Raw genomic sequence first — 144,179 nt, forward strand, 5'->3', positions numbered from 1 at the left:
CAGACTTGTAACCAGAGACTCTAAAAGTCAGATGATCCTGGGTAGATGTCATTCAGAACTGAAGAGAACAAAAATTCCAGCTCAGGCTACTATACCCAGCAAAACTCTCAACTACCTAAATGGAGAACCAAAACATTCCATGACAAAGCAAAATTATACAATATCTTTCAACAAGTCCAGCTCTACAAAGGATAATAGATGGAAAACTTCAAGACAAGAAGAGAAACTACACCTTACAAAAACCAAGAAAGTAGTCTTTCAATATATCCAAAACAACATAACAACACAAACACAATTCCACATCTAACAACAAACCGGAAGCAACAATCGCTTTTCCTTAATATCTCTTAGAGTTAATGGACTCAATTCCTCAATGAAAAGACGTAGACTAACACACTGGATATATAAATAGGAACCAGAATTTTGCTGCATACAGGAAACACACCTCAGTGGTATAGACAGACACAACCTCAGCATCCTAAGTGAGGTAGCACAGTCACAAACGAATACACATGGTTTGCACTCACTTAGAAGTGGATATTAGCCCAAAAGATCAGACACCCAAGATACAATTCCCAGACCACATGAAGCTCAAGAAGACGGAAAACCAAAGTGCGTACTCTTCAATCCTTTTCAGAAGCAGGTAACAAAATTCTCCTGGGAGGAACCAAGGAGACAAAGAGCAGAGACTGAAGGAAAGGCCATCCAGTGACTGCGCCAATTGGTGATCCATCCCATATACAGACACCAAACCCAGACACGATTGCAGATGCCAAGAAGTGCTTGCTGACAGGAGCCTGGTACAACTGTCCCTCAGAAGCTCTTCCAGAGTCTGGCAAATACAGAGGTGGATGCTCATAGCCATTCATTGGACTGAGAATGGAGTCCTCAATGGAGGGATTAGAGAAAGAAGTGAAAGAGTTGAAGGGTTTTGTAATCCCATAGGATGAACACCAATTCAAACAACCAGGCCCAACCCCCCACCCCCTGCCAGAGCTCCCAGCAACTAAACCACCAACCAAAGTGTACACATGGAGTAACCCATGGCTCCAGTACCAGATGTAGCAAAGGATGGCTTTGTGGGACATTAATAGAGGAAAGGCCTTTGGTCCTGTGAAAGCTTGATCAAGCCCCAGTGTAGGGGAGTGTCAGGTCGGGTAGGAAGCAGCAGCAGGTAGGTGGGTGGGGATCACCAAGCAGGGTGAGTGGATTTGGGACAGTGATTTTCTGGAGGGGAAACCAGGAAAGGGATAACGTTTGAAACAGAAATAAATAAAATAACTAATTTTAAAAAATACCGAATTAATGAATTTAAAATTAGGAGGAAAAAAGCCAAACATGGCAACCTGAGGCACACACACACACACACACACACACACACCAAGTGCATGCATCTTTTTACCAACCAAAATCCACAATTAATAAATAAACAAAGATTTTAGAAATAAGTTTCAAAATATGAAAGAAATGCCCTTGTCATGAAAGGAAAAATTAAATAGACATATTTTCCTATTTGAATATATAAATGAAAAGTCTCACAGAACATGACATGAAGCAAAGCAATGAGAGCACAACATTTGGCTGCCCTTTGAAGTTCCTATATAAGGGCAAGTTCTAGCAAGTGGGAGATATTATGATCATCTTCAAAAGTCTCCTTTAATTAACTGCATAAATACTCTGAATAAAAAAAATGTGACTATTGTATATCACTTCCTAAAGAGCATAATTACTACTGCAATCATGAGATCATTCCTCTGGTAAATGGAGGGGATGACATAGATATCTGGTACTACTCACTAACAGACATTTAAATATGCTGAGCTTAAGGGTCTATATCATCACAAAAACTCACAAAATTTGAATTGCTCATTTATTTTTTATTGTTCTAAACCATGCTTTAGATTATGATTAAAATTTGAAAATAATAAAACAAAACTTAAGATGTTTCTTAGTCAAAATTTTTTAGACCTAATATTTTTAGGGGAAGCACTATTTAAACATGGTAATGTCCTAATTACCTGAATAACCAAAATATTCTTTTTAGATGAATATATATATATGAATATATGAATATATATATTCAATCTATCTATCAATAAGAATGGTACTCATGATCAATGGCATCCTAGTAATTGAAATTCTGTTTCTACTTTTATCCAGAATTTAACCCATAGTTTCCATGGGTATGTGTGAAAAAAGAACCACAATTTGATAAATCCTCTATTACATGTCTTATCATTGAAATTTATCATCAACCTACTAGTTGTAGTGAACATGTCAGTCACTCAGGACACACTAGGTTCATAATTGAGAAATGGTTGCACAGTATAACAAAGAACAATTATTTTGTCACCTTTTGGTTAACATTAAGTACATTATAAAACCTAGATCTTATTTGTAATCCCTTTTAGTTTAAGAGAAAATACAGCCATGTCACTTGATGAAAATCTATGCCAAATGTTCTGTGAAATGTGGTATTATTACCAATTTGTAGGCACAGAAATGCTGTCATTATCTAACAGTATGATGCTTTGCAGATACTAAAGTGCCAGAAAGAAGATGTTTTATTACAAGGAACAGATAGGCCAACTTTAAAGAAAAATCATCTCTATATTATGAAACCATTCATCCTAACATTCAACTGGGAAAGAAGACCTAAAAACATTTCAGTTCAAGGTCATCAGAGTCAAGAAGCAAGAACTGCAAAAATCGAATCAAAGCTAAGGGCTTGAAAGAAGCAAGGTGAATATTGTCTTGAGGACTAACTCAAACAGAAAAATGCTATTTGCAGTTTACTTTCATGTGGTGAGCAGATGGTAAAGTATTTGGGGCATTGTTGCTGGCAAAAGGTACAAAGAACATTGGCTTCTCTTAGGCTACTGTTTTGTACGGAGAGTTCCCCAATCTACCCTGGTGACTTTGAAAGGGGGATACATATTCTGTAGCTATTTTTCCTCTTTTCATTTTCCATTTAGCCCAATTAGTCCTGTCTTGATGAACTGTCATGTCTCTGCCCTATTAGCTCCAGTTTGTAATATCACAGTGATGAAAGGGGTTTTATGATGATAAAGTATATCAGGACAGTGGCAATAATCCTCAGAAATCTACATATTTGGTCATGTATTTTATGCAGTTTGGGCAGACAATGTGACTAAGTTAGATTTGATTTCTAAAGAAAACAACAATGGCTTGGAGACTTTTCAGTTTTAATAGATAGATGATAAGTAGGCAGAGGTAAACCATAGTGAATGGATATAGCTACAGGCTGTAGGTTTTTTAGAGACAGTTCCATTATGATGATTTTTTGTTCTAATCAGAGCATGAATAATTTCTTCAGAAAGTATATCACATCACACAAAAAGAGAGGCCAGTCGTAATTAAGAACAATTTGCTGAAAGAAAATCTGTATTCTTCTGTCAAGTCACATTTGAAATTCAAACACTGATGTGAACACTAATGCTCTTTTGAAATGTCTATGAAGAACGGAGGAGACAGGGAGTGAGGAATAGAACTACCTCTGATACTCTAAATAAGCCTTTGCTTACTAGTAGTACTCAAAAGGTGAGAGTAATACGCTTCAGATGATGTGTGCTCATGTGCATATACCCTATGCAGGTATAAAGCTCACTTTCTTTGTTCTTTATATTCTCCTACTTTTCAGTCCAGCTTTATATTCACAGAAATATTGAGCAAATAAATATAAAGCTCCTTAAAAACATCCTTCTACCTCCACCTCCCAGAAAGTGCCTTCACTGCTACAAACTTGCCTTAGTGTGGTACCTTTTTATAAATGAAGAAATAGTGTTGATATTAGTAAAATCAAAAGTATAACTCTTTGCAATGCACATGTTGGTAGATTATTACAAATATGTCATAGCACATATCCACCAAGAAGTTACTGCCTTGTTTTGTTGTTCCCTTCACTTTCCCAGATTACACAAATGACACAAACAAAATTCTGGTGTTTGTAAGACTGGCTTCTTTTGCATTACATGATAATCTGTAATTAAATTAAATTTCTTTCAAAAAGCAATGTTTCGTTCTTCCTTATGGCTGAATAATATAAACACGTCCATATATACCACATTTACACTGAATAATCATTGACGGATACCAAGTACACTCTTGGAGATAATTTCAGGATTACCATATTTTTGTGTACAAAACACAAATAAATGGTGACTCAGACTCTTAAACTGTATGTCCAAAAATCTTTGTAGCTAGATCATGAGTTATTCTCATGTGTAGTCCTTTGATAAAACTCCACATTATTTCTGTTAGTGGATGCATTAATTAATATTTCTATGAGCCATTTCTCTGTTTTCCTTTTTTTATTGGATAGTGTATGTATTTACATTTCAAATGCTATCCCTCTCTGGGTTCCCCCCACTTCATCCCCCATCCCCCTTCTTCTATGAGGATGCTTCCCCCCTGTCACCCACACACTTCCACATCACCACTCTGGCATTCCTCTACACTGGGGAAATGAGCCTTCATAGGACCAAGAACCTTTCCTCCTTTTGATGCCAGACAATGCCATCCTCTGCTACATATGTAGTTGGAGCTATGGGTCCCTCCATGTGTAATGTTTGGTAGATTGTTTACTCTGTGGGAGCTCAGGAATGAGGGGTATGGTTGGTTGATACTGTTTTTCTTCCTATGGGGTTTCACATGAGATACTTATTGACAGCATTGTTAAGTCAATTAAAAATTCCAATATTTTTTATTAATTGCCATATCAAGAGTGAACATATGTATCTAAAAACATCTCATGTGACCAATTCTCCAGGACATTTTGTTTTGAAAGCCAAAGTCTCCAAGAGCTTAATTAGATGAGGATCAGTGTAACCTTGAAACTTTCATCCCTGACAATGCATAGAAATTATTTTAAGTTTACCATGTTGGCTGTTTTTATTTACATATTTTATTATTTTAGTTCAATTTAATTACTTCAGTTAATTCTTCTGGGCTGTGGTGAAGGTCATTGGAATCTAAAAATGTGTTGCCAAGGCAGATGTAACCATTAAAGTCACGGGGTAGAAGTTGAGAACAGTGTCAGCAGAGACAATGTTGAGTCAGAGCAGGATGATGTTATATTAGTTATTTTACTTCTTGTTTATGTTTTCTTACTTTTTATATCTTTGTGCTCCTGTGATGATAATCTCTGGATTTTGATTCATAATTCTATAATGACAAAATACTTTGAAATTTTTCAATATTTTATTGGTCAGTTGTATTTACTCAGTTGAACACTCCTATTTTCCACATAGTGATCTGGGTCATCATTGCTTTTGGTTTGTATAACTTTTCAAGTATTTTATATATGTATTTGTCAATCCCTCTTTATTAAATGATTAGAAAGTCAACTTTTCACACAATTGGTAGGTTATTTTCTCACTTCATTTGTTATGTATTTTTATGTGATACTTTGTTTTCTTTTCTAGCATTTTAATTTAATTTTTTTCATATGATATAATTGACCATATTTGATCACTCCATAACACTGCTGAGATCCCCTACTACTCTACCCACTCAACTTCTTTTTCTCTGTGCATCTATTTTCTCTGTCTCTGTCTGTCTCCCTGTCTCTTTTTGTCTATCTCTTGTTTCTGTCTCTGTCTCAGTCTCTGTGTCTCTCTATCTCACTCTCTTTTATCCACAAAAAAAAAAAAAAAACTTCAATAGGATGAAGAGTACCAAAACAAAAATCTATATTGCCATATACACACATACAACAGACAATATATTTTGCTTTGCTCAATTATTCCTGGGAATGGATGGAGCCTCCTTCAGATAGTTTTCGCTATCCTGGGTATTTTGTTATACCAAACGAATTTGCAAATTGCTTTTTCTTAGGTTGGAATTATGATGGGAATTTCATTGAATCTGTAGATTGCTTTGAGCAAGATGGACATTTTTACAATATTAATCCTACCAATCCATGAGCATGGGAGTTCTTTCCATTATCTGAGATCTTCAATTTCTTTCTTCAGAGACTTGAAGCTGTTGTCAAACCAATCTTTCACTTGCTTGGTTAGATTCACACCAAGGTATTTTATATTATTTGTGTCTATTGTACAGGGTATCATTTCCCTAATTTCCTGCTCAACATGTTTATCCTTTGAGTAAAGGAAGGCTAATGATTTGTTTAACTTTATATATAGCCACTATGCTGAAGTTGTTTATCAGGCTTTAGGAGTTTTCTGGTGAAACTTTTCAGGTTACTTAAGTATACTATTGTATAATCTACAAATAGTGAAATTTTGACTTCATCCTTTCTAATTTGTATTCCTTTGACCTCTTTTTGTTGTCTGATTGCTCTGGCTAGGAGTTCAAGTACTATATTAAACAAGTAGAGAGAGAGTGGACAGTCTTATCTAGTCCCTGATTTTAGTGGGACTGCTTTAAGTTTCTCTCCATTTAGTTTGATGTTGGCTACTGGTTTACTTTTTATTGCTCTTCCTATGTTTAGGTATAGACCTTGAATTCCTGAACTTTCCAATACTTTTAAAATGAAGGGGTGTTGAATTTGTCAAATGCTTTCTCAGCATCTAATGGGATGTTCATGTGTTTCTTTTCTTTGAGATTGTTTATATAGTGGATTAAGTTGATGGATTTCTATATATTGAGCCATCCCTGCATCCATGAGATGAAGCCTACTTGATCATGATAGATGATCCTTTTGATGTATTATTGACCAGGTTTGTGAGAATTTTATTGAGTATATTTGCATTGATATTCTTCAGGGAAGTTGGTCTTAAGTACTCTTTCTTTGTTGGATCTTTGTGTGTGTGGTTTAGGTATAGGCATAATTTTGGCTTCATAGAAGGAATTGGGTAGTTTTCTTTCTGTTTCTGTTTTATGGAATAGTATACAGTTTTGGTATTAGGTCTTCTACCAAGGTTTGATAGAATTCTCCACTAAACCCATCCGTTCCTGGGCTGTTATTGGATAGGAAACATTGAATAACTGTTTTTATTACTTTAGGAGTTATGGGATTGTTTAGATGATTTATCTAATTCTGATTTAACTTTGGAACTTGGTATCTGTCTAGAAAATTGTCCATTTCCTCCAGACTTTCCAGTTTTGTTGGGTATAGGCTTTTGTAGTAGGATCTAATAATTTTTTCAAATATGTCTCCCTTTTCATTTCTCACTGTTTTTTAATTGGGATACACTATCTGTGCCCTCTGGTTAGTCTGGCTAAAGGTGTATCTATCTTGTTGATATTTTCAAAGAACCAGATCCTGATTTTGTTGATTATTTGTATAGTTCTATTTTTTCTACTTGATTGATTTCAGTCCTGAGTTTGATTATCTCTTCCATCTACTTGTCTTGGGTTTATTTGGTTCTTTTTGTTCTAGAGCTTTTAGGTGGGCTCTCAGGCTGCTAGTGTATGCTCTTTCCAGTTTCTTTTTGGAGGCACTCAGAGCTATGAGTTTTCCTCTTAACACTGCTTTCATTGTGCCCCATAAGTTTGTGTGTGTTGTGGCTTCATTGTTCATTAAATTCAAAAAGTCTTTAATTTATTTCTTCCTTGATAATTTATCATTGAGTAGAAGGTTATTCACCTTCTATGTGTATGTGGGTTTACTGTTGTTTTTGTTGTTGTTGAAGACCAGCCTTAGTCCATGTTGATCTGATAGGATGCATGGGATTATTTCAATATTCTTATACCTGTTGAGCCTGTTTTGTGGCTGATTATATGGTCAATTTTGGAGAAGGTAACATGAGGTGCTGAGAAAAACGTTATATTCTTTTGTTTTAGGATGAAATGTTCTACAGATAGCTGTTAATTCCATTTGGCTAAAAACTTGTGTTAGTTTCTCTACGTCTCTGTTTATTTTCTGTTTCCATTATCTGTCCATTGATGTGAATGGGATGTTGAAGTCTCCCATTACTATTGTGTGAGGTATAATGTGTGCTTTGAGCTTTAGAGAGGTAACTTTTATGAATGTAGGTGCCCTTTCATTTGGAGCATAGATATACAGAATTGAAAGTTTATCTTGGTGGACTTTTCCTATGATGAATATTATGTGTCCTTCCTTATCTTTTCTGATAACATTAAGATGAAAGTAAATTTTATTAATTATTAGAATGGATATTCCACCTTGTTTCTTGGATCATTTGCTTGGAAAATTATTTTCCAGCCTTTTACTCTAGGGTAGGATCTGTCTTTTTCCCTCAGGTGTGTATCCTGTATGCAGTGTAATTCTCAGTCCTCTTTCTCTATTAGTCTATGTCTTTTTGGGGGGGGGGGGGATTGAGCCCTTTGATGTTAAGAGATATTAAGAAAAAGTGATTGATGCTTCCTGTTATTTTTGTTGTTAGAAGTGGAATTATGTTTGTGTGACTCCCTTCTTTTGGATTTGTTGGAAGAAGATTACTTTCTTGTTTTTCCTAGGTTGTAATTTCCCTCCTTCTGTTGGAGTTTTCTACCTGTAATCCTTTTAGGGCTGAATTTCTGGAAAGATATTGTGTAAATTTGGTTTTGTTATGGAATATCTTGGTTTCTCCATCTATGTTAATTGAGGTTTTTGCTTGATATAGTAGCCTAGACTGGGATTTGTGTTCTCTTAGGGTCTGTATGACATCTACTATGATCTTCTTGCTTTTATAGTCTCTAGTGAGAAGTCTGGTGTAATTCTGATAGATCTTCCTTTACATGATACTTGCTTGATCTTTTCTGCTTTTAATATTCTTTCTTTTGTGCAATTGGTATTTTGACTATTACGTGATGGGAGGAATTTCTTTTCTGGTCCAATGTAATTGGAATTCTGTATGTATGTTTGTTTATTTTAGGGAAATTTTTTATAATTTTATTGAATATATTTACTGACCCTTTAAGTTGGGAATCTTTGCTCTCTTCTATACCTATTGTCCTAAGGTTTGATCTTCTCATTGTGTCCTGGATTTCCTGGATGTTGTGGGTTAGGAGCTCTTTGCATTTCACATTTTCTTTGACTAGTATGTTAATGTTTTCATTGGTATCTTCTGCCCCTGAGATTCTCTCTTCTATATCTTGTATTCTGTTGGTGATGCTTTTGTCTATGTTTCCTGACCTCTTCCCTAGGTTTTCTATTTCCAGGGTTGTCTCTCTTTGTGATTTCTTTATTGTTTCTATTTCCATTTTTAGATCCTGGATGCCTTTGTTCAATTCCTTCACCTATTTGGTTGTGTTTTCCTGTAATTCTTTAAGGGATTTTTGTGTTTCTACTTGTTCACCTGTGTTGCCCTGTATTTATTTAAGGGAGTTATTTATGTCCTTCTTAAAGTCCTCTATCATCATTATGAAATGTGATTTGCCTTTTGGTGTTTTGGGATAACCGGTATTTGCTTTGGTGAGAGAAATGGGCTCTGATGATGTTAAGTGTTCTTGGTATCTGTTGTTTAGGTCCTGCACTTGCCTCTCACTATCTGTTTATCTCTGGTGTTAGCTGGTCTTGCTGTCTCTGACAGTGGCTTGACCTTCCTGCATGTCTGTTTATCAACACTCCTGCAGACAGGCTTTGTCCTAGTAGGATCTGAGTACAAAGACCTGTGGAACTGGGTCAGCTCCAGGCACAGGCAGAAACTGGAAGAGTTCTGTCCCAGACTGCTCCTGGGTCCATGTATCTTCATGGCTCCAAGCAGGTCTCTTGGAGCAGAAGTGGTGGTCTTACCTATCCTCTCAAGTGTGTCCTGGTTTATTTTTTTAAACGCCTATATTTTTGCTTTACCTCGCCAAATTTCCACTTTAATTTGATTTCAAATCTTCTTTCAAATTAATCCTATTTTTGATTCCTACTTTTCTATCCATAACAGTATTCTCTTTCTCTTTCCTTATACATCAGCACCTTTTCTATATAAATCACAAACAATTTGGAAGAAAAATAAATAATACCTTATAAAGTAGAATAAATAAATACATGCCTACATTCATATACACATAAATACATACATGTATACATCATACATACATAAATATCTTGGGTTAACTCTAAACAGACAAGTTGAAGAAAAAAAATTGAAGAAGACATCAGAAGTTGGAAAGAACTTTCATGTTCATAAGTAGGATTAGTATTTTAAAAATGGTATTCTGAATCTCTAGAGAATGAGAGAAGGATACATTAAATCATTGGCACAGGAAAAGAGTTTCTGAATAGAATATCAATAGCACAGTCATTAATAGGAAAATTAATTAATAGGATCTCATGAAGATAAAAACCTTCAGTACAGGAAATGACATGGTAATTTGGGCTAAGCAGGAGCTTATATAATGAGAAGGAATTCTTAATAATTAACATATAGTAGATCTTTAATATCTATAGACAAAGAACAAAAAAATCAGAACATCAAGAAAACAAATTGAAAGACCCCAGCTTAGCAGCAGTAACGCCATTTTGCAAGGCTGTACTTAAGATGACTGGTTCAGAGAAAGGTTAGAACACTGAGTACACAGCGGCTGCCAAGCAAGATGTGTTTGGTTGAAGGCCTGGCAACAGGACGACTGCGGTTGAGCACCTGACAATGAGAAAAGCCCCGGGAGAGGTCCCACACCCTGGTGGGGGGGGGGGGGCGAGTCAGCCGTTATGTTCCAAGAAGGTAGTTAGGAAACTTGCCCCCGGGCTAAACCCTTGCCACATTAGAATCCACCAATTATATCCCTGTAACCATGCATCTGCTTCTGTATGCTTGCTTCTGCTCCCCAAAATCCTATAAAAAGCCCATCCTTGGTTCCGTGGGGCGCGCCAGTCCCCCGAGTGACTGAAGCGCCCGCAGGTGCCTGTGCCTGTGTACCCAACAATAAACCAAATCCTCTTGCTGATTGCATCCTGTGGTGTCTCGGTCTGGTCTTTGGAGTTGGAGGGTCTCCATCCCGAGGGAAAGTTCTCCCTGAGAGCTTTTCATTTGGTGCATTGGCCGGGAAAGGAGATCCTCCACCCAGGGACCACCGACCACCCACTGGGAGGTAAGCCGGCCGGCTTCTGTCTGATTCTGTCTCGTTCTGCCTTATTCTGTCTGTTCTGTGAGCGCTCAGCCAGGTCTGTTCTGTGAGCACTCAGCCAGGTTGTTTGGAATTTGGGCGGGACGAAGAAGGAGCTGACGAGCTCGGACTTCTCGCCCCACAGCCCTGGAAGACGTTCCAAGGGTGTTAAGGGCCCGACTTTTCGGGGCCCAATCTGGGACTCTGGTTAGAGGAGAAGGATCCGGACTAACGGCACCTCTGTCTGTATTTTTGGCTTTCAGAGGGCCCCGGACCTTTGCCACCTCCATCTGACTTTTTGCTTTCAGTTTGGTACCAAAGCCGTGCAGCACGCCTGTTTGTTGTTTGTTTGACTGTTGGTGTTGTTTGTTTTCTCTGTGTTCTAATCTTCCTTAGAACTAACATGGGACAGTCCCTAACAACGCCCCTAAGTCTCACTCTTGATCATTGGAAAAACGTCCACGACCGGGCACACAACCAGTCCGTCGAGGTTAAAAAAGGAAAATGGCAGACTCTCTGCACATCCGAGTGGCCCACTTTCGGAGCGGGATGGCCAGTGAATGGCACATTTAATAAGATCATTATTTTACAGGTTAAAGATCGGGTCGTCCACGGACATCCTGACCAGGTTCCTTATTTTATCACTTGAGAGAGTCTCGCCTTAAACCCCCCCCCCGGGCGGAACCCTTTGTGGACCCGAATTGGCCTCCCCTCAACCCCCAGCCTGTCCCCTTGGCCCCACCTGGTCCGCCGGCCACGTCTTCCTCTCTCTACCTTTGTGAAATCAGAGCCTTCTGAGAAACCTGTCCTCCCGGCAGACCCAAACTCCCCTCTCATAGATCTTCTCTATGACAGGCCCGGCTAAAACGGAGGAGGCAGAGCCGCCAGCCAGATCAGTTGCCGGGCCACAGTCTGATAAGGGTTTCTCCCCTGTCGCAGGGAGATTGCGCAATAAGCACGAGGTGATGCCAGATTCAACCTCCCAGGCTTTCCCACTTAGACAGAGAACCGGTGGCCAGACCCAATACTGGCCGTTTTCAGCAGCTGACATTTACAATTGGAAACAACACAACCCTTCTTTCTCCAAAGATCCGGTGGCACTCACCGACCTAATAGAATCTGTTTTACTTACCCACCAGCCTACTTGGGATGACTGCCAACAGCTCTTACAGGCCCTCTTAACCTCAGAAAAAAAAAAAAAAAAAAAAAAAAAAAAAAAAAAAAAAAAAAAAAAACAAAGAGTGTTCCTAGAGGCCAGAAAACATGTTCTGGGAGATGATGGGCGTCCCACCCAGCTGCCTGAGAAAATTGATGCTACACTCCCACTTAAGAGACCAAACTGGGATTTTAATACAGCTGAAGGTAAGGGACACCTACGCCTTTATCGCCAGTTGCTTCTATCGGGTCTTCGAGGGGCTATACGACGCCCTACTAATTTGGCTCAGGTAAAACAGGTATTACAGGAAGCAGGGGAAACTCCCTCCGCCTTTCTAGAGAGACTTAAGGAGGCCTACCGTATGTACACTCCCTATGACCCAGATGACCCAGGACAAATGACGAGTGTCTCTATGTCCTTCATCTGGCAGGCTGCTCCAGATATCAGGACTCAGTTACAGAGGTTAGAAAATTTGCAGGGCTATACATTACAGGATTTACTTAAAGAAGCTGAAAAAAAAAAGAAGATAGAGTTCGCAGAGAGAGGGAAGAGAGAGAATTGAGTTGAATCTTGGCCGCCGTAGTTCAGGGCCAAGAAAGGAAGGGAGATAGGGGGGAGCTCGAAAGGGGCTGAAGCTGGATAAAGATCAATGTGCCTATTACAAAGAGAAAGGGCACTGGGCCAGAGAGTGCCCCAAGAAGCCTGGCGGACCCCGAAAGCCTCGACCACGAACCTCCCTCTTGGCTCTAGATAAGGATTAGGGAGGTCAGGGCCAGGAGCCCCCCCCCCTGAGCCCAGGGTAACGCTTGAAGTTGGGGGGGCAGCCGGTTACTTTCCTGGTAGACACAGGAGCCCAACATTCAGTCCTCACCCGAGCTTCAGGACAACTCAGCGACCGGACGGCCTGGGTACAAAGAGCTACTGGTGAGAAACAATACCGATGGACTACGGACCGCCGGGTTCAGCTGGCTACTGGTAAGGTGACCCATTCCTTCTTACATGTTCCGGACTGCCCATACCCTCTGCTGGGCCGTGACCTGCTCACCAAACTAAAAGCACAAATTCATTTTAAAGAAGGAGGGGCCCGAATAACTGGCCCTCACGGAACTCCCCTTCAAGTTCTAACCCTACAATTAAAAGATAAATATAGACTATATGAACCGGGACAGGACAAGCCACAATCCCTAGAAATAGACACTTGGGTCACGAATTTGCCACTGGCTTGGGCAGAGACTGGTGGGATGGGGTTGGCGCTCCAACAGCCCCCCCTTAATTATACAGTTAAAGGCCACTACAACTCCAGTCTCCATAAAACAATACCCCCTGTCACATGAAGCTTATCAAGATATAAGGCCTCACATTACGAGGCTTCTGGATCAAGGCATCCTAGTCCCCTGCCGGTCGCCTTGGAATACGCCTCTTCTGCCTGTTAAGAAACCCGACACTGGAGATTATAGGCCAGTACAAGACTTGAGAGAGGTCAACAAGAGGGTAGAAGATATTCATCCGACTGTTCCAAACCCTTACAATTTGCTCCTGACTTTAGGGTTCAACATCCCACCCTCATACTCCTGCAAACCTTTTGAACTGTTCATCGATGAGAAACAGGGGTATGCTAAAGGGGTCCTAACACAAAGGTTGGGACCCTGGAAACTCCCTGTGGCCTACCTGTCTAAGAAATTGGACCCTGTGGCCTCCGGCTGGCCACCGTGCCTAAGGATGGTGGCTGCTATTGCTGTCCTGATCAAGGACACTGGAAAATTGACTTTGGGACAGCCACTCACCATCCTAACACCCCACGCAGTGGAGGCCTTGGTAAAGCAGCCCCCAGACCGCTGGCTCTCTAATTCCCACATGACCCACTACCAAGCCTTGTTACTGGATGCAGAACGGGTTCAGTTTGGGCCCGTAGTCGCCCTCAATCCTGCCACCTTGCTTCCTCTACCAGAGGAGGCAGAACAGCAGGACTGCCTACAAATCCTCACAGAAGTACATGGAACCAGGCCGGACCTATCGGACCAGCCTCTTCAGAATGCTGACCACACATGGTACACGGATGGCAACAGCTTCTTGGCAGAGGGAGAGCGAAAGGCTGGAGCTGCGGTCACTACGGAGGACAAAGTGATTTGGGCGAAAGCCCTTCCTGCTGGTACCTCCGCACAACGGGCTGAACTCATCGCCTTGACTCAGGCGCTCAAGATGACAAAAGGTAAGAGGCTAAATATATATACAGACAGCCGTTATGCCTTTGCCACGGCACACATCCACGGGGAGATCTACCGGAGGCGGGGGCTGCTCACATCTGAAGATAAAGATATTAAAAATAAGGCTAAAATTCTGGCCCTCTTAGAAGCCCTATTCTTGCCCAAAAGACTGAGTATTATGTATTGTCCAGGACACCAGAAAGGGCACAACCCAGAGGCACGAAGAAACCGGCTGGCCGATGCCACGGCTCGAGAAGCGGCCATGAACAAACAAATCTTGCCCTTAAATAGCCCAGACCAACCCACGCCCCCACCAGTGGGACAAACCAGTTGGGTTTATGCCCATGAGGACATAGAGCTCCTAGAAAAAAATGGGGGCCATCTACCACCCTCAACTAAAACAGTGGGTCTACAAAGGAAAGACAGTTATGCCAATAAAAATGACTTTTGAATTGATCTCCTTTTTACATAAATTAACCCATTTGGGGTTTAAGAAGATGAAAACCTTACTAGATCGAGAAGAGATAAATCTGTGTTTTTTAAATCGGGACAAAGCGATACAAAAGGTGACTGAGAGTTACAAAGCGTGCGCTCAGGTTAACCCGAGAAGGACCATGATTGGACAAGGAGTTCGTCCTAGGGGACACCGTCCCGACATCCATTGAGAAATTGATTTTACTGAAATTAAACCAGGTATATATGGATACAAGTATCTCCTAGTGTTTGTAGACACCTTCTCAGGATGGGTCGAAGCCTTCCCCACAAAGCACGAGACTACAAAAATGGTCACCAAGAAGCTCCTCGAGGAAATCTTTCCCAGGTATGGCATGCCTCAAGCGTTGGGGTCGGACAACGGGCCCGCTTTCGTCTCCCAAGTAAGTCAGTTGGTGGCCAAATTGCTGGGGATTGATTAGAAATTACATTGTGCCTATAGACCCCAGAGTTCAGGTCAGGTAGAACACATGAATAAAACAATTAAGGAGACTTTATCCAAACTTACGCTTGCAACTGGCTCAAAGGATTGGGTGGCCCTCCTTCCCCTAGTTCTATATCGGGCCCGGAATACCCCGGGCCCCCATGGTCTAACTCCTTTTAAAATAATGTATAGAACACCACCCCCATTTGTCCATTTCTTTGATTCAAACATTGCTGATTTTGCTGACAGCCCTTCTCTGAGGGCCCATTTACAGGCCCTACAGATTGTGCAGAGAGACGTCTAGAGACCTTTGGCCGCTTCTTACCAGGACAAGCTTGAGCATCCGGTGATGCCACACCCGTTCCAGATTAGAGACACCATGTGGGTGCACAGACACCAGACCAAGAATCTCGAGCCAAGGTAGAAAGGACCCTACACCGTCCTCCTGACTACCCCGACCGCCCTAAAGGTAGACGGAGTCTCGGCTTAGATCCACGCACCACACGTCAAGGCAGTCCGGTCTGAGAAATTGACTAATCACAACACTACACCCCAGACATGGAGAGTTCAGCACACTCCAAACCCCTTAATTCTACGTGGCTCCTCCTAGCCCTTTTGTGGCCTAGAGTCAGTGGGGGAATAAGCCCCCACTAGACAGAAATTTCTTGACCAAGTCGAGTGAAAGATTTCACTCAAAGTTAGCAAAAAAAAAAAAAATGGGGGAATGAAAGACCCCAGCTTAGCAGCAGTAACGCCATTTTACAAGGCTGTACTTAAGATGACTGGTTCAGAGAAAGGTTAGAACACTGAGTACACAGCGGCTGCCAAGCAAGATGTGTTTGGTTGAAGGCCTGGCAACAGGACGACTGCGGTTGAGCACCTGACAAAGAGAAAAGCCCCAGGAGAGGTCCCACACCCTGGTGGGGGGGGGGGGCTAGTCAGCCGTTATGTTCCAGAAAGGTAGCTAAGAAACTTGCCCCCCCCGGGCTGAACCCTTGGGGGGCCGAGTCAGTCGTTATGTTTCAGGAAGGTAGCTAGGAAACTTGCCCCCGGGCTAAACCCTTGCCACATTAGAATCCACCAATTATATCCCTGTAACCATGCATCTGCTTCTGTATGCTTGCTTCTGCTCCCCAAAATCCTATAAAAAGCCCATCCTTGGTTCCGTGGGGCGCGCCAGTCCCCCGAGTGACGGAAGCGCCCGCAGGTGCCTGTGCCTGTGTATCCCAACAATAAACCAAATCCTCTTGCTGATTGCATCCTGTGGTGTCTCGGTCTGGTCTTTGGAGTTGGAGGGTCTCCATCCTGAGGGAAAGTTCTCCCTGAGAGCTTTTCAAAATCACACAATTTAAAATGGTTACAGAACTAAACAGAGTCCTCAAAAAGTGAAACACAAATAGTTATGAAACACTATAAATTATCTCAAAATCCTTAGTGATCAGAGGAGTGAAAAATAGAACTATATTGTAAGTTTATCTTGGGCCAGTCGAAATGACTAAGATCAATAAATGATAGCCCATGTTGGCAAGTTTATGGGGAAAGGAGAACATTTATTCATTGCTGGCAGGAATGTAAATGTGTACAGTCAGTATGGAAATAAGTTAGTGTTTCCTTAAAAAAAAAAAAACCTAAAAATCTATCTACCTCACAATACAACAATTCCCACACTTGGGCTTATACCAAAAGGACTCTGCATTTTTTATTTTTCTTGGATATTTTATATATTTATGTTTCAAATGTTATCCTCTCCCCCACCTCTCCAATAACCCCTACCCCCTCCCTGTGCTTCTATGAGGATGCTCCCACTCCCACTCATCCACTCCTACCTCTACACCCTGACAGTCCCCTACACTGGGGAACTGAAACTTCACAGGACCAAGGGCTTCACTTGCTCATCGATGCCCATTGCTGCTTTACTCATAAGAGCCAGAATGTGGAAACAACCTAGATATCTATCCACTATATATGTGTCGTAAAAATATAGTACATGTATAAAATGGAGTGACCAGTGGGCTCTTTGTACCCTAAGCAGTTAGATTCAGAAACAGCAGTGCTCAGACTTGGATTCTGACATTGAAGATTATTAATCACCTGCTCTCCTGGGCCAAGGATAAAGGTTGAGAGAACACAACTACTATTGGCCTGGTGGTGTTGATTGGTGTGTGAGAGGTCACAGGGTGAGATCCTCAGGATGGGATGCTTCATTTTATTCAACAAAAGACTATTAAATGCCTAAAACAGAAAGAAAGAAAGAAAGAAAGAAAGAAAGAAAGAAAGAAAGAAAGAAAGAAAGAAAAGAAAGAAAGAAAGTGATTATGATCTTTGTAGGTAAATGTATCTAGGTAGACACAATCATCCTGAATGAAAATATGCAGAGCCAAAAGACCAATACTATCTGTTTTCTCTTTGTGTTAATTTTGGCTTTTGATCTTTTAATATGTGTACTTCAATATTATTTTTGCATAAAAATAAAGATATTCTTTATCTGCACTTCAAATATTATCCCGCTTCCCAGTTTTCCTTCCTGAAACCCCCAACCCATACTCCCAACCTCTCTATGAGGTTGCTTCCTCACCCATCCATTCCCTCTTGCCTCCCTGTTCTGGCATTCTGCTCCCTACACTGGGGCATGCATCCTTCACAGGACCAAGAGCCTCTCCTTCCATTGTTGCCCGACAAGGCCATCTTCTGCTACATATGTGACTGGAACCATGGGTCTGGGTGGCTCCATGTTTACTCTTTGGTGGTTTAGTTCCTGGGAACTCTGGGATTGATATTGCTTTTCTTCCTATGGGATTTCAAACCCTCTCAGCTACCTCAGTCCTTGGTTTATTAGTTATTCAATTTATGTGCATTTCAAATGTTATCTCCTTCCCAGTTTCCTCTCCATAAGCCCCCTATTCCCTCCTCCCTACCCCCTGCCTCTACTAGAGTGCTCCCCCACCTGTCCACCCACTCCTGCCTCAGTAGCCTAGTATTCCCCTAACCTGGGACATCAAGCCTCTACACGACCAAGGGGCTCTCCTCCCAGTGATGCTGGATTGCTATATGGATATTGTTACCCTTGTTTTACAAGGTATAAAAATGAATTTCCTTCAAGCAGTCAGTATTTTTGAATCTTAGTACTGATTTTTCTGTATCCAATCAACAAATTATGACCTGTGATGGTTTGTATATGCTTAGCCCAGGAAGTAGCACTATTAAGGGGTGTGGCCTTGTTGTAGTATGTGTGTCACAGTGGCCTTGGTCTAAAGATCCTCCCCCTAGGTGCCTGAAAGTCAGTATTGTGCTAGCAGCTTTCAGATGAAGATGGAGAACTTTCAGCTCCTTCTGTACCATGTCTGTCTGGATGCTGCCATGTTCCTGCCTTGATGATACTGAACTGAACCTCTGAACCTGTAAGCCAGTCCCAATTAAATGTTGTCCTTTATAAGACTTAGCTTAGTCATGGCTAATTTAGCTTGTTTCTGTTCACAGCAGTAAAACCATAAGAGAGAACTTGGTACCAGGGACAGGGATATTGCTGTGATAGGCCTGAGCATGCTTTTGTTTGAGAGAATATAGATTTGGGGACCTTGGATTTCGAAAGCAATACAATGTTTTAAATGGAGCTTAATGAGCTATCCTAAGAGGAGTATGGAAAACCTAGTTGCTGTGAGTGATTTGAACTGTGCATACCTGGCCCAAGAGGTTTCAGAGGAGAAATTTTTCAATATGTGTCATTGAGACTGTTTTTGTGTTATTTTGGTCAAGAATATGACTGCTTTCTACTTGAGGCTAAGGTAAAGAGATCTGTGATAATTTCATTGATAAAGGAAGTCTCAAAAAAGCCCACCAGAGACTTTGTTCTGTGGTTAAGTCACATGAAGAACATTTTAAACAAACACAGCAAGCTGAGAAAGGGAGAATATGAAATATATGGTTCAAGCATTAAAGGGACACCAGGAAGTAAATGGAGCTAAAGCCTATGTTCTAGGGAATAACACATTAAGGGATTTTGAGGCAAGATCCCACCCAGCTAAATTTAGATTCAGGCATGGCAGTACATACCTTTAATCCCAGAAGAGGAAGCCAAACAGATCTCTTGAGTGCAAGGACAGCCTGGAACAAAGCAGGTTCTAGGTGAAAAATAGCTAAAATCCAGGCATGGTGGTACATGTCTTTAACCCCAGCATTACAGGAGAGAGAGCCATGTAGATCTCTGAGTTCAAGGTGAATCTATAGAACCATGTTCCAGGAAAGCTGAGGTTAGGCAGTGACAGAGTTGGAAGACAGAAAGCTAGTAATAGAATAAGAGGGGCCATGTTGCAGCCCCAGCAAGCAGCAAAACATAACAGCTTTGACCATGTGGCTCTGATGTGAAATCTGGGAAGTGATTTCTGGGAGCACTAAAAAGCTGTGTTCTAGAAATAGCCAATGTTTTACTTTGTGCTGCAGCTGTACTTGGCAATGTACATAATAACCCAGGTGCTGCTGGTTTTGAGGGAATGAAGGGATCATGAAGAACAGGTGAGGTTTGGCATTGTGAGAGGCCATGAAAGGCCATACTGGTGAAGGTGCAGCCTCACTTTGAGTTGATGGCCCAGGACTAAAGGGGCCATGCAAAGGAATGGAGGGTTGGCACCATGAAGAGAGCCTATGAGAGGTTATTGGTGAAGCCTTCTTGTAGTCGAAGACCCTAGTTTATTGGAGATGCCAGTATCATGAAATGATCACCAAGAACATCAGTAGCAGCAATGGAGTGAAATCAACCAGAACATAGAATGCTACAGAGGACAGGGCTGGAAATGTGATTCAATTCCTTTGGAGGAGACCAGAAGATTATGTGTGGATCCCAGACACTAAACAAGTAACTATAACATCGAAGTTGCCTTGGAGACCCCAAGATTTAACAGATGCCAGAGCTTTGGGTTATCTGCTGAGGAAAGATACTAACAAGGAATGGAACCATCCCAGGAAAAAGAAGTTTGTTGCAATCAAAAATGATGAAAAAGAAGTTGGAGATTTGAAGGCTGCTTTGACATCAGTCATGGAGATGCAGTTTGGAGTTTACCCTACTGTTTTCCTGTCTTGCTTTGGGGATTATGATTAAGAGATTAGATGACTCTCAGAAGAGAGCTTGAACTTTGGACTTGTAGCACTGTTGATGCTGCTATAGACTTTGGAAGGTATGGTCCCCATAGACTCATATATTTGAACAAGCCTATAGAGGCCAAGGACTAGAATGTCATGGTTTGTATATGCTTGGCCCAAGGAGTGGCATGATTAGGAGGTGCGGCCTTGTCGGAGTTGATGTGTCACTGTGGACATGGTCTTAAGACTGGTCTCACTGCCTGTAAGTCAGTATTCTGCTAGCAGCCTTCAGATGACGCTTTAGATCTTTCAACTCCTCTTGTACCATGCCTACCTAGATGCTGCCATGTTCCCACATTGATGATACAGAACTTAACTTCTAAACCTGTAAGCCAGCCCCAATTAAATGTTGTATTTATAAGACTTGCCTTGGTCATGGTGTCTTTTTACAGCAGCAAAACTATAACTGAAATATGCCCAAACTTTCAAACAACTCACTAATGTGTGGGCCTCTGTGACAGAGGTTTTCCACAGAGATCACTGGCCCTGCTAGGTGTGTGGGTTCAGGCAAAGGGGGGAAGAACTCAGGGAGGGAGGAGGGATTGCTTCTGCCACCTCTGCTCCTGGTTCTGCTCCTTTCTGCCACTGCCACTTTGGTTGCTTCGCTGGGCTGAGCCAGCAGGGGACTGACTAGCTGGCAAGGGGTGTAGTTGAACTTCTGCCAGCGATTTTGGGAGAGCAGATCTCTTACCCAAGCAGTGGTGTTACAGCTCTTATGACAGAAGCTCTCAGACAATGGAATAATTCCTGTACACCTTTAATCCTGAACACAATTTTTAAATACAGTTTTTGGTTAGGTCAGTGTATGACAGCAGGTACTTTCCATTGGTCTGGCCTGAGCACTTGGGAATACCTCATCTACATATTTGCGGGCATGGTCCTGCTTCTATTGACCTGTCTTGAGCCTACATGAGCAGCGGTCATGTCCTCACCTGTGGAGGAAGGTCTTGGGGCATTGCCTTATGTGACTGATCTGTCTCAAACCTCCCTACACGGGTCTGTTGGGACTGCAGGTATGGAAGAAGACCCTGATCTCCTGGAAGACTGAGGATGTGCCTATTGTCCCTTTTAGGGTTTCCAGGCATTCAACCTATCTTGACCAGGAATCAGGGTACCTTTCACATCCTGCCACCCCACACTAATATTGAGATTCAAGAAATGACCTGTCAAATATAACCAAATTAATTTTAAAAACACAAAATACAAAATACTTTATTAGTTCCATCACAAGAATAGAGTTTGGTATTTCTTAACAGTCAGCTGGCAGTGCTGTTATCCATGAATAAGTAATGGCAAGGAAAATCTGCATTTTCATCATATCCTTTATTGACTTGTTTGCAAACACAGACAATTATCACACATGCTCTACGACTTCATCTATGGTAAAGAACATCCCATCTTACCTGGAAAAAATGAAATCAGGATCATTTTTCTGAGTTTTAATGCTATCATAAGGAAAAATGAGATTCACATAAGATATTAACTCATGAACTAGAGTTTATCCCAATAATGAACTATATATATTTTTTAATTCTTACATGCCCCATATGATCTCTGTTCTGATGGCAGGATGTTAGTACATGTGACTTGTCTGTACCACTAATGTTTGGCCTTACTATTGCATTTCTATTTTCTTTAACTCACTTGAGAGTTCTTCTAGTATAGGTTTCACTACATAAAATTACTCAGATTTATGTTTTTCTGAAATTATTCTATTTATTCTCATGTATTAAATTGCTTGTTTGCATGATTTAGAATTCTAGAAAGCATTTTTCTTTTTACCATTTTGGTGTCTTATGCCTTCCTTCAGTTGTTTCCTAAATGTTTCCATGCCTGTTGGAAAGTCACCTATGCGCATCATACTCACAAATATTACATACGTTTTCCTCTGGCTATTGCTATGTTCTTATACTTTTATTTCAATGTGCTGTGATGGAACTTCTGAAATTCTATCTGCTCTTTTTCTTGGTTATGTTACATGTACTCTGAAATTTTTGAATCTTTTCTAATTCTGACATTACAGTTTCTCATATAATCTATACCAGTTTGAATTATCTTTTTCATGGTTCTGTATATGATTCTGATATTATACATTGACTAGTCAAGCTAATCTTTTGGCCTTTTCTAGTATGCTTTTAATTGAACCATTAATGTTAGGCTTTAAGGTTTTCTCAGTCTCAGAATACTTATTTTGATATTTTGGGGATTATTTTCCATACTTTTATACATGTTTTCAGAATATAGTATTTCTTATAAACATGTAGATAATAAGTAAATTTAAATTTATATATCATTGATTTTTAGCTTACATTTATAATAAGATGGCATGTGATATTCCACAGGCTTCTTCCCCTCCCACTGAGTCCAGACAAACAGCCCAGTAACAGACTTTTCCAGTTGTTCAGGACCCTCATGAAGGTCAAGCTGCACATTTGCTACTTCTGTGCAAGAGTGTTACATATGTGCAAAGAGGTCTAGGTACAGTCCATGTTATATTCATTTATTGATGGTTCAGACTCTGAGAGCCCCAAGGGTCCAGGTTATTTGTTCTGTTGTTTTTCCTACGGAGTTCTTATCCCCTTTGGGACCTGCAATCCATTCTCCTATTCTTCTCCTAGAATCCTCAAGCTCCATTAACTGTTTGACTGTGGGTGTCTGTATCTGTCTAACTCTAGTTGGCAATTTTTTAACAAGAATCCTTAAATGGTTTCATGTGTGACTATAGGTAGGGAGAAAATACAGGATGGTTGTATTCTCTGCAACTAAAATAATGGAACTGCCCTAGAAAATAGTTGTCTATTTTATTTTAATCAAACTTTTGAACAATAAAATGGTCCCAGGTCTCAGAAGGACAGAAATCTTGGTAGACGTGTTCTATGAATGGCTTTGCATCTACACACCTGTGTATGCACAATCCAAAAGTGGTTTAACTTACATTTGAATAAGTTGTGGAGTTAATCCTTTTGGTGTTTTTACTTGAGGCACAGCTGACTTGAAGGTCTACCATATCATCTAGTTTAGTTTACATTTTGGATATTATATGGTTTTTAGAATTATTTCACAGTGTGGGACAGATAAGTTCAAGTAGGAAATGTAGTATTGATTTATAAAGAGTATTCCATAAAATTCTTGCTTTATTAAGTAAATTTCAATGATGGATTGCTCATTACATTGTCCCCTGTACTCGTTTCTTTACATTATTATGACTAATAATAAGTGCTGGTACATACAATCTGAAAAGGTCAAGAAAAGAATTAGGATCAATAAATTTATAGAAGTTACAGCACAGAAGCATTCTTTTTTTGATGTTACCTTGATTCACTTGATAAATTGCTAACAATAAACTTAATAAGAGAATTTTTCGATAATCTACATCTCAATTTATCTAATATAATTCAAAATGTAGCTTCAAAAACACTTGTGCTCTCACAAGGATTCCTTCTTCTGAATTACTCTAGCATTATCTGTGAATATCTACACCTTGAATCTTTACATATTAAAAATTAGGAGACAACTGGAGGAAAAGTGGTGTATACAAAGAAGAAATTCACCAGTCACTCTCTACTTCATTCTATACTTATGCAAATAAAATAATTATTTTAAGTGGTCTGACCCAAAGGCACTGTCACAAATAGCTTGGTTTCATTTTGTTAATACTAAGTTCATGCATGCATGTGTGTGTGCCTGTTCTATCACAGGATGTGATATATACAACTTTCTCTTCCTTCCTGTGGGTCCAAAAGATAGAATGCAGATCCTAAGGTTAGGCAGCAAACACCTTTACTATTTAAGCTAGTTGCCCTGACCAGTGACAGTTTTGTTTAGACAGAATAAGTCTTCTAGATACTAAACTGAATGTAAAATTAATGTTCCCTTTGTCTTCTTTACAAATTTCAGTAATAAAATTGCTGGGCCATGGTCATGGTACAGTAAACCAGGACTTCTAGTGGCTTCAATCAGTTCTCTCTCATAGTCTAATTTCTACAAAAATGTAAACAAATATGGTTAAATTCTAAATCTGACTTTTATGAATCATAGAAATCTCTTCATCCCATAGACTCCTCAAGAGTAAGAGGAATGGTTTTCCTCCTGTTCAGACTACCTCAACTCCAGTTATACAGCTTTGTTCATCTCCAAGGTATGTGTGGCACTGTTGTACCAAAGATTTTCCAACATTTTTACTTAATTGTTTTATTTATTTCCATCCCAAATGTCTTCCCTCTTTGTTCCCCCCTCCCAGAGTTCTAAACCCCATTCATGCCATCCCTTTGCCTCTGAGAGGGTGTTCACTCACAAAACCACCCACCACACCCACCCACAAACCCCTGCCACACTAACTACCACCTTACCTCAACCCCAGAGGGCATCCCCCTTCCCTAGTGCATCAAATCTCTACACGTTTAGCACATCCTCTCCTACTGAAGCCAGATAAGGCAATCCTTTGCTACATATGTAGCTGGGTGGCCAGGGACCAACCAATATATGCTTTTTGTTGATGTCTTAGTCTCTGAGAGTTCTCAGAAGTCCAGGTTAATTGATACTGTTGTTTTTCCTATGGGGTTTCTGTCTCCTTCAGTTTTTTTCATTTATATATACAATATAGGACATCTTCTTGGTTAAATAGTTTAACATTGTCTCTCTTTATCTCTCCTGATTACTTTTAGTTTCTTGTCTATTTTCTTCAAATATTAGGATAGGCTTGCTTCCTGCCACTATTTGTGTAGAATAGTATGCTAGAGGGGTGTGTCACTTCTTAGTATGTGGGAGTTTTATTCTATGAATTTTTACAAAATCAGGTCTATGCCTTTGATTTGAGATTACATTATATCATTTGTGCCTGTAATTCAATTGTTCATTTATTTCATTGCCCAACATTACCTGATAAGTCATTTACTCTATTTTGAAACATTTCATATTCCTTCCTTACTTGGTCTAGATTATTTATCTTCAAGACCTTATATTTTGTCTTCTATTTGTTCCATTCTTCCTGTAAGGTTTTACTGGGTTTTTTCTCATTGAATTGAATTATTATATTTTTCAATTCCATATTCATATATTCACCCTGAATCTTCTTAAAACTTTGTATTGCCTTATTGAATTCCATTCTTAATTTTTAAATTGTCCTCATCATTTCTAACAGCCGTATGTTTTGTTTTGACATTACTCAGCCATTTACTTCCTTAAGTTCTTTTTCTTTAATTTCATTGAGCAGCTTGTGTCTTATTTAAAATCCTTGACATTTTTGATAGACTTTATGAATGTTTTTTAAATTCCAGGTCCTGAGTTAATCTTCATAATTTCAAAGGCAAACCTTTCTCTAGTTCTGGAACACTTTAGAGAGAAGATAGTGGCTTGTTCTCCCATATTGTAGCTATTTTTTTTTCTGTGAGAGCTAGCCATATGGATTTCTTTTGGGGTCTTAGCCTTATATGGATTCAATATTTTGAAGCAGAAAAGGGAATGTATGGATAGGCTAAGTCTAGATCTTGGATATTTGGGGAGTGGAATGAACTTAGATCGTCAGAGAGAACTGTGCTAAAATACAGGATGTAGGCTTTTTCAGTTCAATTCTGGAGATTAGGGATAAATCTAAATGGCTGGAATTACAGGATATCCTGTATCAAAGGACCGTGGGTTTGGAGATAGATAGGGATGTTTTAGAAGAGCACCAGTGGAAGGGGAAGCCCTTGGTCCTGCCAAGACTGAACCCCCAGTGAACGTGATTGTTGGGGGGAGGATGGTAATAGGGGGAAGATGGGAAGGGGAACACTCATATAGAAGGGAAGGGGGAGGGGTTTGGGGGATGTTGGCCTGGAAACCGGGAAAGGGAATAACAATTGAAATGTAAATAAGAAATACCCAAGTTAATAAAGATGGAGGAAAAAAAATACAAACCAGGACACCTATGAAGGGAAAAGTCCTATATAGGTCTAGGTGCAGCTTACAAGTCCAATAGTCAATGATGTTAACTGAATTATTCTGTTCTTACGAAATTTCTTAAGAAAAATTGAAACCGTGAAATGCTTGTAATGATTGTCCACTGTATTAGAATAAAAATATATTCTTGTGAAAAAAAAAGAAAGAAAAAGCCTTGTTATCTTTGAAGGTGCAAACATATGAGGCCAAACTAGGCTTTATCATTTGATTAAAATCTGGTGGGTTGGAAAGTAGGCATGTGCCTTAGGTAGTGTTTTACAGCTCTGAATATAAAACATGACCAAAGCAACTCTTATAAGGTTGACATTTAATTGGGGCTGGCTTATAGATTCAGAGGTTCAGTCCACTACTATCAAGGCAGAAGCATGGCAATGCCAAGGCAGACATGGGGCTAGAGGAGCTGAGACTTCAACCTCAGATGACTGGTTTCTAAGTAGCTAGGAGGAAGATATTAAAGTCCATGCTCACAGTGACACATCTAATCTAACAAATACATATCTAATTCAGCAAGGCCACAACCCCTAATAGTACCACTCCCTGGACTAAACATATACCAACCATCACATTCCACTCCTGGGTCAAACACATACAAACTATCACATTCTACTCTCTGCCCACAACCTCCATAGACTTGTTTAAATATATGAGTCTATACCTAAATATAGCATAATGCAAAAATACATTTAGTCCAACTTCAAAAGTCCTCATAGTCTAGAGCATTTTCAACAATGTTAAAAACAAGTCCAAAATTCAAAATCTCTTCTGAGATTCAAGCATTCTCTTAACTGTAATCCTGTATAAAGTAAAAAATGCTGCACCAAAGCAAGACAGAAAACCAGTTGGGAAAATCCAGACTCTATGTCTCCATGAGCTGAGCATATACAAACCATCACACCATGCCAATGGAGGTCACGGAGACTCACCCAGATGGACCCTGGAGAAGAAACTTAAGAGGTCTGACTGTATGGAGAGTTTGCACGAGGTACAGAAGCAATCTCCCACTAGTGACAAGTAGGGTGGGTCTTTCTAGATTTCTAAAACTTAGTTGCAATGCAGGCTAGTTTGGTAGAGTCATCTGTGGCCTAGAATGTAAAGACAGTGTTATATCTGGTGTGTTGTGGAGGAAATATGACTAGGAAAGACAGGGAGACTAACAGTGTAGATTCTGCAGAAGGGAGTAAAATTTGAGATGGAAAATATCATAGGTTTTTGCACATAAAATTTTGTCATCTTGCAAAGGACTGTCACAATCTCAAAGCAGTAACTGTAATATCCTTTCTTGCCTCCCCACAGTAATTAGTAATAAGGACATGCAGGTGACCCTCTAGTTACATTCCTGCAACAAATTTCAGGCAGACATTTTATAAGAGCTTCATAAGTGTAACAAATTTAAGGGAGAATCAGAGAGATAAATAGGAAGAATGGAGTAAAATCATTAATATGAGTTGTACATTTTTGTATTTTTCTATTCTTCAGTTCTTATTATAAAGCATTATTCAATAATGCAATAAATGAGACTTGTACAGATTTAAAATTTTTCACAATATATCAACATCCTTCATATTAGGTTAAAAAGGTATAAACTTAATTGTCCATTAGGTGAACATCTGTTACCCAATTTGGTGAGGTTTAATTACTTAGTTGATTCTGGATTGATTGCAAAGTAGTTACCATGAAGGTGCTTTGCTGCAAGGAACTAATTTTAAATAAGTAATTTTCAATTTTTGGCAACTAATGGGGCAGACAAGAGTTACTTTTCTTGTCTTGGAATCTAGAAACTTAAAACACCAAATAAAAGAAAGAAAAGATAAAGGAAGGAAGAAAGGATGAAGGAGTAAGAATAAAGGAAGAAAGAAAGGAATAGAGAAGCAGGAAAGAAAAGTGAAAGAAAGTAGGAAAAAAAATAAAGTCACTGTATACTCAGTTCTGATGATTTCTTCAAACAGTCGGTTACTTAAGCAGAAATAATACTATTACTGCTGTGAAACTTCAGTTGTGGGCATTTTAAAATTTTGTTTTTCAGTTAAAGAACTTATAAGTCTTTGAGGGAATCAAATTTTTGAATGAATCATAATTTTAATAATAAAGTGAATGGCTAGGGGGAAGCATCATCTTAGAGGTGAAAGGGAGGAAGAATGGCTTAGGGGGCTCATGGAAAGTCATCCAAGAAGGAAACATTTGAAATTAAATAAATTAAATAATAAAATTAAAATTAATTTATTTTCTTATAACCTATATATAGCACCACCCCATTTGAAAGACTAATTATTTAAAAACCAAAAAGTTGCCATGCAGGTTTATCATTTTCATAATCATTTTTGTAACATTTTTAAAGCTGGGGTTCTTTTACTTTTCTTCATTATTTGTTTGTTTATTTAGTACATAAGTTATATGCATGTGTATATTTTTATATATGTTAATATATATGTTCATACACAAATATGTGTGTTTTGTTTTGCATTGTTTTATGAGTAGCCGTATAGTGGATATCACATGTCTTTATCAATCCTTTTTCACCTTGTATGTTTTGAGATTAGATTACTCACTGAATCTGACCTTCACATATTCAGCTAGACTTGAGGGTAGGGCAATCCTCTCCATTCCTGTCTCCATCCTACATAAATAAGTTATAAGGCTGTGGTGACCAGATTTTCTGTTAGAGCTTGAGAGCTGATTTCAACTCTTCAAACATCCATAGAAAGAAGTTTAACACCAAATGATCTCCCTAAACAATTTTTATTTATTGAATAATAAAATTTTTTCATATATAACTAACTTACCTCAAATCTATAATGAATGTGGAAACAAAAGTAGAAAAGAAAATGCTGGGTGGCTAGAGATGAGAGAGGAAAGGATGAAGAGGGGAGGGAATGTAGGGAGAGAATGGACATGGGAAGGTGAGAGTGGGAAGGATGGAGATAGGGGTGAGAGTGGAGAGGATGAAGGTGGGAGGGTAAGAGGGGGAGGATGGAGATGGGAGGGTGAAAGTGAGAAGGATAGAGGTGGGAGGGTAAGAATGGGGAGGATAGAGATGGGAGGGTGAGAATGGGGAGGATGAAGAGGGGAGGGTGATAGTGGGGAGGATGGATGGGAGGATGAGAGTGTGGAGGATAGAGATGGGAGGGTGAGAGTGTGGAGGATAGAGATGGGAGGGTGAAAATGGGGAGGTGGAGAGGGTGAAAGTGGGGAGGATGGATGGGAGGGTGAGAGTGGGGAGGAGAGAGATGGGAGGTGACAGTGCACAGTATTCACATGGGAGGAGCTAGAGATGAGTATGACCACACTACATTCTCAAACATTAATAAAATATTATTATAAGTAAATATAAGGGAAAGTGTGACATTTTAGAGCACAAGTTCACCGATGGGATATTATGCTAAATCAATTAACTTATCACATGACAGACATCACAGTCACTCTCCTCTCCACTGATTCAAATATGGTTGAAGATGTAGAAATAATTGTAAGGATTGTCATAGGGCACAGGAGAGCTGAAAGGGGAAGGGAAATGGGTTGAAATTTTCAAATAGACAGAAGTTATTATTTTTTTGAGATATAGTGTAGAACAGAGTGATTGTGCCCAATAATAGTGTCTTACATACTCAATAAAATTTGTGATACACCTCAAAAAATAAAATTCTACACCCGCGGATCCCAGCCCGCAGCAGCTCTCTGCTCCCAGACCCGGTGAGAGAGAGACCCAACCGCCTGGTCAGGTGGGCACTCCTGAGGCTGCAGAGCGGAAGAGACCACCAACACTGCTCACCCCTGCCCACATTCCTGGCCCAAGAGGAAACTGTATAAGGCCTCTGGGCTCCCGTGGGGGAGGGCCCAGGAGCGGCAGGACCCCTGCCAGAGACACCGCCGGACCCTGAAGGAAACAGACCTGATAAACAGTTCTCTGCACCCAAATCCCGTGGGAGGGAGAGCTAAACCTTCAGAGAGGCAGACAAGCCTGGGAAACCAGAAGAGACTGCTCCCTGCACACACATTTCGGACGCCAGAGGAAAAAGCCAATGACCATCTGGAACCCTGGTGCACTGAAGCTCCCGGAAGGGGCGGCACAGGTCTTCCTGGTTGCTGCCGCTGCAGAGAGCCCCTGGGCAGCACCCCACGAGCGAACCTGAGCCTCGGGACCACAGGTAAGACCAAATTTTCTGCTGCAAGAAAGCTGCCTGGTGAACTAAAGACACAGGCCCACAGGAACAGCTGAAGACCTGTAGAGAGGAAAAACTACACGCCCGAAAGCAGAACACTCTGTCCCCATAACTGACTGAAAGAGAGGAAAACAGGTCTACAGCACTCCTGACACACAGGCATATAGGACAGTCTAGCCACTGTCAGAAATAGCAGAACAAAGTAACACTAGAGATAATCTGATGGCGAGAGGCAAGCGCAGGAACCCAAGCAACAGAAACCAAGACTACATGCCATCATCGGAGCCCAATTCTCCCATCAAAACAAACATGGAATATCCAAACACACCAGAAAAGCAAGATCTAGTTTCAAAATCATATTTGATCATGATGCTGGAGGACTTCAAGAAAGACCTGAACACACTTAGGGAAGCACAGGAAAACATTAATAAACAAGTAAAAGCCTACAGAGAGGAATCGCAAAAATCCCTGAAAGAATTCCAGGAAAACACAATCAAACAGTTGAAGGAATTAAAAATGGAAATAGAAGCAATCAAGAAAGAACACATGGAAACAACCCTGGATATAGAAAACCAAAAGAAGAGACAAGGAGCTGTAGATACAAACTTCACCAACAGAATACAAGAGATGGAAGAGAGAATCTCAGGAGCAGAAGATTCCATAGAAATCATTGACTCAACTGTCAAAGATAATGTAAAGCGGAAAAAGCTACTGGTCCAAAACATACAGGAAATCCAGGACTCAATGAGAAGATCAAACCTAAGGATAATAGGTATAGAAGAGAGTGAAGACTCCCAGCTCAAAGGACCAGTAAATATCTTCAACAAAATCATAGAAGAAAACTTCCCTAACCTAAAAAAAGAGATACCCATAGACATACAAGAAGCCTACAGAACTCCAAATAGATTGGACCAGAAAAGAAACACCTCCCGTCACATAATTGTCAAAACACCAAACGCACAAAATAAAGAAAGAATATTAAAAGCAGTAAGGGAAACAGGTCAAGTAACATATAAAGGGAGACCTATCAGAATCACACCAGACTTCTCGCCAGAAACTATGAAGGCCAGAAGATCCTGGACTGATGTTATACAGACCCTAAGAGAACACAAATGCCAGCCCAGGTTACTGTATCCAGCAAAACTCTCAATTAACATTGATGGAGAAACCAAGATATTCCATGACAAAACCAAATTTACACAATATCTTTCTACAAATCCAGCACTACAAAGGATAATAAATGGTAAAGCCCAACATAAGGAGGCAAGCTATACCCTAGAAGAAGCAAGAAACTAATCGTCTTGGCAACAAAACAAAGAGAATGAAAGCACACAAACATAACCTCACATCCAAATATGAATATAACGGGAAGCAATAATCACTATTCCTTAATATCTCTCAATATCAATGGCCTCAACTCCCCAATAAAAAGACATAGATTAACAAACTGGATACGCAACGAGGACCCTGCATTCTGCTGCCTACAGGAAACACACCTCAGAGACAAAGACAGACACTACCTCAGAGTGAAAGGCTGGAAAACAACTTTCCAAGCAAATGGTCAGAAGAAGCAAGCTGAGGTAGCCATTCTAATATCAAATAAAATCAATTTCCAACTAAAAGTCATCAAAAAAGATAAGGAAGGACACTTCATATTCATCAAAGGAAAAATCCACCAAGATGAACTCTCAATCCTAAATATCTATGCCCCAAATACAAGAGCACCTACATACGTAAAAGAAACCTTACTAAAGCTCAAAACACACATTGCACCTCACACAATAATAGTGGGAGATTTCAACACCCCACTCTCATCAATGGACAGATCATGGAAACAGAAATTAAACAGTGATGTAGACAGACTAAGAGAAGTCATGAGCCAAATGGACTTAACGGATATTTATAGAACATTCTATCCTAAAGCAAAAGGATATACCTTCTTCTCAGCTCCTCATGGTACTTTCTCCAAAATTGACCATATAATTGGTCAAAAAATGGGCCTCAACAGGTACAGAAAGATAGAAATAATCCCATGCGTGCTATCGGACCACCACGGCCTAAAACTGGTCTTCAATAACAATAAGGGAAGAATGCCCACATATACGTGGAAATTGAACAATGCTCTACTCAATGATAACCTGGTCAAGGAAGAAATAAAGAAAGAAATTAAAAACTTTTTAGAATTTAATGAAAATGAAGATACAACATACTCAAACTTATGGGACACAATGAAAGCTGTGCTAAGAGGAAAACTCATAGCGCTGAGTGCCTGCAGAAAGAAACAGGAAAGAGCATATGTCTGCAGCTTGACAGTACACCTAAAAGCTCTAGAACAAAAAGAAGCAAATACACCCAGGAGGAGTAGAAGGCAGGAAATAATCAAACTCAGAGCTGAAATCAACCAAGTAGAAACAAAAAGGACCATAGAAAGAATCAACGGAACCAAAAGTTGGTTCTTTGAGAAAATCAACAAGATAGATAAACCCTTAGCCAGACTAACGAGAGGACACAGAGAGTGTGTCCAAATTAACAAAATCAGAAATGAAAAGGGAGACATAACTACAGATTCGGAGGAAATTCAAAAAATCATCAGATCTTACTATAAAAACCTATATTCAACAAAATTTGAAAATCTTCAGGAAATGGACAATTTCCTAGACAGATACCAGGTATCGAAGTTAAATCAGGAACAGATAAACCAGTTAAACAACCCCATAACTCCTAAGGAAATAGAAGCAGTCATTAAAGGTCTCCCAACCAAAAAGAGCCCAGGTCCAGACGGGTTTAGTGCAGAATTCTATCAAACCTTCATAGAAGACCTCATACCAATATTATCCAAACTATTCCACAAAATTGAAACAGATGGAGCCCTACCGAATTCCTTCTACGAAGCCACAATTACTCTTATACCTAAACCACACAAAGACACAACAAAGAAAGAGAACTTCAGACCAATTTCCCTTATGAATATCGACGCAAAAATACTCAATAAAATTCTGGCAAACCGAATTCAAGAGCACATCAAAACAATCATCCACCATGATCAAGTAGGCTTCATCCCAGGCATGCAGGGATGGTTTAATATACGGAAAACCATCAACGTGATCCATTATATAAACAAACTGAAAGAACAGAACCACATGATCATTTCATTAGATGCTGAGAAAGCATTTGACAAAATTCAACACCCCTTCATGATAAAAGTCCTGGAAAGAATAGGAATTCAAGGCCCATACCTAAACATAGTAAAAGCCATATACAGCAAACCAGTTGCTAACATTAAACTAAATGGAGAGAAACTTGAAGCAATCCCACTAAAATCAGGGACTAGACAAGGCTGCCCACTCTCTCCCTACTTATTCAATATAGTTCTTGAAGTTCTAGCCAGAGCAATCAGACAACAAAAGGAGATCAAAGGGATACAGATCGGAAAAGAAGAGGTCAAAATATCACTATTTGCAGATGACATGATAGTATATTTAAGTGATCCCAAAAGTTCCACCAGAGAACTACTAAAGCTGATAAACAACTTCAGCAAAGTGGCTGGGTATAAAATTAACTCAAATAAATCAGTTGCCTTCCTCTATACAAAAGAGAAACAAGCCGAGAAAGAAATTAGGGAAACGACACCCTTCATAATAGACCCAAATAATATAAAGTACCTCGGTGTGACTTTAACCAAGCAAGTAAAAGATCTGTACAATAAGAACTTCAAGACAGTGAGGAAAGAAATTGAAGAAGACCTCAGAAGATGGAAAGATCTCCCATGCTCATGGATTGGCAGGATTAATATAGTAAAAATGGCCATTTTACCAAAAGCAATCTACAGATTCAATGCAATCCCCATCAAAATACCAATCCAATTCTTCAAAGAGTTAGACAGAACAATTTGCAAATTCATCTGGAATAACAAAAAACCCAGGATAGCTAAAGCTATCCTCAACAATAAAAGGACTTCAGGGGGAATCACTATCCCTGAACTCAAGCAGTATTACAGAGCAATAGTGATAAAAACTGCATGGTATTGGTACAGAGACAGACAGATAGACCAATGGAATAGAATTGAAGACCCAGAAATGAACCCACACACCTATGGTCACTTGATTTTTGACAAAGGAGCCAAAACCATCAAATGGAAAAACGATAGCATTTTCAGCAAATGGTGCTGGTTCAACTGGAGGGCAACATGTAGAAGAATGCAGATCGATCCATGCTTATCACCTTGTACAAAGCTTAAGTCCAAGTGGATCAAGGACCTCCACATCAAATCAGACACACTCAAACTAATAGAAGAAAAACTAGGGAAGCATCTGGAACACATGGGCACTGGAAAAAATTTCCTGAACAAAACACCAATGGCTTATGCTCTAAGATCAAGAATCGACAAATGGGATCTTATAAAACTGCAAAGCTTCTGTAAGGCAAAGGACACTGTGGTTAGGACAAAACGGCAACCAACAGATTGGGAAAAGATCTTTACCAATCCTACAACAGATAGAGGCCTTATATCCAAAATATACAAAGAACTCAAGAAGTTAGACCGCAGGGAAACAAATAACCCTATTAAAAAATGGGGTTCAGAGCTAAACAAAGAATTCACTGCTGAGGAATGCCGAATGGCTGAGAAACACCTAAAGAAATGTTCAACATCTTTAGTCATAAGGGAAATGCAAATCAAAACAACCCTGAGATTTCACCTCACACCAGTGCGATTGGCTAAGATCAAAAATTCAGGTGACAGCAGATGCTGGCGAGGATGTGGAGAAAGAGGAACACTCCTCCATTGTTGGTGGGATTGCAGACTGGTAAAACCATTCTGGAAATCAGTCTGGAGGTTCCTCAGAAAATTGGACATTGAACTGCCTGAGGATCCAGCTATACCTCTCTTGGGCATATACCCAAAAGATGCCTCAACATATAAAAGAGACACGTGCTCCACTATGTTCATCGCAGCCTTATTTATAATAGCCAGAAAATGGAAAGAACCCAGATGCCCTTGAACAGAGGAATGGATACAGAAAATGTGGTACATCTACACAATGGAATATTACTCAGCTATCAAAAACAACGAGTTTATGAAATTCGTAGGCAAATGGTTGGAACTGGAAAATATCATCCTGAGTGAGCTAATCCAATCACAGAACGACATACATGGTATGCACTCATTGATAAGTGGCTATTAGCCCAAATGCTTGAATTACCCTAGTTCCCTAGACCAAACGAAACTCAAGACAGATGATCAAAATGTGAATGCTTCACTCCTTCTTTAAATGAGGAAAAAGAATACCCTTGGCAGGGAAGGGAGAGGCAAAGATTAAAACAGAGACTGAAGGAACACCCATTCAGAGCCTGCCCCACATGTGGCCCATACATATACAGCCACCCAATTAGACAAGATGGATGAAGCAAAGAAGTGCAGACTGACAGGAGCCGGATGTAGATCGCTCCTGAGAGACACAGCCAGAATACAGCAAATATAGAGGCGAATGCCAGCAGCAAACCACTGAACTGAGAATAGGTCCCCTATTGAAGGAATCAGAGAAAGAACTGGAAGAGCTTGAAGGGGCTCGAGACCCCAAAAGTACAACAATGCCAAGCAACCAGAGCTTCCAGGGACTAAGCCACTACCTAAAGACTATACATGGACTGACCCTGGACTCTGACCCCATAGGTAGCAATGAATATCCTAGTAAGAGCACCAGTGGAAGGGGAAGCCCTGGGTCCTGCTAAGACTGAACCCCCAGTGAACTAGTCTATGGGGGGAGGGCGGCAATTGGGGGAGGGTTGGGAGGGGAACACCCATAAGGAAGGGGAGGGGGGAGGGGGATGTTTGCCCGGAAACCGGGAAAGGGAATAACACTCGTAATGTATATAAGAAATACTCAAGATAATAAAAAAAAAATAAAAAAAAAATTCTAGAACAGGGTGTTTGTTCTGACTGTTTTAGCAAAGTCATCCCCACCCTTTCAAATGAGTATTTTGAAATGCCATTCTTAACACTTCCCTTTGTAAGTCTTAAAATTATAACTGGGCCCACACAAATAAGTAGGAAGTGTTAATGGGTGCTTTTTCACTTTGTTCTATTGCAGAATATCTATTGGAAAAGAACCAGTGTGCAGATTCTCAAAAGCCTAGTGGTTTCTGTTTCTAGAGTTCTACATAAAGGTTCAAAACTAAAGCTCACACAATATTCTGCAGAATAAATGACTTTTATAATTTTAAAAAATAGTTTTCATTACACATAGATAAAGTTCACTTTTGTCTAGGTCTACCCTGAGAGGGTTTCTGGCATGTCTAAGTCTTTGAGGACATTAGATCCATCACACATTCATGACATTCAAAACCAATCCGTGTACCTATTAACTTTCACTAAGGATAACATAAAGAGACGACATGAACAATAATAGCTTTAAATAGTTTTGTGATGAACTATACCATATGTTTCTCTTTGGACTTCTCAGAATTCCAATCCCCCAAAAGCTTGAACAGCTGCTGCCATTTTGCAGATAATTGCTATAAGATGCATTTTGTCCTTCCCTGTGTTGATTTCTCCTTCTGTCTCTCTAACCCTAATAAGATGCTTATCACATTCCTCCTGCTAAATGTGTCTGCTCTACTCCCAAGTCCACTCTTCAAGCTAACTACATTTGCCAAAGGGGGAAAATACCTTTCAGGTGTGCATCTTTCCAAGACAACATGAAAACTGATTGTAAAGAGTTAGCATTCTGCTTACTCTGTATTCTCAACAAACATTTAGATTAAATCTAACCTTTCCAAGTGTAGCATGCTTCTTTTCTCTGAATGATGGATTGTGATTTCTTTCCAGAACTGCTTACATGAGATAAACTGATGAGAAAAAATAAGTCAGAGCAAACTTTCACTCTTCTTTCTTGTTCTCTGACAAAAGAATTGAAAGAAAATCTTTAATTCTGATGTTTTTTTCTGGTTGGATATTAACTTAAATATACATATATGGTTTTATAATTGTGGTGATGAACTTGTGATCTAGCTGTTATCACAAACTAGGCTTAGTGGCCTCTCCCAGTAAAAAGATTTATTCAATATGGCCACATTATAGAAAATAGCAGGCTATTGACATAATGTTTCAGTTTACACAGAGGAAGAATTAAGGCAGATAGGGCAGAAATATGTATAAATATATCAGCTTGGCAAAGGTATGGTCTGATTAATCATTTTCTTAGTTCTGGTCTTGAAGGTTCACGAAGTCTTACTGCTGTATCACTTAAAGAATCAGTCTAACCTTTAGGATGTTCTTGCATATGTTTTTCCAAGTACAGATTCACAATTATGAATAAATAATCATCATCCATAATGAAAAGTGAGCTATCCTGTAAGATGGGGTGTATTTTGGAATCTATCCTAATCTAACTAAAGCTTATGACAAGGGCTTACCTCTGTGCCCTCAGTACTATAAAAGGATGAGATGTAGCAGGGAGGAAATAACCCCAAATCATAAGTTACAGAAACAGAATTGTAGAGGAATTTTATTCGGAACATGGTTGCTATGGAGAGATCATATCCACCATCGAGGTCTCTGGGATCCAGCTGGAATATTGACATGTCTTTAATTCTGGGAGACAGAGGCAAGCAGATCTCTGAATTCAAGGCTTATATAAAGCTAGTTTCTGGTAAAGAAAAACTTAGGTCTAGGTGTGGTTGTAGATGTCTTTAATCATCCCTGCACTCAGGAGACAGAGGCATGCAGATCTCTGAGTTCTAGTTAGTTCTCTTCAGTCAGTTAGTGAAATTAAGATGCTGTTTTACCAGGTGTATTGTATGGAGAAAGGTTGCAGAGAAAGAACAAGCTACACATACATGTGAAGTCAGAACAAGCTGTGCCAAAGAATGAGAAGGAGCCAGAAGATTAGAATATGTTGCCAAAGTTAGAATGAGGCCAAGAAGAGCAATTCTGTGAGATGCTGAGGGAAGGCAAATTGCCTAAGTCAATTCGTAGAGGAGTTTGAACCAGGATAGCTGAGTTAATCCAACAGACAAGAGTTTAAAAAGAGTTCAAAACTGATGTGAATATTCAGCAGTAAATTTCAGAGACTGAAAAGGATTCTATGACTAGATTAGGTTGTATGGACTTTAGAAGCTTCCAGGACTAGAGCTATATTAACATACAGACACAGTATGCCTCAGAGACAACAATTATATCGTGTGAATAACAGTTACATTTACACAGAATAACAGGGACTTTCCTCATTTTGGTTTCCCTGTACAAGCACATAAATATTTTATAGCAAAAGTAACTTCAATGTATATCTTTCAGTTTGACTTTGATAAAAAAAAGTACACTAAGTAATCAAATAAGCTACTGTCTTTAAATATTACTCATAAATAAGAGTGCTTTAGTGTAAATCTTTTATACATTTATATATTTCAGATAAATGCATAAAATGCTATGAAATATCTGCTTCATTGTCATTCTTGTTTGAAAAAAACCTTGTGTAGCAGAGGTTGGCTTCTAACCTTTGAATTAGCTGAGAACCTTGACTTCCTTAATCTTCTTGCTCCACTTCTGACCTGCTGGATTTACAATTTTGAGTGGTCACAAGAAGCGCAGCTTTAATCCTTACATTTAGAAAAATTTTATTTCTAAACTACAAACTTTTATACAGACTCTCTGGAATATAAAATACTGTGAATCATAACATTCTTTTAGGGATACTATTAAATTATTAAATAAATTGATTACTAAATACCTATGTAAAGAATGTTCATTTTCCTCTATGATGAAGCCAGTCCAATGGCAAGTCTACTTGATGTGACTACATAATTCCCAACAATATATTGGGCTATCAAATTAAAACTATATAATTGGAAGCAAAAGCATCTGTCCTCAATCCCCCCTTACAAACAGACACAGAAGATGGAGCTTGGAGAGCATCTTCAATCATTACACATTCCTACAACGCTGTGTTGAAAATCATCTACGATAGTAATTCTGAAAACTAACCTGTGATTACTTTTGTTGTAAAGTGGAAGATCACAAGAGAATTAAGCTAAGTAGTATGAATGATAACCCAGGAAAAACACAAAGAATGATCCATGTTTAAAACTATCTACCATCACTCCTTAAATCAGATAGTCTCCTTAACAAGTTCTCATTAGTCTCACTTTTTGTTTATTTTCATTCATCAAATAGTTGACACTTTGGCATCACAGCCTGTACCCAAAGTGTGATTCTCGCCACTCACCCCCTCCCAGTAAGTGAACTAGATGAATTAAATCAGTACTCGAAAAGAGATAAAGTAGTGTCTTCAATGTGGAAACACTGGAAAGAGGGATAAATGGATCCACTGAACCTTACTAGTCTGTCTTCAGGATCCTGAAGTAAGAGATTATATTATTATGGAATATTGATTTACAGTTACACTTATGGAAACTTATTTTAATAAGAACTGGAAATCTTAGAAATTTCCTTACCATATCTTTGTTTGGTAAGCTTAGTTGATATCTTTAGATCAAAAGTGACCAGGGAGACAAATCCCTGTGTATGTATGTAAGATATTACCTTGATTAGCTTGAGTTGTGATGTTTCACCCATTATAGGTGACTGGGATGAGCTGCCAAACTGAATAAAAACGATATGTTGACCTGAGCACTAACCTTTCCTTTCACAGACAATAAATGTAATGTGACCACTATTTAAAGGTCCTGCTATACCATGACTTCCCTCTCATGACGGACTGTACACTTAAACTATGGACCTAAATAATCTCTTACTTCTACAATTCCCTTTGGTTGGAATATTTATCAAGTATACTAAGATATAAAACCAGTATTGAGAAGGCAACTGTTACTGAGATAAACTGATCAAGATGCTGCTTAGACCACCTGCCCTTGCAGAGCTTCTTTCTTTACATTCAGCTCATTGTGCAACTGTGCCTGGATACCCTGAGGGGAAGAGCAGAGCCAGGGAAGGAGCCCAATTCATATAAAAAAGGAACTTTAGATCCAGAGGCTTAGGCAAGGTTGTGCACATAGATGTCAGAGCTGTGTGGTTGGAGCTATCTGGCCCAGCTAATGTCATTACAAGTGGCAAATGCTAGTCCTAGTGTTTGGCATGATAGATTTTGGTCTTGATTTGCTATTTCTAATTGTGCTCTCAGTATTCAGTTTTGGAATGTGAGGGAGTGTTCACCCTGTGACATTGCTTATTGGAAGTATGTAGCTTTCTTGTTGTTGTTGCTGTTGTTGTTGTTGTTGTTGTTGTTGTTGTTGTGTTGTTTTGTTTTGTTTATAAGAGCTCGAGGTTGCCTTGACTGATAGATGAGATCTTGATTTTAAGATTTTGGAATTGCTTAGACTTATAGGAACTTCCAAATTTGACTTTATTTGTGTGTCACTAATGAAAGAGCTTTACATTTTTTTGAGACTACTATGTTATTGATTATGTTATGTTTCCTCATCTTACAAGACCTGACCTTCCTGTTAGCTCGACTAAAGTATATACAGATTTCTTCCTGACTTTAGGCTTTAACCTACCCTCTTTATTTAGGAATATTTTCTTTTATATATTCCTAGACCATTTGAGAAGTAAGTAATCTCTTAAAATCTTGGAAGTTTTAGAATCTAGGAATGTGTTTCTCATCCCCTTAAAACTCTGTATCTGAAACAGAATCAGCTAGAAAATTAGAGCCATCTACTAGACTCTGTGGAAAATGATCAACTTTAGATTAGCACCAATTAAGAAGTATGGATGTTTTTAGGATTTGGTCAGACACAGCCTTATTAATTCCACGATTTTTTCTGCAACCTCCTCTCACACCTGGAATCTTTCCTAAATTTAGTCACAATTGGAAATCCACAGCAGCATGACCATGATCAGCAAAATATCAAAGTGGAAAGAGAAATAACCAAGATGATTAAAAAGCTGGTAATTATTAAAATATATCAAATGCTTTGTTTTCAAATTTTAGCTGCTTTTTCCATTGTAGCACTGGAATTTTAGTTAAAAAACACCATATTGAGTACAGCTCATGTTATTACTCATGATGAAAGGAGGAAACTAGTAGTAACACATCAACTAGACACAGTATGCTGAGGAAGTATTTTTTCTTAAGTTAGAAGCTGGATCGGCCAGTGCCTTAGTTCATTTTGAGAGAAGAAAGGGAGAGGGAGAGGGAGAGGGAGAGGGAGAGAGAGAGAGAGAGAGAGAGAGAGAGAGAGAGAGAGAGAGAGAGAGAATATAACTCCAAATATAGTTCCATATGAAAGTTTTGGTTTTTGGTTTATTCCTGTATATTGTAATACTAAAAACTGGCCCTGGGTGCCCCCAGACCTAAGTGTATGTAATCTTGCCCACCAAGTTATCCCGGGTTGGTGAAAAAATGACATCTACAGCTTGTAGCTGGGCAGAAGAGAGATATGTGACGTTTTTGGTTACCAGGCTTGGGGTCTGAGACAGGAGACAAGAAAGAGAGGGAAGAGGGTGGAGAGAGGAGAAGACACAATGGCACAGGTAAATCATAAGAACTGGCCACAGGTGCTGGCAGTCAGAGTAAGACCCATGCAAAGCATGACAAATCACATCTTGGTGTTATTGGCAGGGAGGTATACATAATGGCACAGAGAAATCATATCTGCCCACTCCTAGTGCTTTAAAAGCTTATTGTAAATGTAAAAGTTATGTGTCTTTTAACTGGGAACTAAATGATCAAAGCAGGCTGGGAACCCTGCTTGAGATTAAATATTACAGCAACATTTAGGTGCAGAGAGAAAAATTTATATACAGAGAATGGTGAGCGAAGAGTAGAAGATAAAAGTAAAATCACAGAAGATCAATGTCTATATAAAAAAAGATATATCTGCTTGAGGGCAGTGACAAAGGTTCTTTACAAAGTCTTGACTCTCTTCAAATGTTTGTGATTAAGAAAGTGTGTATGTAGCCATGTGGTGGAGGCACATTCTTTCCGTTCTGTTACTCAGGAGGCAGAGGCAGGGGAAAATCTTTGAAATCAAGGCCTGCCTGGTCTGCAGAATGAGTTCCAAGAAAGACAGGGCCAACCAGACAAACACTGCTTAAAAAATAGAAAAATCAATAAAAAAATAAAGTGTGTGTGTGTGTGTGTGTGTGTGTGTGTATGTATGTATGTATGTATGTATGTAAAGTGCGTTATTTACAGTTTTGTTAAAATCTGGCAAGGGAGACATTCTCAAACTGTCTTTATCTTGATTTTATAAGCATTAAAGTTTATAACAGTAATTGGAAAAAAAGCAAGAAAACATGCATATATAGATTTTGCTATGAACCATCATGATCAACATTATAAAAGTTAGTTCTTCTTGCACAAGGAATCAGGGTTTAGAAACAGGGCATTAGAATTCGTAGTATTCTCTACTTGGATCTAATTCTCAGGCCCATAACAAATTACAGCTTTTGTTCTCCTATTATATATTCTATAACATATCTTCAGAAATTTTACACCTTCAGTTGTATTTGTCTCTTAGGAGTCCTGACTTGTTGTAATCAAATATATTTTAATGATTTGATTTGTATAGAATATATGAATTTGAAGTATTTTAAAGGATATTTCTGTGTTGGAAACTGAACTTCATTTTCTATTTCAATATCTATCTCTATTTCTTATAATATTATTTTGTTATTAGTAAATTAGAAAGTTGTATACAAGTAATACAGGAGGCAGCTCATCTTCACACACACACAGAAAGAAAACATTTAAAATTATCATCTTCTACATATGTACCATATTTGACTCAATATTTTTCTTAAATATAATAGTCAATGTTATCATACTGAAATTTAATACTACTATCTTTGTCCAAAACAGCCAGACTAGTTTGTACTGAGCTGTTTCTGCACTCAACATTTTACATGTCTGATTTCTTTGGTAACACATTTATGTTTCTTTTTACCAGCATTCTCTGCTTTGAAAATGTTCTTTGTATACCTTGTTTTTCCTCTTAGTCACGAATTAAGAACTACTCAGTATTATCCTGAGTGGTCACTAAACTTAATTTTATTTGGGTCTTTTTTTTTTTTTTCCTCCGGAGCTGGGGACTGAACCCAGCGCCTTGCGCTTCCTAGGTAAGCGCTCTACCACTGAGCTAAATCCCCAGCCCCTAAACTTAATTTTATAACAGAGATACTTGATCAACACAGTTGAACACTGAATTGTATTCATTAATCTATAGCATCTTTATTTTGTACCTGGAATATTAAAAACTAGTTACAATGTAAACATTGTTATTCAAAATGCACAAAATAATTTAAATTATGCATGTTTAGTCAGTATAGAAATATATATCAAAATATGAATGGAATATGTGGATATATTTCAAATTAATATGAATCATCCAGGAAACATGACTAAGACCTACTTTAGTGCAAAAAAAAAATTCTTAAAACAACTTCATAAAAAATAAAAAATTATAAGACCCGGTGAGAGAGAGACCCAACCGCCTGGTCAGGTGGGCACTCCTGAGGCTGCAGAGCGGAAGAGACCACCAACACTGCTCACCCCTGCCCACATCCCTGGCCCAAGAGGAAATTGTATAAGGCCTCTGGGCTCCCGTGGGGGAGGGCCCAGGAGCTGCAGGACCCCTGCCAGAGACACCACCGGACCCTGAAGGAAACAGACCGGATAAACAGTTCTCTGCACCCAAATCCCGTGGGAGGGAGAGCTAAACCTTCAGAGAGGCAGACAGGCCTGGGAAACCAGAAGAGACTGCTCCCTGCACACACATCTCGGACGCCAGAGGAAAAAGCCAAAGACCATCTGGAACCCTGGTGCACTGAAGCTCCCGGAAGGGGCGGCACAGGTCTTCCTGGTTGCTGCCGCTGCAGAGAGCCCCTGGACAGCACCCCACGAGCAAACCTGAGCCTCAGGACCACAGGTAAGACCAAATTTTCTGCTGCAAGAAAGCTGCCTGGTGAGCTTGGGACACACGGAAGCAGAATTTCTCTAGAACCGGGCACGTTCTGTGTTTACCGGAAGTCCCACACCCGCGGATCCCGGGCCCGCAGCAGCTCTCTGCTCCCAGACCCGGTGAGAGAGAGACCCAACCGCCTGGTCAGGTGGGCACTCCTGAGGCTGCAGAGCGGAAGAGACCACCAACACTGCTCACCCCTGCCCACATCCCTGGCCCAAGAGGAAATTGTATAAGGCCTCTGGGCTCCCGTGGGGGAGGGCCCAGGAGCTGCAGGACCCCTGCCAGAGACACCACCGGACCCTGAAGGAAACAGACCGGATAAACAGTTCTCTGCACCCAAATCTCGTGGGAGGGAGAGCTAAACCTTCAGAGAGGCAGACAGGCCTGGGAAACCAGAAGAGACTGCACCCTGCACACACATCTCGGACGCCAGAGGAAAAAGCCAAAGACCATCTGGAACCCTGGTGCACTGAAGCTCCCCGGAGGGGCGGCACAGGTCTTCCTGGTTGCTGCCGCCTCAGAGAGCCCATGGGCAGCACCTCGAGAGCAAACTTGAGCCTCGGGACCACAGGTAAGACCAACTTTTCTGCTGCAAGAAAGCTGCCTGGTGAACCCAAGACACAGGCCCACAGGAACAGCTGAAGACCTGTAGAGAGGAAAAACTACACGCCCGAAAGCAGAACACTCTGTCCCCATAACTGACTGAAAGAGAGGAAAACAGGTCTACAGCACTCCTGACACACAGGCTTATAGGACAGTCTAGCCACTGTCAGAAATAGCAGAACAAAGTAACACTAGAGATAATCTGATGGCGAGAGGCAAGCGCAGGAACCCAAGCAACAGAAACCAAGACTACATGCCATCATCGGAGCCCAATTCTCCCACCAAAACAAACATGGAATATCCAAACACACCAGAAAAGCAAGATCTAGTTTCAAAATCATATTTGATCATGATGCTGGAGGACTTCAAGAAAGACCTGAACACACTTAGGGAAGCACAGGAAAACATTAATAAACAAGTAAAAGCCTACAGAGAGGAATCGCAAAAATCCCTGAAAGAATTCCAGGAAAACACAATCAAACAGTTGAAGGAATTAAAAATGGAAATAGAAGCAATCAAGAAAGAACACATGGAAACAACCCTGGATATAGAAAACCAAAAGAAGAGACAAGGAGCTGTAGATACAAGCTTCACCAACAGAATACAAGAGATGGAAGAGAGAATCTCAGGAGCAGAAGATTCCATAGAAATCATTGACTCAACTGTCAAAGATAATGTAAAGCGGAAAAAGCTACTGGTCCAAAACATACAGGAAATCCAGGACTCAATGAGAAGATCAAACCTAAGGATAATAGGTATAGAAGAGAGTGAAGACTCCCAGCTCAAAGGACCAGTAAATATCTTCAACAAAATCATAGAAGAAAACTTCCCTAACCTAAAAAAAGAGATACCCATAGACATACAAGAAGCCTACAGAACTCCAAATAGATTAGACCAGAAAAGAAACACCTCCCGTCACATAATTGTCAAAACACCAAACGCACAAAATAAAGAAAGAATATTAAAAGCAGTAAGGGAAAAAGGTCAAGTAACATATAAAGGGAGACCTATCAGAATCACACCAGACTTCTCGCCAGAAACTATGAAGGCCAGAAGATCCTGGACTGATGTTATACAGACCCTAAGAGAACACAAATGCCAGCCCAGATTACTGTATCCAGCAAAACTCTCAATTAACATTGATGGAGAAACCAAGATATTCCATGACAAAACCAAATTTACACAATATCTTTCTACAAATCCAGCACTACAAAGGATAATAAATGGTAAAGCCCAACATAAGGAGGCAAGCTATACCCTAGAAGAAGCAAGAAACTAATCGTCTTGGCAACAAAACAAAGAGAATGAAAGCACACAAACATAACCTCACATCCAAATATGAATATAACGGGAAGCAATAATCACTATTCCTTAATATCTCTCAATATCAATGGCCTCAACTCCCCAATAAAAAGACATAGATTAACAAACTGGGTACGCAACGAGGACCCTGCATTCTGCTGCCTACAGGAAACACACCTCAGAGACAAAAACGGACACTACCTCAGAGTTAAAGGCTGGAAAACAACTTTCCAAGCAAATGGTCAGAAGAAGCAAGCTGGAGTAGCCATTCTAATATCAAATAAAATCAATTTCCAACTAAAAGTCATCAAAAAAGATAAGGAAGGACACTTCATATTCATCAAAGGAAAAATCAACCAAGATGAACTCTCAATCCTAAATATCTATGCCCCAAATACAAGGGCACCTACATACGTAAAAGAAACCTTACTAAAGCTCAAAACACACATTGCACCTCACACAATAATAGTGGGAGATTTCAACACCCCACTCTCATCAATGGACAGATCATGGAAACAGAAATTAAACAGTGATGTAGACAGACTAAGAGAAGTCATGAGCCAAATGGACTTAACGGATATTTATAGAACATTCTATCCTAAAGCAAAAGGATATACCTTCTTCTCAGCTCCTCATGGTACTTTCTCCAAAATTGACCATATAATTGGTCAAAAAACGGGCCTCAACAGGTACAGAAAGATAGAAATAATCCCATGCGTGCTATCGGACCACCACGGCCTAAAACTGGTCTTCAATAACAATAAGGGAAGAATGCCCACATATACGTGGAAATTGAACAATGCTCTACTCACTGATAACCTGGTCAAGGAAGAAATAAAGAAAGAAATTAAAAACTTTTTAGAATTTAATGAAAATGAAGAAAGAACATACTCAAACTTATGGGACACAATGAAAGCTGTGCTAAGAGGAAAACTCATAGCGCTGAGTGCCTGCAGAAAGAAACAGGAAAGAGCATATGTCAGCAGCTTGACAGCACACCTAAAAGCTCTAGAACAAAAAGAAGCAAATACACCCAGGAGGAGTAGAAGGCAGGAAATAATCAAACTCAGAGCTGAAATCAACCAAGTAGAAACAAAACGGACCATAGAAAGAATCAACAGAACCAAAAGTTGGTTCTTTGAGAAAATCAACAAGATAGATAAACCCTTAGCCAGACTAACGAGAGGACACAGAGAGTGTGTCCAAATTAACAAAATCAGAAATGAAAAGGGAGACATAACTACAGATTCGGAGGAAATTCAAAAAATCATCAGATCTTACTATAAAAACCTATATTCAACAAAATTTGAAAATCTTCAGGAAATGGACAATTTCCTAGACAGATACCAGGTATCGAAGTTAAATCAGGAACAGATAAACCAGTTAAACAACCCCATAACTCCTAAGGAATTAGAGGCAGTCATTAAAGGTCTCCCAACTAAAAAGAGCCCAGGTCCAGACGGGTTTAGTACAGAATTCTATCAAACCTTCATAGAAGACCTCATACCAATATTATCCAAACTATTCCACAAAATTGAAACAGATGGAGCCCTACCGAATTCCTTCTACGAAGCCACAATTACTCTTATACCTAAACCACACAAAGACACAACAAAGAAAGAGAACTTCAGACCAATTTCCCTTATGAATATCGACGCAAAAATACTCAATAAAATTCTGGCAAACCGAATTCAAGAGCACATCAAAACAATCATCCACCATGATCAAGTAGGCTTCATCCCAGACATGCAGGGATGGTTTAATATACGGAAAACCATCAACGTGATCCATTATATAAACAAACTGAAAGAACAGAACCACATGATCATTTCATTAGATGCTGAGAAAGCATTTGACAAAATTCAACACCCCTTCATGATAAAAGTCCTGGAAAGAATAGGAATTCAAGGCCCATACCTAAACATAGTAAAAGCCATATACAGCAAACCAGTTGCTAACATTAAACTAAATGGAGAGAAACTTGAAGCAATCCCACTAAAATCAGGGACTAGACAAGGCTGCCCACTCTCTCCCTACTTATTCAATATAGTTCTTGAAGTTCTAGCCAGAGCAATCAGACAACAAAAGGAGATCAAAGGGATACAGATCGGAAAAGAAGAGGTCAAAATATCACTATTTGCAGATGACATGATAGTATATTTAAGTGATCCCAAAAGTTCCACCAGAGAACTACTAAAGCTGATAAACAACTTCAGCAAAGTGGCTGGGTATAAAATTAACTCAAATAAATCAGTTGCCTTCCTCTATACAAAAGAGAAACAAGCCGAGAAAGAAATTAGGGAAACGACACCCTTCATAATAGACCCAAATAATATAAAGTACCTCGGTGTGACTTTAACCAAGCAAGTAAAAGATCTGTACAATAAGAACTTCAAGACACTGAGGAAAGAAATTGAAGAAGACCTCAGAAGATGGAAAGATCTCCCATGCTCATGGATTGGCAGGATTAATATGGTAAAAATGGCCATTTTACCAAAAGCAATCTACAGATTCAATGCAATCCCCATCAAAATACCAATCCAATTCTTCAAAGAGTTAGACAGAACAATTTGCAAATTCATCTGGAATAACAAAAAACCCAGGATAGCTAAAGCTATCCTCAACAATAAAAGGACTTCAGGGGGAATCACTATCCCTGAACTCAAGCAGTATTACAGAGCAATAGTGATAAAAACTGCATGGTATTGGTACAGAGACAGACAGATAGACCAATGGAATAGAATTGAAGACCCAGAAATGAACCCACACACCTATGGTCACTTGATTTTTGACAAAGGAGCCAAAACCATCCAATGGAAAAAAGATAGCATTTTCAGCAAATGGTGCTGGTTCAACTGGAGGGCAACATGTAGAAGAATGCAGATCGATCCATCCTTATCACCCTGTACAAAGCTTAAGTCCAAGTGGATCAAGGACCTCCACATCAAACCAGACACACTCAAACTAATAGAAGAAAAACTAGGGAAGCATCTGGAACACATGGGCACTGGAAAAAATTTCCTGAACAAAACACCAATGGCTTATGCTCTAAGATCAAGAATCGACAAATGGGATCTCATAAAACTGCAAAGCTTCTGTAAGGCAAAGGACACTGTGGTTAGGACAAAACGGCAACCAACAGATTGGGAAAAGATCTTTACCAATCCTACAACAGATAGAGGCCTTATATCCAAAATATATAAAGAACTCAAGAAGTTAGACCGCAGGGAAACAAATAACCCTATTAAAAAATGGGGTTCAGAGCTAAACAAAGAATTCACAGCTGAGGAATGCCGAATGGAGGAGAAACACCTAAAGAAATGTTCAACATCTTTAGTCATAAGGGAAATGCAAATCAAAACAACCCTGAGATTTCACCTCACACCAGTGCGATTGGCTAAGATCAAAAACTCAGGTGACAGCAGATGCTGGCGAGGATGTGGAGAAAGAGGAACACTCCTCCATTGTTGGTGGGATTGCAGACTGGTAAAACCATTCTGGAAATCAGTGTGGAGGTTCCTCAGAAAATTGGACATTGAACTGCCTGAGGATCCAGCTATACCTCTCTTGGGCATATACCCAAAAGATGCCTCAACATATAAAAGAGACACGTGCTCCACTATGTTCATCGCAGCCTTTTTATAATAGCCAGAAAATGGAAATAACCCAGATGCCCTTCAACAGAGGAATGGATACAGAAAATGTGGTACATCTACACAATGGAATATTACTCAGCTATCAAAAACAACGAGTTTATGAAATTCGTAGGCAAATGGTTGGAACTGGAAAATATCATCCTGAGTGAGCTAACCCAATCACAGAAAGACATACATGGTATGCACTCATTGATAAGTGGCTATTAGCCCAAATGCTTGAATTACCCTAGATCCCTAGAACAAACGAAACTCAAGACGGATGATCAAAATGTGAATGCTTCACTCCTTCTTTAAATGTGGAAAAAGAATACCCTTGGCAGGGAAGGGAGAGGCAAAGATTAAAACAGAGACTGAAGGAACACCCATTCAGAGCCTGCCCCACATGTGGCCCATACATATACAGCCACCCAATTAGACAAGATGGATGAAGCAAAGAAGTGCAGACCGACAGGAGCCGGATGTAGATCGCTCCTGAGAGACACAGCCAGAATACAGCAAATATAGAGGCGAATGCCAGCAGCAAACCACTGAACTGAGAATAGGTCCCCTGTTGAAGGAATCAGAGAAAGAACTGGAAGAACTTGAAGGGGCTCGAGACCCCAAAAGTACAACAATGCCAAGCAACCAGAGCATCCAGGGACTAAGCCACTACCTAAAGACTATACATGGACTGACCCTGGACTCTGACCCCATAGGTAGCAATGAATATCCTAGTAAGAGCACTAGTGGAAGGGGAAGCCCTGGGTCCTGCTAAGACTGAACCCCCAGTGAACTAGTCTATGGGGGGAGGGCGGCAATGGGGGGAGGGTTGGGAGGGGAACACCCATAAGGAAGGGGAGGGGGGAGGGGGATGTTTGCCCGGAAACCGGGAAAGGGAATAACACTCGAAATGTATATAAGAAATACTCAAGTTAATAAAAAAAAATAAAATAAAAAATTATAATTCTAAGGATGACTCTCATGAAATGACTTGAATACAACTTTGTTCCTGACATATTAATGTTTCAATAGTCTCTTTGAAAGTTTGGATATTTTCAATATTTAGCACAATTTAGACAACTTATATTCTTTACAGGTACTTACCAATTCATACTATCTTCATGAAATTTTATTTTTCTTGAGATTGCCTTAAACATGTATATTGTATTTATGCAAATAATAGTGTTTAAATACACTACATTTTATATATATGTGTGTGTGTGTGTGTGTGTGTGTGTGTGTGTGTGTATGATGTCAGTTGTCTCTGAAACATATTTATTTGGTATGTACACAGTTTCATTAAGTCAGTTCATTAATTAAATGTAAATTACAAAGAATTGGGACACATAGTTTGAATATAAACGTTCAACTAAATATTAGAAAATGTTCACTCTTGTGGAGTTCCTATTCCGTTCAGGAACACCAGTCCTTCCTACTATTCTTCCATAAGGATCCCTGAGCTCCATCCATGGTTTGGCTGTGGGTGTTTTGATCTGAGTCAGCTACTGGGTGGGGACTATCAGAGGACTGCCATGCTAGACACTTGTCTACAAGCATAGCAAAGTATCATTATTAGTGTTAGGAATTGGTGCGTTTCTGTGGAATGGGTCTCAAGTTGGGCCAGTTATTGGTTAGTCATTCCCTCAGACTGTACTCCATTCCTTGTCGCTGCATTTCTTTAGACAGAAAATATTGTAAATCCAAAGTTTTGTGGATGTGTTGGTGTCCCTGTGCTTCCACTGGGATTCCTGCCTTGCTACAGGAGGTAGACTCTTCAGGTTCCATATTACCAATGCTGTGGGTCACAGTTAAGGACACTTCAATTGCTTCTTCAGTTCCCTCCCTTATCCCCTGTCTCTGTCTCATCTTGGAGATGCCCCTACCCCACCCCACCCCACGGAGTCGTAGATTTCCATTTATTTTCATAACCATCTGGCTATCTCTCCTGTCCCTCTCCTCCACTGATCCTGAATCACCCCATTCCCTCCTTGGCCCAGTTTCCTCCCTCCATTTGCTTCATTACCATTTTATTCAGCTTTCTTAGTGTTATTCAAGCATCTGCCTTGGGCCCTCCATCTTATTTAGCTTCTATGTGTCTATGAAGTATAGCATGGATATTACAATTTATGACTAACATATACTTAAAAGTGCATGCATAAAAGTACTTTGGAATCTGGGTTAGCTCACTCAGGATGACATTGGTATCTGGTTTAGCTCATTCAGGATGACATTCTCAAGTTTCATCCATTTGTCTGCAAAATTCATGATTTTTGTTTTTAATAGCTGAATACTATTCCATTGTGTAGATATACCACATCCACTTTATCCATTTTCAGGTTAGGGATATCTTGTCTGTTTCCAGTGTCTGAGTATTAGGAATTAAGCTGCTATGAATATAGATGAGCAAGTGTCTTTGTGGGATGGTGGTGCATCTTTTGGGTATATGCTCAGGAGTGGAATAGCTGAGTCTTTAAATACAACTATTCCCAGTTTTCTGAAAAACCACCAAATTAACTTGGTAATATTTTCATGCTCATTATACACTTCATACTTTTTTGACATCTGCCCATGAATAAATTTCATAACTCCAATTTCATGTCAATGGCATTCATTGTCAAATAACTTCAAATTAGTGTTTTTACATGTTTGTTTTCATAATAAATATGCTTTTATCTCAATTGTTTTTATTCATACATTTGATGATTAGCAATATTTGGAACTTTTAAGATACAGGAAGAGAAAAATATTGCATGAAATATACAACAGGAAGAACATAGTTCTAGTTAACATCAAGGTATTCTTCTGCTCATTGGTACTGTAATAAGATATAATAGAAATTATGGAAATCACCATTGAAGATTATCATTATCCTAAATCAGGTTAGTACAAATTATTTAGTTTTCTATCTCAGATGCTTTGTGGCTTCAACTAATTGAAAGAGAAAAACATTGTCAATTAAAAGTAGAGTAAATGTAGGTCAGAGCTAAAAACAGTTTCTTTGGAATCAAAGGAATAGTGCTAATAAATTGAGACCTAATTGAAAAAAGTGTGAACACATGGGTGATGTGCCTGTCCTCTGTTCCTCTATAATTGAACATATAGCATCAGAGTAGTAGAATATAAAATAAATGGAAAATATATTTTGATTAATAAAAATACACTTTCAGCTTCTTTAACTATTTTTGTCAATACAAATGCTAAAATTCCTGTATTTAATTATGATGTGATGGGACTAAATATGTTCTTAGCACATTTCTACAGATGTGAAAGCAGAAAATAAACATAACATTATTTATGTAAAGAATATGCAAGGCTCGTGTAGCTTATTAGAAATACACTCTGCCCTCAATTGAGGAACATTATGTACCACCCCAAAAAGGGTAATTGTAATTTGTAAAATTGTAATTCCACAGGGGATCTGTACCTTGAATCTATCCTTGTCTCTTGTACTTTATTAATTTAAAAGTTTTGAAAATCAGAAAATAATATTTAAAATATCAAATACTTCAGGATACAGAGATGGTAACATTCCATAATATTTCTCTGGCAACAAAGGTTTGATTTCAAAGCTATGAGGAAGAACATATATCTAAGTGGTAGTACCTTGAACTAGATGTGACAAGTTATCCTTTTAATGAAACAACCCAGAGTGAAGTCCAGAGGGTATTAGTACATGTATAGGGAAGAAAGAGAAAGAAAGGCTATTTTATTTAGTGAAAATAATAAAATGTTTAGAATGTATTACATTTGACATATCTAAATATCACATAAAATGTACAGAATGTTAGCATTATATTTTTAGAAGGGGTGATTTTTTTTATAAAGTTGTCTCAAAAGGAGATCAATACATCATCTTACTATGCCTGCAGCTGTTAGTGGTCAACCTTGGATCAGTCATCAGAAGCTGATCATTTTGCTTCTTATCAAGATGGGTTCTGTGGTTCACTTAAGGTTCACTCATTTTAAAAGCCTGATTGACCAGTAAACCCAGAGTATACCCTTGTTCCAACCTTCCCAACACCAAGATTATGAGTGAAGTCAAAGCCAAAACAAATTGCAGCAAAGAGCTGGACAATCAATCCATTCCCAAACTCCAAACTTACAGCCAGTTTTTAGCTGCTAGAAAAGGAAAATGTTGTTATCGGTACTGAAATTCTTGTTTTAATAGCACAATGTTGAAGAGAGTAAAGGAGGATGAATGCAGGAAGAGGTGGGATAACAGAAATATGATCAGAACACATTGTATGAAACTGTGAAATAGGACAGTGGCACACTCCTTTCGTATCATCAGTCCAGGACAGAGTCAGGTGAATCTCTGAGAGTTTGAGGCCACCCTAGTCTACAAAATATTTTCCAGGACAGTCAGTACTACATAGAAAAACCTGTCTCAAAAACCAAACCAAACACAAACAAAATATAATTAAGAAAAGTAAAGTGGAGGAATATAACAAAAATGACTCTATGAAGCCAGTATTATCTGATAATAAAAGCAGGTTGATGTAATTACAATTTTGAGTATATAAACTTTTCCCCAGTGAACACTAGAAAATTCTAAATGAAACATTCATAAATGAAAATTTGACAAGCTGAAAAATCACATAATTTGATCAAAATTGTTTTATTCCAATGATTACTTTTCAACTATTCAAGAACTTACTAACATATTCAAGGTTAATTAATGCATCATGACATATATACATGGTCTCTAGAAATTATATGACAAGGTAATATCCATAAGTTCATAAAAGTCATTCAACATTTACAAAGGTCTTGGGCACTTGTGAATATTAGAAATACACTTCTGTATAATAAAACCTGAACATGACAGACCTAGAGCCAATATTATACTAAACAAGAAAAATCTGAAATGATTTGTTCAAAAAAGAAAATCCAAGAGTGTATATACTTCTTTTATTTTTACATAAGAAAGACCACAGAAACTTATTGAACTAAAAAAGTAATATGAGAAGTTATTCCTATCAGTAGAAGATGTGATTCATGCATAAAAGACCCATAAGACTCCCATAGACAGCTATAAAATATGTCAAATACTTTCAGCAAAGTAACAGAATATAAAATCAACATATAACAATCAATAGCTTTTCTATTTACAATACAGTACATACCCAAAAAAGCAAGCAGACAAACATTCCAATACATGATAGGATAAAATAAGAGCACTTAGGAATCTGACTATCCAGTGAAGTGAAATGCATTAACAATAAATGTTAAAACATTATGGAGTCCTTTGGGTTCTTGGAACAATAGCTATACCAGCCTTGGATATATAAGCAAAGGACTCTACCTCCAAAGAAATACTTGCTATGTCCTATCTATTGCTGCTCTTATCACACTGATTAGGAAACAGAAACAATTTAAATGTTCTTCAAATGATGGATAGATAATGAAAAATGGTAATACATACTATGGAGTATTTTCAACTATAAGGAAAAATGAAGTCATGAAATTTACAATTAAATGAATGAAACTAGGAAAGATCATATTGAGTGAGGTAAGCAAGACACAGAAGACAGAAGTCACAATTTCTCTCATCCATGATTGTTACCTCAAAATCTTCAATTGTGGATGTATATCCTGATGGAATTGTAAAAAATAGATAGGTAAAAGGGTATCTTTCTCTAGTAGAGAACAATAAAGAAGCAGATAGCAGGGTACAAGTTATTTTAGTAAATAAATTTGAAAGTGGGGTGTTTTAATTATGAAGTAGGAATGAATATAAATATAGGAGGATAAAACAGCAGTAAGTGTGTCTGAAAAGCATGGAAAGGAACCATATTATTATATATTATTATACATCTACATATAACTAGATGTAATGAAATACACATATAACGTTTAAATAAAATCTTCCCATCTGGGCTACCAATACACAAGGAGTTGCCTTTGGAAGTGTCAGTGTTGTTCAAGGGATACACTAAGTATTATAAGTTGTTCTTGTCATTTGTTGCCTTACAGAGGTTGAAGTTTGGGTCCTATTGCTAAAGACACCATTTATTTTAGTCTCAGGACCAATAGAACCCAAGCTATATTTGACCTTTAAGTCTCCTCTTTGAGGACTAGCTTTCATGGCATAAGGAGGTGCTATGCAAGTTTCCATTAGAACAACTAGCAATACTACCCAGATGTAATGTCTGTGAACCATCACACAAGCACAGACTGGTGAAATGCTAAAGGTGAAATGCTAAGGGTGAAAGACTAGCTTGCATAACTTGGTGGTAATTAACAGCTATATAATATATCTTAAGTCCTGTTCAGCAATAGGTAAATGATTCCTGATAATAGAAACTTAGCCAACTGCCTATGGCTGACACAGTTATGAATCTTGAAGGAGAACCCACAACCACAATATTTTTTCCAGACCATATCATTCTGTTCTTCATTATTTTTTAAAGTGACCCACCTTTATTTTCAATTAAAATCCTAATACAGTAGGCTTAATTAACATTTTATTAATATACACAGAAAATTATTGTAATCATGATTTCATATCTTCCTCTTAAAGATAGTACTTGTAGGTAGCAAGGATAAAGAGGTATCTATACATATAACATGTTTACTTAAAAAGACCCTTCCACAGCAGTTTGGTATTGGGTTTCCTCACCTAGCTGAAGATTCTCAAAAATTATCTGAAATAGGTGGTTACTATTAAAGTGATCCAATAAACTTTGTCTAGTGATATTTGACTCTTGACATGAGGGACACTTAAAGGTGGAATGCCCAGAAGAACTTATATCCACCTGATAAGTTTCTGTGTTATTACATGAAGATACTTCATTGCTATTACTGCTCCTTACTGAATCTTGAGAAATCTTAAAGTTTGGAATTACAGAAGAAACACCATATTCATCTTGATATTTCTTACAAGATTTGTGATGATGTCTCATGTGATAAAATTGAATCTTTTGAACAGCATCTGCAGCTACAAAAAAAAAAAAAAAAAAAAACTTCCTCATGATATTTTCAAGAGATACGGCCTGTTCCAGACAGTCTCTTTCTTTTCTAGTCACATTTTCAGAACGCAAGGGACAATGCATTTCACTTTCTCTCATTGCAGTCAGGAAACATTTTCTAGAGAAAATGTGCTAACAGGCCACAGTGCACACCAGAGTCTTGAGCACCTGCTAACAGGCAGGGCAGTAGAAACAAACTTCCATGTAAGATGTGGCCACTGAAAGCTCTTCAGACAAGGTGAGGGGAGGATAGGAGATGCAGCAGAGCCTACAGGGTCTGAGATAGTGGTTCTGAGCCCAATGCCCAGAGAGAGTACTGAATTGAGGAAATCCTTGTTCATCATTCAAACTATTATCTCTTATAATGAAAGATAAGTTTTATTGTCTTCCCACATCAAAGAAACTCATATTGAAACAGAGGCTTAGGTGTCTAATAATGAGTAAATGAGCAAAGAAAATGTGACATACATGCACCACACACACACTCACACACACACACACACACACACACACACACACACACAAACACAAACACACATTGATGAGTGAAAAAATAAAATTATGAAATGAAGAAAAATGGATATAACTAAAAAATATAGTGACTGCAGTAACCAATATTCATTATGATAGGTACCATATGTCTTCTCTTAGCTGCAGAGAGTCTAATTTTAACATTTTAAAATTTGTCTGTTTAAGTTGGAATGAGTATCTGTAGAGTCTAGGAAGGAAGAAATGTTCAACAATTCAGGAAGGAAGATCTGGGAGAGCCAAACACATGAGAAGTAAAGGGAGAGAATACTAAGCAGGAATGGTTTAAACAGGGATATGAAGATATAATGGAAAGGTAGAAGTTTGAGGGGAGGTTCAGCAAAAACTAAGAATATATAGAATATTATACAAAAATCAACTGTGTAGATTTTTGGTAGTAGTTTTCTGTGTAGTTTAGATAGTGTACACACACAATTTAAAAATGACTTTGAGTGGAGATATCCTATGTAAATTTATAATACTGCTTCAACTGGATATAGGTTTTTAAAAAATCTAGTGACAAGTGTGGGTTAGTTTCCAATAAGTCGTTAGCTAGAAAAGAGACAGAGGTCACCAAAATAACGTGAATTATGCCAATACTATGTATTTCCTACCAGAACTAGATAATAAAGTCCTATTGCTGAGGATATCAAGATTTTTAAAACAACAATGCAGTGAATTAGAAACTTCAACCCTACTGGTTTGCCTTCACAGGGTATGTGATGTGCTTGAGAAGAAAATTCAATAGGCTTTTCAAAGTTAGTATCAAGAATAATACAATTTTGAATTGCCAGGAAAGCTATGCCACTAGTGCCATAGTTGTTAAAATGTTTTGATATTAAATAATTGCTTTATAATTAGATTTGAAGACTACAAGGCATATACTGTAAGTCTGCTCACATGCTCTAGTGGGAAATGTACCAAAGCATCATCAAAAGACAGTAGTGGAGACATAAGTCCTGCATCTTTGTGCTTCGTACCTTGTGATACAAGGTAGGATCATCCGAGTTCATTAAACTTGGGAGATCTCAAAGATACAATTTAACATTTCTGAATAATAAAGCATAATTCTCATGTCAGTTCAATAGCACATGTATCTTTTCTCATGAGGTATTTTCTTCATCTAGTCCCTATAGATTACTTTGGCTGAGGTTTTACTCTCTGTCTTTCATGTATTACCCTCTTTGGAGGACCCTGAAAGAATTCAAGCATGCTACATGTTACCTTGCCACATAAGTTTTTCTCTGATATCTTGGTAAAAGCCCCTGTGATCTTGAAGTTTCTGACTGGAAAACAAGCACAGTGTGGACAGTAAGTCAAATGCCAAATAGTGTAAGGACCAGGCACCAATTACTTGGTCCTTAACTGCTTAGCAATTATAATTAGACACAGTTTTATATATATATATATATATATATATATATGGATCTCTAGTCTATGGATCACTTGCATCATAAGATATCTTGGAATGTAACTTATCATATGTAGATAATCATATAGTGTTGCAATGTTAAGGTAATAGGCAGTTTTGTATCCAATTAGGAAGAGAGTGCTTGTTCCCATCTAAAATGTCATTTACCTACCCAACATTCTGTCTTCTGAATTTCTACCAGAATTTCTCACTAAGCTAGCTTTACGGTATTATAGGGCTTCTCTAAGTTTGTATCTCCTATGTTTTTCAACATGAATGTTGCTACTTTCTGGTGTTACTGGTAAATTTTCTGTATTACTAACTCTTGTGCTGCTGTGGCAATAACTGCTAATAACAGCTTAAGGTAAGAAATTTTATATATATGCATATAATTTTTATTTATAATTGTGTGTAAATGAAGGGGGAGAATGTGTACATTGTATACCTATCCATGTGTGCCAGTTGCATTGACAATTCTGGATAATTTTGATTAAAGAGAGTTTCAGCTTCTCAACATGGGTTTGGGGAACTAAATTCACAGCACACAAAAAAGACAACTTTAGAATATTGCAGTGAAAACATGCAGTTGAAGCTTTTTACATCATGAGAGTGTAGGAAAAGAGTTCAAGAACAAATGAATAGTGTAACTTCAAAGTGCCAATTCCTACTAATTCTAACAAGGCCCATTCCTGAAAGTTCTCATAGTCTTCTACAATAGTGCCACCATTTGGAGAACAAATATTCTAAATGTCAGCCTGTGGGGACATTTCAGATTCCTATCATACTATAATCCAATTGAAAAAAATCAAGAAAATATAGCTTGTAAAAAGATGAAGTATAAGTAGCCAGCAACTATTTGAAAAAAGTCTACTATGATTATTCTTAAGAGAAACAAACTTTATAAAATGGTAACTACTATTTACCTAGATGATCACTGTGGTCTTACTATATCTAATGAAATAATCATATGATTTTAGTATTTCAGTCACCTTATATGGTAGGTTAATTTATTAATTAACATATGTTTAGCTGTGCCTGCAGCTCTGAGATGAAGCCAACATCATAGTGGAGGATATACTTTTTTGTGTTTTTGAATGTGTTTTGCAAGTATTTAATTGAATGTTTTGGTGTCCATGTTCATCTGAGATAGTGGATCATGATTATTTAGAGAAACAATAGGAAATTAAGTGATGGATCTTGGTATCTAATTTCAGGAAATACTGACTTCATGAATGAATGTGGAAATTTTCCTTCATTTTATATTCTATATGACATTTTAAGGGGTATTGGTGTTCTCCTTTGGAAGTGTGATTTAATTCTCTAATGTGTGCATTTGATCTTGGTCTTTTTTTAGGCAGAAGATTTCTATTTACTGTATCTATTGTAGAGGATGGTAAGGTTTTGCTTAAATTATTTATTTCATCTTAATTTGTATTTTCTGTGACCAGTGAGGTAGTATTATATACTTCTAAACATTTCTTTTGGTTACCCTTCAGAATGCAGAATATAACTATAAGACATTATTGTCTAAGACATATATGTTTACTAGTGTATTGTGGAAAATTATCTGCAAATTTTATACTATAGACTAACTTGCATAATGTAGAAGGTCCTATGCATTGCAACAGAGGAGAAAATCATCAGGAGATATGCCAACTGATCAATAGTGAAATGAATATCATGAGAACAACCAACCACTTTCTGATTAGACTTAAATCTCATTCTATAGGTATAAACACCTACTTGACAACATTGTAGGGCCTAGAACCTGTATATAGCCTAATGATAGGAACTATGCAGAACATTCTACTCTTATTTGGCTAGATGAAAAAAAATGACAACTAATGATTTATTTTTATACCCATGGATGAATGCCTCTCATGTAAATCAACTCACAGCATACAGAAGTTGCATGCAAATTGAAGACAGACCATATTGCACCACAGATTTGGGCATAGGATATGAATTCTCACCCAGAGTCAAAGACTTAATGGCAGTGGATAGCTGCTGGGAGAGGGAAAGCCAGTTCATTTTAATGTGTAGCCATAGATTAAAAGAAAGGGCACATATCTAAGAATATATACAAATAGGACTTAATAAGCTTATGATAAAAATAATACAAAGTTGTAAGTGTAGGATAGAGTAGTATATCTCAAATAAGTTGAACAAGGGTGTGAAAATGGCCAAATTGTATTGTAAAACTATAATCTATGTATAATAATTTTATATAATAAAAAGAAAATGAAAATCTTAATAATGTGTTTGTATATAATAAAAAGGAAAAAACTGAAAAGGATGCAGAATGGGGAAAGATTTGTACATTTTTGATCAACATCTAAGTAGTGTAGCTAGTTTGTAAGTATGGTAATATAATGAAGTGAAGATAAAATAAATAATTTATACAAAAGATTATCATTCACTGCAATAGAGGCAGTAATTAGAAATCTTTTGCTTAAAAAAGGACTAAGACCAAATGCATTCATTGGAGAATTAAATCACACATCCCAAAACAACATGTAGATCCTTCATAAAATTAAAAGCATACACCTAATTTGTATTCTGCCTTCTTTACACATTCATACATTTTCAAAGAAACAGCTGATAACTATATGCTCATATATACTGCAGCAGTATTTTCAGTATATAAGACATGATAACATAGAAAATATGAATGTTAATCGGAAAAGATAAATTATATATAAATATATAACATAATATACATATGAAACATACATATGCACATACATGCATATGCAATACTGCAGAAACATATCTATATTACATATTGATATAGGTATAGAGGTAGAGATAGAGATAAAATGGTGCAGATAAAGAGTAACATGAAGAAACACTGATAGAGTTAGAGCATGCTATGTTAAGAAAAATAAGAACAATAAATAAAGACAAGTATTGAATATTCACACCTAAATAGAAGTGCAGAAAAAAATGGTCTGAGGTCAAGGAAATGTTAGTAGGAAGGGATTGTGGATCAGAAATTTACGGGGAAGGAAAGGATTAAAGAGGGTGAGTGTATATATATATATATATATATATATATATATATACATACATATATACATATATATATATATATATTGTGCTGTCTATCGTGGATGAAAACAATAGATCAAAATTATGTGTACAGTTAGACAATGTACATAAAGAAAGAAGGGATATCAAACAGGAATTATGACAGTTATAAAAGTTCAAGCTTTCACTCTTGGACCTGTCGTCCACAATTAATGGCGATTTGAGACACAAATCTGAATTTCTCTGTGTAAGTCCAGCCTCAGTATGATTTTGCTTTGTCTTATTGCATCTTGTTCTGTCATGTTGGCTCTCATCTCTTGGAGGCAACAATCTCTCTGCCTATTCTTTTCTGAAGAGCAAATGAAGGGAAAGACGGTATCTCATAGAAAGATGATGTGGAGGAGAGTTAGGAGGAGTGGAGAAAGGGAATCTGTAAGATTATCGTATGAAAAAAGGCTGAGAACTTGTAGAGCCCACCTCCAGCAGAAAAACAGGGCATCAAGTGAGGGATGGGGTTGCTATCCCATAGTCAAAACTCTGACCCATAACACTTCCTGTGTGAGAGAATGCAAGGAAGGAAATGGAAAAGAGCCTGAGGAAAAGAAAGTCCAGAAACAGGCCAAAAGGGAGATCCAGCTCAAGCGGAGGTCCCAAGGCCTGACACCATTACAGAGGCTATGAAGGGGAAAGGGACCACAGAAAGGGACCTATCATGACTGCCCTCTGAAAGACCTAACAAGCAGCTGAAAGAATCAGATGCAAATAATTGCACCAAATCAATGAACAGAAGCTAATGACCCCTGTGGTTGAATTAGAGAAAAGCTGGTGGAAGCTGAGGAAGAGGGCAACCCTGTAAGAGGACCAGCAGTTTCAATTGACCTGGACCCCCAAGATCTCTCAGACACTGGATCACCAACCAGGCAGCATGCACCAGATGAGAGATGAAGCCTTCAACACATATAGAGTACAGGAATCCCGGGAGTGGGTTCAGTCAGAGAAGATTCACCTAACTGTCAAGAGACTGTAGGCTCCAGGGAGTTTAGAGGTCATGTGGGGTGGGTGGGGTGTAGACGAGGATGTGGAGAGGAGGAGTGGTAGGTGGAACAGTCCTAGAATGGACCAGGAGGGGAATAAATTCTGGAGTGAAAAAATGAAAGAAAGAAAGAAGAGAGAGGAAAAGGAGGGAGGGAGAGAGAAGAAAGAAGTAAAAAAGAAAAGAAGAAATGAAAAACAAACAAAAAATTTAAAAAGATTATTGATAGTTTTGTAAAGATTAGTGGAATTCCTAATTCAAGTTAACTTCTTACACTTACATTGACCTGAATTCTTTAGTATACTATGATAAAGTTCTAAGAAATATAGGAATTAAGTTTCAGAATATAGGTGAGGGGAAAAATACCCTTTGGAGAATCTGGGAATGTTCAATATAGACCTCTGTTTTGGGCGTGATAAATATTACATATACTTATTTACATGAGCCTTTATATATTAATCTCTCTCACATATGTTTGTATATGTAAAACTATTTGCCAAATATATCACTATGCTTCATTCATGTTATATTTTTAAGTACATGAAATTTGTTCTTACCACTGACTATAATTCATTTTTCATCCATTATATAACTGACATATTCCTATTTTCTTTTTTTAATTTTTTCTATTGGATATTTTATGTATTTACATTTCAAATGTTATACCCCTTCCAGCTTCCCCCTTTTCCTATCGTCCCTCCCCTGCTTCTCTGAGGATGCTCCCCCTCATACTCACTACTACCACCTCAGCATCCTAGTATTCTGCTACGTTGGGGAAATAAGCCTTCACAGGACCAAGGGCTTCCCCTCCTATTTATGCCAGACAATGCCATCCTCTTCTACATATGTGACTGGAGCCATGGGTAGCTCCATAACGTACTCTTTGTTAGGTAGTTTGGTCCCTAGGAATTCTGGGGTATATAATTGGTTGATATTTTTCTTCTTCCTGTGACTTTGCAAACTCCCTCAGTTACCTCAGTCCTTTCTCTACCTCCTCCACTGGGAATCCCCGTTCTCAGTATAATGGATGGCCTCTGCATTTGTCAGACTCTAGCAGAAATCTCAGGAGACAGCTATATCAGCATGCACCTTGTGGCATTCCCAATAGTGACTGGGTTTGGTGACTGCATGTAAGATGGATCCCCATGTGTAGCAGTCTCTGGATGGCCTTTCCTTTAGTCTCTGCTCCACACGTTTTCCCTGTATTTCCTCCTGTGAGTATTTTGTTCCCCCTTCTAAGACAGACTGAAGCACCTACATTTTTGTCTTTCTTCTTCTTGAGCTTCATGTGGTCAGTAAATTGTCTTCGATAGCTTTCATGGGAAACTTTTTACAACTTAGTAATAAATGCTATAATCACTTTTCAAAGTGACCCTTTTTCTTTCTGTGACTTCTGATGTCTGACTAGCAGGATGAAAGTTAGAGCTGAGCTGTCCTTGCTTAGATAGTACAAAGGTTATTTACCTCATCCTTTGTTGTTTGAGGAATATGTTTAAGTGTCAGAGATTGCAGTTTCTGCCTCAGAGGAACATAGAAGGGAAGGCAGGTCAGCTACAGTAGCACAGTAACTTAGACTTTAGATAAGTACCCTTTTGAATATTATAGAGCAACCCTAAGTATCTTGTAAGACAAGAGGTAACTGCATTTCATAAGACCACATCTTACCCTCTGCCAATGCTCTTCTCCCTTCACTGCCTCAAGAAGAATCAACAAGAAAGACCCACCTCCCGGCTGGACTCCGGCACTCCATGGTGGTGAAGATGCCAGTAGACTCCACAGCATACTCAGCATGGGCATCACCCAATTGGACATTAGTGGCATCTCGGTCCTGGAAGCTGGCTTCCTGTTGATGACAAGCTTCCCATTCACAGTCTTGACTGTGCCATTGAATTTGCCAGGGGTGGAGTCATACTTATATATGTAGACCCTGTAGTTGAGATCAATGAAGGGCTCACTGATGGCAATAGTCTTTGCCAAGTGCAGAGCAAAAGACAGCCCTGATAACCACATACCCAATAGGGCCAAATCTGTTCACACTGACCTTTACCATCAAGGCTGGCACTGCGTGATAAGATGTGGCTGTCTCTGGAACAGAGAGCAGCAGAATGAGAAAAGGCTATTTTTAATACTAATAAGACAAGAAAAATTATTTTGCATGACTGAGGACATTACTGAGTGGTTAAGAGTACTGGGAGAATTTCTATCAGACAAAAAGTTATTTAAAATAATCACATAACAGTTTCCAACCACCTTTAACACTATTTCCAGGAGATATGATGCTATCTTTTGACCCTCATATATACCAAACATACATGTGGTTCACAAATACACATTCACATAAAACAACCATAATATGAAATTAATTTTGTAAATTTCATGAAAGAGGTTTAGTGTGAAGAATAGTTCCTATTTTGATTACTGGCATTTCTTTTCCAATTCCAGTTATAACTACATCATTTGAAAATTGTAAAAAACATGTTTATAATTTTTTGTAAGAACATATGAGTAATTATGTACTCTTAAGGTTGTGGCCTTGGGATTCAAGAGCTAATGCAACTCTTTATAAATCAAATAGAATTTTCTATGGTGAGTTAGATGAAACAGTTGTTAGAAAAATAAATGAAGTGGCAGTGAAATATGTTATAGAGCTAGGAATGCTTTACAAGTACAAGAAGAATTTTCAACTAATAATACATACATCACACAGAGATCCAAAATTTGGAGATCTAAAAACACTAATCACACTGTTAATTTATTCCAACAGAAGGTCTAAAGTAGTATGATACAAGGCAGTATGGAATTCAAAACATGCAGAGGAGAATACTACTTCTCATAAAATAAGAAGCCTCATTACTTCACAAAGAACATTTGGAATTACAGTCTTTCAAGGTAAAAGATTATAAACATACCTGTTTTCTACTACAGAGTTCTCAAAACAGCTATATACAATCACTGATTCTTTCTTCCTAATAGGAAGGGGGAAATGGTAAAACCTGCGGTAACCTCCTGACATCTGTTTCCTCATCTCAGCAACACTGCTCAGTTTCTCCATCTCTCCATAACAGTTTTCTTAGAGATAGAGAGCAGCGGCACCATGGCATTCATTTTGAGAGCTTCTCTTTTCTTTATGCTCAAGAGGCTCTTCTCTCCTAGCGATTACACTCTTGTTCTTCCTTAGTAAAAATTCTCACATAATTTCTGTCATTTTCCAAAACACAATTCAAGATAGTGGAAGACATACTTCTATTCAGTTACTCTTAAAGTAAAATCACCTAACTCAAAATGTAAAAAAAGAAATTAGTCTGAATATCCATGGGTAGCGACACATTTAAAACTCTTATGTTGAAGTTAAGATCATGGATTCTCCCTTGGAGCGACATCATTTATTAGGTTCTTTATTTCAGATTTTTACTATTTTCTCTTTAATGTATTAGAGTTTTCATTCACCATAGACTCCTTGACATAGTAAACTATTTAGCCTTGTTTTGGTTCAGTAGATAAATAAATAAAACTGTGTTTGACATGTTTAAAAATGTTTCAAGTTTAAGGTTTTTTTAGGTCATGTGATTGAACTGACATGGTTTTCAGATTTTCCCACATGTTCCTATCCTGCTAGTCAGTGAATGGACCTATAACCTTGTAGAAGTTTATTTTTCTGATTTTGCAAACTGCCTAAGAAAGATGAAGCATTTCCCTGAATACTTCCTTATAGAAAATAATGTTATAAAAGGAAGCACTTATTCTTGCAGGAAGTAGAGATATATTTTAGTTAAGCCGAAATTGCCCTAAGCTCCCCTTGCTCAACAGTGTACAGGAGATGATCTGATTAGATTAACATCTGTTCATTTGATCTTGCCTCAAGGAACTACATGCAGTGGGGGATGTCCTGATATGCATGCTCTAGCTGTGACAAATATCAAGTTCAACAGCTTACCTAATAATTGATAAGACAAAAAAATTCATAAAGCAACTATTATATGGACTTTTCTTGTTAAATTGAGGTATCTAATACTCTACTAATATCATTTTGAAATTATGTTGCACATCTTTGAGGAGAGAAAAGCAGTAATTTCCTCTTGAATTTAGATTCAGCTCATATATGAAAGGAAAATAAAAGATATGTATAAGTTTCAAAATAGAAAGGATGCACCACATTTTGAGCTATGAATTATTTTCAAAATGTACCTAATTTGCCATGTGATTTATTGATCAAAATGAGATGTGGAAAGTGGGATGTGCAAAATATTTAAGAATTAGTACAGTAATAGTAAGGCCTATTTTACAATATTTTGTTTGTATTAAAATATATTTGTTTCTCTTGCATGTATATTATATGTATACACATATATATTTATATATAATATTCAATATATGTTTATGAAATATTTTGATCAAAGCTACATTTATTCCTCCCCTTCTCCCTACTGATTTCTCTTTCAATTTTATGTACTCTTTTTGGAACCCATTAAAACCATTTACTTCTGCTAGTTTGCACATGGACATAGAGCTATGCATTGGATCATAAATATACCTATATGCACATATAAGTATCATAAATTTATCCATAAATATATATATGTATATATATGTCATATATATGCCAAATATTCTGATTTCTTGAGATTTTAAATTGAAAACATCAAATTAAACATTCTCTTTAAAACACAATCTTTCTGTTTTTAGTTGTTTTGATTATTTTATCCAAGGACTGAATATCTAAATAATTTTATTTCATAATTTTAAATGAAAATCCAGATATTTATGATTAATGTAGGCCTGTGGGAAAATAAAGATTGTCCAGCTTTCACAGATGTCAGCACCACACGAGTGGCTACCATCTGTGCTTTCATGCCTTCTGACATACAGCATTACAACACGTGGGATCAGTCATTGCCTTCCCTTCTCCTTACTACCCAAGGTGTTTAATTTATTCTTCCAGTCTTTCATAACTTTAAAATCTTATTGTATGAGAATCTCAAGTTGCTTATAACATGTTTTGATCAAAACAACCCTAATCACCCCTGACTGTTTTCCCTTCTAATTTTATATTATCTTCGAAACATACTAATTCCATTTACTTCTGCTAGCATGTACATAGTGCATGACTCTGCACTGGAACATAGTCACAGTACGAGGGATCATAGCTTTGAAAAAAATGACACTTGGCCAGAAGTAGGACTACATTATCCTCTTATCAATGCTGGGATTTTGTGTAGTTTGACTTTCTCCTGGGTTTTTGCATCCATACATGGATAATGTTGAGTTCATATTCACAATGGCCCTGTAATGTTCAAAAAACTTTATCTTATCACAGGTATAAAGAACTTCTGGTTGTTACAATCCTTTTGTCCCTTATATGGAAATTATCTCTGAATTTTGTGGGGATGTGATTATAATACAGATGTCCCATTTCAGGCCATCTACACTATGCACCCTCTTATTTTTGCACAATGATCAACTGTATCTTTTTGTATAAATTGTTATCTGTGGCAAAGAGTAGCTTTTCTAGTGAGGGGAGCTCCACTAATCTAGTGATCTAGAATGATATTAATGTAGGCTTCATCTCATAGTTTTTGTTTTATTAAGGTATATTCCTTCTAGCTCTTTATTATCTAAGACGTTTTTGTATGAACACATGTGGAAGTTTTTTTTTAAATACCTAAACAATTTGCAAAGAAATACAGGCAACTGAGTAAACCAGGATAGAGGTAGGCCTTACCAGAGAAGAGCATTATCACCAATTAGTTTTTCAGTGCCAAATATTCAGCCGCTCCAATATACATAACATATAACATTGCATGCACTCAAAACGTTATATTTAGGAATATATGTGCACATACAAAGACATATATCATACAAAAGCATTTGATAAAAAGAGATCTTGAATTTAAAGAAGAGTGTGGATGTATATTTGGTATAGAGTTTGGAGAGAGAAAAGGGGAGGAAGAAATGTGGTCATTAAAATTCAGCAGGATCCTGCATTTTGCTGAATTAAGAAGCGCAATGTAATGACAAATACAGACACTACTTCAGAGTAAAAGGTTGTAAAAATGCTTTTCAAGGAAATGTTCCCATGAAACAAGCAAGAGTCACCACTCAAATACTTAGTAAAACACTTTCAACCAAAATTTATCAAGAGATAGGGAAAGACACTTAATACTCATCAAAGGAAAAATCCAACAGGATGAACCCTCAATTCTAAACATATATGTTCCAAATGCAAGGCCATTCACATTTGTAAAATAAACTTTACTAAAGTACAAAAGACACGTTGAAACTCACACAGTAATAGTGGAAGACTTCAACACTCCATTCTCATCAATAGACAGGTCATGGAAACAGAAACTAAATATAGACACCTTGAAGCTAACAGCAGTTATCAGCCAAATAGATTTAAAATATATCTACAGAATATTTCACCATAAAACAAAAGAATATGCCTTCTTCTCAGCACTAATGGTACCTTCTCCAAAACTGACCATATAATCAGTCACAGAAGAAAAGCCTCAAGAGATCCAAGAAGATGGATATAATCCCATCCATTCTATCAGATCACCAGGGACTAAGGCTCTTCTTCAAAAAACAACAGGAAGCTCACATACTCATGGAAACGGAACAACTCTCTTCTCAATTATAACTTGGTCAGGGAAGAAAGAAAAAATGAAATTAGACTTTCTAGCATATAAAGAAAATGAAGAAACAACATACCGAAACTTACGGCACACAATGAAAGCATGCTAAGAAGAAAATTTATAGCACCGAGAGCCTTCACAAAGAAATTGGAGAGATCTTACTCTAGCAACTTAACAGCATACCTGAAAGCCCTAGAACAAAAGGAAACAAAAGCACACAAGAGGAATAGACCTCAGGAAATAGTAAAATTCCAGGCTAAAATCAAATAATTATAAACAAAGAGAACAATACAAAGAATCAATAAAACTAAAACTTTGAGAAAGGCTAGAATGTAGATAAACCCTTAGGCAAATGGAAGGGCTCAGAGATCATATGCAAAAGAACAAAATCAGAAATAAAAAAGGAGACATAAAAATATAAACCTAAGAAATTCAAAAGATCATCAGATCTTACTACAAAAGCCTATATTGGAAAATCTAGATTAAATGAATGATTTTCTAGACAGATTCCACATACCAAAGTTAAATCAAGATTAGGTAAACTATCTAAATTGTCCCATAAGTCATAAGGATATAGAAGAAGTCATTCAGTCTTCAAAAAAAAGCACAGGAACAGATAGTTTTAATGCAGAATTCTCAGACCTTCAAAGAAGATCTAAGACCAATACAATACTTCACCAACTTTTCCACAAAATAAAAACCAAAGGAACACTATCTAATTTGTTGTATGAAGCCAGAGTTAAGCTGATACTTAAACAAACTTTAAATCAATTTTACTTATGAATATTGATGCAAAATTATTTAATTAAATTCATGGAAACTGAGTTCAAGAACACATTAAAAACAGGGATGGTTCAGTATATTAAAATCTATCAATATAATGTAATCCACTATGTAAACAAACTCAAAGTATTAAAAATCACATGATCATCTCATGTGATGTGGAAAAAGTAATGGACAAAATACAACACTGCCTCATATTAAAGCCTTAGAGAGATCAGAAATTCAAGGACCATATCTAAACATAATAAAAGAAATATACATTAAACCAATAACCAGTAACCAAGCTAAATGTAGAAAAACTTGAAGGAATTCCACTAAAATCAAGGACAAAACAAGGTTGCCCACTGTCTATTTATTTGATATACTTCTCCAAGTTCTAGATAGAGCAATATGATAACAAAAAGATTTCCAGAGCGGTTGTACCAGCTTGCAATTCTCCACAGCCCTGCCAGCATTTGCTGTCACCTGATTTTTTTGATCTTAGCCATTCTGACTGGTATGAGGTAGAATCTCAGGGTTGTTTTGATCCAGCCCCATGTGTAGTAGAGGATGGCATTGTCTGGCATCAGTAAGGAGAAGTTCCTGTTCCTGTGAAGGATCCTTTTCCTGGTGTAGGGGAATGCCAGATTGTTGAGGTGGGAGTAGGTGGCTGGAAAGAGAAGCAGTCTCATAGAAGCAGAGGGAGGGGAATGAGAGAGGGGGTAACCGGGAAAGGGGATAACACCTGAAATGTTAATCCATAGACTATTCCATTAAAAATGGAATTTTACATTTAAACAAAGACAACAAAAAGAGGTCAATGGGATATATAAGGAAGACTTCAAGGTATCACTATTTGTGCATGCTATGATAAAGTACACATGCAACCCCAAAATTCTACCCAAGAACTCCTCCAGCTGATAATGACTTCAGCAAAGTGGCTGGATGTAAAAATTAACTCAAACAAGTCAGTAGGCTTCCTCTATAATTAGGTAAACAAAAGATCAAAGAAAAAAATTAGGGAAACAATACCATTAATGGTAGTCACAAGTAACATAAAATATCTTGGGGGTAACTCTAAGCAAGCAATTGAAAGATCTATATGGCAGGAACTTCAAGTTGCTGAAAAAAGAAATGGAAAAAGACGTCAGAAAGTGGAAAGATCCTCCATGATCATGGACTGACAAGATTAGAATAGTAAAAATGACCATCTTACCAAAAGCAGTATTTGGATTAATGCAACTAAGAGAAATTAGGGTGGATCTGTTCTAAAATCTTTCACCCTGAGGTTTTATGTTCATAAAACATAAATGTGTTCTTGATTCCTTGATATGGCATGAATGAGTCACAACAAAGGTATAAAAATGATATAATAGTGTGTGGGAACTGGGATCCAGGAAGAGTTGAGAGAGACAGAGTCATGATCATAGGAAAAATACTCCAGAAATCAGCATCAAGGATCAAATCTACTACATTGTTCAGCAGCAGCATTTTTGCACAGCCTTTGGACCAATAGCAAATAGACACAGCTCTAGAGTAGCTAACCATACCATTGGCACTATGAGAGGTGCCATGATGTCAGCACCTGAGACAATTTCTGTAAACGTGGGGAAATAGCCACTTCCCTGTTGGACCCATTCTGAGGTTCTACTAGTTTACTAGAACTCTGTATATTGTGTCATATGGTACCCAGTGGACATGGACACTTGTACTATTAGGGCAGTGTGGAAGCATCCCTCAGCATCCTCTGAGCCCCACCCAGGGGCCATAGTACCTACAACAGTGGCACTTTGTCTTGGCAATAACCAAAACTACTCTAATTAAGGCCCACCTAACAGGAAAGAAATGTAGCCAAGTTCTCATCACTAATAGAGTCATAGATCTCAGGAGATCCTATTACCCCATTTTTCTAATCTAATATAATTCCTAGTTGCATTATAAATAGTTTCCTTATATATTTTAATATTTCCTTATATTTTATGTATATAAATAACTATAGATACAGGACATAAAAGAAGTTTCTCTTTGCAGCAAATAGACTGCTATAAAAACCCGTAACTGGTAAAATGTAGAGGACAAGTGATCATCATATGCATAGTCAAAATTGAAAACTGGGCAACACAACCCCTATTTCACTAGGGCTCAATGAACATAATGGAAGAAAAAGCTACAAGAGCTCTAAGATCCAGAGAATATAGATATATAATGTGGGAAAATATGTTCTAGATAATACAGTCATGGATGGGAGATAGAGCTCCCCTAGACAATAAGCAATTAAAGGTTCCTTAAAGAGGTATATATGTCTTCTGTAGAAATGAATCCCTAAATTGATATCCAATTCCAAGTTCTCAGCCCTAAAAGCATATACTTAAAAAAATCTTAAATGGACCCAGCAATTGCATTTATATATTTATCCACCTATGTGTCTCTTAAAATTATTAAAATAATTAGAGGCCATAAATTTAAATGGTAGTGGTGAAAGAAAGAAATGGAAAGACTTAGAGTGGAAGTGGGGGTGATTACATTTAATTAAATTTTCAAAATTGTTCTATAATATGTTGAGTGAATCACATTACTCTTAATAATTAAATGAAATTGAATAATAAAAACTCACTGTTAATACAAAAAATAAGGCCCTATGGCATGTTGGATGCTAAATTTTAGAGGTTATGAAGGATACCTCTGCTGCTATCTGCATCAAAGTCTGGCATAGTCCCTCCAAAAGAGGAGCAAAGGCCTTTCTATTACAGTGCAATGTAAGTATACCTGCAATCTTTTCCTAATTCTGCCTGGAAATACAGACTACTTAGCTCTAAAGACTAAAATCACTGTGCCACTTTGCTCCTCTGGACTGTAACTATAGTTTACAAATATTTGCTCAGCTATTTTATTTAGTTTCTTTTATATCAGGTGGTGTATTATATAGGTCAAGGTCATAGAGTCTGGTGTTTGGTTTAAGCTGATGATTGACTCACTATCATGTTACTAAAGTACAAAGTATCTTTTTTGAAAGGCATTTTACTCTCTGAAAAATTTTTCCCCACAGAATTGGGTATGTTTAGTTATGTTAGAATAATTTCCTCTGTTGGTAAATATCAATCTTATATGTAGGTACCACAAGAATAAATTTAGAGTATCTATATCTTACAGTCCACAACCATCTGTAACTCCAGTTCCAAGAGATTGAATGCCTTCTTCTGTCCCCTATGGGTACTTAACTCAAAGAACATACTCATACTCAAAAATAAAAATAAGAACTAATATAATTTTAACATTGATTTATTTTAAAAACACTGTCATAGAGTTTAAAGTCTTAAGGACAACTATTAAAACAGATTGGTACAACTCTGATATTAAGAGATGAGAATACTGATGTGTGAGAATTTATTTTACCTCCAAATGACAAAATTCATAGATTTCTCTGAGGCTTATATTAGAATGATGATAGCTTAGTATTTTTAAACTTAAAATGTGAAAAAACAAAGATGAAAACAATTCTGTCATTTGAGTTGAATTATAGATTTAGAATAATGCACTAAGATTTGTAAGGTTGCATCTTTAAAGTAAAACACACTTTTAAGAAAATATATGAACATAGATTATATTTTTTATTAAGAAAAAGGCTTTGCAGCAGAACTTCATCAATAAAATCCCTTTGCTGAAAGAACTTTGGCCACAGGACATGGGAAAATAAAGTGGGTACTAAATAGTAATTTTGTTCCCAAATGGCTACTTTTTACAGGACATGAAAGTGCTATGTAGGCTGCTGGTGAAAAATGTCATCAACAGTCTTAACCTGTTTGTGAACCCTGTGAGCTGTAACACAAGTATTGCAAGATATTCCTCCTGAGGGTAATAGTGGCACCAATTTTATGTGAGTAACCAAATACATATACGACTGGGTTTAAAATAATCTGCACAGGAGAAATAAGAATTGTATGTCTTGCACTGTTATTGTGGTCATCCATGATTGGGGAGTTCATGGATGCCAGGAGTGAGTCTACTACAATTATTTTCCTATGTGGATATTATATCAAAATAGCCAATACATAAATATCATAAGAGTAAATAAATACATTCCCTTACTCGCTCATCACATTTTTTTTACCCACTTGAGAGCAATTAACTCCAAAACTCACACTGGTCAAAATGCAGAAAATAAGAATCTGTAGAGGTCTCAGTTTGTGGATGAGACATCTGTACCATACATTTTGCACAAGGCTCAGAGAGAAATTTAAAAGAGGAGACAGAAAAATTTGTCAGAGCCAGAAGTTAGGGAGTATTGAAAATGAACAGTATCATCTGGAGATAGTAGGTACATGCCACTCATCAGATTACAACAACTACAGTTGCCTGCCCAAGAGTAAGCCAGCCAACATTCTTCCAAGGCAAATGTTTCAAGTGCTGAGTACCACCCTTTAACTAAGGAACTTCTATGAAGGCAAAGTTTATTTTCTTTAGAAGTGTGGTTGTCTGTAAATTGATCACCATTTTATTATGTGGTGCCACAGACTTGGTCATCACAAATTGAATTCAGTATTGTTTTTATAGGACATGAGTTGGGAGAAGATGGAGGACTTTGGGGTAGATTTCAGTGAAATTAGGAGAAATATGATCTCAACATGAAAATTAATTTTATATATGAAATTTCAAAGAATTAATTAAAATATTACATTGTTTTTTAAGACACATTTCAATTATGCTACAAAGTGAACTCTTCATCAAGTCATCATCAAATTTATTTCAGTTTGTCTACCCTTTTTTGAGAATCAATCTGCTATCAAAAAACATATGTATCCAAAAATTTAATCATTCATGAATATATTATTATATTAGAAATATAGTTATTCAGAGCCCATCAAATACAACGCAGATTGGTGTAGTAGATTTTAGTTTAAATAATGATTCATTACATGTCTCTAGAAAGTGGAACACTGGCAAAAAATCAAGTTTCAATCTCAAACATCAGCAAGAAGAATTAAAACACAGAAGTTGAGTATAACTACACACACAAAAAAAGTCCTCATTATGCAAAAACACATTAAGTGTATCTTGATTTAGAAAAGAGAGCTAGCATGTGAAATTAAGCTAATGTGCCTGAGAATAAAAGATGTCTTTGCTTTCATATGTTAAGTATATGCTAATTCCAGGGAGCAGATTATTTTCTTTTGATTTTCTCTCACTTAATTTCTTTATTATTGTCCTTTGACACTAGTGCAGTAAAATACAAAATAACTTTCAGTTATGAAGCTCCAAAGTCAAGATGAACTGTCGCTATTTGATTTTTCATTATATTTTCCATTAAATTGTCTTATAAGGCAGAGAATTAATATGCTTTCTCAATGTGATAATGTCGAATTAGGATCGAAATTTCCTATTTTAATAGTATTTTAAAACTGCACTGTATATTTTCTAAACATTACATTTTTATGAGTTTCCATTAAAATGGTCATGAACATAAAAGACAAGATAATAATCTTTGAAAAATAGTAATGATACAAGGAGAAGACAGCATCTCATGATTTGGAGATATATTCATTTATATGTGCTCTCAGACCCCTCTCTTCACAAAGCTATCCCCAGTGGCCATCTGCAAGAGGCTAGTAGCATGAGGCAGCACCTAGTCCTTAAAAACTGGCATGTCTGTCTCTTCTTACTCACTTGGCAAAGTAACACTGCTATCTTTGAATATTCTTGCCTGGTTCTGTAATCATTCTCACATAAAAATAGACAATTATACATAATTTCCATTCCTTGGGATGGTTTAGTGATTTTCTTTAGGCATTCTATATATATTTTAGGCATATTAAGGCAGAAACAGAGGAGTGCAGACATCCCGAGGCCACAGGACAGACTGCCACCTCTGCACACCTCAGCTCACATCCCTTGTCCAAGGGGAAACTGCACAGTACCTCTGGACAGAGGGATATAGAAATAGACAGCCGCTGGTACCCACAGTTCTGGTCTGTGCCCAGGACAGAACTGATCCGGCAAAATATCTCCCTGTACCCAAATCCCATGGGGGAGAGAGCTGGACCCTCAGAAATGTGGATACTCCTAAGAAGTCAGAGGAGAATACCCTCTGCCCACAGTCCAGACCCAAGAGGAAATCACATAGTGCAAACTGTGCCCCCAGGGTGCAAGGACCTACATGAGCAATCGGGGGCAGGACCCTTTGATTCCTACCCGCTAGAGCTGGAAGAGAGTTTCCAGGACCAACGACACAGCTGAGAGCAGAGCACCTGTTCTCAGGAAAGGATGAAGGAAAACAGTTCTACAGGAGTGCTGACACAGAGGCCTACAGAAGGGCCAAGTCACTCCCAGAAACAGCAAGACAAGAAAACACCAGAGACAACCCAAAGGCTAGAGGCAAGTCCAGGAACCTAATCAAGAGACTGGAAGACTACATGGCATCATCAGAGCCCAGTACTCCCACCAAAGAAAATACTGGATGTCCAAACACACCAGAACAGCAAGATTTAGATTTGAAATCACATTTTTTGATAATGATGGAGACCCAGAAATGAACCAACAGACCTATGGTCACTTGATTATTCACAAAGGAGCCAAAACCATCCAATGGAAAAAAGATAGTATTTTCAGCAAATAGTGCTGGTTCACCTGGAGGTCAACATGTAGAAGAATGCAGATCGATCCATGCTTATCACCCTCTACAAAGTTTAAATCCAAGTGGATCAAGGACCTCCACATCAAACCAGATACATTCAAACTAATAGAAGAAAAAGTGGGGAAGCATCTCAAACACATGGGCACTAGAGAAAATTTCCTGAAAAAAACACCAGTGACTTATCCTCTAAGATCAGGAATCAACAAATGGGATCTCATATAACTGCCAAGCTTCTGTAAGGCAAAGGACATTGAGGTTAGGTCAAAGCAGCAACCAACAGATTGGGAAAAGTTCTTTACCAATCCTACAACAGACACAGGGCTTGTATCCAAAATATACAAAGAACTCAAGAAGTTAGACCGCAGGGAAACAAATAACCCTAATAAAAAATGGGGTTCAGAGCTAAACAAAGGATTCACAGCGGAGGAATGCCGAATGGCTGAGAAACACCTAAAGAAATGTTCAACATCCTTAGTCATAAGGGAAATGCAATTCAAAACAACCCTGAGATTTCACCTCACACCAGTGCGATTGGCTAAGATCAAAAACTCAGGTGACAGCAGATGCTGGCGAGGATGTGGAGAAAGAGGAACACTCCTCCATTGTTGGTGGGATTGCAGACTGGTAAAACCATTCTGGAAATCAGTCTGGAGGTTCCTCAGAAAATTGGACATTGAACTGCCTGAGGATCCAGCTATACCTCTCTTGGGCATATACCCAAAAGATGCCCCAACATATAAAAAAGACACGTGCTCCACTATGTTCATCGCAGCCTTATTTATACTAGCCAGAAGCTGGAAAGAACCCAGATGCCCTTCAACAGAGGAATGGATACAGAAAATGTGGTACATGTACACAATGGAATATTACTCAGCTATCAAAAACAATGACTTTATGAAATTCGTAGGCAAATGGTTGGAACTGGAAAATATCATCCTGAGTGAGCTAACCCAATCACAGAAAAACGCACATGGTATGCACTCATTGATAAATGGTTATTAGCCCAAATGCTTGAATTACCCTAGATCCCTAGAACACATGAAACCCAAGAGGGATGACCAAAATGTGAATGCTTCACTCCTTCTTTAAAAGGGGAACAAGAATACCATTGGCAGGGAATAGGGAGGCAAAGTTTAAAACAGAGGCAGAAGGAACACCCATTCAGAGCCTGCCCCACATGTGGCCCATACATATACAGCCACCCAATTAGACAAGATGGATGAAGCAAAGAAGTGCAGGCTGACAAGAACCGGATGTAGATCTCTCCTGAGAGACACAGCCATTTTACAACAAATACATAGGCGAATGCCAGCAGCAAACCACTGAACTGAGAATGGGACTCCCGTTGAAGGAATCAGAGAAAGGACTGGAAGAGCTTGAACGGGCTTGAGACCCCATATGAACAACCATGCCAACCAACCAGAGCTTCCAGGGACTAAGCCACTACCCAAAGACTATACATGGACTGACCCTGGGCTCTAACCTCATAGGTAGCAATGAATAGCCTAGGAAGAGCACCAGTGGAAGGGGAAGCCCTTGGTCCTGCCAAGACTGAACTCCCAGTGAATGTGATTGTTGGGGGGAGGGCGGTAATGGGAGAAGAATGGGGAGGGGAACACCTATAGAGAGGGGGAGGGGGGGTTAGGGGGATGTTGGCCCAGAAACCGGGAAAGAGAATGACAATCGAAATGTAAATAAAAAATACTCAAGTTAATAAAGATAAAAAAATGGGGTACAGAGTTAAACAAAACATTTTCAGCTGAGGATTATCAAACGGCCAAAAAGCACCAAGGAAATGGTCAACATCTGTCAACAGGGTGCTGAGGGTACCTGGAAGAGAATGGGGGACAAGAGATGGGAAGAAGGATGCCAAGACAGGAGTCTGATCAAGGCGACAATTTTATTTTTTCCCAAGTCTGAATTTATACCGTAATAGGGGTAACAGAGAGAGGGAGGGAAGTGTAGAACATTTAAACAAGGACCCAGTATTCATTTGGCCAGCTGATGTCAACAGGACGTTGGTTTTTCAGAAAGGTTACAGGTCATTACATTGGGTATCTTAATGTCAGATGTATCTCTCAGCAAGGTCAGAACTTTATCATATCATTATTCATCCTGACCACCAGATTTACTTTAGTCTTCTGCAGCTGGCTGGAGATTTTCCATGAACCCAGTCATACTTAACTCTAACCATAGTATTAATATCATTTTTGGAGGGTTTCAAGGGCATTGCTCCCAACATCTCCCCCTTTCTTATAATCAAATGAAAAAGCGACCAAATGGCCATGCTGTCCTGGAATGTGCCCCTCGGGAACTGCGTCTGACTGAAGTTGGAGTGATATTTGTCACATGGCAAAGAGAATCTCATGGCCAGGTTCCATCATGGGATAAGGCAACAGCTAATGGTGGCCCTCCTGTCTTAGGCCCTTTGTTCCTGAATATATCACTCTCTTACCCGTCATTGACTATCCAGCTCACCACGCAGGGGTGACAATTCATTGATGTTTCAGCAAAGGCATCAGGACAGCAGGCAGAAAAAAATCTTGGGCATATACCCAAAAGATGCCCCAACATATAAAAAAGACACGTGCTCCACTATGTTCATTGCAGCCTTATTTATAATAGCCAGAAGCTGGAAAGAACCCAGATGCCCTTCAACAGAGGAATGGATACAGAAAATGTGGTACATCTACACAATGGAATATTACTCAGCTATCAAAAACAACGACTTTATGAAATTCGTAGGCAAATGGTTGGAACTGGAAAATATCATCCTGAGTGAGCTAACCCAAACACAGAAAGACATACATGGTATGCACTCACTGATAAGTGGCTATTAGCCCAAATGCTTGAATTACCCTAGATGCCTAGAACAAATGAAACTCAAGACAGATGATCAAAATGTGAATGCTTCACTCCTTCTTTAAAAGGGGAACAAGAATACCCTTGGCAGGGAATAGAGAGGCAAAGATTAAAACAGACACAGAAGGAACACCATTCATAGCCTGCCCCACATGTGGCCCATACATATACAGCCATCCAATTAGACAAGATGAATGCAGCAAAGAAGTGCAGGCCGACAGGAGCCGGATGTATATCGCTCCTGAGAGACACAGCCAGAATACAGCAAATACAGGGGCGAATGCCAGCAGCAAACCACTGAACTGAGAACGGGACCCCTGTTGAAGGAATCAGAGAAAGGAGTGGAAGAGCTTGAAGGGGCTTGAGACCCCTTATGAACAACAATGCCAATCAACCAGAGCTTCCAGGGACTAAGCCACTACCTAAAGACTATACATGGACTGACCCTGGACTCTGACCTCATAGGTAGCAATGAATATTCTAGTAAGATCACCAGTGGAAGGGGAAGCCCTGGGTCCTGCTAAGACTGAACCCCCAGTGAACGTGATTGTTGGGGGGAGGGCAGTAATGGGGGGAGGGTGGGGAGGGGAACACCCATAAAGAAGGGGAGGGGGAGGGATTAGGGGGATGTTTGCCTGGAAACCGGGAAAGGGAATAACACTCGAAATGTAAATAAGAAACACTCAAGTTAATAAAAAAAAAAATCTTGGCCTCATTTGGCTAAAGGACAAAAATTTCCTTGCCTGGGCTAGGAGATGTGTAGGTGAGCTTGGCCCTCATTAAAGGCATCCTCCATAGCTAGCCTATGATAATATACCTGAATAGGTTTTGCTGTTATATTAGCTACCTGTTGTTTAATAAAGCTGGATAAATGATTAAATGCCCAAGGTCCAGAAGATATAACCAAAAGAAGGCCTACTAGGGGGCCGAACAGAGAGGGAAGCAGGGTAGACAACCAAGGGGAGGTAGAAAACCAATTTTGATATCAGCTCTCCACTTTTTCTCTTCCTCATTTTCTCTTTTCCAAGCATTCTCTGGCTTTTTTCATGTTTTCTTTAATCATATTCTAAGACACAAGAAGTATCCAAGCAATGCCTTTCTCTTACAAACCAGAATTCAGTGTGATTGCTCAAAGTTGGAAAATTAAGGGTAAAAAGCCAATCAGAAATAAGTATACTTGTTAGCATGTATGGTTTATGTAAAAGAAGGGCCAGACAATTGTTCTTTCTGATTAACCTCTCACCCTCAAAGACAGTGTGGGTCAAAATTAAAATAGTCAGATACACTTAAAACAATGCTTCATATTTGATAGATGTGTAAGTTTAAAAATGGAATGAATTTATATGATTGTAAATATTTACCATGAAATATCACAGAAGGGATTTCACCAGGCAGAGAATTACAATTTTATCTGATATTAAACATTTTAAATAATTTGGAGAAACCTCAGCATTAAATTATAACCATCAGGAAAAAATTAAAGACTTTAATAGGTATCCCGTGCATGTTATGTAAGAAATAAGCAAACCCCATGTCAGTACAGTACAGCATCAATGACTGAAAGTTAAAAAATACATAAGTTGATACATAGAAGGAAAAGATAACATGTTGACTGTCATTGTTGAAATTCCCAAAATAATTCCAATAGACAATTCAATCTGGCTTCCTGCGACAATCATAATTGCATTATCCAAAAAGCCAAATCCTATGAAAGGTATCACATTGTAGAAGAATACGTATGTCAGCTGTCCTAGAGTGGGTGGTAGAGCTTCCAATTTTTCTTGTATGATGGCAATGTTCTCGAAGTGGTGCAGCTCTTGGGGCAAGCAGCTCCTCTTGGTGGAATGCAGGCTGTAGATGAAGTCATGTGTTTGCTTTGCTCTGTGTTCAGCGCCACCATAGGTTCCTTCTTAGGATGAGTGCCCAGAAGCCAGGGAGTAGGAACATACAGGCTCTTTTAACAATTTTATGGTAAATATTATCCCTGTATTGGCACCTGATTGAAACATTCTAAGGCCCCAAGTATATCCACGTATCCAATCAAGGTTACAAACAATGGAGGTAAATTTAATATTTAGGGGGATGCACCATTCCCTTGTTTTAGAATTAGAACCTTCACAATGGGAATCTGGGACATGTATATTAGTAGGATGGGAGGTATTATAAGTCAAACAACATGGTGTATTGGGTGATAAAGTTCTTAAGAACATGGGAAAGGGGCCAGGCAAGGAAGCTAGGGGGTGGCCGGGTGGAACAACCAGATCAGGTGACAAGTAGCATTCAGTCACACAGCTAAATGAGGAAGCTTTCTTGGGACAAAAAGGCCAGTGCAAAACGAGCACAACCTTTGTGCCTATAAAACAGAAAAGGAAGCAGAGAGGCAGATAGAATCTTTTACTGGCTGTCTCTCTGGACTTAGATTCTCCCTTAAGGAGTACCTCCCTTCAGTGTCAGCTCGGTGGCTATGCCTCTCAAGAGACCCAAACATCACTAGACTTCCAGTAAGAACTGGTAACAAAAGGATGGAGAGATGGTTTGGACCTGGGTGCTAGATGCCAAATGACTGACAAAAGAGTTGTATGGCTTGTCCAAATTAGGGAGGAAGTTTCTTCCAGACTGTCAGACATTCCTGGTGACCTTGAGTCAAGAGACCAGGAGTAAATAGCATTTGAGTCTCTAGAGTGTTGAAGTTAGGCTTCCCCAGGGTGTGTGATCCGATTAAAGCCTCAGCTATCAGAAAACAAGTTATAGTCAAAGATAACTGGTTATAAGGTTGGGGATTTAGCTCAGTGGTAGAGCGCTTGCCTAGCAAGCACAAGGCCCTGGGTTTGGCCCCAGCTCCAAAAAAAAAAATAAAAATAAAAAAAGGAAAAAAAAAAGATAACTGGTTATAAGGACTCTTTCTGCTGCCATTCCTGAGGCAGGGGTCACAATTGAGTTGGGCTTCCTGCCTCTTTCAACCAATAAAGAGATTGCTAACACTGGAATACTGACCTTTAATAGAACTACAGCCCTCTCCACGCCTCTGAATTCTAGGACTGCAGTATTAGCCCTTCACTAAGCTGTCTCACTGGGTTAGAGGGCCATGGAAAAGAAAACATTGATCTTGACCTTGGCCACAGCCTTCAGTTGGAGTAGGCTGAAGAGCCCATGCCAAGACTTTCTCCTGTTATCATCGCAGAGTAAACATAGCCAAAGCCTGTTCCAAATTCTGTCTTGCAAAAAAAGTTACTCACAGTCTGCTGCAGACTCTTTCTGAAACTACTTTAGGGCTCCTCTGCCCTCCAACCTGGGGCATTTTGATGACAGGGGCAGGAACTGACTGTTGCAGGGATAGGATCAGAGGCACTCTCTATGTCAAAGATGACTAGTGGGGAAGGTGACTTAATGCTGGAGATCAACTCCTCTCTTGGAATAGGGCCAGAAGATAAGGCAGGCTCCCTCAAAGAACTTCTCTTAATGAACACTCTCCTTCTATGAGCAAGTGTTGAAGGTCTGGCCACTGAAGGCAGCTACTGGAATTTTTTTCAGGGCCAAAAGTCTCATAATAGTCTTTAATATAATCACTAACTATCCACCATCTTTTTGCTGTCAAAGAATCAGCCCTGGCTGGCCTCATCACCTTGAAACTTCTCTCGTACCGGCTCTGCCTGAGCTGCACCGCTGCCCACATGCAACCTGCAGCTTGCTTGCTAGCAGGCCTGTGTGCCTGCCACCCTTAGCCCCACATTTCCCTACTCCGTGCTGTCTCTTCTTTAGAAGCTGTGAATGTCTAAGCAGGAGGGAGATCCTTTCTTCACGATCCAAGGCAAAGCTTTCAGGTTCTTGTTAATGCCTGCTTCACACAGGGTCACTCGCTAACCTGGAGTCCTTCATACACATGTGATGAAGTGTTAACAGTAGCTAGATTGGGCAAGGGGAGCAAAGGGAGGGGCATCTTTCCTTGGGGAGGAGACTCAAGAGACAAAGACAAAACTCCATGGCAGAAAACAATTTCTGTCAAGCAAATTATATCCAAGTTAAGCACCAAGAGGACCAAGTAAAAGTCTTTGACAAACAAAACAAACAGTTCCATGATTTCAAACACAGTCGTCAGTCCAAGTCCAAAAATGAAACAAAAGTCACAAAGACATGACAATATCACAGAAAACAAACTAAACAAGACCGAGACAAGGCGTCCTAACAGATGCCTGATACTTTTCAATACCTGGCCCAAACTGCAGCTTAACCTTAGCTGCTTCTGGGGTGAGGAGGACCATCTGATCCCACCTCCCAATGGGAATCTAGAGTGTCCTCTAGATTCATTTCTCCTCCTAGAATATCCTTTAGGGCCTGTGGCCTGTGACAACTAACACATCTGCCTGTCACAGACATAAGCCCTTCACGGGACCCACAACAACCACCAAGGGGACTCTAACCCCTCTCTAGGGGGCACTTGAACCCCCTCTGAAGGGACTCGAACCCTTCAGACAGAAGACACGGACAACACAAGACAACATGAAACAAAGATGAGACAACATGACACAGAGACAAAACAGAAAATAACACAGAACACAAAACAGATTTGCTTGAGCTTACCTCCGATCTCCTCACCAATTGTGGTCTGAGAGGAGTGCACTTCCTGGCTGATGCACCAAAATGTTGTAAGACCCCATTGTGGCCTTACCTCAGGAGCGCCACCCACAGAGCACAGATTGACAAAGTGACTGCTGCAATAACATGAGGGTTTTTTACTCCACGTACCTGGGGTTGCTCATCCATGCAGGGGGAACTCTTATTCATTACAGAGGGCAGACTTTAGCAACAGGGTTAGCTGGCCCATAAAACAATAACTTACTCTGCACTATCTTTTTGTATCAATTGTTCCCTCCTGGGGGAATCATGGACAAATATTTCTTACAAAGTCTAAGAATTTCTTTAAATCATTTTTCTTAACGCTTTTGCTCCCATCCTGAGTGATTCCCTGAGTCCTGTCACAAAAGCTGACTGTAGAATGCTTGTCCCATCACTCACCACTGAGATCTGCGTCTTCCAGGGAGAAACACACCAAGCATCTGAACCAAGGTTAGGCAGTCCATGGTAGCCAAAAGTCGGGGGGGTGGGCAAAGGCTCTGAAGAAGAAGGAAGACAGGACTGTCTATTGACTGGGGATGATGTTGTCCTCCAGGAGACCTCCAAACAGCTCCACATTGGACGCCATTTATCAACAAGGGCACTAAGGGTACCTGGAAGAAAATGGGGACAAGAGACTTGAAGAAGGACGCCAAGACAAGAGTCTGATCAAGGCGACAATTTTATTTTTTCCCAAGTCTGAATTTATACCATAAGAGAGGTAACAAAGAGAGGGGGCAAGTTGGAAGCATTTATTCAGTCCAAGGACACTGTATTCATGTGATCAGATGAAGTCAACAGGATGTTGGCTTTTCAGAAAGGTTACAGGTCATCACATTGGGTATCTTGTCATCAGATGTATTTCTCAGCAAGGTCAGAACTTTATCATATCATTATGCATCCTGGCCACCTGATTTGTATTAGACTTCTGCAGCTGGCTGGGGATTTTCCATGAACCCAGTCATACTTAATTCTAACCATAATATTAACATCAATAATGGAGGGCCCAACAACCATCCTTAGTCATCAGGGAAATGCAAATCAAAACAACCCTGAGATTCCACCTCACACAAGTCAGAATGGCTAAAACAAAAAACTCAGGTGACAGCAGATGCTGGTGGGGATGTGGAGAAAGTTGAACACTCCCTCATTGTTGGTGGGATTGCAAACTGGTACAACCACTCTGGAAATCAATCTGGAGGTTCCTCAGAAAATTGGACATTACACTACCTGAGGACCCAGCTAAAACTCTCTTGGGCATATACCCAAAAAAATGCCCCAACAAAAAACAAAGACACATGCTCCACTATGTTCATAGCAGCCTTATTTATAATAGCCAGAAGCTGGAAAGAACAGATGCCCTTCAACAGTGAAATGGATTTAAAAAATGTGGTACATCTACACAATGAAGTACTACTCAGCTATCAAAAACAATGACTTCATGAAATTCATAGGCAGATGGAATGAACTAGAAAATATCATCCTTAGTGAGGTTACTCAATCACAGAAAAACACATAGTATGCACTCATTGATAAGTGGATATTGGCCAAAATGCTCAAATCACACAAGATGCAATTTATAGACCACAGGAAGCTCAAGAAGAAGGATGACCAAAATGCAGATGTTCCCACTCCTTCTTAAAAGAAGGAAAAATATTTATAGCTGCGGATTTGGAAGCAAAGTTTACAGCAGTGACTCAAGGAATGGCCATTCAGAGCCTGACCCACATGTGGCCCAAATATATACAGCCACCAAAAGTAAGTAAGATTGATGAAGCTAAAAATGTATGTGGAAAGGGACTGGATATAGATCTCTCCTGAGAGACACATCCAGAGCACGTCCAATACAGAGGTCAATGCTAGCAGCAAACCACTGAACTGAGAATAGGAACCCCCTTAGGGGGAATTAGAGGAAGTATTGAAAGAGTTGAAGGAGCTTGCAATCCCGTACAAACAACAATGCCAACCAACCAGAGCTTCCAGGGACTAAACCACTACTGAAAGACTATACATGGACTGACCCAGGGCTCCAACTGCATATGTAGTAGAGAATAGCCTTGTTGGGGCACCAGTAGAAGGGAAAGCCCTTGGTCTTGCCATGGTTGGACTCCCAGTGCAGGGGAATGTGGGTGAGGACAATAAGGGGGATGTATATGGGGAATACCCGTATGGGGAGGGGAAAGGGAGACGAGGGAATGGGGGCTTCTGGACAGAAAACCAGGAAGGGGAATAACCTTTGATATATAAGTAAAGAAATATATAATTAAAATTTATTTAAAAAAGGCAGAAACAATGCTATTTGGTTAAACATTAAATTTTTCATAAGGCTCACATGTATCATGAACAAAAAACTGTAGAATTTCATAAAAGCTAGTGTCTCAAAATGTTACATTATATTTCTTCATCTGTGATTCGACCAAGGTTATATATTATATGCTCAGGAATACTCAATATTCCTCCTTCCATCCCTGTGTGTTCTATTGGTACATTTGTTCTGACAATGTCTCTTTTTCCCTCTTTTCCTTCATGGAATTCCCTATATTTGACCTCCTTCAAAATTCCCACTTATTTTTTTAATTAATCATTTTATTTGGTTACATTTCAAATAGTATCCTCTTTCCCAGTTACCCCTTCTCTACCACCCCTATCCACTCTCCCTTCCCCCCTTCTCCTTTGCTTCTCCAAGGGTCCAAGGGTGCTCCTGCACCCATTCTCCCACTCCTGCCTCACCCCTTTAGCATCCCCTGTGCTGAACTTCAAGTCTTCCTCCCTACCATAGATGTCATACGAGGCCATCCTCTGCTACATATGTATATGGAGTCCTGGATCCCTCCATGTATTCTCTTTGATTTGTGGTTTAGTCTCTGGAAATTCTGAAGGGTCTGGTTAGTATATATTGTTCTTCTGATTGGGTTGTAATACCCTTCAGTTCCTTCAGACCTTTCTCTAGCTCTTCCATTGGTGTCCCTGGGCTCAGCCCAATGGTTGGCTGTGAGTGTCTGCATCTGTCAGGTGCTGGAAGAACTTCTCAGGGAGAACTATATCAGGCTCCTGTCAAGCAAGCACTTCTTGACATTAGTAATAGCATCAGTTTGGTGTCTGCAAGTGAGATGGATCCCTAGGTGAGGCGGCCTCTGATGGGTTTTCATTCAGTCTCTGTTCCATTTTTTGTCCCTGTCTTTCCTTTGGACACAATCTAACCTCGATTTTCCTTCTTGCAGCAGTACCATCTATCATTTCTTTAACTTTCTTCCATCAGAACATATTTGTCTTACATTTATGACATGTTTTTAAAGTTTCTCATTCATTATCTTTAACTCATTTACCAATAAATAGGGAGGAGTCTTTTCTATTTATATATTTGTTTTACTTATTCACTTTACTTCCAGCTTACTGCCGCACTCCTAGTCAGCCCTCCCACAATCCTTCTCCCATCCCCTGTCCCCTTCTGAGGATGTGAGAGTACCCTGAGTATCCCCAACTTGGTACAGCAAGTCTCTATAGAGCTAGGTGTCCCTTTCCCTGTTGATGCCAGATAAGCCAACATATCTCATGTACAGGGAACAGCATTTGGGATATGACCTGCTCCAGTTGTTCAGGACCCACATGAAGATCAAACTGCCATATCTGCTTGTGTAAGGAGGCCTCCTAGGTCCAGCCTGTTTATTCTTTTTGGTTGGTGGTTGAATCTCAGATAGCCCCAAAGGTCCAGTTTAGTTCATTCTGATGATCTTCTTGTATAGTTCCTATCCCCTTCAGGGCTACAACACTTCCCCATATTCTTACAAAAGTGTCCCCAAGCTCACTCCACAGTTTTACTGTGAGTCGCTGCATGGGTCTGATTCAGCTGGGTGGAGCCTCTCAGAAGGCAGCCATTCTAGAATCCTTTTTTATTTAGAAAATTGAAAACTGTATGTTTTTAGCATCTTCATTCATTCTTGATATATAATTATATTTCTTTATCCATCTAAAGATGGGTTATGCTTGAACATTTAACCTTCCATCTTTTCTCCTTTTCGCAAAATTTTTATTTTACTAACTGGTCCTTTTATAATATCAATTTCCAAATAAGCCAAATATTTACTTTTCCTTTCTCAGTTACTAGAAAGAGCATCAGATTTCTTTTCATATCATAAGAAAGTAGCACACATTCAATGCAGACTTAAATTGAAATATTGTGACTTTGTTGTCCATACTCTTTCACTTAACTAACTATTCTACGTATGTACTTCTGCTTCTCCTGTTCCAATGGATCTTTCCGCCATTATTTTCATACACCCATTTAAATCACTCGCATTCCAATAGTTCTCATTAATGTCCAAAGTTTTATCTTGAATTTGAATATTGTGAAGATGTCTTACCTTAAAACAGTTTATTCTTTAGCTTCCTTGGCATGATGACAATTTTCCATATTTCTTTCGATTTTCCCATTCTTACTACATCTATTCTTTAATTTCTTGAGTTCCTAGATTAATACTTATTCTGTTTCTCTAATCTTAGGCAACCTCTCTGCTTATGTTTAACTACTATTATGCTTTTAAGAAGTACAAATAACATATCACCAATCTGATAAGTGTACTTTATGTGTGAATTAAAATATCTCACAATTCTTTATATAAATTTGTAATATTGTTAAGAAAATGGCCATATTTAAGATCTAGAACTTCCCTTCAAGAATGAAGTCCATTCAGGAATTGAAACTAGCCCTTGAATTATCTCTGTGTGGATCTTGTAAATAGGGAATACCATTCCCATTATTTACAGAATGGCAGAAAGGCATTCTTCCTGAACTAGTGTGGCCATGTTTATGAGGGCTTTGTAAATATGTTTACTTTTGCTAACAGAGGAAGTCTGACATTTATTCCTAATATCCTAGAAGAAGGCAATATAGGAATCATAGAGTAAGAAACTATATAATTGTGGTAGTAGCTGGATGTACCTCTTAGACAATATGCTCCAAATGGAATGAATCTCTGGAAAATAAGAGAATGGCTAGCACTTTTGTTATCCTGGACAGAGGGGGTTTTGTTCATTTTTCTAGTACAGACACTGTTATATTTGTTGTTTCTCAGACATGAGTAAAGAGGGGGCTGGTTTCTGTCTCACTCTATCATTGTCATAGAATGTCCTTGTCTAATATTAGTATTCTGTGAGATGGTATTTTTCAGTACAACACTTTGCCCTGGCTGTTAATGCAAGGTCAGCTCTCAGCTGACAGCTGAGGGGGCTACTTCTTTTCTTTCTCAAAGGCAATAATTGGATAAAAATAAAACCATTTTGGATTGTACATCACTGAATTCCAGATGGGTCAATAAAATAGTGATGTGCTGATGGCAGATAATTTTTCTCCCACATCCCAAACCTCTCACCCAAATTTCTGACTCATGCATACAGCTGTATCCTTCAAATCTTCAGCTATGTGTCCTATTTCACTTCAAAATCAGCACATTCCAAAATTTCTCAAGATCTGTACCCCTAGTCTATTGTTCTTTCTGTACTTTCTTCTATAATGTGAGTACAAACTCCCATTTTGAAAAAAGTTACACCTTGCATTCTTCAGGAAAAATACAAATTAACCTATACAACAAATCACTCCATGAGTTTAACAGATTTTAATTTCCATTGCATTTCTAATAATTCCTACCTCTATAATCCCCTTCCTGAAATGTTTTCAGGAAAAATGATATCTAAATATTTAAACATCTGTGCTGGTAAGAAGGCAACGTTGCTTCTTACCTGTTTCACCTTGATAAAACATTAATATTTGTTCTACTTTTGCAAATGACGCTGTAAGACTACAGGGGGAGGTGACCTCACACATGCACAACACCTATAGATTCATATAGGACTGTGCACATTATAATATCCACTTTGAGAGGCAATGAGAGAGCCAAGCCAGAAGCTCAGTTACACAGATTTCATGAAAGGATCCAAACTGGTAGTTTAAGGACTAGGCCTAAGCTTATGTTTACTAATACTAGACAAGTCTGAATCGAGTCAAATTCACAGGGTGGGAGGAAGCACCTCTTGCGGTGGCCAATCAGGAACTGCCAAGAGCTTCCCCACCTCCTAGCCTTAACCAAGCTTGAACCAAAAATAATCAGCTCTGGAAATAATCAGAATAATCAGTTCTACAAAGTCCTCAAAAATTGCCCAGAGCATTGATCAATCCCAAACACATCCATACCACTTGAAGTAGAGCCAACTAATCACGATAAATCAGGAAAGAGGTCACTCACTCCTCCCTGGACTTCCCCTAACAGGTTTTCAAAGTAAGTAAGCATGCAATCTCACTCAGTATCTCCAATTTCACACAGATCCCAGCATGCTAGTGATTTCTGCAGAATAAGCGTTCTTTGCCTTTGGATACTATTTGAGTCTGGATTACCATTCTTCAGCAAATCAAGGACCCTAACAACTTTAGTGGGCCAAATTGCACCGGAGAAACCTGAATTTGGAATCCAGTAATCCCAAATAGCTGGGAGCTTAGGGGTTGACGTTTGCATTCTCCGTACTCATTGAAAGACCAAATAGGAATCCATATTCCATTGTTGAAGAGGTAATTTTAATTCTGGCTTTATATATACACACATATAAAAATTAGTTAAACTGGAGTTATGCTAATACAGAGAAACAATGCCCTACTAGATATCAGAGGATAACCAATAAAAAGCCCAATGTCAAGAATGCATTACTTCCTTTGGAAATGTTGTCTATTGGATACACTCCAGAAATTGACAGTAAGACCTTATGGGTGAAAACTTAATTAAGTTAATCATACAACAAAGGAAAATTAACTTGCTCCTTATCAAGAAGGCTCAATCCTAAATCTACATTGCTCAGCCAAATTACAGTGTGCGGTGAAACTTATATTTGTAATCCTTCTTTTCAGGAAGTTCACCAAGTCCCAGAATGTTCACTGAACTCAAAGTGTGACACAGGTTTTCATTGTATTTAGTTAACTTGTTGGTCAGCATATATTCCCACACTTGGGCCTATTGGTACATAGCCAATAAGGATCAACTCAACCGCTCCACTTCATTAAGTTTCACTAATATTCATAATGGAATTTCATGCACATATTCCGTTAAGAATATTCACAGAGTACAAAGAATAGAAATAAATTTTAAGGAAAAGTTCATTCTTTCTAAGATACAAAATACACAAAATTATAACACAAATACCAATCATGACCCATCTCTAACTGATCACCTATGCTACAGTAGAATCCACAATTACATAGACAGATGAAATATTTCAGAAATAATTCAGACTCTTATTTTAAATATAAATAATATTTACTTCATTTGGAATACTCATGGAGATCAGAATCTTCCTAATGGCTAGAAAAGAAGAAATGTAAGAAGCACACATATAAAAGGTTAAAAGAGAAATGTGAGATTAGAAGGTATAAATTAGGGTGAAAAAAAAGAAAGGCAGAGAATATAAAGAAAACATGCTAAAAAAAAACTAATAATTTTCCAAAAACATAACATGGAAATCTACTACTGTTGAGGCTTTCTAAAGTTACCTACACACATATATAAAAAAGAGTTAAACTTGAGTTATGCTACTACAGAGAAACAATGCCCTACTATCAGAGGATAACCAATGAAAAGCCCAATGTCAGGAATTCATTACTTCCTTTGGAGATGTTGTCTATTATCCAATACTGCATAAATGGCAGTAAGGCCTTATTGGTGAAGACTTAAGTTAATCATATAACAAAAGAAAATGAGCTTGCTACCTATCAAGAAGTCTCAATCCTAAGGGCTTCCTTGTTAAGTGCTAGAAGAAACTATGAAGACCAAAGAGGAGAAAAGTAATTGTCAGTCATATCCTGTGAACTAAAAACTGTGAGCTTGAAAGATGTGCACACTTATGCAATAGTAGAATGAAAACCACTCAAGCAACCAACCCCCTTCTTATTGAATTAATTTCTACTCCATAAGATGAAAATTGTATCTAACACCATTGTTTCAATAAAAACTTATAATTATACAGAGCATAAGAGAATGTTCCTTTATTAGTTTGCCAAATGTTCACAATATTAATCAGTACTGAACACAATAACAAACACTATGTTGACTATTAATGACATATTATTTTACCCATAATTGTAGGGATCTGTCATATGTTGGAGCATCTTTTGGGTATATGCCCAGAAGAGGGATAACTGGGTCCTCAGGTAGTGCAATGTCCAATTTTCTGAGGAACCTCCAAACTGATTTCCAGAGTTGTTGTATGAGTTTGCAATCCCACCAACAAAGGAAGAGTGTTCTTCTTTCTCTACTTCCTACGAAGCATCTGTTGTCACCTGAGTTTTTGATCTTAGTTATTCGAGAGGTGTGAGGTAGAATCTCAGGGTTGTTTTGATTTGCATTTCCCTTATGACTAAAGATGTTGAACATTTCTTTAGGTGTTTCTCAGCCATTCAATATTCCTCAGCTGAGAATTCTTTGTTTAGATCTGTACCCCATTTTTAAATAGGGTTATTTGGCTCTCTGGAGGCTAACTTCTTGAGTTCGTTGTAAATTTTGGATATAAGCCCTCTATCAGATGTAGGACTGATAAAGATCTTTTCCCAATCTATTGGTTGCCGTTTTGTCGTAATGACAGTGTCCTTTGCCTTACTGCTTTGCAGTTTCATGAGGTCCCATTTGTGGATCTTAGAACATAAGCCATTGGTGTTTTGTTCAGGAAATTTTCCCCAGTGCCCATGTAATCAAGACTCTTTCCCCCTTTTCTTCTATTAGTTTGAGTTTATCTGGTTTGATGTGGAAGTTCTTGATCCACTTGGTCCTAAGATTTGTACAGAACTATAAGAATGGTGAAACCACCACAATTTGTTGAAAATGCTATCTTTTTTCCAACTGGATGGCTTTAGTTGCTTTGTCAAAGATCATGTTACCATAGGTGTGTGGGTTCATTTCTGATTCTTCAATTCTATTCCACTGATTTATGTGCCTGTCTCTGTACCAGTACCACACAGTGTTTATCACTATTGCTCTGTAATACTGATTGAGGTAGAGATGGTGATTCCCCCAGAAATTCTTTTACTGTTGAGTATAGTTTTTGATATCATAGGGTTTTTTGTTATTCTAAAAGAATATGCAAATTGTTCTTTCTAACTCTATGAAGAATTGAGTTGGGATTTTGGATGGGAATTGCATTGAATCTGTTGATTGCTTTTGGCAAAATGGACATTTTCACTATATTAATCATGCCAATCCATGATCATAGGTGATCTTTCTATCTTATGATAACTTTTTCAATTTCTTTCTTTAGAGACTTGAAGTTCTTGTCATGCAGATATTTCACTTGCTTGGTTATAGTCACACCAAGGTACTTTGTTTTATTTGGGACTATTGTGAAGGAAGTCATTTCCCTAATTTCTTAGTCAATCTGTTTATCCTTTGAGTAGAGGAAGGCTACTGATTTGTTTGATATACCCAGCCACTTACTGAAGATGTTTATCAGGCTTAGTAGTTCTCTGCTGGAACTTTTGGAGTCACTTAAGTACACTCTCATATCATCTGCAAATAGTGATAATTTGACTTCTTTCTTTCCAATTTATATCACTTTGATCCCCTTTTGTTTTCACATTGCTCTGGCTAGGACTTCAAGTACTATATTGAATAAGTATTGAATAAGTAGGGAGAGAGTGGGCAGCCTTGTCTAGTTCCTGATTTTAGTGGGATTGTTTCAAGTTTCTCTCCCTTTAGTTAGATGTTGGCTACTGATTTGCCGTGTATTGCTTTACTATGTTTAGGTATGGACCTTGAATTCCTGATCTCTTCAGGACTTTTATCATGAGGGTGTGTTGAATTTTTTCAAATGCTTTCTCAACATCTAATGAAATGATCATGTGTTTTTCTTTCCTTTGAGTTTGTTTATACGGTGGATTTTGTTGATGGATTTACATACATTGAACCATCCCTGCATCACTGGGATGAAACCTACTTGGTCATGATGGATAATCATTTTGATGTGTTCTTGAATTTTGGTTGCAAGAATTTTATTGAGTATTTTTGCATCAATATTCAAGAGGGAAATTGGTCTGAATTTCTTTTTTTTTTGGTTTGGTCTTTTTGTGGTTTAGGTATGAGGGTAATAGTGGCTTCAAACAAGGAATTTGGTAGTGCTCTCTCTTTCTATTTTGTGGAACAGTTTGACCAGTTTTGATATGAGTTCCTCTATGAAGGTCTGATAGATTTCTTCACTAAACCCATCTGGTCCTGGGCTCTTTTTGGTTGGGAGACTTTTAATAAAAACTTCTATTTCTTTAGGTGTTATGGGATTGTTTAGATGGTTTATCTGATCCTGATTTAACTTTGGTATCTGGTATTTGTCTAAAAAATTATCCATTTCCTCCAGATTTTCCAGTTTTGTTGAATATAGGGTTTGGTAGTAGGATCTGATGATTTTCTTTTGAATTTCCTTAGATTCTGTTGTTATGTCTCCCTTTTCATTTCTGATTTTGTTGGTTTGGATATACTCTCTGTGCCCTCTGGTTAGTCTGGCTAAGGGTTTATTGATGAAGCTTAAAAGTGCATGCTGACAGGAGCCTGATATAGCTGTCTGTTGAGAGGCACAGCCAGAGAATGTCAGATGCAGAGGCGAATGCTAGCATCAAACCATTGAAGTGAGAATGAGATCCCCATTGGAGGAATTAGAGAAAGGATTGAAAGAGCTGAAGGGGCTTACAACCCAATAAGAACAACAATGCCAACCAACCAGAGCTCCCAGGAACTAAACCACTACCCAAAGACTATATATATACATGGGCTGACCCATGGGTCCAGTTGTATAAGTAGCAGAGGATGGCTTTGTTCAGCACCAATGGAAGGAAAAGCCTTTAGTCCTGCCAGGCTGGACCTCCACCCCCAGTGCAGAAGAATGTCAGGGGCAGGGCTCGAAAAGGAAGTGGTTTTGGAGGGTAAACACCCATATAGAAGAAGGGGAGAGGAATGGTATAGGGTGCTTATGTCCAGGATACCAGGAAAAGGAATAACATTTGAAATGTAAATAAAAAATATCCAATAAAAAATGTAGGTATGTATCAACCTCAACACAGAAACTTCTATTTGTAGTAGGTAAATCAATATAGACCCACAAGTCTCCAAATTGCCAATAGTAAATGAGTACAAATATTCAGTCCTAAAGGGAATTTGATATCTTCCAACAATCCAGGGATCACTGCAGAAGAAAGGATAAAAAAGTCAAAGAGGTTGAGTTGGTAAATTAGTTAAATGAATAGTGTCTTCTGGATACACAAGGACACCTGTACATAAAGGCAGAATCTTTGATAGTATTCATCAAACCTGTGCAAGCCCAGCAGGTCAATCCAAGCATGGATTAGGGAGTCAAGTATGGAGTTGTAACCCTAGCTGATGAGCTATTAGCAACTGTTCACTGCCAAGAAAGGAAGGGCTTAGATTCCGTTTTTTTTTTTTTTAAAGCATGTTATGGATGCTCCTGTGAATAGCCACACATCCAAGAATATTTGAGAACCAAAAATAGCCTAGATGGAGAGGAACAGGAAATGCTCTTGGTAGGAAGTAAGGGTATATATCTGGGAAGACGAGCAAAAAGCTTGAATATGATCAAAAGTCATTGTATAAAATTCTCAAAAAATGTATGAAAAATTTCCAATGATTATATAAAAAAATTTTAAAAAGCCAAGGCACACATTCCCGAAGGGAATCTAAATTCTCTACAATAACAATCATCTCCAAATTCAAGAAAATTCTTATTAATGCAGTCTAAAATAAAGAACAAATATACAGCTAGGAAATTTAAGCACTGTAAAACAACATATAGACGTTCTTAAACTGAAAGGAATGATCAAATATATATTTCTAGATAAATAAAAATCCATATATATATGTATATGTCTGTGTGTGTCTTTGTATGTGTGTGTGTGTCTGTGTTTCTATATGAATGATATTTCCAATAATTCTAGTACATATTCAGGACACTGAACTGAGAATGTATTAGATAGCACTGATGTAGAAGAGCTCACAGTTGCTTTAATGTTATGCTGTTGTCTTTAGTAAATGTTTGCAAAGTAGCCTCAAATGTTTACTTCACACTAAGAATTAGGCAGCTAATTCTGACTTTGAAAATGATTCCTACTGGCATTCATCTAGAAAAGGACCTCATGACTTAGGAATGAACTTAACCAGTGAGATAAATGACTTCCCTTTAAAACCAGAAAATAGTGATGATGAAATTAAAGTCACAAATAGGAAGCATCCATATCCATGAATAACTATTTACAACTTATTATCAATAGTATATTCGTACTGTCTAAAGAAACCTACAAATATAATGTTGTTCCTATCACGATCCCAATAACACTTTTTCTAGAAATAGAGATTACTAAATAAATTACTAAAAATTTTTTTCTTTATTATATATTAGCCTCAGAACTCACAAAGCCATACTGAGAACATGAGAGAACACAACTAGAACCACCTCACCCATTTTATTTGTTTTTTACTATTTGTTTGTTTGTTTCTGTTCTTTTCCTTTATTTTTTAAAATTGTTTTCTTTATTACATTCTGAATGTTGCTCCCTTTTCTGGTCCCCCTTCCAAGAGTTCTTCACTGCATCCTTCTTCCTTTTTCCTCTGAGAGGGTGCGCCCCTACCCAGTCACCATCACCTGGAGGAGGAGGAGGAATGTGCCTGCCAAGATGTATGTGTAGAGGACATAGGATAAGATTGTGGAGTCCCCTTGACCATTTTATTTAAAATTTTAAATTTTTGGGGGGACCTCACAGTCTTTTATATCAAATTATAAGGTATAGTTATTAAAATAATATTCAAAAAGGCATATGAATTCAGCTGATGTCTGCCAGTAATTTTAAGGAGAAAGAATGATAGTTTTTCATTAAATGATAATATGAATCGGATATGTACACGCACATGAAAAATTAGACTTATATATTATAATATGTATAAAACCAACTGAAAATAGACACAAAAGTACACAAAAATAAGCTGAAATCATTAAAATCCTTAAAGAAAATGTAGAAGATAAATATAAACAGAAATCTTATAACTCAACCTCTGAAACATGAAACAAAAATAAAACCTTATTGGAGACGACAAAGCAGGATGTGGACAAAGGATCTGGTAACAACCTAGATAAACTCATTCTTCATTGCATGATATCAAATATCAAAAGATCACCTTATAGCCCTCATTTAAAAGAAAGTTAATGTAAAATAAGACAAAGAAGAACGCCCATTCAGAGCCTGCCCCACATGTGGCCCATATATATACAGCCACCAAACTAGATAAGATGGATGAAGCAAAGAAGGGCAGGGTGACAGGAACCGGATGTAGATCTCTCCTGAGAGACACAAACGGAGTACAGCAAATACATAGGCGAATGCCATCAGCAAACCACTGAACTGAGAACGGGACTCCCGTTGAAGGAACCAGAGAAAGGACTGGAAGAGCTGAAGGGGCTTGAGACCCCATATGAACAACAATGCCAACCAACCAGAGCTTCCAGGGACTAAGACACTACCCAAAGACTATACATGGACTGACTCTGGGCTCCAACCTCTTAGGTAGCAATGAATAGCCTAGTAAGACCACCAGTGGAAGGGAAAGCCCTTGGTCCTGCCAAGACTGAACCCTCTGTGAATGGGATTGTTGGGGGAGGATGGGAAGGGGAATACCCATATAGAAGGTGAGGGGGAGGGATTAGGGGGATGTTGGCCTGGAAACCGGAAAGGTAATAACAATTGAAATGTAAATAAGAAATACCCAATTTAATAAAGATGGAGAAAAAAAATAAGACAATGAAATGAAATTTACTTTATCTTAATTTTTTAAGAAAGAGGATCTTACACACACCAGGTTATCTGTAATATAAAAAATAAGAGACCCTGAACTTTAAGTTGTTTAATATAAATATTGGAAAGACAATCCAAAATTAAGATGAGCTCTTAAAATAAAACAATTTGAATCTGTGTCTAGCAAGTATATTACCAAACAATGTAATAGTTGCTAGTCAAGGGCACTTCCGAATCCCCACTACACATAAGGTTGACTAAGATAATGTATGTCTATATGTATTTCCATTTAAAAGTTTAATTTTCTTTGCAGGAAAAAAATTGTATGACAAGGCAGCATGAAAACATAACTCATCATTTTTTTCCTAATAACATTTTTCCTTTTAAAATTAAAGTGATACTTTTTAAGATTGCTAGAAAGGTGTACTTGAAGATTATGTTGGAACAACTGTTTTTACAATGGAGATAAGGGAGATGCCTTAGGCAGCCATGCTCTTCAGATAAATTTACTGATAAATAGAACTATGTCTCTAAACAGTTGAAATGCCACTCAATTTTATGTACCAGAAGTAACTTATGTCTTCCTTAATATCCTGTGACTATTTTCTCAATAGTGATTAATGGAAATCACCTATAATCAAAGTAAAAATTGTAGTGACTCTCCTCAAAAAAAATCAAAAGAAGAATGCAAATGAACTGAATATAATGATATTCATTATTTATTTGGTTTTGTTATGTTAGCACAAATTTTTTTGCCCAATGAAACTATCTATAAGGTTTATTCTTTAACCTCAAAATAACTCGGGAATCAGAACTGAAGCTTTGTCTGTTATTAACTATCTAATGTTTTCTTACCACTTCCATCATTTCTAAGAGCCAGAATAATCATGTTATTTTTGAAATATACACTATTCTGGAGACAATGTGCTGTATCTATAGGTATATTTTGAGACAGTAAGGATGTTCTGTTTCAGGGAAATTATTTTCCATACATTATAGTACCAGCTGAAATTGCCCTTTATATTTCTAATGGAAAAGATAATGTCATGAACTAACTAAGCAAACCAAGTCCAAAACAAACAATTTCCAATCTGAGCATTAACAAAAGATATCATAATACAGAAATGTCATTATACCATTCCAGTTCTGTAAAATAAACTAGTCAGTTTTTATTTAGATACCAATAATAATTCTTAAATCATTTGATCAAAAATTATATATATAAATAAATTGTACATGTAATGCATAGTGTTATGTTCTCAGCCATTATGTAAAGTCTTAACAAATTTACATATCTCTTTTTACAAATTTTAAATACTAACTTTGCTTATAAAATTATGAGTGGTTCCTGGATCTCAGAGAAATTTTTTTGTTTGGTTGGTTGATTTTGTTATGCTTTGCTTTGTCCCTGGAATTTAAAAAATGAAGTCGACTTTTTAAATAGTTTAAAACAATACCCCTATTGTATATTTTCTGGAAATATATGTATGTAATAAAAATGCATATTGCTAGATAGAATATTGAAATATTTTCTAAGCTAACAGAAACTTCATACTCTAACAGCTGATTTTTTTATAAAAATACATTTTAATTGCTATAAAATACTGATTTAAAACCATTTAATATTTCTTGCATTTAGTATTATTAAGGACAAATTAAACTCTCAAGAAATAGTAAAATAATATTTATTGACATGGACTCTTTCTCCTGCAATGGAAAGTGTCTGTGTCAGGTCCAGGGCAAGAGCTATGCTCTTCTGTAATATTAGGATTTTTTTTTAGAATGCGGTTACACATGGGGCTGGTTTCCTGAAGTGAAACGGTGGCTATAGGTTCTCCCCTAGGATCCAGGGCCTCACCAGTCATGGGTAGTTGGCTAGTTTTACTGTATCATTGTCTCCTTTCTGTCAAACAGGCCCCAAGTCTAATCAGAGGGATGTGGTTAAAACGAAGATCTGGGTGCCTCTATAACACTTTTAGCAATATCTTGCAGTCAGGCCTAGTCATTGTTGTGCTTCATTTGCATTATATCTGGGTAGAACTGTTGATTGTTTCACCCATTTGGAAGACTGCATAGCAATTTCGAGTGTTATAAAATCTCCTCAGGGCTGAGTCTTTCAGGTCTGATCGAGCTTGAATCTTATGAGTCCTGTGCCTGAATTTACATGGTATCTTCAGCAATAAGGTTTTATTGTGAAGCTCTGGGAGGGAACAAAAAAAAAAAAACAGCAATATCTTGTATTATGGTGGGAATCTCTTAGACTGCCCTTATCATCAACAGAGAAATGAATTTCTCATGCATAGTACTATTCTTTGTTTTTGGTGGTCTTCAAGGATTCAAGAAGTATTGTCAGTCCAAATGGCAAAAAATCTTAATTATATAAAATTAAACAGTATTGCTAGCCCATATAAAAGGCACATAATCCATTTATTTTATCAATAAGCCACACGCCTAGACTGGGCCGGTTTGGAGCTACTATAACTTATGTCCCAGCCATCATGTTCCTTGATACTTGACGCTTTTCCTGGCCATGTGCTCATGGTCCATCTCCTCTCATGGTGGCTACTTAAGTTCTTCTTATCCTCTTTTCTTCTTCTCTTCCTTTTCTACCTGTAACTCCTTCACTTCATCCTCAAGTCCCATCTTTCTCCCTCTACTCCCTAATCACAGGCTCTAGCCTTTTATTGATGAGTTAAAATGGGGAGCAAGTTTTATATATCATTAATTGATGGACATAAAGATCTGCTTTTTGGGGAAATCAGATTTTGAGGGCCAGTATTTAGCATTAGAATACAAGTATTATCATACCAGCCTATCCAACTTATTACACTTATATGCATACACAATTAGGCATATTATATATACTTTTAGGTAATAAAATATTATAGATATATTTTTAAAGACTTATAAAATATACTCTTATCTTTTTCACTCCATCAAACTTTGTCCACATTTATTGCCCTCTCCTTTTCCAAATTAATCTGTCCCTCCCTATTTTTCTATTCCCTTCATATAAATTTTTCCCTTCATATAAATTTTATCCTGCTAGTCCCCTCTCTATTATTCCCTACCCAGGTTCTTTTGTGTTTTCCTGGTACCTGGTTGTATCCTTCAGGTTATATCTTCACATCTGAAGATTTAAATCTATGCTACTGAACAACATGACTGACTAATCAAAATATGTACAATGAAAACACCAAAAAAATACAGAAGGAGTATATATCACAGAGCCTTTCTTCTAAACAAGAAACTACAGGTTTCTCTCCACTACTGAGAGAGGAAGAAGAAATCTTCATGAGAGACTAGTCTCTGACTGGTTATATATTTCCAAGTGATTATCATGGTTTCATGTACACACAAGCAATTCCAAAGAAGATTCACAAAGTAGTATTGATATTTACAAATTTATCTCTCTCTCTCTCTCTCTCTCTCTCTCTCTCTATATATATATATATATATATATATATATATATGTATATATAATATTAACAAAGAAAAAGAGGCTATGAATTTGAAATTAAGTGAGAGCATGAGAATGTTTAGAAAGGAAGGGGGCAATGATAGAAATATAGTATGAAGAAAATAAAAAGAAAATTATATTTTATTTTAATAACTGAGTTAATTAAAATACTAAGTGCTGCCCCCTCCAGATCCCTTCTCATTGAGACTCTTCCCTGATGCCCTCTTTCCTCCTCTGAGAGGGTGGGGGGTGGGATACCCTTCCACCCTGATGCATCAAATCTCTGCCAGATTAGGCTCATTCTTTCTGACTGAGGCCAGACCACAGCCTGTTGGCTAACAGATATGACAGGCAGGCTACAGGATTATGGAGATCCTCTGCCTCAGTTGTAGGGGAACCCATATGGAGATTGAACAGCATATCTATTGCATAGGTGCCTGGGGCATGACTTGAGTCCCTGTTTGTTCTTTGGTTGGTGGCTCAGTTTCCCAGAGGTCCAGATTAGTTGACTCTGCTGGTTCTCCTGTTAGGTTTGCAACCCCTTCAGGGTCTGCAATCCTTACTCTAATTTTCCATAAGAGTCCCAACCTCTGACCGGTGGTTATTGGAACAAAAATGAGACAGGGTGATCAATGGAATTGAAGTGAAGATCCAGAAATAAACCCACCTGCCTATGAACATCTGATTTTTGATAAGAAAGCCAAAACCATAGAATGGAAAAAAAATGAAAGTTTCTTCAACAAAGAATGCAAGTAGATCTATATTTATCACCCTGCAAAAAACTCAAGTCCCAGGTATTGAAGAATCACAACATACAACTGGATACACCAAATCTAAAAGAGAAAGTGGGAAATAACCTTAAACACACTGGTATAGGAGACAATTTCCTGAACTGAGTAACATTGACTCAGGCTTTAAGATCAACAGTTGATGAATGAAACTGGAAAGTTTCTGGTAAGGCAAAGGACACTGTCAAGGGGACAAAACAGCAGCCTATAGATTGAGAAAATATCTTCTCTAACCCTACATCAGATAGAGGGATAAAATCCTATATATATAAAGAACTAAAGATGTTAGATTCCATAAAATTAAATAACCCAATTAAAAAATTATTTCAGAGATAAACAAAGAATTCTCCACAGGGGAATAACAAATGTTTGAGAAGCACTTAAAGAAATGTTCAATATCCTTAGTCATCAAGGAAAGGTAAATCAAAACAACACCAAGAATGTACCTTATACCGATCAGAATGTCTAAGACAAAAAATTTTTTTTTCAGAATACCCATGATACAACTCAGAATATATGAAGCTCAAGAAGAAGGAAGATCAATGTGTGGATGCTTCAGTCCTTCTTAGAAGAAGGAAAAGAATATTCACAAGAGGTAGAGAGTAGGAGGGACTTGGGAGGAAGAGAAGAGGTGGAGGGGCAAGGGGTGGCAGAATCAGGTATGGGAGGATACAGGGATGATATACAAGGGTCAGGAAATTGAACAGAGGGATGTAGGAATGGGGTTTTGGGAAGTGCCACAGCATAGGGGATGCTAGGCCAGTGAGGTGGGAGTAGGTAGATGGGGGAGAACCCTCATAGAGGCTGGGTATTGGGGGAAGGGATAGGGGGCTTGCAGAGGGGAAATCAGGAAGAGGGACCACATTTGAAATGTAAACAAATAAAATAACCAAAAGATAAAAAAGAATCAAAGAAAATAGCATCCTAAGTGAGGTAACTGAGACACAAAAAGACATGTATGTTATGTACTCATTGATAAGTGGACATTAGCCATAAAATACAGAAGACACATGATACAGCCCACAGACCCAAAGAACTTAAACAAGAAGGAAGACACAAGCAAGGATGCTTGAATCACACTTAGAAGCTAGAACAAAATAGCTATGAGGCAGAGGGATGGAAGGAATTGGGTGGGAGAAAGGAGGAGGAAGGTAATGCCAGGAAAGTGTGAGACCCAGACAGGCAGGGGAATGACTGGAAATCTGTACCTGTCAGATGTGGGAGGATGGCAAGAATCTTAGGAAGTCCCAGAGAACTGAGATAGAGGAGGTTCTCAGAAGTCAAGGTGACTGAAATTAGCCGAGATAGCTAACAGTGAGGACATGGAGCCTGAGTAGGTCATCTCCTGTAGCCAGTTAGGAGCCCTAATGGAGGGATAATAGCAAAAGCCCACCCTCAATTCTTTTTGTCCCAAGTTTTGTCCTCTCTAAAAGAAATGCAGGAACGAAGATGGAGCAGAGACAGAAGGAATGGTCAACCAATAACTGACCCAACATTACACTCCTTTTATGGGCAAGTACCAATCCCTTACATTATTAATGAAATGCTTTCATACTTGAAGACAGGAGTCTAGTATAACTGTCCTCTAAAAACCTCTATCTAGCAGCTGACTGAAACAGATGCAGATGTCTACACCCAAATATTAGATGGAAGTTGAGTACTCTTATGGAAAAAGCTTATTTTAAATTTGTAGAACAAGGATTCTTGTTTAAACTTTTAAAATGTTTATTTTCAGTAAAATAGTTAGATCTTATTTTAAAAGCAACTTAAACGTTTGTGTTATTTCACATAGTATTAATTTACTTTCAAACTTGTTTTACATGATGCTACTTTACAGTCTTCAATTTAATATTTTTGCCTGCAAAAGTACGGTTTTCTACATAAGAATTAAAATAATGTAGCTTATAAATATATTGTTAAGAAATTAAATTCTTTCTAACATTTGAATAATTTTTAATTATCAATTTAAGTTATCCGATTGGTAAAGCAAATAATTAAGTTAAAATGAATACTAAGCTATAAACAAATTTTAATCAAAATAATAATTATTGATCGTAAGGTTACTGACTTGATAGATTGCATTATTTTGAAATTTATTCCAATTTCCTTAAGATACTCATTTTAAAAGTTCAAATTTCAACATAGAACACCAATTTCGAATAAAAGGTATATAATTCTATGCTGATATGATCTCTTGCAACAAGTATCTAGTTAAAATTTCCATTAAGTTTACTGTTTGAAGAGTGCTCCCATGGCATCTCACAGAGTTACCTACTCCTTCTCACTGGGTAAGGTTTCTAGCTCAGAATTCTGTATCATCAGTTGTTGTAAAATTATAGAAAGAGCTGTCTTTTACCCCCTCTAGATCTGGCACCACAGTGCTCCAAGATATCTGGTAGATATCTTGGCAGGAACACACATCCCTACTCCATGACAGCCCAGTGTCTCTGCCACTACACACTCTCTTAAACTCAATTCTCCACAAGATAGAACACACAACAAAATAACTTCTGATCCAACTGATAAGATATAATCGCCCACCTAAATATACAAAGCCCTGTACACATCCATCCCTTAGGAATATTCATAACAACCTGTGAATACACAGAGTAGAATCTTAATGTCATCCTCCAAGTTCTCCTGCGGCTTCTCTGCTAGTCTCCTCCTCTTCCCTCAAACTTTTCTCCCACTCATCCTTCCTTCTCATCCAATGACAGGCCTCGTTCTGTCTTGTACCTGCCTCACCTGTATGATATCATCCTACAATCAGTCACCATTCATAAAGATACAAGTCTATTTTTTTCTTTGCAACATATGACAAATATTAAAAGCTTACAAGAACAATGTTCTCTGAATGTCAAACACTGAAAATGATACTTCATCTGTTATACTATTAAGAAGTGTTACCAGGGACTAAACCACCAACCAAAGAGTGCTCATGGATGGACCCATGGCTCCAGCTAGATGTGTAGTAGAAGATTTCTTTATCTGGCATAAATGGAAGGGGAGGTCCTTGATCATATGGAGGCTTGATGCCCCAGCATAGGAGAATGCTAGGGAGGTAAGGAAGGAGTGGGTAGGCAGGTAGAGGAACATCCTTATAGAGGTAGGGTAATGGAATAGGGGTTTGTGGAGGGGAAATGGAGAGGAGGATATCATTTGAATGAAAGTAAATAAAATACCAATAAAAAACAAGTGCTTATACTTCTGAAAGTAAATATGTTTACTCATTTTTTACTTAATACTTATGATTATATTTTTAAACAAAAATGGTTTTAGAAAACTTAAGATATAAAATAATATTTACATACTCTGATAGGAATAAAAACTAAAAACTTCCGTTTTCATCATTGAAACCATAGGATTAATATGTACAAATTATAGCCAGGAAGGGTGGCAGACATCTGAACTTCAATCTCTTTATAAGTTGATACAGTAGCACAAAGTGTCCATACCCGGATTGGCAGCACAAAGAAATGTCAAAAAATAAACAAAACGATAAATCAACCCAAACACAATATGCAAATCAGAGTGAAGGCAGATTAAAGAATTATTTTATGGGTTTGGGGATTTAGCTCAGTGGTAGAGCGCTTGCCTAGGAAGCACAAGGCCCTGAGTTCGGTCCCCAGCTCCGAAAAAAAGAACCAAAAAAAAAAAAGAATTATTTTATGCATTTGTATCTAGAATAAAGATCAATTTTTATGAGTTCTAGGACTCAGATTTTGGTTGTCATATTTTTTGGTTTTAGTATCACATGGCAGCTGAGCTCTTATCTGATATATTGTGCATCAGTTCCAATAAACAATATACTGTTATTGGTTGTCTTATCCTATCAAAGTGAACATTGCAGTTGCACTGATTCCCCACATAAGAATATTTTATCAGAGTGACTAACTGAAATCTCCGGTTTAATAGAATCAGAAGTGACACCTGGTATGTGTTGGTAGCAATCAATTACAGTGTTTTATAGAAATGTGTCTTAGTATTTGGAAAAGAAAATTTTTAAACGACATGCAAGAAAAATATTTTAGAGTTTCCTAATTATTTAAATTGCAATCTTAGAAGCTAGATTTCAAACAGCATAATCATCAGATGTTTTATACATGGCTATTGAGTATTACATGATACAGAGGAATAGCAAGGTAATGATAAAAGTTAACAACACTTTTATAGTAAAATCATTGCACATAAAGATATACATAATTATAAAATAATTTATGTGCGTGTACTCTGAACGATCCTCAATCATCTTCACAATAATTAATGATAAATCACATCACCTGAAGAAACTCTACTGACAAGTTGCAATGCTTGAATTTTATATGAGTAATCACAATATGAAAAGGAAGTTAGAATGCATAAGATTTATAATGTATAAAATTCAACTCTATGTTAATGTTTCCTATATTGTATTTCTAAAAGCCAAGGTTTATTTTAGTGTACAAAAACCATGATATTAAAATAAAACTGCAGCTAGTGCTAGGATTCCATGAACCCATCCTCCTTCATGCTGAAACATGGGATAGATTTATGTTGATGGGGGTCCCTGTACCCAATGACAACAACAGGAGGTTAGATTTTGATGTTACATATTTTTCCTGTAATTCTTACTAATTTGTAAAAAATAATGGGGAAGAATCTGTTAACTATCAATTTGTTGTTAAATAAGAGGAGAAGAAATATAATCAAAATAACATATTTGGGTTTCATTTGCTGTGAATAGACACCATGACCACAGTAACTCATTTTTAGGGAGAGGGGAGCAGGGTTTCTTTATGTAGGCTTGGCTATCATTGTACATCAGGCCCGCCTTGAACTGAGATCCATCTGATTCTGCCTCCAGATTGCTGAAATTAAAGGCATCTTCTTCCTCCACCAGGTCCAATGTAACTCTTATGAAGAAGACTATTTAATTTGGTCTGGCTTAGAGTTCAGAGCTTAATTATCATGATAATGGGAAGCATGACAGTAAGTAGGCAGACATGTTCCTGAAGAAATAGCTTAAAGTTCTACATCTGAATCCTAAGGTAGCAGGAATAGACAGTGAGCATTTATGTCTGGCTTGAACATTTGAGACCTCAAAGCCCACCCACATTGACATATTTCCTCCAACAAACCCACAACTACTCTAACAAGGGTACCCCTTCTATTAGTGCCACTCACTTCCTGTTGAGCAAGCATTCAAACATATATGTCTATGGGAACCATTTCTATTCATACTAACACACACACACACACACACACACACACACACACACGTGTGTGTGATATGTGTGTGTTATACATATATGTGTATGTGTGTACAATTTCAAAAATTATTTTTAAAGTTGAAGTAATTTACTATAAATTGCAAGTAAAATGTAAAGCACATTATAAAACATATGTTTGAATTTAAAAAATGAATAGCATTGTTATAATGAGCTTCCTGTAATCATATCTGTGAATTAGACTAGTCTTAATTTGATTATAAATTAAATACTTACTGGTTACAAGATAGAAATGCATAAACTCTTTTAAATGTTATTTTTGTAGTATAACATTTCAAAGTAACCAGCATTTTAAATTATTTTCTTAATTTATTCAAATAATATTAAATTCTCTACCATTGCAATATGTGGCATACTTGAGATACAGGACAGCACAACCCAAATATTATGCATTTTTCAATCCAATTCTCTAAGGAAAAGAGAGCAAACAATGTCAGAATTTCAATGTCTATATTATAGAATTAAAGCCCAGGTAGCAAGCACAATGGTGCTAGCTGGAACAAAGTGGTTTGTACTTCTACATAATAAATGTATGGCATTCTGGTTTCTGAGTGTATATTTGAAATGACAATTGCTTAGAAATGCAATTCTGCAAAGATCCTAAGATTTTAAACTGACTCTAAATTTTCTGTCAGTCAATACTGATGATCCATGAATAATTGAGTCTGAATAAAGATTTAAAGATGTTCATAAAATAGCACAAATCGAATATCAGATCAATAACTGACACTGTATTCTTGAATGTGCACTCTGACTTTCTGCATCTTTGTAAAAGGGGAACTTGACTTACAAGACATTTCTACCTCAACCTTCAACAGGGCAAGAGAAACACTATAATGTAGAGGCACTGATCAAATTGTCAAAGGTCTGTCTAATCGCACTCAAGTCTCAGAACCTATGCAAAGAGTTCTATAATATTTGATCATATTTCCTTAAATTCACTTAAACAGATACGTGTACTTATATGATTCTAGTATTATATGTAAAACCCGACAAATTTTAATAAATTGTGACTATCTCCCAAAACCAAAGATGATGAAAAAGTCGATTTCAGGAAGGAAGCAATAGGAACCTAAATTATTCTTACTTAACAAATTGTGAGGCATTAAAAGCAGACTTGATTTCTTTGTGTCCAAATTATTTTTCTAATATAAGAATAGCACAAGATTGAGTTACCACTGTGCATCAGAATGAATATTTCATATGATAATAATTAGGTCCTCATTTCAAAGTGTGAAACTATATCAGTGCATAACTCCAATTGAAGAACTTATTCAAGAACCATTTCTTTAAGCAGTAGACCTAAATTTACCTTTCAGAAAATGTCAGCTGTGTACCACAGACACACCATGCCATTTTCCACCCACTTGTTTTACTAGGTCTTTTCGATGAATCACACAAACCTGAATTCCTTCCTGGTTGAACTTAAAAGAATTAGGCTGATGATGGAAGAAGAAACAGAGAAAAATTGCCAAACGATAGATGGAACCTGGAGAATCCCGAAGAGAGGGAGCAGTGGAATTCTAGGAGCCAGAGAGGTCAAGGACACACCACAAAATAATTCACAGTATCAACTATCCTGGGCCCATAGTATCTCATAGACATTAAACTACCAACCTGGGAACCTGAATGGGTCTCATTTGGGCCCTCTGCACACTATGTTATAATTGTGTAGCTTGATCTTCTTCTGGGACTCCTAAGAGTGGGAACAGGCGCTGTCTCTCTCTTGTTCCCTTTCGGACAGTTTCCCTCTACTGGATCACTTTGTCTGACCTCAGTAGGAGAGAAAGGGCCTAGATTTACCACAATTTGATATGTCATGACTGGTTGATATCAATTGAAGCTGGCCCTTTTCTGAAGAGAAATGGAGGAGTGAATGGAAGGAATAGGAGGTAGTGTGGGAGGAGATGGAGTTGGTACAGGAGAAAGTGGAGGGGATAGAAGGAGAAGAGGAAGAGAAAACTGCATTCCAGATGTAAAGCAAACAATAAATTTGGTTGAAGACAAAAATATTAGTAAGCTATGTATAAAACTCTATGTGGCTGTGGCCCATACATATACAGCCACCAAACTAGATAACATGAATGAAGCAAAGAAGTGCAGGCTGACAGAAACCGGATATAGATCTCTCCTGAGAGACACAGTCAAAATATGGCAAATACATAGGCAAATGCCAGCAGCAAACCACTGAACTGAGAACTGGACCCGCATTGAAGGAATCAGAGAAAGGACTGAAAAGAGCTTGAAGGGGCTTGAGACCCCATATGACCAACAGTTTCAAACAACCAGAGCTTCCAGGGACTAAGCCACTACCCAAAGACTATACACGGACTGACCCTGGGCTCCAACTGCATATGTAGCAATGAATAGCCTAGTAAGGGCACAAGTGGAAGGGGAAGCCCTTGGTCCTGCCAAGACTGAACACCGAGTGAATGTAATTGTTGGGGGGAGGGCGGTAATGGGGAGAGGATGGGGAGGGGAACACTCACATAGAAGGGGGAGGATTAGGGGGATGTTGGCCTGGAAACCGGGAAAGGGAATAACATTTGAAATGTAAATAATAAATACCCAATTTAATAAAGATGGGGGGGAAAGAAATATACAGCACCCTTAGTCATAAGAGAAATGCAAATCAAAAACTACTTTGAGGTTTCATCTTACATTCATTAGAATGGGTAAGATCAATAAAACAAGTGACAAATTGTTGGTAGTAAGAACGTGGAATAAGGGGAATGTTCTGTCATTGCCGATGAGAATGCCAACTTGTAGAACCGCTATGGAAGTCGGTGTGGTGGTTCCTTAGGAAGCTGAAGTTGAACCATATCAAGCCCCAGCTACAGCACCATTGGGCATATACCCAAGGGATGCTTCATCTTACCACAAAGACATGCTCAGCCATAGTGACTGCTGCTTTATTAAAAATAGCCAGAGATTGCAACAACCTAGATGTCTGTACTAGCTGGTTTTATGTGTCAACTTGACACTAGTTGAAGTTATCACAGAAAGGAGCCTCATTGAGGAAATGCCTCCATGAGACCCAGCTGTAAGGCATTTTCTTAATTAGTGATCAAGGGGGAAGGACCCAGCCAATTGTGGGTGGTGCCCCCCCTGGTGGTCTGGGTTCTATAAGAGGGCAAGTTGAGCAAGCCAAGGGAAGCAAGTGAGTAAGAAACATCCCTCCATGGCCTCTGCATCAGCTCCTGCTTCCAGACCTACTTGAGTTCCAGTCCGGACTTTCTTTGGTGATGAACAGCAATGTGGAAGTGTAAGCTGAATAAACCCTCTCCTCCCCGCTTCCCCCCCCCAAAAAAATTCTATGTGGCAATGCATATGTATAGAAGAAAATACTAAAGTATAGAAAACTAAGAAAAAAGAAAGGTACTATAGCAAAACTTATTAGCATTGAGGAAGGATTCTGAGGTCAAGACTGGCCTAAGCTACAGTGAATTTATAAGGCCAGAGGGTAGATTAATTCTTGTAATTACAGTGGATAATGCCCGGTGGCAGAACTTGTGTAAAATGTTTGAAACTCTAATTTTTTTTTCTTTTTTTTTTTTTTCCCGGAGCTGGGGACCGAACCCAGGGCCTTGCGCTCGCTAGGCAAGCGCTCTACCGCTGAGCTAAATCCCCAACCCCGAAACTCTAATTCTTATGTCTATACTGCTCCCCCAATCTCAACATCTCCTGTTCACATTCCTTATTTTACTTAAAATGTAAGTAATTAAAATGATATGCATGAAGTTAATGATAAATGTAAAGTGGCATCACAATCACTCTCAGCAATTCTATTCATTGTCACCCAGAAATGGTCATTCAGTAATGTTTTTAAGGAATCTTTTACAGAACTGGAACTGGATTGTGTCAGTGTAATAAAAGCAGACATTCAAAGCACCCAACAGAAGTTAGAAGAAATAGTATTAACCATTAAATAAATTAAAATTATCATTACTAATTAGATTATTGTTTAATTAAACGTGAAAACAAAAGAAACATGTGCAAGAGGTATAATTCAGTATTCGTAAATCTAAATTCTCTTATTTTGAAAACTAATAGAATTGATTTATTCACTCAGTATTACTGAGTGACGGGAATATTCAAGAATAGAGGTAAATAATGCAGCTAAGGATCCCTCAGAGCAATGGTAGTCATGTCATTTAGATATATATGGTTCTCATTTAATGAATAATACAGATTTCTAATCCATAACAAGACTTATCAGAAAGCAACTAAGAACTGGATGCCTTAGTGTGAAAATGGATCTAGCATCAGGACACCAGAGTCCATAACTGTTAGCGCTCTACACATTGACTCCAAGTGTGGCCGCTTATCAAAAATTGATAATCTCTGTCTGTTTAGATGATGAAATGAATATTTATTCATGTACCTTTAAATTATCTCCCCCAGCATTTGTTCTATCATTTCTTGAACCTCTTATTTATCCAGTATTTGCCTTTCTTCCATGGTTACAGAAGCATTTTGCTATGAGCAGTGGTCATAGGCCTTTTCTCTGTTTTACTTGCATTGTCCGTTTTTAACAAAAACAAATTGTTCTAACTGAAAAAAAAATAAGAAAGTGGCTTTCCTTCCTGGTGCAAGTATTTGAATCCCTTACACATTAACTGATTTCACAATACAGCCAACACAGCATTTATAAGTAGTTGTCTACATTTTGGAAGTGGCTTTTGCTCACACCTCATAGCTGTTGTAAGAACAGCTGACATCAAAGAAAAACTACTCTATAATGGATTTCTGCAGTTTCATTTTCTTTTTTGTTTAAATATTCACTGCATAGGTCCAGGTATGGAAAGAAGAAAGAGAATTCCATTCAAATCAATTTTCTCAATAATGGGTTCACATTTTTATTTAGAATTTGTTGCTACATCAATTGAACCTAATATAAGACACAGATGCTGATTTTTCAGGAATCAACTGGCTGTGCACATTTAAAAGCCAGTCATCTTAAAGGTCTATTTTACTTTTAATTTACTTATATGTGTATGTCTGTGTGTGCTACGCACAAATCAGGACAGTTGTCTATGGAAGTCAAAAGATGATGTTGAAAGAGCTATGCTTACATGTGGTAGTGAAGTATCCTACTTGGATGTTAGCAAAGAAACTGTAATCATCCGGAGGAGATGCAAGTTCTCCTAACCACTGAGACACATTCACAGAGTGCAGGCAAATTAGTTTTATAGAGCTATGGTGCTTTAGATTGCATCTCTAATTGTAAAAGATTGATGACTTCTTTTAAAATTCACAGAAAGTTTACAGAAAAGTAACCAAAGAATCCACAATTATCTTTAAGAGTTTAAACCAAGAATAACATTTAAAATAGAAAGAACATTTTTTGTGTATTTTTTCTCCAGGTTCTGTCTAAACAAAAAAACCTAGCTCTCAGGGAATTAGGGGAATATTTGATTAGAAATGATGCACACCTTTAATCCTGAGAATCCAGAAGCTGATAGATGAGAATTATAGTGAATTTAAGGCCAGACTCTATAAAACAGTAAGTTGTAGAACACGTGAGCTAGTGAGACTTTCTGTGAAATAAGTACAAAGAGAAAAATGAAATATATATTTCCAAAAAGCAATCATGTATTAATGAGTTTATTGTGTTTATCGTGAGTAATGCTAATTCATTTTACCTATAACTACATCTATTTAAATTTATTTTTTAAATTGGATACTTTATTTGAATTTCAAATATTATCACCTTTCCCGGTTTCCCCTTTGCAAAGCCTCTATCCCATTCCCCCCAATCCTGCTTCTACGAAAATGCTCTCCCACCTACCCATAATTCATTTATAATGTAAAATTTCATAGGACAGAAATGTTGCTTTTACACAGTGTGAAACAAAGTAATGGGACGGTAACACATACCAGAAATCTATTCTCATTTGTCTTTATTAAGTGAACCTATCACCGGATGAAAGAAATTATCAGAACCAGAGAACTCTTATAGTTTCAAACTCAGCGCCAATGACTTATCATTTCAAGTCCCAACAACCACTGATACTAAGTATTTGGACAAAACGGATGAGAATTTATTTGTTGTGACACTCTATTTTTTCTTTCCTTTTACTGGACATTTTCTTTATTTACTTTTCAAATGTTATCCCGTTTCCCTATTTCCCCTCCGGAAATCCCATATCTGATCCTACCCCTGCTTCTATGAGGGTGCTCTACCACTCACCCAATCACTCCCTCCTGCCTTCTTGCCCTGGCATTCCCCTACACTGGGGCATTGAGCCTTCCCAGGACCAAGGGCCTCTCGTCCCACTGATGCCTATCCTCTGCTACATATGAGGCTGGAGCCATGGATGGCTTCATGTGAACTCTTTGTTTGATGGTTTAAAACCTAGGACCTCTGGAGGATCTGGTTGGTTGATATTGTTGTTCTTCCTATGGGGTTGTAACCCTCCTCAGCTGCTTCAGTCCTTTCTCTAACTCCTCCATTAGGGACCTGATTCTCAGTTCAATGATTGACTGCGAGCATCCCCATCTGTATTTGCCAGGTTCTAGAGCCTCTCAGGAGACAGCTATATCAATCAGGCTCCTGTCAGCATGCACTTCGTTGCATTCTCAATAGTATCTGGGTTTGGATCCCCAGGTGGGAAGTCACTTGGTGACCTTTCCTTCAGTCTCTGTTCCACACTTTGTCTCCATATTTCCTGTGGTGAGTATTTTGTTTCTCCTTCTAAGAAGGACTGAAACATCCACACTTCGGTCTTCCTTCTTCTTGAAATTCATGGGGTCTATGAATTGTATCATGGGTATTCTGAGCTTTTGGACTAATACCCACTTACTAGTGAATTCTTTTGTGACTGGGTTACCTCATTCAGGATGATATTTTCTAGTTGCATCCATTTGTCTAAGAATTTCATAAGTCATTTTTTAACAGCAGAATAGTACTCCATTGTGCAAATGTACCACATTTTCTGTAGCCATTCTTGTTGAAGGACATCTCTTTTGTTTTGTTTTTCCAGCTTCTGGCTATTATATGCAAGGCTGCTATGAACATAGTGGAACATGTGCCTTTGTTGTACGTTGGAGCGTCTTTCGGGTATATGCCCAGGACTGGTATAGCTGGGTCCTCAGGTAGTAGTATTTCCAATTTTCTAAGCAATCTCCAGACTGATTTCCAGAGTGGTTTTACCAGCTTGCAATTCTACCAATAATGGAGGACTGTTCCTCTTTCTCCTTGACCGTGCATCTACCTATTGTATAATCCAAACCCTAATTAATACCTAATGTGTAAGTGTGTGCACATGTGTGTGTGTGTGTGTATACACATGTCTTCAGAAACTTACAGAAATTGAATAATGATCCTCAGATATAGAAATAGAATGATTCCAAACAACTATATGACATGTCCTGACTCTAAGGTTCAGGAATCATTGAAAATGAGAGTGCCTAAAGAGTCTAAGAGTCCAGTGATACAGGAATTTTTGTGTTCATTACTCCTAGTAATGTCAGAAGCTACACTCATGAAATCTCACTAATGTGACTTTGTAAATATGAAGTAAGCAATATTAACCACAATAGTCATGCTAACATGGGCAGCGAGAAGGATAGCATGTGAAGCCCAGTAGATTCAATTCTTTTCATAGAACTACAGACAATGAAGGGTTGTTCAGAAGATAAGAAATAGTCTTCTCCATGGAGGAGCACACAAACACCTAATCTTCTGCCCTGAAAAACATGCATACTGAGCAGGGTATTTATATATTTACATATATATGTGATGTATATATCAGCAATGAAAATAGAGGTCAAAATTTGTAAGACAATACAGGGTGGCATATGGGAAGGTTTATTGTTAGCAAAGAGAAGCTGGAAATTATGTAATTGTATTATACTCTCAAAAATAACCAAAATAATAAAGTTATACTGGGTGATTTTTAATATTATAAGGCCTTATGCACTATTCTTCTTTATTATTCTAAGGTAGTCACATAGTCTATCAATTTTTGGGGATCAAGTCATTAATATTATTTGCTAACAAGGATCAATGAAACATAAAGTTTCTAGAGAACACTTATATCTCAAGTACTATGTAGTTTTCTAAATAAAGTAAAGACTATTCAAGAAAATAAACAGAAACACAGTTTCAACATTAGAAAATACATTACAATATGTGAAATCCTTTATAGCATAGTATTAGTATAATTATCTTCAGTTAGATATTTTTAGACACACCGGAGTGGGATCCAACTTATGTACCTTCTTTAAGAGCATTTTACCATGCAAAAACATGAATATCAGTTTCCATCTCCCTTTGCCACCAGGTGATGTTTTATCTTTTTTCTTTTTTTTTCTTTTTTTTTCTTTTTTCTTTTTTTTTCGGAGCTGGGGACTAAACCCAGGGCCTTGCAGTTGCTAGGCAAGCGCTCTACCACTGAGCTAAATCCCCAACCCCAGGTGATGTTTTAATAAAACCATTTATAGTACTATAAGTACAATTTTTCTTTCTTTAAATGTCTAGAAACAAAGTCATTTTATTAAAAGACTATTCTAATATCCAACACGATTGTGAGATGACACAAGCATGGGAAAGCATCAAAAGACATAATAATAGAACAGCTAAATAAAGTATAGAGCAACATTTAAATGCTAATCAATATATAAGTGTGAAAAAAGTAATATTTTTAAAGAAAGGGACTCACTGTCTTGTAGTTTCCCCTGAAGGCTAGGATGGCTGGTCTACAAACCTAAGGGACCCACGTGTTGCTACCTATGTACATCTGGGATTACAAAGAGGTACCTCTATCTATGGCTTTTGTTCATCACTCTGGAAAATAACTCAAGTTCTCATGTCTGCATAACCAAGTACATTACTAACTCAGATATCGCCCCAGACCACTGTGATAACATTTATAGCATGAGCATAACATTCACAATTTTAAACAACTATTTAGAATTTTGAATTAAGCAGATGGCAGGGATAATCCATGATTCTCCATTCTAATATTTATTCAAAAATAAATGTTTATCAGGGATAAACAGAGAGAACAGGTAGGCTCAGGATGTATTGAATGAGCTTTGTCTATGAAAAACAAGATTATTAAGAATCAAAGTATCTTGTACACTATTTCCAGATGGAAAATTGGACAAAGTCAGCAGAAACTATCATATAATGGGAAAAAGCCAAAGGGAGTCTAATCAAACAATTTTGCATGAGGGGATCACAGGATATCTCAAGAGTGCCATAGACTAAGATCACATATCTATGACTGATAACCATATTCACTTAGGGTGGCAAGTGTGAGTACTTTTGATACAAATCTGCAGCACCTCACGGCTCTGGCCCAAGGCCATTACTAGCTCTGGTAAGCATGTTCTTGGTTTAGAAAAGGAATTATGTTTTTCTTCATCAGGGAAATGCAAATCAAAATAACCTCAGCTAAGAATTCTTTGTTTAGCTCTGTACCCCATTTGCAATAAGGTTATTTGGCTCTCTACAGTCTAACTTCTTTAGTTCTTTGTATATATTGAATAGTAGCCCTCTATCCGCTGCAGGATTGATAAAGATCTATTCACAATATGTTGGGTACTGTTTTGTCCTATTGACAGGGTCCTTTGCCTTACAGAAGCTTTGCAGTTTTTTCAGGTTCCATTTGTCAGTTCTTGATCTTAGAGCATAAGCCATTGATGATTTGTTAAGGAAAATTTACCCAGTGCCCATGTGTTCGAGGCCCTTCCCCATTTTTTCTTCTCTTAGTTTGAGTGTGTTTGGGTTCTTATGGAGGTCCTTGATCCACTAGGACTTAAGCTTTGTACAGGGTGATAAAAAGGGATCAATTTGCATTCATCTTTATTGGATATTTTTATTTACATTTCAAATATTATCCCCCTTTTTTGTTTCCCAGTACATCAACCTCCTATCCTATCCCCCTCTCACTTCTTCTATGAGTGCATTCCTACATCCAACCCTTCACTAATTGCCACCCTGATATCTACATATTGACCTCCACTTGAACCAGCAGCATTTGTTGAAAATGCTCTCTCTCTTACAGTGAATGATTTTAGCTCTTTTGTCAAAGACAAGTTACCATAGGTATGTGGTTTCATTTTGGCATCTTTAATACTACTCTATTGGTCTACCTCCCTATTTCTGAAACAATACCATACACTTTTTATCACTATTGTTCTGTAATACAGCTTGAGGTCATAGAAGGTGATTCTACCAGAAGTCCTTTTATTTTTGAAGATAGTTTTCACTATACTGGGTTTTTTGTTATTCTGAATGAATTAGCAAACCATTGAGTTGGAATTTTGTGGGGATTTTATTGAATCTGTAGATTGCTTATGGAAAGATGGCCATTTTTACAATATTAACCCTACCAATCCATGAGCAGGGGAGATCTTTCCATCTTGTGACATATTCAATTTCTTTCTTTATAGACTTGAAAGTTCTGTAGACTTCATGTATGTTTATGGGCATCTTTCTCTTTAGATTAGGGAAGTTTTCTTCTCTAATTTTGTTGAAGTCCTTTACTGGACCTTTAAATTGGGAATCTTTGCTCTCTTCTATACCTATTATTCTTCGGTTTGATCTCATTGTGTCCTAGATTTCCTGGATATTTTGCATTAGGAGCTTTATGCGTTTTGCATTTTCTTTGATGGTTGTGTCAATGTTTCCTATGGTATCTTCTGCCCCTGAGATTCTCTCTTCCAAGTTTTTTGTTCTGCTGGCAATGCTTGTGTCTATGACTCCTGATCTCTTTCCTAGGTTTGTTTCTATTTCCATTTTTAGACACTGGTTGGTTTTGTTCAATTCCTTCACCTGTTTGGATGTACTTTCCTGTAATTCTTTAGGGGATTTTTGTGTTTCCTCTTTAAAGACTTCTACCTGTTTACCTGTATTCTCCTATATTTCTTTGAGGGAGTAATTTATGTCCCTCTTACAATCATCTAACACCCTCATGAGTTGTGATTTTAAATCAAAATTTTGCTTCCAGTGTTATGGGGTATCCATGCTTGCTGTGGTGGGGGAACTGGGTTCTGATAATGCCAAGTGGCCTTGGTTGCTGTTGCTTAATTTCTTGCCCTTGCCTCTAGCTAACGTGGCTGTCTCTGGGGTTAGCTGGCCTTGCTGTCTCTGACAGGGGCTTGATTCTCCTGTAAGCCTGTGTGTCAGCACTCCTGGAGACTGGCTTTCTCCCACCAGGTTCTGGGTACAGAGATCTGTGTTACAAGGATCAGCTCAGGGCACAGGTGGAAATTGGAAGGATCCTGTGCTAGACTGCTCCTCGGTTCCTGTGTCCAGAGTTCTCCAGGAAGGCTCCTCTTGGGCTAGGAATTTGAGCAGAGCTCTCAGTACTACCAGCACTTCAGAGAATTCACCTCTTTCTCCCACAGGATTTGGGTGCAGAGGGCTGTGAGACCAGGCCAGCTCCAGGTGCAAATGGAAACCGGAAGGAGCCTGTCCCAGACTGTTCCTAGCTTCCTGTGTTTGAGGGCTCCAGGTGGGTCCCTCGGAGCACAAGTAGTGATCTTACCTCTGATCTCAGGTATGTCAACACTGCTAGTGATTGGCTTTCAGCTCTGGACGAAGGCAGAGACTGGAAGGATCCTGTCCCAAACTGCTCCTCAGTCCTGTGTCCAGAAGGCTCCAGGTGGGTTCTTCTTGGGGCAGGATATGAGGAGAAATGGTGGTCTCCATTGAGCTCTCAGGATTGCCCACACTTCTGAGATTCCAGCTCTCTCCCCCATGGCATTAGGTTGCACAGAGCTGTGGGACTGGGTCAGCTCCTTGTGCCTCACTAGTGTTTAAAGGACATTTTGTTTCATTAAACTAACACCTTATGCATGGACCACCAAATATGAAAATTTTAGTTTTCTTAAATTTTCTTTTCTTTTGTTTTATTCCTTAATCTTCTTTTTAAAGCCAGTCTTTTTTTTCTTCCATCTTTATTAAATTGGGTATTTCTTATTTACATTACAATTGTTGTTCCCTTTCCTGGTTTCCAGGCCAACATCCCCCTAAACCCTTTCCCTCCCCTTCTATATGCGTGTTCCCCTCCCCATCCTCCCCCCATTACCGTCCTCCCACCAACAATCCCATTCACTGGGGATTCAGTCTTGGCAGGACCCAGGGCTTCCCCTTCCACTGGTGCTCTTACTAGGATATTCATTGCTACCTATGCAGTTGGAACCCACGGTCAGTCCATGTATAGTCTTTGGGTAGTGGCTTAGTCCCTGGAATAGCTCTGGTTGGTTGGCATTGCTGTTCATAAAGTGTCTCAAGCCCCTTCGAGCTCTTCCAGTTCTTTCTGTGATTCCTTCAACGGGGGTCTTATTCTCAGTTCAGTGGTTTGCTGCTGGCATTCGCCTCTGTATTTGCTGTATTCTGGCTGTGTCTCTCAGGAGAGATGTTCATCCGGCTCCTGTCGGCCTGTACTTCTTTGCTTCATCCATTTTGTCTAATTGGATGGCTGTATATGTATGGGTCACATGTGGGACAGGCTCTGAATGGGTGTTCCTTCTGTGTCTGTTTTAATCTTTGCCTCTCTATTCCCTGCCAAGGGTATTCTTGTTCCCCTTTTAAAGAAGGAGTGAAGCATTCAAATTTTGATCATCCATCTTGAGTTTCATGTGTTTTGTACATCTAGGGTAATTCAAGCATTTGGGCTAATAACCACTTATCAATGAATACATACCATGTGTGTTTCTCTGTGATTGGGTTACCTCACTCAGGATGATCTTTTCCCAATCTGTTGGTTGTTTCGGCCAGTCTTTATCCCACTCCTGGTGTATCCTCTGAGTGTTCCACATTCCATACTTCCTATCCCTGCCCTGTCTGCAACAGAATGTCCCCACCCTCCCACCTTCACCCTACCAGCACCCCCAACTCCTTGGATCCTCAAGTTTCTTGAGGGTTAGGTGCATCTTCTCTCACTGAGTCAAGATCCTACAGTGCTCTGCTGTAAATGTGTTGGGGACTCATAGGAGATTTCACTATATAAATGTGAAATACAAATCAAGCCTAAGTTAACGTGTACCTCCAGTACATGTTAAGTTTATAAAAGATGAGATTATTAGCTTGGAAAGTAAATACCATAGTTTTACAATAAAGATTGAGTTTTCAAAAACTACTCAGATATGATTGAAGTTGAAACTTAAGGATTCTTTAAAGTCACTGGTGTTAGTTGGTTTTTTGCTGGAATGGATATGTTAAGGAGTGTTTTCCTGAAGAGGACACAGGTAAAAGGATGCTTCACTCAGACAATCTCATGAAGGAGCATGTCACAGAAATGGACACAGATGAAAGTCTAAGGCAGACTCGTGAAGGAATATTTTACTGAAGCAGTGATAGGATGTTCTGCTGAAACGAGCACATGAAAAAATATATGATGAAAAATTCTTTGCTAATGTCACACATGTATCAGTCTGCCTTACATTGAGTAGTTTAGCTCCATTTGTCAAGACTCCATAGAGAGAAAAACACCAGAAAAATCCTGTTGGTGTGCTGTGGCTTCTTGCCACTTCTCTGCACTTGGGCTGATTGGCAGAGTGATGTCAGGCAGCTGTTACAGACTCACATGGAATTTTGCTAAATCAGACTCCTTTGCTGAGGCAAGACATATGGTGAGGCACGACCCATGGAAGATATGTGTTATTTAGAGGCAGTGTTAATAGGAATCAACAGACTATGAGAGGGACTTGATGGTAGCGCTGGCTGTGCAATTCTTCTTGGTCTTACAACTACACTGATTTTTGCTTCCTTGAGAGAGGCACAGCCAAGGACTTCTGGTATGCCTGTTGGTCTGAAAGCCTCTTGCAGACTCACTCCAATTCGGCTGAGGCCTGGCTGTTCCTGCTAGGTAGTACCACGGCTTCTACTATCCTGACTTGTAAAATTGGACTGCTCGTATATTCATGAAGTATTTTTCAGTGGTTTGAGCTGCCACTGCTAACCTGTGAGCTGAACTGCGGATCTCCTGACAACACAGATAGGATTTCCTCCAAAGAACCACTTCTAAACAGGCCCATTTGCATGTATCCCTTCTTCTCCACTACCTCTGGTGGGTGATGGGCTAGAAGGGAGGTTAAAGCATTTAAGAACCATCATTAAAAGTAGGTTTTGAAAAAACTAAAGCTATTTAGGATGGATACATTTCCTTAATTTCAACACATAAAAATGCTCATATTAAAGGAATTTGTCCACAACTTACATTATTACTGCACTATATATTTAGATATTAAAAGATAACGAATACAATTACTGAGTACAAAACATTCAAAATGACAATTCCTTAAACATCTTGGAAAGTGGAAAGCAAAATTTGAAACATATTCATTTAATTATGTTTGATGATGAAGGTGGTATCTATGAGGAAATATAGGAAAATAAGCTTTATACCCAGAAAAGGCTATTTGAAGTAAATAAATGTAAACTCAACTCATAGGAATCTTCGGTGATATCCATCCCAAAGTAATAAAGTTAAGAAAACGTGTGTGGGAGGATAAGAATAAAGTGAAAATAAATATAAGCCTATCCTTGAACATCAAAGGCAATCAATACAGTCATATATTCCTAGTATTCCAAAAATGTAAACAAAAGGAGTGAGATTTAAAAAATAAAACTTGTGACGGAATTTTATATGTGCTTTGAGAGCAGGTAGAGAGAGTGGTAAAAAAGGTAAATTGAATAATAGAACACACAGAAAATCAAACACATATCACAAAAAACAAAAAAAAGTTTAGTGATGATTCTTTTCAGTGAAAATCAAACAAAATAAAAAGACCATGATATCAGCATACCTTCAGTGAAGATGGCTGAAGAAAAGCCAAAATGCACTTTGTTTTGATTATCATCAAAAATTGAGACATGGTTTCAGCAGAATAATGAACTTGCCTGAATTAAAAATATCAAAAATTGAATTAATTTAAATATATGTAAAATTCAATTTACTCAGATTTGTCTTGCTTATGTAATATTTAGCAAATAGCCATTAGTATAATTTCTGAGTTAAACTTTTGAAATCATAAAAATCATAATTTTATATGTAATGTTTCCAAGACAAATATTTTCCATAAGAAAATATGCTATTTATGTGAGCAATGAATATTAATCTAGAACAATATTTCTGTTACCTCCAGCATGTGCTCTTTTTTATCAAGGATATACTCAATTATTCATAGTGTTAGCCTAATTTGAACCATAGCGTGCAATTTCAATATTCTCTCAATTCTTCCTCTGTGAAACAGAATTGTTCATTTTTCCCTTTATTGACTTTAAGTAGAGAATTAACCACAAATTTCAGTACTTTTCTTTGGTATTTGTATGATCCATATAAAGATAATATAAAAAATATTTTATTAGAACTAAGTAATGGTCATAAAGTATACAATTATCAGTTTGTTCATATTGCATCTATAAGAAATAGTGAGTAAAATATTTAAAAATGATATAGATAAGAGAATAAAAAGGCTTCAAAAGATCAAATACAGCTTTAAAAGAATATATGTACAAAATACTTATACTTTCCAAAATATTCCGTTATTATTTCTAATAAAAGATATAAATTCTGGGGAATATGTGGTGACCTTTAGAGTTGAGAGAGCCTAGAGAATTAGCCTTTTTAAAAATGTACAGAATAAGGAACTGTCCTAGTGTGTATAATATTGCTGTGATAAACAACATGATCACAAACTATGTGGCTTTCTCTGCCCTCATTGATTCTTGGAAGATATTGATTTACGAGGGCAATGGCAGCATAGACCACTAACACAAGCGGGGGGTGTTCAGAAGCCAATGGGTATCTATAGTGAAGGATCACATGGGGACCAGCTGTGGAGAGTCAAGTTTAATTGGGGTGATTCAAGGCTTATATAATTTGATTGACTGAGGTAGGAACATTTTTGATGAGCAAAGGTCATTTGCTGAAGGCTTAGGGTACCAAAATGCTTCATTAACGTGGGCAAACTTTTCTGGAATCTCAGGGGATAGTTGACCCTGTAATCTTACTAGCGCTATGTGGCATTTCTCAGATAGACGCATGTTGCATTTTGAATTCCCCAGACAAGGTCAGGGGTGAAATCCTGCTTATGAAGGGAGTCTTCCATTATGGGGAGACCCAGAAAGCTATCTGGTCAATAATAAACTTCAACCTTAATTAGCAAAATGTTCCCACAAAAGTACTTGAGGAAGAAAAGATTTACTTATAACTATCTTATAGGAACTGATTATGAAGGGACGCCAAACCAGAAATTCAAGCTTGGAATTAGTTTGGAGGAAGGAACTAAAAAAGGACCACGTAGAAGTCTCCTTAATGGCCTGCTCCCCCTATCTTGCTTAGCATGCTTACTAATATAAACAAAGACCACCTTCTGAAGAGTGCTGGGCCTTCACACACAAGTTATAAATTAAGTAGATGTCCCACAGATTTGCCTTTTTAACAAACTCATACAAACAACTACTCAGTGGAGGTTCCCTTTTCCCACATGTCTCTAGCTTGTGTCCAAATCACAGAATCTAATCAGTACAGGGAGGCATCTAATGTGGAAAGAATATAAGAGTTGAAATATAATATAACCTGGAATAGCTATCGCACTCTTTCTCTAAAGGAAACATGACAGGTGGAGGCTCCAAAGTAGTATTTTAGGCATGTGTTGTAAATTAATAAATTAACTAAATAATTAAATTAATCAATTTATTTTTGGTATGGAAGCAATAGAAAAATGAACTCCCTAATAGTTTAGGTAAATGTACTGAATTCTAGTTTCTGTTTCTTCACTTGGGGCTCCATTTGTGTGTGTGTGTGTGTGTGTGTGTGTGTGTGTGTGTGTGTTAAAAGGCGACAAGAACAAATAGAAAAATTTACCCAGATTGCTGAACAACTTGGGAAATTCCAAATTTCATGTATTTATAAAATACCAACTGTCTGAAGGAAAACAAATGATGCCTTTTTAAATATAACACAATATAACCTAACTGAGCAATCATGCCTACCAATATTACAAGACAGAGATATAAAATTTCACACAAGATATGGGAATGATTAGAGGGAAATAAAATACTAGGAAACAGAAAAAGCAAATGAAACCATAAAAGTCATCATAAAAGCAGCAAATTGAAAAAGAATCAAATGGATAATTGTTACTGTGGAAATTGCAGAAAGAGGCCTGAAAATCAAAGGAGATTAGGATGAAGGGGAAGGGGAGCTGGGTAGAATAAGACTACCATACAAGTATAATGAAAAAATGAAAACAAGAATAAGTATTAAGGGTCAAAATATTAGAAGGAATATTATAGAGCAGAATGCAAAATAAATCTTTAATGAGTACGTGTGTGTGTGTGTTCCCGCACATGCCCGCCCCCCACACACACATATACACACACACACATAAGCACACACACACACACACACACACACACACACACACACACACACACATTCTCAAACACAGATGTCCTGTAATAATGTAAGATTGGAAAACATAGGGCTGGGGATTTAGCTCAGTGGTAGAGCGCTTACCTAGGAAGCGCAAGGCCCTGGGTTCGGTCCCCAGCTCCGGAAAAAAAAAAAAAAAAAAAAAGAACCAAAAAAAAAATTGGAAAACATAGCCTATAAGCAAAAGACTTGCAGAGTCATAAAAAATGTCTAGACAAAGCATAATGAGAAAAAGTAAACTTAAAACCCTCAAAACTGCTCTGTGCTGTGTGTGTGTTTGTCATCCACTGATCTACTTCTGGCAATGAGGTCTGGCTTTAAGAGTGGTTTGTATACCCAGTGAGACTTCCTTGGATAACACTAATTATTCATTTCAGCACTTACCAGTTGGAGATAGACTTTGGGTTAGGAAGTATTAAGATTTGATTATGATCTCATCTGGGTTTAGTTCTAGTGGTTTAGATAACTTTGAAAATTCACCTTTTGATTAAATTTTTCCAACTAAATGGAGTATAGGTTTTTATAGAATGGTGTCTGTCATAATAATTCCTTTTCAGTTTCTGATTCTGTTAATATGTGTTATATCCTTTAATCCTTTAGGCCATGGTTCTGCCAACTTTGTTCATTTTTCTCATATAACCATCGCTTGGATGAATGGATTCTTTCCATTGTTCTCTTTGTCTTATATTTGCTAATTTCTGCTCTTATTTTTATTATTTCTTGATAACTATTGTATTCGGGATGGTTCATTTTTGGTTGGACCCTTCAGCTATTTACTTGTGTTATTTCTGGTTTTGTTTGTTTGTTTGTTTTTTAATATAGGCACTTTAAGCTACAAGATTCCTGAGTATCGGGAGAGAAGCATAGACTAAAGAGACAGTAGTACATTGCACATTACAGGAAATTTATAAAATGTTATACAATGATTACTGAGGACTAATGAGGCATCAAGAAAGGTTTGCATAGATCAACTAACATCAGTTTTATGTTGTAGAATAAAAAATAAATCAATTAAATGTATTCCACATATAATATGCTGAGAATTTCCCATGGCACGTAAGACCATAAGTAACATTAAAAAAATTTGGATATTATTGTTTCTCAAAACTGGCTTTATTCCATAGCCCAAGATTTTGTGCAAGGAGCCTCATAGCCCAAGTCATAAACATGTGAGTGGAATATAATTTGATTGTTGTCAATGACAGGAGCTTTCTATAGTCATTAAAGGATATGCTGTGACATAAAAAAAGATCAGAGGTGCTCACTTAGTTTAAGAATGAGTCACATTTTATAACAGATTTTCCCTGAAAGGCAGAGTTTTATGCCAGTGAAAAACCTAGCTTCTCATTAATGTTGTCTTGGGAACACTTTAAAAGCACTAATGGGCAGGACCCAGACTTAATGAGTCTGGGGTACAGCCAAGACTCACATGTGTTTTAACAGCTCCCCAAGTGATTCTCTTGTGCGGCCATGCTCAAATGAAATTTGCTATTGCTTTTATTCCTTAGGCTTATCTAAAGCAATTTTCTCCCAAGTTTGTCTCTGATTCCCTGCCACATTATCTACAACCCTCCCACCCACTGAGAAATCTCAATATTAAATCATTCTCTTGTTATTAAATAATTCCTGATTCTTCCTGTGCAATATTACATAAGAATTGTACATTTTAATAAGATCTTTAATTGATTTGATAGTGATACTGAAATTATTAGGTTACTGACATCATTAAGACTACCGAATATGAAGCCTGAGAATCTTGCAGTCATAGTCATAGGTTACAAGTCTAAGGGATGAAAATAATACCACTAGTACCCAAGTTATGGTAGCTATATTTGAGAAAAAAATTATAGATACAATTGACATCAATATTAAATGAATGTTATTTGCAATATTGTTATCATCTATCTGTGAACCTGGATATATCTACCCAGTTACCTCACATAGCACATAATAACATCACAAAACAAGTTTCCTAAGAAGCTTTTTGGCCACTTATGTTTTGAAATTATTCCCAGACTTCTGATCTCAGCTGCCTTCAGAATACTAACCACAAACATACTTCAATATAAACATGACACATCTTTAATTCAACGACAACCTTAATTCCACAGATAACATTTTATACAAGAATAGAGCAATTTTATGCAAAGGAAAGAACTACTATTAATAAACAAGTGTCTGTCATGAGAAAATTATAGTACCTTTATCAATCCTGGCTCAAATACAGATGAAAATAGCACAGAGGTAGTAAAGAAAGACTTCTCCTAAATCCCCGATGGCCTAGATGTGAAAGTTTGTACTCTTCATTGCATGTTGTAGAATTTAAATCAAACTTCCACATTTAAACACGATTAAGTGACAGACTCTATTTTCAGTTATAATCCAGATTTGTGTAGCTCAGCATGTTTGGATACATTTGGCACGTGTTTACAAAGTGTGTCTATCTCTGACCTAAGGGGAAGGCAACCATGACTATAGACATGAGTCATTGATCCATTCATTTGTGACTCAAGTAACAAAATAAAATATAAGTAGCAAAAGACAATTTGTAATTAGCAGAGCCTTGCTCTCTTGGGTTTTCTATTCTTCAGGATGAGTTAGCATGGTGACGCAAGTAGGGCCCAGAGGAACCATAGTTTGATATATATATATATATATATATATATATATATATATATATATATATATATATATCAAATACAGATGAAAATATATATATAATGAAGACAATATCACACTTGAGATGATTTTTGATTGTACTGTAATAAATTCTTGATTTTGGAGTGAAAAGGCAGCTATACTACCTTGCAGTGATTTATTGGTTGATTGATTGATTGATTTCCTTCTTTCTTTTTTTCCACGTGGTGAGGTTTAGGAGAGAAGAAGAGAAGAGGGGAGGAACAAAGGCTGGCCATGAGCACGTGCAAGGAATGGGGCAGGGAAATAGGGAGAGAAGGGACACAGGGGAAGAGGGAAAAGCAGGGGAGCAAAGTGAAGAGCAAAGAGCTGTAGAGATTGATTTCTACATGTAGAAGTAAAATTATTTTATTGATCCGCTATTTTTACCATGAATTGCAAACTGCTGTTTTTCATTAATATTTTAATGTTAAATGAGTAAGAGTGAATCAAAGTCAAAACAGTAAGCATGGGACCTGTGCAAAACACTCAGGTAGGAGGCTAGAGGTTCCACCACAGCCTATCTAAGGAATAATATTCTGGTCTGACACAAAATAAATATGTAAAATCATAGTTATCCCACAAAAGTTAATCACAGTTCCATAGTATACTCACAAAAGTGGATCACAGTTTCAAACAAATGAAAAAGAAGAGGAATGTGGATATGTAAGGACTTTGGATGAAATATATAGCTTTAACAACAAGATTTAGTAGCTATCCACAATTACATGAGACCTTCTAAAAGTTCATTATCTTTTAGTGTTGTTATTTTTTTGTAAGTAAATACAATTAATATTTAGGTTAAAAACAAAATGAGATGGATATACATTTTAGAGGTATTCTAAATTAGCCAATATTTTAAATTAAAAAATTAGAAGTCTTGAGATAACTGAATTTACAAATACTTTGAATGTGTCCACAAATGGAAGGTTGAAAATAAACCTTTGGAATATAATGTCTATATAAGCTCTTTCCAAAATAATCTAAAGAAGAAAAACTCCGTTGCTTAAGCCAACAATATGACAAGGTAAGTTATAATAAACAAAGGTGGCTCAATGTACCTAAAAATACCCTCCCCTTGAAGTCTATTTTTACAAGGATATTAGAGGCCTTCTCCCTGTTGTGATAACCTTGGTGTTTTATTTATGATATTATTGATTTTTGTCTTCCCTCTTTATTGTTTGCTCAGTTTTTCTGAGTGATGTGTAAATTTTGTTGGTTCTTTTTCAACTAACCCATTTTTGGCTTCACTAAATCCATCGGCTTTTGCCTCATTGATTTCTGCCCTTATCTTTATTATTTCCCTCCTCCACCTATTTGGGTTCACTTTGCTTTTGTTTCGCCAGCTTCTTAATATAGATTTTTAAGCCACTGTCTATAGAAGCATTTGAATTCTGTTTATTTGAACTACATTTGCTTATATCCAATGAGTTTTGATGGGTATGCTTTTTGTCACTCATTTCAAAACACTTTATAAAATCACTAGATTTTATCATTTTTTCCTTGATTAAATATTTGTTAATTCCCACTTACATACTCTCTAAAATATTGTATTACTGTTGTCTTCTAATAATTTATGATACAAAAATAATCCACACCATTTAGTCTTCCAAAACTCTAATGAAACAAAACTATATGAACAATATATTTTGCAGCTCTGAAATGCAAACTAATATTTGAAAAATAACGAAAGCAAAACTAGTGGATGAATATAATGTTTCAAAATTGTGAGTTAATTATCCAGTCTCTCCAGGTCATTAGAGTATATGTTTTTGTGATTGTATTACTGGTTGCTTAAGAATGTTGCTAAGTTTAACCATTTGTATCATATCATCATAACGTTCCCGTTTTTATTGATAAGTATGTTTTCTGTCTTTAGGAAAAGTTATAATGTCACTAATAGCTGTTGTGACTTTTCTAAGCTTATATATTAATGTAGAATATTTTATCTTTTCATTTTGTGGAATATTTTAATGCACTTAAATATAAAGTATCATAAACCAAAGCATAAACCTGTCTAGCACTGGAATAGACCCTGTAGACCTACCCAAGTGGATATGATATGTATGGCCTCTAAATTGGTTTTACATATGCAGGCTCCAGGCTCAACCTAATGACAAAAAGGAATACAGGATGCTCTCCACAGCCCTAGGCTCTAGAGTATCCCAAAATTCCAAGACTGAGAATTAGGACATTGAGCTTCCCCAGACATGATGAAATGCTAGGCCTATTGCTTTGAAACTAGAAGGCAGACAACTACCATACAAGTGAACCTGACTCTGTATCAAGTAGACTTCACAAACACAAGTCTACTTGTGGAATTTCTAGGTATCAGATTCATTGTAGAGATATTCTAACACCATTCAGGTTCAGGGTCTAGGCCAATATTGGTTCCACTTCACTTTCTGGAATCAGACATTATAATTTCCTCTCTGGATCCATCTAACACATAAAAAAATCACTATCTGATATGTAAACACAAAAATAAGATATTAAAAATAATATATATTTTTTCAATTCTGAAAGAAAACAGAAACTCAGGAAAATCTTTGTTAAATCAACTGTAGGAATCTGTCATCCAAGAAATGCTAAGGCTCACTCTTAAAGTATAAGCAAAAATAATTAATAATGCAACTATATACACAAATTAAATATGTAAATTAATATACAACTCTATGTGAACATTAAAATATATTCAAAGCAGAATATTCTGTTATCACAGTGATTCTCTTTAACTCTAGCACAAAAATGAAAATGGTACATTGTTTTCTCAACATGCCACAATTTAGAAAGGGATGTATCACCTACAAGTGATAAATTATAGTATGAATAAAGTAAAATGACACAAGGAAAGAAAAAGTTTAAAAGTAGAACTTCACATGTGGTTAACATAAGTTATTATTTAAAAGCGTCCCATTCAAATGTGGGTAGGAACAAACTTCTGTACACTCATGATAGGAATATAAATTGATAAAGGCATCAAAGAAAAGTATGGTGGTTTCTTAAGTAGATGTAGAACTCACATGTGATCAACAATCCCATTCTAACTCCTTCTTGTGAATGAACATTCCCCCCTTTTTTCAGGGTTATAAACACAGTATGTTGGAGAGAATCCATCACAAGCTCAACCTTTTCTTGTGAGGTTGTTAGTAAGCCACACTGTACAGAGCAACAGGTCTAGGCTCAAGGCCTTCAAGCCATTCTTTACTACTACAGTATCACAGCAAGAATAAGGATAGCCATTGACCTAAACTGCAGCAAATATTCAGCTTTCTGTCCAGGTGTTTTACTGTTTGCAAAGCATCCATTTCCTTGATCATTTTCAATGATCTCAATTTAAAGAGGCTGTGTTATTGAATGATATGGCTTTACTTGTGATTATTAAGCAAGTGTTTATGCTAAATATTCTTTGGTGAAAATATTATTTCACAGAAAAAAAGGTAATACCTTAATTTCCCCTTTGCATTTCAGGTAGTTTTGGATACAAAATTATCAATTTTTCCTCATGAGTGATTCAATCTTATAGCATGAACCTGGGGACACTAAAAAGGAGATGAAGAAGAAAGTTTTACCGATGAGGAATGTGTGGTCTTTCACCATTAAACTAAAATCAATCTCAGCTTTTCCCAGCACAGAGAATATAATGTATAAATAAGAGTATCTTGGTGAGAAAATTATTACAAGATTCTCAGCATGATCTTCAGAGAATGACTCAAATAGAATCATTTCCTGTATTTATTGATATCATCATTTATGCCTCTATCACAGCATGGAAATGAACATGAATAATTCAATTAATGCTAACTGTGACTGCTGTGTGTTTTTAAAATATTTTGCTGGCTCACAGGGTTTATCAAGGGGGTCTATAGATAGGATGCCATATCTTCAGCACCAAGTGAACTAGAAAATATTCTTTATTAAATCTACTCACTCTTCTTCTGCAGTCAACTCCAGGTGTCACTGCTCATAGATCACATGCTATTTTAACAACCACTTCTACAATCCTCTTTTCTTCTTAGTAGGTTATTAAGTAGAATACTAATTTGACTGAAACTGTCTTTTAGTCAAAGGGATAATCTAGCCAAAAACATATTCCTGAGAAAGCTGTGCAGTTAAACCTGTTTATAAATATTTAACTTTAACAGAAACCTTTTTCTTGTTTCAATCCAGCAGCCTTTTCAGACAGATGTGTTTGTCCACCCTTCAGAAGAAAGAGCAGCTGCTCAAATTCAAAATAAAAAATATGGGAAATCCAAAATAGCAAACACGAAAGTTGCTTTCCCCACCTTATATTCTGCCAAGTAGCTGTGCAGCCATGACTCACATACACCTGATCAGTGCAAATTAATGGCCCATGTGGATTCCGGTCATGGCTGAATGTACAAAAACACTATGCCAAGTCTAATCAAATACACCTCAGAGAGTGTTGCAAACAATGAATTTCATGGATCAAATGTCAACTCTCCCAATTCCTCACTGTAGGAAGGGGATATGTACTTCTCAGACACATACCATAAGGGAAAACTGCACATGGCAGCACAAGCCTGAAGGTCTCATTTCTCTTCCTGATTACAACTTAAAACGTGGATAAATAACAAAAGGAAACAGACAAAAAGCTGGATGGAATGCCTGAAAAAGAAATCAAATTACACAGACCACCGACCCCACTACAGCTAAACACAAGACATGTAAGCTTCTTGTCTTCTCTTCATTCTTCTTTGCTATGGCTCTGAACACTTAGGAAATCCCAACTCCACACTGGAACACAGGCAGCAAACGTTCTAGCAAAGAAATGTGAAAGAGAACATTACATTACAGGATAGCTCAGAATGTGTGGAGAAAAGCCTCCAGCAGACTGAGGGGAGAAGCTACCACTAGAGTGTAAACCTGTTATCAAGCCCACGTGTGTGAAGTGAATCTGCTTTGTGAAAACACAGACTAGAGGGTCTCAGTCCTAAAATGGTCTATAAACAATCCACGGGATCCATGTGCACTATAAATAACCTGGCTTTTGACTTTGTGGCTGAAAAACATGTGATTTAAAAACATTTCCTTATCCAAAGCTATATGGAAGTCATGGTTTGAAATTTCTGAGGAAACTACACATTGCTTTCCAAAGAAACACTACTAACTCATATCCCATCAGACATACACAGAAGTTTCACTTTTCAAACCCTCATAGCTAGCATTTGCTTTTCCTTTTCTTGTCAGTAGCCATTAGAGGAAAGAAAGATATAATCTTAATTTCAGTTTTGGATTGTATTCCATGATGTACAATGATATTGAATACTTTTGTAACATTTGAATTCTAAAGACATTAAAATTTAAACAAAATATTAAAGTGAGAAAGACACAAACTTAAATTTTCAGACTATACATAATCCACTTAGTAATTCTCATTTTCTGAAATATCTACTTGCTTAAAAAGACAAAATATAATCTCACCCACAGAGATGCTCAACAAGAGCAAAATTATTGTTCATACTGGAAACCTAGCCAGCACCCCAGGGTTAATGAAGTCATGGATCTTAGAGGAGAACCTATAAGCACTAGTTTACTGAGGCAGCATAATCCTAAACTATATTTCAAATATGTGTAGTTATATCAACAGATACATGTAATTATCATCCCATCAGGAAAAGTATTCTCAACATTGATTATTACAGAAAACTGCAACCAATCAAAATGTAGAATTGTGGAGCTACTCCCAGTGGATTAATCTCCTCAACTCCTGCATTTACATAGTGATGTCAAAAGCTATGACCATAGCTCTCATTAACACGACGTCCTAAACATCAGCTGAACGGGGACAACAAATATCATCATGTCAAATTGGACAGGGGAAAGCTCAGGATACTGCAACCCTACACAAAGCACTATGGGCATCCACAGATTGCTGAAGGGAAGAGCATAACAATGGTTTATTCAATTATTGAGTATGATATCATATCCAATATGATATTCAGCCCTAGAAATATAGAAGTAAGATTACACAGACCAAACACATAGCTAGCAAGTAGCAACAGATGAAAAGACTTGAAGGACAGAAATGAAAGTGAGAAATGATGTGATTATGATTATGTAGTCTCAAAAATAAAAGAAAAAATGTCAAAAACATCTTTAAATTATTCCACACAATATAAATTTTATTAAATTAATAAGTCCTAATTGAAGGGCTCACCTATGGGCATTCAATAATTTTTTTCCTAAATCTTTAAAAAAATCTATAAGGTTTACATGGAGCCTAGATAAATGAGAACTGTGGATAAAGTTCCTGTGAAAGTAAATTTGCTCAGCAATGTTTAGGTAACGACTTTTCTTAAATATTTAACACTATTTTGTGGAGTGGAATCCTACTTATGAGCTTTGCCTACTGTCAGCCTGAACAAATTAACAGAAAAATGAAACGAACACAAAGGAGCATTGTGTTTCCCCTTGCAGGACCCATGCTTTTAATCCAGGTATTTGGTGGATAATGGCATGCTCTCATGCAGTATCCATTCCACAACACATCCTAATAAACAATGTTTCTGATACACTAATGTAAATATAATTTTTCCTATAGAATTAGCAAAAGGAGGACTTAAAAATTGCTTTTCCTCTTAAAGAAGCAAACTTGATGATGATTTGGCAGGCTAATAAAGATTATTTGGCTAATTAGTATATCATTTTAAAAAGTAATAACATCGTTTAGATAAAACAGGCACACAACTATTTTTCCTGAAAGAAAAACCTCAAAAATATGTAACAGCAAAGCCCTCCTTCTTTATGCTGAAAATGTCCAATTTCAAGCACACTATTTACATAATGAGAATAAGATACAGAGTGCTGGTCGACTTCTACTTTGTCAAAAGTGAAGTATTGTTCAGGAATAAAAAGATAATGTAGGGAGACAGGGAGGAATTTGAAATGGAAATGGGTTAATTATCCATTATAATCATTATCTATGATGATCATTACATGTAATATAAATATGAATATTTATAAACTGGCATAGCGTTGCTCATGAGTGGCAAACTGAAGATTCTATTCAGAACAAAAGTGTAGTATAACTGGATATTCAACAATAAGAAGGGGCTTTTGAAACAGAAGTGTGGACAGAGAGCTCTCCTTGGGATGTAGTGGATGGGCGTTAAGGTTTCAAGTGCAACATCAGTAAATGCATATCAAATGCAGATTATATTAGCAAAGCTTTTAGAGGTTATGAGAAATCTTTACTGTTCATTAAACCATAATATACAAACAATGTGCCATATTCATGCAGCATACACAAAAATGAGAGTGAAATCACTAGGAAGCTGGCATCCACGTACAGAAAGAGTGCACTGTTTCTTACTTCCCATGTGGTCCCATCCAGAAATGACAGACCTAAGTATATATCCAATTATTAATAAGGGACACACCTCCTTTGCTATGGCAGCTGGTCACTGTGTTGCTTAATATAATTATTGACAATTCATAGAAATACAAATGATTACATAAATCATTTGTGTTACTGGACTTTATACTGTTGCCATACAAAATGTACATTTTGTTTTTATTTTATCTCATTTTACATTTGATTTTCATGCATTCATTATACACACTACTGTATACTATACTATCCATCTATTTACCTTTTGATGAGTATTTTGGTAGTTATCTGGTTGGTTACTTATGCTGACATGACATGGTCATTTATTTTGTCCAATATTCTAGTGAATAATCTATACTAGTATTACATTGTGGCTTTAATTTTCACTTTAACTTATTCTACGAACAAGTATATATCTTGTACTCTCTTTAAATATGAGTTTTCCTGACATCTATAAATTCAAAATATGTGATTCAGATATTTTCTATTAGGAATCATCATCATTTTGAAAATAATGTTCTCTGATAAAAATAAATATTTTTAATGATTTTAAGTTTCAATTATTTGGTGTGTGTTTATATATACAGGTCACAGGGTGCATGTGGAAGACCGAGGAGATCATGCATGACTCAAGGTCCATCTGTCCTTTATGTGGATCCTAAAATTGGACTCAGATCTTCAGGCTTTGTGGCAAGCCTCTTAAGCAACTAGCCTATCTTGCTAATTCAAAAATAAATATCAAAGATCAAATGTTCATAGGTGAGGGAATTTATTTCTTGGTTTTCAATTCTATTCCATTGATTAACTTGTCTTTCTCTATACCAATACCATGTGGATTTATCATTATTGTAGTACAGCTTGAAGTTAGAGATGTTGATTGCCCCAGAATTTCTTTTATTGATGAGAAATGTTTTCACTACTCTGAGTGTTGTGTTTTTCCACATGAAGTTGAGAATTTTTTTTTCATATCTGTGAAGAATTGTGTTGGAATTTGATGGGGATTGTACTGAATCTGTAGATTGCTTTTTTTACTATTGTTAATCCTACCAATCCATAGGCACAGCAGAACTTTCCAATTTCTGAGGTCTTCCTAGATTTCTTTCTTCAGGAACTTAAAGGTCAAGCAACTCTTTAGATGCATTTGAATTTACATAAAGTTTATTTCTTTCATCTAAAATCCTACTATAATAGCAATGAAAATAACAGATTATTTCCAAAATAGTATTTTGTCCATTTGGGAAATATTATATTTTACTGAAAATGTAGGTTTTTTTTACAATACAATTATAGCATCAGTATGAGAAAACTTAGGACTAACAAATGTACATACAGCTTCCATCAATTCACCAGTCTTATTCAACATGAAATACTTTATAATCATCTTAGCAAAATATACATTTCCTCCTTAGTCTAAGCTAAAGTAGAATAAGTAAAATAAGTTCCTGTAAAAATATGCATTTCATAATAAATTAAATTACTTTTAATTCAGTTTGTAGGAAGTTGCATGACATTAGTTGCTTGCAGGAAATACTGACATTTTTATTTTCCAATGCCTGTTTTTTTTTTGTTGTTGTTGTTGTTGTTGTTGTTGTTGTTGTTGTTGTTTTCCGGGGCTGGAGACCGAACCCAGGACCTTGCACTTCCTAGGTAAGCACTCTACCACTGAGCCAAATCCCCAACCCCGACATTTTTATTTTTATATTAACTTTACATAGAACAGCATAAACTTTTGGCCTTGAGAATCATTTGTCTTCTATCTGTCAACCAAGTTACTAACTCAGCTACTTTATAATTAAAAGGAATGGCTATGGTTTAGCACTGTCCACTAAAACGAACCTCGCGGAAAGAGCACAACTTTAAAAACTCACAATGCAAAAAGGAAGAGCAAAAATACATTCAAGCATGCATTGTTAGAAATTTACTACAAATCAACAATATGTGGAACTTTTGTCCACAGTCTGACAATAGAACTCTGAAAGAAAAAGTCTCCAGACATCACTGATTGGAAAAACACGCACTAAAATAAGTTTGCCTCAGTTATACTGTGACTGAACTTCTGTGTTGTCCGAGGTAAATGTACAAGTGCTAAAAGAGAAGCCATCTAATCCCAGAGGAAGCCAATTTTTTAACGGGTTGGTCAAAAGAGAGAAGGCTTAATTTTAGTGAAAATTACAGTTATCAAATTTATGAAAGTGGTGTCTCTTAGCTGAATAGTTAGGGAAGGTGTGATCTTGCCAAGTTCCTAAGCTCTTAACATGAGAAGAAACCTTTCCAAAATAAGGCAACGGGTAGTAAGAAATATGTAATTAGAAGTCAGCAAGAAGGTGTGACTATAAGGCTATTCTTGTGACATTATTGTCTGAGCAAACCATACAAACTAACAAAAAAGCTGCAAAAAAAGGGCACATTTTTATCATCAAGTCTTTACTTTCTAGCAATCTTCATTTCCATAACATTTGTATACAAACAAATGATTTATAAGTACACTCAGTGGTTTACAAAAGAATATATGAATTTAGGAGAGGAAATTAATGCTGAGGACATGAAAGGATTTGGAAGGTAGAAAATGTGTTGGCTAAGACACACTTTAAGAATATGTGAGTCATGTATGAAACTCTCAAAATATAATTTAAAAACCTTGTTAAAAATGAGCAAGTGATCTAAATTGATATTTTACAAAATAAATATATATTGACAAAAGATACATGTAAAATATTCTATGCCATAATAATTTGCACTCCTAAATCAAACACCACTGAGTATCACTTTACTTCAGGGAACAACAAATAAACAAAAACCAAAGTAGTCTAAGGACACAGTGAAGCAAGAAAGGATTGTAGAATGTGGGTGGGGCTGCTAATTATTAAAGCCATTATATAAATCAGTATAGATGTTTCTTAACTATGACAAAGAAATTTACTGGATAATACATTAATCATACCACTGCTTATACATCCAAAAGAAATGAAAAAGTATCTGCAAAAATATGTTCACTAAAATGGCATATGTGATAATGAAGAAATGGTAAAAACTTAAGTGGTGAGTAATTGAATGGTGTTTTTAAACATGGTACATAAACCCAAGTGAATCATGTGCACCTAGAAATAGAATGAAATAATGTCATGTGTGGCAATATGGATGGAAATATAACTCATTCAGGACATGAAAGTAGGCACAGAAAGACAAGTCTCCTACTGCATTGTTCATATGTAGAATATCAGTATGATGCTCTTAGACATGGAGATTGGAGTGGAAGTTACCAAAGGCTGAAGAGAGCAGAGGAAACCAAAGGGTGTGAGGGAATTGATTCATAGGTTCTAGTAACAATCAGCTAAAAGTAAGATGTTCTGTGATGGACTCATTTTCTAGTGCTATATTTTCCCCTTGAAAAATTGCTGTACTTGTCATATTTTCATATTATATTTAACATATGCCTTTGGTCAATAAAAGTTCTTGATTGTGAGGTGATAATCCTGGAGTACATTGTGCTTTTCTCAGAATGCAATTGCTTTTGACTGAGGAATATGGTAATATGTCTCCATTTTACATTTGTAAGTCTGAAGGATACTTCTCCACTATGAAGTATTATTCCTAAAAGTTTGCATCTATGTAAGATCCTTAGTGAGCAGGATGTCCATGGCAAAGCAGAAGCCCTTTTACCCCAATCCGTTGTTCTGCCCTTGTTGAAATCTGATTAACTTGGCCAGTCCTTGTCCTCCTCAGTTCTCCTACTGATATGTGGATTAGTAGGTCACCTTTCACAGGATGGCTGACATAATCTCATTGAAAAATGAACAAAAGCTGCTTGTTTCCTTTGACAAGTAAGCATAAAACCATTTGGTTCTGGGTAAAATGCTACTAAATTATTCTGATACTTGGTCTTCAGTTTCCATTTCTTTCTTATATGTTCACTTTGAACTTGAGAATTTTCACAGCTACTCCTACTTCAAGAGTACCAACACACTAACATGCTATCGAATGCCTATATTTGTTTTCCTTCAGTAAGATTCCACTTACTTTCTGCTTTCTAGGTGTTCAACCACAATTTTATTTTTGCTTGATGATCTATTTATGTGGTTAGAACTTTTGAATATCCATTATTTCATTTTAATATATGTTCTTTCATTTAATTTACCCTTTTACATTTTATGTTGTTTAATGTACATGTCTGTGTGTACATATATGCATGTAGGCACAGGAGCTCATGGAGGCCAGAGAAAGTGGTGAACTCCTGGTACTTGAGCTGCAGGCGGCTGTGATCCATCTGTTATGGGTGCTGGGAGCTGAACTCTGGAAAATCAGCCAGTTCTCTTAACTGGTGAGACATCTCTCTAGCCCCTATCTTTTGATTTTTATACTATAAAGTATTTTAAGTTATTATAAAGTGAAAAATCAAAAGTAGTAATAATATCACTACTATTTCACAATGTTATTCCTCCTTTTAACTTATCCATGTCATAATTCATGCTTTATGTATTTTTTATGATACAGTAAAACAGAACAAGAAACCACAAATGTAACATGATAGGATATTTTTTCCACGGCAAAGGTTGCACACCTAAGTGTCTGTAAGTACAAGGAACCTAATGGATTATTACAGAATTTCATTAAATCATCTGATTAAAATTTCATTAGCACTTCGAGCAATTAAAATGCAGTAAAAAATCTAATTCAACCATTCCTTACACATGTAGAAGCTGAAACATTGAATATGAAAGAAATCACAATTACTGACAATCCTTGAATTTAGAACTATAAGGGACCATCAAAGAAAATGGATTGTATATGCTTTGGTTCATGAAATATTTACCACCACTCTGAATCCTAGATGACTGTCATAGTAATAAATATTAAATTTAAATTAAATGCTATTTAAAATAAGTAAGCCCATTTCTTTTGAGATTATATACAAACAGAAATGAAAGACAAGGAACAGAAGGCTCAAACTTCTTTTAATCATTTTTTCAGATTTTTTTGTTTTTTGGATTTTTTTAGATATTTTATTTATTTACATTTCAAATGTTATCCCCTTTCCGGTCTCCCCTCTGCGAACCCCCTATCCTATTCACTTCCCACTGACTCTATGAGGACTCTTCCCCACCCACCCACTCACTCCTGCCTCACTTATAGCATTGCCATTCACTGGAGCATCAAGTCTACAAAAGATCAGGAGCCGCCTCTCCCATTAATGCCAGATAAAGCCATCCTCTACTACATATTCAGCTGGAGCCATGGGTTCCTCCCTGTGTACTTTTTGGTTGATGGTTTAGTCTGTGGGAACTCTGGCCGGTCTGGTTGGTTGATATTGTTGTTCTTTGAAAGGTGTTGAAAACCGAAGGCTCAAACTTAATGAGTTATCTCATAAGCTAAATGGCCATTCAGAGCCTGCCCCACCTGGGGATCCAGCCCATATATCTATATACAGACACCAAACCCAGACAATATTGTTGAAGCCAAGAAGTACATGCTAACAGGAGCCTGGTATAGCTGTCTCCTGAGATGCTCAGTCTGAGTGTGACAAATACAGAGGTGAATGCTAGCAACAAACCAATGAATTGAGAACAGGGTCCCAGTTGGAGGAGTTAAGAGAAAGGATTGAAGGAGCTGAAGGGGCTTGTAACCCCATAGGAACAACAATACCTACCAACCAGAGCTCCCAGGGACTAAACCACTACCCAAAGAGTACACATGGACAGACCATGACTCCAGCTGCATATGTAGTGGAGGGTGACTTCGTTGGGCACTAATGGAAGGCTGGACACCCCAATGTAGGGGAATGTCAGGGTGGTGAGGCGGGAAGGGAGGCTGGTTGGCGAGGAGGAATACCTTTATAGAAGAAGGGAGCTTATGGACGGGAAGATGAGAAAAGAAATAACATTTGAAATGTAAATAAAAAATATCCAATAAAAATTTTAAAAATTAAAAAAACAAAACAAAAATAGCAACTTCTGCTTTTTCTTTTTATTTACTAGCAGGCATTTACTAATGATAATTATTTAATTATATTATTTAATTTAATGATTTAATTACATTAAATTGACTTGAGAATACATAATCTGTACTGAACAAAAGTATCATTAAAGAATATAAGGAATATTTTGACATTTTCCAAATTTTCATTTAAACCTATCCTTTATAAATCAGCACTGCTTTGCCTGAAAAAAAAATAGAACTTTAACAACATGTCAGCCCAGTGTACATTGATTAACTCGATTTGTCCTAGTTTTTCTTTTACTTTTTTTTCTACTAGTGAAGAGATTACAGGAAAATATCAGCTCTTCCTGAATCTTTTCATCCTTCCACAGTCAAACCACTCCTTCGAATGTGTATAATTAAGATAAAGAACTCAAGTGTTACTGCAAAACAGAAATAAGGGCAACATGAGTAATAATGCAAAATGTAGACAACTCATGTCATTATCTATCAACTTTTGGGAACATTTAAACTTGTATTCCAAAACCGATCCATTATTTAAGGGAAAATCATTAACATATTAATGGATATGGCTGTGTTTTTGTTTGTAAAATTTGAATTTTTGGTGTCTTACTGCATATCTTAAAAAATATATTCTTAACCACAAGATTACAACGGGCTTTTTGTATTTATCTCCAAAATTTTTTGTTTAGGTAACATCTTTAAATATTATATTTTTATGTATCTTTTCATCTTTTATCTTTAACCAAACCTCACTGGAAAATAGGTAATGCACATGAGTTTTAAGTGTGCCATGGCTCCTGACAATTTAGATAAGGATATTCTTGGAGGAAAGAACATGGAATATAAGAAAACAACATATTTTAAAAAAGATAACAATAACAGCAAATGTTAGTGGTTGGAGGGCAGAAGAGATCTGGGATGTGAGAGGCTCCCAGGACTGAATGGAGATGACCTTAGCTGAAACCTGAAGAGACTACCTGCCTACCCAGGAGATAGACAGAGTCCCATGTGGGGAGATGGGTTCACCAATCTACCATCACGTTTTTTGATCCAGAATTGTTCCTGTCTAAAAGAAATACAGCAGAGACTGAAGGAAAGGTCATTTAGTGACCAGCCCAACTGGGGAGCCATGCCCTCGGCAGGCACAAAACCCTGACACTATTACTGATATGGTGTTGTGCTTGCAGACAGGAGCGTAGCCTGGCTGTCGTCTTAGAGGTTCTATCAGCAAATGACTGAGACAGAAGCAGGAACTTACAGGCAATTATTGGACTAAAGTCTGGAAACCTTTACTAGGGTTGGGTGAAGGACTGAAGGAGATGGAGGGAGTGGCATCCCCATGGGTAGAACAACAGTATTAACTAACCCAGACTCCTCAGAATTCCAGAGACAAAGTCACAAACCAAAGAGCATACATGGTCTGGTCTGTGACCCCAAACACATATTTATCAGATGACTGCCTGGAAAGGCCTCAGTGGGAGAAGTTGTGCCTAATCCTATAGGGACTTGATGCCAAGGGAGAGAGGTGCTGAGGAAGTGAGTGACTTTGGATGGGTGGGTGGAGGAGGGGGTTGTGGAGGTGGGAGTTTGGTGAGGGGTGTGGGTAGGTAGGAAAGCACCCTCCCAAAAGCAAAGGGGAGGGGGAATGGGATGAAGAACTCTTAGAGGAGGGAGACTAGGAAAAGGACAATATTGTAAATAAATAAAATAATTAAAATTAAGAAAGAGGAAAAGGTAGGTAATGATTCTAGAGGGCTAGAGAAGAAATAAGTTACCCCACAATTTCTGAATTAAAAGCAAAATAAAGGACTTATAAATTTTGAAAATAAAAATCAGATGATACTCATACCAATAGCATTTAATATTTCAAAGGGTTGACAAATGATTCTAAACCTTAGGTTATTTTCTCAACTGTAGTCCTTATGGAACAGTCCTTGAGTCACATTATATGTTAGATTAAAAAATAATTTACATATATAGTATATACTTGATCCATAGATAATGATACCTTCGCCTTGAGGCTTTTAAAATACTTGAAGACTATTTCTCTAGGAAGCAAAAATAAAGTTTCCTTTTTTATTAATCCATTTCTTTTGTGTTAAACTTATCTAGTTTTACCAGAATACTTTAATTACTCGGAAACATTTCCAAATACAAGAGACATTGTAAAGGATGCTATTCAATTGAAAACAAGCCTGAAAAAAAAACTGTATCTAATGGAAGTTAAGCTACCACTTGAACGATCATAAATTCTCAGTAATAATACAAAACTGTTCTTAATACACAACTCGGAGGACACATAGTCAGCTCCCCACCTCTGTTATTTCATGGAAATTTAATTAAATTGGCTATCAAGTCTTCTTGCTACCATTGACTCATTTCTAATTAACACACTTGTACCCAAAGGAGAATAAAAATCAAAGAAACAACTGTGGCTGATTTTAAAGGGATTATTTGCTTCAGACTGAGTCAAGGGTTATATTCCTTAATATCCAAAGTGAAAAATACTATCAAGATGATTTAGTATGACAGATTCAAATTACAATTTAGATATGAATGAACGGGATGACTCATGGAACAAATGGGAAATTATTACAATGAACTGCTGGACAGGAAGACTGATGAGCATAGGGATAATCTTTTCTATACAAACTTGGTAGCAGAGGGTGGTGGAAGACTGGATGGAAGAATGTAAATTGGGATAGGGGCATGGGGAAAGGCTGAGAAAGAATTAACAAAAATAAACTACATATGAAAATGTCTTAAGACACACATTTTTTGTATATTAAGAAAAAAAATTTGCCATCATAACCAAAAATCTTATGGCAGTAAAATTGTTTTCATAAGTCAGCTTCTAAGTTCCAGTGCTCCTTATGTTAGAAATTAAATACATTGCTATTCAATTATGAGTCCTTCTAATCACCTCAACTCTTTATCACCGTCAAGTACATGGGACACACTGAAAAATATTTTACTTAGCTGCTTCATCAGAACTAATGCAAAAAAAAATAAAACCTCATTACTAATCATGGTATATAACTGCTAATATGCAAACATAAAGTTGTTAGTTACATAGAAAATCCACTAAA

General features: G+C 37.5%; 1 long non-coding RNA gene and 1 pseudogene across 5 annotated transcripts; one reads left to right on the forward strand and one right to left on the reverse strand.

Moving 5' to 3' along the window:
• The first annotated feature begins 18,501 nt into the window (after nt 1-18,501).
• Nucleotides 18,502-103,973, forward strand: LOC134481503 (uncharacterized). 5 transcript variants are annotated; one of them, XR_010057033.1, is made up of 5 exons: nt 18,502-18,639; nt 24,432-24,512; nt 65,666-65,790; nt 102,948-103,052; nt 103,873-103,973. It is a non-coding gene; the product is annotated as an uncharacterized LOC134481503 (long non-coding RNA). The 5 variants fall into 5 exon arrangements; XR_010057031.1 differs by lacking the exon at nt 65,666-65,790 and adding an exon at nt 74,038-74,169 and having other exon boundaries at nt 103,873-103,970; XR_010057030.1 differs by lacking the exon at nt 65,666-65,790 and having other exon boundaries at nt 103,873-103,970.
• On the reverse strand, nt 56,486-64,911 carry Rnf138-ps1 (ring finger protein 138, pseudogene 1; annotated as a pseudogene).
• Nucleotides 103,974-144,179: the final 40,206 nt, after the last annotated feature.

The sequence above is a fragment of the Rattus norvegicus genome, chromosome 13 (genome assembly GCF_036323735.1).
Source record: "Rattus norvegicus strain BN/NHsdMcwi chromosome 13, GRCr8, whole genome shotgun sequence".
In the NCBI taxonomy this organism is placed as follows: Eukaryota; Metazoa; Chordata; class Mammalia; order Rodentia; family Muridae; genus Rattus; species Rattus norvegicus.